This window comes from Haemaphysalis longicornis, unplaced genomic scaffold (assembly GCF_048455015.1).
Source record: "Haemaphysalis longicornis isolate Haplotype H1 unplaced genomic scaffold, Haemaphysalis longicornis Haplotype H1 scaffold_1, whole genome shotgun sequence".
Taxonomy (NCBI): Eukaryota; Metazoa; Arthropoda; class Arachnida; order Ixodida; family Ixodidae; genus Haemaphysalis; species Haemaphysalis longicornis.
The window spans coordinates 181,468,354-181,592,137 of NW_027526203.1; the positions used below are offsets into that span (position 1 = coordinate 181,468,354).

General features: G+C 48.6%; 2 protein-coding genes and 1 long non-coding RNA gene across 7 annotated transcripts; 1 reads left to right on the forward strand and 2 right to left on the reverse strand.

The window, feature by feature from the left end:
• Positions 1 to 7,099: 7,099 nt before the first annotated feature.
• On the reverse strand, positions 7,100 to 44,362 carry LOC144167473 (nucleoredoxin-like protein 1). Its single transcript, XM_077696731.1, has 4 exons — positions 44,066 to 44,362; positions 13,009 to 13,266; positions 9,388 to 9,491; positions 7,100 to 7,900 (listed from the first exon to the last, which is right to left on the reverse strand). The coding sequence occupies exons 2-4, from the start codon at positions 13,198 to 13,200 to the stop codon at positions 7,198 to 7,200; spliced, it is 999 nt and encodes a 332-aa protein (XP_077552857.1). The 5' UTR covers positions 13,201 to 13,266; positions 44,066 to 44,362; the 3' UTR covers positions 7,100 to 7,197.
• Positions 44,363 to 55,245: 10,883 nt separating this feature from the next.
• LOC144139843 (uncharacterized) lies at positions 55,246 to 79,244 on the forward strand. Of its 5 annotated transcripts, none has more exons than XM_077672103.1 (5): positions 55,246 to 55,433; positions 57,423 to 57,619; positions 60,200 to 60,370; positions 71,704 to 71,852; positions 74,033 to 79,022. In XM_077672103.1, exons 2-5 carry the CDS (start codon positions 57,588 to 57,590, stop codon positions 74,080 to 74,082), a joined length of 402 nt encoding a protein of 133 aa, XP_077528229.1. In that variant the 5' UTR covers positions 55,246 to 55,433; positions 57,423 to 57,587; the 3' UTR covers positions 74,083 to 79,022. The 5 variants fall into 5 exon arrangements, with proteins under 5 accessions (XP_077528229.1, XP_077528217.1, XP_077528224.1 ...); XM_077672107.1 differs by lacking the exon at positions 55,246 to 55,433 and adding an exon at positions 55,473 to 55,619; XM_077672113.1 differs by lacking the exon at positions 55,246 to 55,433 and adding an exon at positions 55,647 to 56,561.
• Positions 79,245 to 98,256: 19,012 nt separating this feature from the next.
• On the reverse strand, positions 98,257 to 110,143 carry LOC144139873 (uncharacterized). Its single transcript, XR_013316306.1, has 3 exons — positions 109,938 to 110,143; positions 100,364 to 100,440; positions 98,257 to 98,493 (listed from the first exon to the last, which is right to left on the reverse strand). It is a non-coding gene; the product is annotated as an uncharacterized LOC144139873 (long non-coding RNA).
• Between the last annotated feature and the right edge of the window lie 13,641 nt (positions 110,144 to 123,784).

Here is a 123,784-nt window from a genome sequence, read left to right on the forward strand (position 1 = left end):
CGTACCAAATAAACAAATTATATGCGCTATTAAAGGACGTAAAACAAGCACCAAATCACACGCCCGCGGCCTGCAGAGATGTGTACTTCTATATTTGCATAACACAGTCGCATACGCGTCGCAAGGCCCCCAATATTTACATACGATCATCACTGACTGTTGGTTATCTTCTAGTGCAGGGGTCGTCTCTAACAATCTGAACACCGACACGCCAGTTTTGTCCTCAAATGTAGTTTGACAGCCAGACAAGAACAGAGAATTGATCGCTTCCAGATGAATTGTCCCCCATCTACACACTTCGACAGATTATTGTCAAATATTATTGGCAATTCGCTAATTTTTTTATTTTTTTTTTTGTGTTGAAAGCCCCCTTGCCCCTCCCACCCGATTTCCCGTCCAGCCCTCCTCCGTGTCGGCTGCATGCTACTGCAGGGTACTACACTTAAAAACGTTGCTGACCCTTATTCTAGCCTATTAAGTGCGAACTGGGAAAATATTATGCAAAAGAGTAATTAAGTAAAGTGAGAGCAAACGAGGAAAGCGAGCGGCCTCTCAGTTCCCCAACCACCTTATTTTACGGCCAGTAATTTCGGAATCGCAAAACAGATTTCACGCTTCTGACGCTCGCTGCATTTGTCACTGAGACACGCAACAAAACAGCAAGCTAACGCTGCACCATGTATTCGTAACGGCGACGCAAACAAGCACTGTTTAATGAAAGGGCACGCATAGTGCGCAGGTACACAAAAGAGCGGCGCGCCGCAGCTAGCCTGCGGTCCGCCGGACTCGCTGGCTTTTTAAAGGAGGCATGAAGACAAAACACAAGTTTGGTTCATTCAAAAGATTGCCTCGTTAGAATCATACTGACACCACTTTCAACGTAAACTTCGCTCAAATAAGCCATATAATTCGGAAAAAAATGGGATTACCATGCGACCCACTAGCTCATTTCCCGCAACAGAGCGTATGATGATGATGATGATTTTGATTCACTCAAAAGGTGTCGGCTTGTTACTCTCGTTTTTATTTAGAATTTTTCTTGTGCTACTCATGAATAAAACACATATATGTAACAACACAAACGATTTTTTGCCACTTTATGGTCACCCTAAAAATTACGATAATTTTTTCTCAAAATAGATTCATGCGAAGAATTTAAATCAGCAATAAAAAATCGACCCTGGGGGGTCGCATTTGGCGAAAAAATTCCACTTTCAAAGGGTTAAATTGTCCGCCATCCAGGCTCCCGGAGATGGTAAATAGATGTGCTTATTGAAAAATGTCTTTCAGATGCAAAGCATCTCTTAGTCGACCCTCCGTCGTCCGGCGTCCGCACTTCTGCCCCTACACTATATAAAAAAAATAAATAGTTAGCGGCGCCCGGTTTCCACCCCACGACTCTCTGGCCGCAACGGGAGGTACGTGGTAGAGTTCCTCTATATAGCTCCCTGCGGGAGCTATATAGAGGAACTCTAGTACGTGGCGCTCTTTTCTTCCCACTGCGCCACAAAACCGAGACAGGAGCAAGTGCTACGAACGCGCCTTATGTCCTTGACTCATTCAAACTACGTCGAGAAGCTACTGATACAACGAAGGCACGCGAAGCTGAACGTCAACGGAAACGACGAACTGAAAAGTTTAGAAGAGGATGTTGAATTTCCCGTGGGAAAGCTGTGGCGGGAAGCGCCATGTGCCTTATAGCTCAACCAGAGAAACAGCGGGATAGAAGCGTGAGCACACAATAAAGAAAGACGAGAACCAGGAGGTGTTCGATCAGGTAACGCCGCTGTCGGTCTCTTCGCTGTCTACCTTTCTCTACATTTCTCTGTCTCTACATGGGGGTTCACACTACGTCCCCATTCGTGCTCCGATAAATGAAGCAACATAACGGCAACACGATGTAACCTACACGGAATCCCTATGATGCCTCGCATCTTCGTCATGGTTCCCCACGGGAAGATGGTGTAATTTTTAGTTCTTAGAAATATAAGCGTTTATCCCACTGCAAAATCTGCCTACCTGCCTACTTCAATGTTGACGGGATGGTGCAGCTTTCTACTTCCAAGGGCAAGTGTCGACAGGCACTGGTCAGAACCTTCGCTTGTCTGTAGTCTGCGCGACGACAGTATTGACTGCCCATGCATGCTTGGGGTTGGTCAAAATTAAGCTATACACCTTGAAGAGCATGCACCAATAACAATCTACTAACGTATACAAGTGATAGTGGTGCCGCCAATTTTAAGAACATCCCTTCCTCGAGATGCACAGAAGCGTATGCAGGGTGACAAAGTGGCTTTTCTCTGCAACCGGACATGAAAAAAGTGAACACGACTGCGTGGATAGCTTTGCGAAGCATCAAACAACTCTGCATTATTTGAGTTGACCTTCCAGCGAAGCCACACAAAGTGCAATACAGGTCGTGGACACGCATCCTGGAAAAGTGGAGAATTTCGTCATGTTGTATATTGATGATGTTTAACTCGCCATATTTAGAGAGAACGAAGTAAAGGAAAGGAAAAATATCAAGCTGGCATCGCGCATCGCGTTTACTCACGAAAATGGCAAAATAAAACGAAAGCAATTTCAGGTATGCAGCATGCAACTCGGACTCGTCCTTGGAAATAGAAAGCTGTCCCTTCCCGTTAACATTGAAGTGTTCACACTACAGGTAGATTTTGCAGTGAGATATAAGTTTATCTTTCTTACTACAAAGACATTTTTTTAGAATCACATCTATTTACCATTCGCGGGAGCCTGAAAGGCGGGCAGTTGAAAAGATGGAAGTTTTTCGCAGTTAGAACTTCGCATGTACCAGGTAGAATGTAAATACACCCTTGACCGCGACGACCGCATGTCACATTCTCAGAATCATCCGCGTGGTTACTTGCTTGTAAATGGGGTAAAACTAATAATGTGCCATTAACCAGCGTCAGAAACGTTAAACATGGGTTTCTGAAACAGCTAAGGCAAAGCGATAATGTAATATATTTAAAATGGTAACCTTACTTTGGTAGATGACCGAAGACGAAAAACCTCCCATTTTAAAGCCTTCAGCAACTAACAAGTTGAACAATGGCTAAATATGACTACTCTGATAAGTTTTCTTTTTATCAGTCGCTTTATTTTTCTAAAATCTGTAGAAACAATCATAACTATCTGTCTTCTTTCACTGCGAACTGCTACTCAAGTATTGGACATAAAAAAATGTGTTGAATGTGACCTCATAGTTTTAAGTTAGAATAAAAATGATCAATACATTTTTACCTTTCCAGAGTACTCAGTTAATGATTGCCATGTTGTTTAAATCTTCCGAAAACTGATAAACATTGTTTTTTTTTAAATGACGCCGAAAGGTTTCTTTTTTTACAGATTTGCATTTTTTGTCGTAATTTATTAATTTACGAAGCAGTATTTCAAAAGGTTCACTCTCTAGAGCAACGAGCAGGGTGCGAAATGCTCAGTATCCCCTGGAAAACAAGTCTAAATAACTAGAGAGTTTAGCCTTTAGGCCGATGAGTAAAACATTTTTTTAGAAGTGGCAGTTTTTAACTACATTATTCTCGCTACTAATTTTGAAATATTTTCACAAAAATATATAAGCATGACGAAGTAGATCTTTCTGAATCCAGCAGCAATGTTTGCAAATAATTGTTCAAAAAATTAGGAAGGTTTGAAAAAATTTTTCATTGTTTTACAGGTAGGTCCCCGAAGTTGCCGCACCATGCAATAAGGAAAGTAGCCCTGCCCGATCGCGTCCTAAATATTTTTTTTACTAAACCAACTATGGTGTTTCTCACTAAGATAATGCCAGTTATGGTTAGGATACAATGTTAATTCTACACAATATTAAAGTTTCACCTCAAACAAAAAATCACCATGGCACCACTTTGGCGTTCCTTATCTCAACCCTACTGCATCATTCTTGGCACGGATGTGCATGGTTTTTATTAATACTTTTAATTTAGAGTAATCCCTCGTTAACTCGAACTCGGATATCACAAAGATCGGTTAACTCGAAACTTTTTTTTCGCCGTGTACTTACCTCCCGTAGGCGCCATAAATTTGCCTCCCTTTTTTTTTTCAGGGGACCGCGGATATCTTGAAATGTTGACAGAGAGAACACAAGGCTAAGTCCGCTACAGACAGCTGATAAGTCTCCGTTCTAATGCTTAGCTCCCTCTGCGCGCCGAGCGCTGTCGTGAACGCCAAATTTACGCTGTACGAGGCCGATGTTCCCGTTAGTGGAATGCTGTCCGACGCCTACATCGCTGAACAGAGCTGTGGACGATGCAACTGATCACGAGGACGAAGAGGAGCCTCGAGAAGTGCCTACAACGACAGAAACAACAAAGATGCTGCGCCTGCTTCGCAACAAGGTAGAACGTAGCGGTGGCGACAAACAATTAATGCTATGCATTGAGCAGCTCGAGAACCCTCTTCTGGGACCAGGTGCGAACGCAAAACCAGTGAGGATCACGCAGTTCTTTCTTCCGCAATAATTAACATTCGCGTTTCCTGCGTACTTTTTTGCCTTTATTACGAAAGCTCTCCTGTGCAGTGAAGCTTTTGTTACCAGCATTAGCTCTTATTTCCGTGACCTGCCACAAATTTTCGGCATTTTGCTGAAGTCAAAACTCCGCTTATCTATAAATTTTCAGCCTACTTTACGAATTGGAGTTATCGAAGGGTTACTGTATTTCTGACACAAGCGCGCTGAAATCACCAGCGGCGGTTGCGTCATCCGTATTTTGTTTAATTCATTTTTAATTTTTACTGTGAACGCCATGTACGCACAAAATAAATTTAAATATACATACAGGAATAACTCCATTATATTTTTCAAAAGAAGGCTGTAGCCTACAAACCATCATTTTGTAATGTGACGGATAGCATATATGATCAGGGAATTAATATGTTTCTGTATGTTCACAAATTGCTCTGCGTGCTTTCTTGAGCCTGAGGAAAGCCTGCAGCCATCAGCGATACTTTCGGCAAAGTTTTTTATCATCGGCTTGTGACATGAATGCGTTTATTCTGTGTCTCAGTATTGCTACTATTGCCAGTAGGCGATCCTAACGACTCATGGAAAAATAAGCTGTTCTAATAATTTACATTTATTAGAGATGGAGACATCGTCACTTGCATACAGATGTCATAAGTATAATTTATTCAGTAATCAAAATGAGTCCAACCCCAATTCACTGGAAATCAAAATCGGATTATAATTATGGGGTTTAACGCGCCCAATTCTACACCCGGGCTTGAGGTGCACCGTAGTGGAGGGCTCCGGATTACTTTTGGCACCTTGAGATCGTTAAATAGGTCGGCAGGGGCAGCCCCCCGACATTTAAGTTCCCCCCTCCCCCCCGGGGGGGGGGGGGGTGAAAACTTTCTACCTATGGGTGTTCTGAATCCTAATTGTATCTTCGTGGTTTGCTTTTTATGGGTGTGATGATCGGCTGCGCGTTGCGCGACCACACTAAAAACACAGCGAGTGAAACTCGGCGTAATTACGAGCAGCGGAAAAGGAGACAGTAAAACATTTCGGCCCCTCTTTGATACTCCAGATGAGAGCGCTTGCGAGATCACATGGGTACGGATTTCAAAGCTTCGCGTGAGTGGCGCGTATACAAGTGCAGTGGGAGAGGCACCGAGAACTAAAGGAATACTCCGGCCCAGGCAGCGCAAAGGCTGCATATAAGCAAAGGCAAAATCTAGTCTGGTAGTCTAGGGGTGCTTTCTCATTAAAAGTATAGCTAGCTTCGTCATCTGCTAGCGTTTATTCCGATTTTTCGTCTACGGAGCTTCCGGGCATCGCGGGAACGATATCGACATGGGCTAAAGACCTAAAAAGGTATGCGAGATGTCGCGAACGAAAGCCTTACTTGGTGCCTTGCCAGAATTTTGCCAAGTGGAAAGGGCCATGAAGACAAAATGCAAGTTTGGTTCACTCGAAAGGTCGCCTCGTTAGAACAACACTGACGCCACTTTTAGCGTAAACTTCGCTCGAATGGGCTATGTAATGAGGAAAACAGAGAATAGGCATGTGACACCATCTTTAAAGCACTGAACTTATGACGTACTTTGGACTGCTTCTTGCGATTGGCTGAGGCTGACAAAATCCTACGCAAATTAAATAGAGATTATAAGCTTGCAGAACCAGCTTTTGCGCTTGAATTTCGTCGATATTCTTGGTGCAGCAATAAGAATGCCGGAGTAAAAAAATGAAGGGAGCTCACACTAACGCGTAAGACTTGAAGGTAGCGAAGCTGGACGCAATAGTAGCGTTTCCTCTTTTTCGCCTCACGCCATTGTTGCCTCTTTTTCGCCCCACGAGCGACCACAGCTGGATGGATGTTTCTCCTACGCCATCGCGCACGACTCTGCGCGCACGTCGCCTTCCTTCGTCGCGCGCACTTCTCGCTGGGGCGGTGGCGTCCTCGCCTACCTCCGCCAGGTGGCGGCACGGGTCCCGCCTGCTTCTCCGTTCCCTTCTCGCCTATCTCTCCCCGCCATCAGGCGCTGCTCCAATCAGGGCGCTTGCGGAAGGGAGTGTGGTTTGACCTCTAGCTCTCATGGTCAAAACTGGTCACCCCGCGAAGACTGCCTGGGGTAGCGTGCTGAAGCTTTCGCTACAAAAATGGAAGTTACCAACAAACACGTAAACATACAAGCACTTCGGATGGTACTATGGCGGCCGACGCTCCTAACAAAGCCGTCGGGCGCTTTGAGCTTGGCATAAGCTATACTTCCACTTACGGACCCTGTTCGTCGAGTTGTGACCTATGTTCAACCATAACGAAAATGCGAACACCTTGAGGGGTATGCCATCTAGGAAACCAGGCAGTAATCATGGTAACCAGAGGCGCGTTATCGGTTATCGGCAGCCTCAGTCAACATACTTTTGTTTTGCGTACCTGCCCATAATAAGTCATTGCTGACGTCACAAGGTATATCATACAGCGGGAGAATTGAAATTTTGGCCTAAATTGTTTATTTTATGACGAAGTTTCGTTTGCTGCCGGACGAGCGTTTAGGCTAAAAAACCAAATATTTTGAATAACAAACTTCCATTCTGTCTTCATGGAAGTTGTATGAACATCGTATCTAATGTTTTCAGGCAGAACAGTTCCAGTAACAGCGATATTTTATTGGATGCTATAGAGCCGAAGCAGGTTGATGAGGCTCGGAGCACATCTAAGCGGTCGAGCCCCTCTTTACAGACTGGCGCTTCCAGTCGGCTGCGGCATCCGGAAGAGTCTTCTTTGCAGACTGGCCCTTCCCGTCGGCTGGAGCATCCGGAAGAGTCTTCTTTACATAATGACCCTTCCCGTCGGCTGCGGCATCCGGATAAGTCTTCTTTACAGACTGGCCCTTCCCGTCGGCTGGAGCATCCGGAAGAGTCTTCTTTACAGACTGGCCCTTCCTGTCAGCTGCAGCATCCGGAAGAGCCTTCTTAACAGACTGGCCCTTCCCGTCGGCTGCATCATCCGGAAGAGTCTTCTTTACAGACTTGCCCTTCCCGTCGGCAGCAGCATCCGGAAGAGTCTTCTTCACAGACTGGCCCTTCCCGTCAGCTGCTGCATCCGGAAAAGTCTTCTTTAGAGACTGGCACTTCTCGTCGGCTGCAGCATCCGGAAGAGTCTTCTTTGCGGACTGGCCCTTCGCGTCGGCTGCATCCGGAAGAGTCTTCTTTACAAACTGGCTCTGCCCATCGGCTGCATCATCCGGAAGGGTCTCGCGAGGCTGTGGGAGCAGGCTGGAGCCGAGCCAATCACGGAACGCCTTGACGCCACGCTCCTGGAGCAGTCTCTTCCCATTGAAGTCGACCACGGTGCCGTCATGCCTGAGCACGAGCAGCGTTAGCACGCCCGGCACCATGAAGCGTTCCTTTATTTCCCTGCGCAGCAAAATTGAATGTCAGTAAAAATTCCTCGCGCACCTAAGTCCGCTGACGTGCTTTGAACGCGAAAGCTTAGCAATTATCAAAGACTGCTTTGGTGCTACATCGTGCGTGCGTATCTTTCTTGGCGTTCGTTCACTCGTCTTTTGAAGCGAATTACTCCGACAGGCAAAGCGGCAATTCACGCAGAAGAGTCCCCATACCAGAGCTCTCCTCCGCGTGTACCTGTTGTTCACATGCCGTCACGTGCACCCTCCACTGGGCACGCTTCAGGATCTAAGTTTGTTCCATTCCGCCAGGGTGCCTGGTTCGCGCTGTGGTTAGCGCACTTGCCTGCTCCTCTTGCGATCCTGGTTCAAGTAGCACACGAACGCAAAGGTGCTTTTATTTGTGTATTTTCTCTTAACAGCTGCGGCCGTTTCGGTACCATTCGCGCCGACAACGGTCACTTTTCGTGTTTGCTGAGGCATCTAAGGCTTTCTTGGCCTAAAAATCTTTTTCTTTCCCTGCTACGCTTAAAATGGGCGAATTATGAATACGACATACAACCTAGCTAACGACTTAGCTTGTCGTTGAAAGCTTGCCATACCTTCGCGCAATGGCACTCGCATTAGCACGCATCTGACTCACTCACTCACCCACCCGCTCACTCACTCATACACTCGCTCGCTCCCGCTTACACACTAGCTTTTCCGCTCACTCTCCCACTCACTCACCCACCCACTCATTCAATCACTAACTTGCTCGCTCACTCACCCACTCACGCGACCGCTCACGCACTACTGTTCCCGCTCACCCTTTCATCCGCCCACCCACCCACTCACTCAATCATTAGCTCGTTCGCTCACTCATCCACTCGCTCGCCCGCTCACACTAGCTTTTCCGCTCCTCTCACTCGCTCACACACCAACCTACTAGGTCGCTCATTCACACACTAGCTTTTTCCGAGCTCTGTCTCTCTCTCACTCACTCACCTACTCATTCACTCACTTGCTCGCTTGTTCAATCATTCGATCACTCACCCAGTCACCCACTCACTCTCCCCCACTTACCCGCTCGCTCGCTCACGCACTAGCTTTCCCGCTCACTTTCTCACTCGTTCACCCACCCACTCACTCACCTGTTCGCTCGCTCACTCACCCACCCATTCAGTCACTCTCTCGCTCGTTCATTCACTCACTAAATCACCCGCTCATTCACTCACTCACGCACTCGCTCACTCATCCACTCGCTCGCTCACACGCCCACTATCTCAGTAACTTTATCACTCACTCTCTCTGTCTCAATCGTTCATCCACTCACCCACTCAGGAAGACGAAATAAACGACAGAACACTGAAAATCTAAGCAGCTAAAGGGGCTGTCGTCTGAACCTCCGAACACGTCTTTTACACGACGAAATGTCTGCGCATTCTTGAATTTTGGGTCCCTCTTTATAGTTCCCTTAAACTTTTCGAGTACGAACAGCTTCCGTCAGGTAATCACCTCTGAAGCCGGTCGGCGAAACGCAGAGCGTACCAGTCCCCGTGTGAAAATTGCATGTGCGCCATCATGTCGTTCCGGTTTCCGTCTTGCGAGATGAAGATGACCTGCACAACACGACAATCACCTGGGAAATTGTGGGAATGCAAAGGTTTCATGCTGCTGGCACTTTACAGCTGAAAATGTGTCTACGAAATCATTGCTTACAGCGCAAACAAGACGAAAGGCGAAAAAAGTGGCTACACGGACAAGCGCTGGGCTTGTCCGTGTCAAGCGCTGGGCTTGTCCGTGTAGCCACTCTTCTTGTCCGGGCTGTAAGCAACAATTCGATGAAGTACCAACTCATCCAAGCTCTCACGTTAATCAGCTGCACAATCAATTACGTAATGAACGGAGTTCCGCAAATATGCCTGTTCGATTCCCTTGAATTTATATGGAGACCGTACTCTTTCTCATTGAGCAATTCGGCATTGGTTGACTGAACCTCGCTTATATTACCTATAATTTAACTGTAGAAGGAGGGCAGAAAACTCAGGACGGATGAACGGAACAAAGCTCAGCGTTACAAAAAAAAAGGCATTAACAAAAAATTTAAGTACTCTTCTTGGTTTTTGCTTCTTCGTCTTACGGCGCGTATTACGTCAACACGCAGGCTGGCACACGACACCGCTCTAGATTCGTGGTTCTGCGCGGCTGGTGTGCACCGGTTCTACTCGTGTGCTATGTTGTTCAGCCGTCACGATGCACGCACAATTGTGCAACTTTTACGTTTCCAATTGACAGTTCTGTTAATTTTATGAAGCGGGTACATTACCCCCTCAAATCTCCTGATCCCTGGCAAATGCTCCAAGTGTGTATGTGCCAACACTTTTTTTCTATGCTGGCAACGTGCGGAGATAGCGCAGTTGGTAGAACAGTGGGCTCCTACTGTGCAGACCCCCGATCAAATCACATCAGTTGACATGTTTCGGATTCGGTTCCGTGCAACAACATGCTTAGCATCCGAAGTTATCGTTGGCTGGGCATTCTCGATATCTCAGGAATCGACATACCGCACTTCTGCCTTGTTGTCGGCTCTAGAGTAGGTCAAATCAGCTAGCTAGCACCGCTTAGAATTGTAACGTTCACTAGCTGTGGCGCTCTTCACCCCACCTTTGGAGCTTGCCTGTCTCGTCCCTGTGCTGTAGAGGCGTGTTCGCACCATGCCGACAGCCGGCTAATTCGGCACTGTGCCCGCAAGCTGTCGGTCCTTATGTCAACACTACACCAACGACAGCTCGCCAGCGCGTCAGTGTCAGTCTGCACGCAGTCTGCCAACTTGCTCTTGGAGCAATGAAGGTTGCAGCGCAAGATTGTGACTCCAGCATAGAAAACGTTGTCTAAATAAAATAAATCAACTATAAAAAACACGTTTGATCGGGGATTCGCTCCTTTCAACGCATTGCATCCAATGCTTCAGACCACTCGGCTATAACCCCAGAGTTGGCGGGGGAGAGCGGAAATATGAAGCTCCCTTTGCGCGAACGTGTTTCGTTTGTTGTTTTTTCGCGCAAGAATAAATCAAATCAATCAATCAATAAATGAATATATCGTGTGGGCTATTGATTTTTTGTTTAGTCTCAACATTCCCAGCGGCTTAGATGGGTATTTCTTGAATAAAGATTGTGCAGTAAGAGCCCCCAAAATCCCCACGAATATCTTACTACTAGCGAACGCAACCCTTAGGCAGAAAAGGCGATCGCAATGTGAGGTCGTGCTGCTTGTCGCTGCGCTAGTTCACCCTGCATGCGCAAGAAGTGTTTCCCGTACCTTAGTTTTCTGCGCTACAATGAAGGTTCCGGTTGATTTTATATCCTTATTACCGGTGTTAACTTCGCCAACTCTTCTCCCGCCTTTAACTGGACTTGGATTTTCTACTAGCCTATACCAGTTGCACATTCATATGCATAATGTTCACAGATCACATCAGTATCCCCGACGCACCCAAACTGGTCGAAACTTGGCCTAGGGACTCTAGACTTCAATTTGCGCAAGTAATCCCACAATGTTTACAAATCACTTCAGTGTCCCTTTAAAAAATCATGAGCCGCTCCGTTCGGTGAAGGTGGATGACCAGCGAAGCTTTTGAGGGCCCGACATGGAGGCGACTTAGAATTTAAGTAAAATGTACGAGAAAATTTAATTTTTCTGGAGTTTTTACGGCAGTAATCCGTTAGAAAGACATACATAAACGCACGGTCCTTTGTTTTGACTCTAGTGATATTGAAAATGGAGCTTATTGATAACCAATGCACTAAAATGCATATGCAAGTGACGAGACGGACAAGCTTGATGCTAATCATGTTTTGAACGGCGTGTAGCGTGACTTTAGTGGTGACAGCATGATAATAACACATTCACCGGGAAGTTCGTTTTCCAAGACGTCACACTTTTAGATCTATAGTATGGCTCGCGACAATACGTCAAACCTTAGGAGATTTTTGTTCGCAGACACAAAAAATACACGGAACCCTGGCCATACCCTGGTAAGAAACGTACCCCACTGCCATAGTTGCGTCTCTGCTGAAAGGCAAAGGCGAATCCCTACAAAGCTTAGCCGAAAAGCAGGCAAGGCAAAACGAACAGAACCGAGGAGTGCTGTTTGTCTTAGGTCAAGCGGAAGATTTTGTTGTAGACAGAATGTTGTGGTAGTACATAGCTGGGATATAGAGATGGATGTTTCAACGTCGCAAACTGGCACGGGACCTGCTGAAACCTGTGCAATCTCAGCATACACTATAATGCATTTATTTTGTGCTACTCTTATTTTTGGCGTTGTAATTAACAGTAGGCTGAAAATCAGTTTTACCCATTACAAATGGTACAACGCCGAGGCCTTACAAAAATGCATTGCCAGTGCGTGGTACCTGCGTTTTGTTTTTATGTTTTAGTCCTTCCTTATCAATTCTGATGCTACCAACAGATGTGTTAGCTTGACCAATTATGCCAATCAGGAAAACCAACTAGCCTGAACACAAGCCTTCCATGTCAATTTCGTAGCTCGCCGACTATGCAAGAATTCAGAAAAACTTGCCCTACTCACACCCACGCTAAGGCAATGCAACTGGTCAAGGTTCAGCGGGCTCCCCTTCCACGTTTCCTCTCCTTCACGTCAAGCAGTATTACATCATTGCCAGTTACTGACGTAAAATCATAATGGTGGCTACGATGACGCGGTGTCGTGCATGCCTACAGAGTAGTTTTGTCTGGTAACCGGGGAATACACCGCATTCTAAGGTAAATCCTCCCCCTCAGGAGCTTTATGTTGTGGGTGCATACGCGTGATATTTATGAACTCGTGCGGCAGGCGCGTAAGTGGGACTAAACAGAATTAGTGCAGCAGCTTAAGTACTTGACAGTCTTAACGCTGACTGTACTTGGTCTCTACGCCTTAGCGGAAGTGCACATCTACCAGGAAAAAGTTGTGGTAAAAGAACTTCATGACGCCCCTAAGTATTCGAATAAACTTTCATATCTTCGTCGCAGCCGGGCAAATTTTTGATGCTGAGATAAAGGGCACTTGGAAACGCTGCAATCTTTAGAGACTCGGATAAGTACTTCGCGTGGCAGCGCTCTGAAACTCACCTCGATACTGAGGTTCTCCTTCTTAGCGTCCTTGTACGCGTTGGCCAGGAAAGGACTGAACATGCGGCATGGAGGACACCATTGTGCTGCGAAGTACAGGCAGATGACCTTCTTGTCGCTCAGCACTGTGTCGGCCAAGTGCTGTTCGCCGTCCTTCTTGATGAGTATCTTGCCCTTGAAGAAGTCGACCATTGTAGTCGCGATTTCCCCGTAGGGACCAGCCAGTGGAAGTCCACAGTACCCGGAAATTGACGACGGCTGAAAGCAAAACCAAAAAAAGCCTAGGTCTCAGCACACAACTGTCACGAAGGAAGCGCTAACCCTAACGTTTCAGTTCCTTGGTGTGTTGTAGCTTCTGTTACTGTGCCCTACACTAGAGTGCTCTGACGTACGTAGCGGCTTCCACAATTTGGCCAGGTAGGACTTGCACCATCAGTAGGTCCTCGAGAACGTTTTAGCTGTTCTGTTTCGATTCCAACGTACGATGCACAGAGAGAACCTTTCGTTGCAAGGGTGACTAGCAGTAAGGAGTCGAGCCTGTAAACATACTATATTGCAATGCTGTTCACACTGAGATTATAGGTACTGTTTAGCTTGGCGACAGGAAGGTGGTCGGGTTGTCTTCATAGCAACAGAAAAAGATCTGGCTAATGGCGCTCCCAAACTTGGCCGTGAGTGGGCCAGCCTTTTCTCTGGCTACATCATCCGCATCGACGACGTCCACATAGCGTTTGTCGTCTCGAATGAGCCGTCTAATCGCCCATCGCGGCGTCGGCAAGCAAGTACGGAAGTTGGAAATCAATGAAGACAGGCATCAGTGGCCCTGGGCAGCGTCTTTTATTTTGCGAACCTCAATGTTCCGCAAACTTCGATCTAGCTCAACGTGTGCACTCCAGTCGTTTGACTGGAAGCTATACAGGGTGTTTCGGGGAAGACTGAGTCATTTTAAATGTCTTTGGGACGTAAAATTGCTTTTCTTGCGTGAGGTGGTCAAAGGTCGTGGGGGACGCAATAAAATAAATTTCAGTTGCTAATTAGGGCAACAATTAACTAGTACAAGTTAATTAACTTTATTATTGCAGTTAGGCGTGTGATTGTAATGTGCTAATTGTAGGGGATCATCAGTCAACCCGGTATCCAGTGTTAGTTTTGCGAAGATGTGATTGCCCGTATACCTATGGGCTGAGTAGTTCAGTCCTCCGGATGCGCGCATCTAATCCCTCCCTGGATTAGAATCCAGAAACTGAACCGGAACTAATTCCTCCCTACCATCCTAATGGGCCTCTGAGCCAGCCCTTTTCCAAATAAAGTATATATACAGGGTGTTTCACCTAACTTTAGCCAGAGTTTAAAAATATGCCCATGCACTCTAAGACGACGCGACCAAATGCATGTTTCTCACTTTTGTATGTAGTATGTCACGCTATTTTTTGTATTTTGCTTAATTAGATAATTAGTCAAGATTAATTAGCTAACTTCTGAACCAACGAAGCTAGGGAAAAAAATCCAATTAGAAAGTTGCAGATTGGTTTGCAAAACGTCCGAATAGACAGTTCCCGTATTTCTATCTATTAAGTATTAGTGTATTTCAGCTTACTGGTGATGCCCGCGAAATACCAAAAAAAAAACACGTGACATGCCCGCTTGCGCATCAGGATTGCAGTGCTCCCAAGCGTTCCGCGTACAAACGATCATAGGTGTGCAGCCGCTTAAATTGCGACAGGGCGGCGACGCAAGCTATGGGTGTTCGATTTAAGCTAGCAACCATTATCGCTTGCGCTGCGTAAAGTGACGGACGGACGGTGGTGGTGGCAGTTCAAGACAGCGATAAACAGACTATCGTGCATCGGCTGTGAAAGCGCGAGCAATTTCGTCATGCCTTTTTCCAATGAGGAAAAAGCAGACATGATCCTTGCCCTAGGAGCTGCAGGCGGACAGAGACGGCAGGCTGCAAGAATATTTCGAAGCTGGAACCCGGGTACGCGACCGAGCCCGATGACAATAGTCAACACCTACGAGACGCTGAAGCAAACCGGCAGCTTCACAAGAAAGAGGCAGAGAGCTTCAGTCATAAATGATGAGGTTCGCTCCAATGATTTGTCTTTTATAGCGGCGAATCCACACGCTAGCACGCGTAGCGTGAGCGCAGAGCTGGGTGTGTGCAGCCCAACTGCCTGGAGGATTTTGAAAACAGCTGGACCCCTATCATGTGCAGTTGCACCAATGCCTGGAGCCAAGGGACCTCCAAAATAGACTCGACTTTGCGAACTGGATTTTGATTCAGGAGGAACAGGATGCTGACTTTCTCACCAAGGTACTCTGGACTGACGAGGCTAACTTTTCCCGAAATTGCCAAGTGAATATTCACAACGCACACTATTGGAGTGAGCAAAATCCCCACTGGCTAGGAAGATCGGGACCGCCACCAATATCAGTGGTCAATTAACGTTTGGTGCGGGATATACGGCAGCACCATCATTGGCCCAGTGTTTTTTAACAACACTCTGACCGGCAACAGGTATGTAAGTGAAATCCTAAAAGGGCCGGTTGAAGACTTCTGTTGCAACATGCAACTAGCCCGGCTAGACGAAACGTGGTATCAGCACGATGGGGCCCCACCCCACAGCAGCAGTCAAGCGCGAGCATGGCTTGACGTGGCTTTCCCAGGGCACTGGATAGGGAGAAACGGGCCTGTTCTGTGACCGGCAAGGTCACCCGACCTCAGGCCTCTTGACTTTTTCTTGTGGGGCTATATTAAGGATCGCGTGTACACGACGGAAACGACGACTCCAGAAGCCTTACAAGAGAAGATAGCCGAAGTCTGCCGCAGCATTTTACTGATGGTGCTCAAGGCAGCGACAGCAAGCCTTCTCAGAAGATCCCAGTGTTGTATCGCTGCAGAAGGTGATCTCTTCGAGCACTTGCTGTGAACGAGCATGCAAAATAAACGTAAATTCAGTGAAAGACTGCGTTTGGCCATTTGGAGTGCTCTTATTCCACCATATTTAGCCTTCTGAAAACTGAGTTTTACAGCGAAGCTGTATACCTCTCGTTGGTCGGAATATTTAGTGGCGTAAACACAAAACGCACTGCAGGAAAGCGAACTTTCACTGGCGATGATGATAACAGTGCGTGAAGTTAAGAAAAAACGCTTCCCGTGTTCGGAAACGAACCCGGGTCCCTCGGGTTATGTAGTCTTGCATTATGTAGCCGACGTCAATACGATTGCCCCATTCCAACACTGTAGGCGGCCCCAGTGAACGAGTTGTGGTCTTCGACGTACGTGTGTTAGAGACATGTACTGAGGCATACATAGTAATCCCAGCGTTCTAATTACAGAAGTAGCAAGCAACTAGGGTAGTAGAAAACTAAGTTCCGGGTTAATGTCCTCTTTGCTTGGCGATGGGAAAACTGGTGTGTGCCGAGTCATAGCCGAGTCATGAGTAAGGAGTGCAACTGCATAAACATCATCATCCCCACCGCCACAATCACCACCATCATCATCATCAACCCCTGAGACGGGAGCACACGCAGAGGCTAGCGCGCGGGAAAGGGAAAACCGCCGCTGCGTTTTTGTTGGCTCGGATCAGTGCGACATGCTAAACCAACAAAGCGGCGGTCATGCATAGACCCGACAATGTGATTATCACTACCATTACTCTAAAGTAATAAATACACCCCATCAGCCCGTGCGGTGTTTGATACAGCTTCGCTGTACATTCACGTTCGCAGGGAGGGATGGCGGCCAATTTTTTTTTATGTAGGGATGTTCAATTTGCTTACAGCTATCGCGAAATGACGTACCTGTTGCTTCCAGCAGCACAAGCGATAACCGCTGTGTCTGCTTATCGCTATAACGAACTGTTGCGAGGGGAGCGCATCGCTGACGTAATTGGCACAGCCAACGCCTATGTCGCTGCCCTGTCGCTGCCCTGTCGCTTTTTTTAAGCGGCTGCGCACCTATGATCGTTTGTACGCGGAACGCTTGGGAGCACTGCAATCATGACGCGCAAGCGGGCATGTCGGGCATGTCACGTGTTTTTTTTTTTTTGTATTTCGCGGGCATCACCAGTAAGCTCAAAAACACTAATACTTAATAGATAGAAATACAGGAACTGTCTATTCGGACGTTTTGCAAACCAATCTGCAACTTTCTAATTGGAATTTTTTTCCTAGCTTCGTTGGTTCAGAAGTTAGCTAATTAATCTTGACTAATTATCTAATTAAGCAAAATACAAAAAATAGCGTGACATACTACATACAAAAGTGAGAAACATGCATTTGGTCGCGTCGTCTTAGAGTGCATGGGCATATTTTTAAACTCTGGCTAAAGTTAGGTGAAACACCCCGTGTGTGTGTGTATATATATATATATATATATATATATATATATATATAAATATATATATATATATATATATATATATATATATATATATATATATATATATCTATATATATATATATATATATATATATATATATATATATATAGAAATAAGGGTTGGCAGTCAAGAAAACCTCGGAAAGCAAAGAGGAGGATGTGGTAGGTCATTGGAACAGATAAAGAATTTGGAAAGAAAGAAAGAAAGAAAGTGGAGAAAAAATGCCCCGTAGGTCGGATCAGAACCCACGACCTCCCGAATACCGGTCTGGTGCGATGACCAATACGCTACCGGCGGGGCTATTTTCCCCTCCACTTTCTGGGGTGTTTATGTTAAGGTATTTTTGTTTACTGTGCTTGGGGGTGGTAGCCAGTGCCACTAGGACTACACGGGGTGAAGTCTTTTTAACCCCCGGGCCATGACTCGAGTGTCTACGACACGTCGAGAGTGGTCGACCAGCGTTGAACCCTCTTAAGCTTCCTGTGGCACCAAGACTGCCAGAACAGAGGCCCTCGCTATGCATGTAGCGAATCAGAATAGGAAATGAGGGGCTCGTTGAAATAAGACAGAAATAAGGTTTTGGCAGTCAAGAAAACATCGGAAAGCAAAGAGGAGCATGTGGTAGGTCATTCTTGACTGCCAAAACCTTATTTCTGTCTTATTTCAACGAGCCCCTCATTTCCTATTCATCATCAGTAATATATATATATATATCTATATATATATATATATATATATATATATATATATAGAACACGTTCTGAGCATTCGGTCCTATTTAGAGTGACCGGATCGTACATTATGGGCACCATCCTGTGCTTCATATTCTTCCCCTTATAATCATCGTCATCGGAGGCTGGTTCCGAATCCGTGGCGGCTGCAACGTTTCCGAGTAAACGTCCTCCTGCACGTGTCTCTCAAGGCTCTCTCATATATATATACCGAGTCCGACGCACGTCTCAAAAAACAAAAAACAAAAAGGTTTACTGACGTTTCGACTGGAGGACCAGTCTTCATCGGAGTAAAACGTTCAGTACACTTCAGCACGCTTTTAAAGGTGCGTGTGGAGAGAGGAAGGTGCGCTACAATGCGCCCTGTTTAAAAGAAACTACGTCACTAATCACAACAAGAAAAAAATGGAAGATATACACATGAGAGGGCATGCACTGCCCTCCCTCTTTTATGGGAGAAAAGGTGCGCTACCATGCGCCCTGCTTAGAAGGAATTATTGACACTTTGTACAACAAAAAGAGAAAAAGTGAAAATGGAACCTACGAAGGAGGTACATTGCAACCCCTCTTTATGGGAATTAAAAAAAGAAAGGGAGGGGAGGGACGAGAGACGAGGCGCCCGCACCCAGGCGCTGGAACGCCTCGCGTACGTATACCCCAATGCCTTCAAATACACCGTAATTCTCACGAGGGAAAAGCCAAAGAGCCATTAGCAATTGGTCAAGCAGAAAGCCAGGGTGTAAAATAAAAAAAAAACTGTGGTTGATTCCTCTGTCATAGCAATCGGTAAAACACGAAAAGGAAATACGCAGCGAAATCTGCGGCTGAGCATGATTTGCGGGTCGGCGGCTGTATGTGGGTGTTCTTGATGAGCGACGTCCTGCAGGCGGGTCGCTTCGGCAAAAGTGTACTGGCGTCATTTCCGTCACGGATATGACGTCTGGGAAGTCTTGGTGTATCCCGGCATAAAACACTTTCGCGTTAACATATAAAACCCGAAAACGAACAACCCTAAGTAAAACGTTCTCTTTAGTACTAAAGGTTGCTTCCCCGCAAGAAGACCCTGTGTGCAGGGGTGCACCCTTTACAGAAGGGGATAACTACTTAAAGGAGCCATGAAGACAAAATACAAGTTGGGTTTATTAGAAAGACTGCTTAGTCCCGATAACAATGACACCAATATCATCGCAATCTTCGAATAAATAACGGAGATATTAAAGAAAACGTGTGAAGCCGTGGCGACCCCCTAGCCAATTTCCCGCAACTTTTCTATGACGTCACGGAACCTTGTTTGTGCGATTGGCGGCCGCCTAACTGACCTGTCGCGACGACACATGACTGGACGTCTGTAATAGGGCCTCTAGTCCCATTTGACCGCATCACTTCAATGCTAACGTGCAGTTAACGCACTGAAAATTATATTTTATTGTTGGCCCGTATGACGTCAAACCTGCTCATAACACGTCACTGTGGCGCGAAATTTGAAAGTTTTTAAATACTTCTTGCTTTTTTTCGATAAAAAAACATCTTCTGTGGCTATAATGAAGCTGAGTGAGATACTGAATCCTAGTTCTTCCATATTAAACAAAGTTGTATTTTCTCTTCATGGCCCCTTTAAGTACTCACGAGGAGCAACTTAAGGTTAAGGGAAAGCGAAACGCAGCTATAATGAAGCATAGAGCTCTGTGGGGGTATAACAAATATGAAGTAGTAAGAGGAATGTGGAAAGGAGTAATGGTTTGGGTCTCACATTTGCGAATGCTGTACTCTGCTTAAAATCAGACGTTCTATCAGGCCTTGAAGTAAACCAGAGAACGGTAGGACGTTTGGCCTTAGGCGCGCATGGAAAAACAACTAACGAAGCAGTTCAGGGAGATATGGGCTGGGCGTCGTTTGAAGTTAGAGAAGCTCAGAGTGAAATATGCTTTGAGATAAAGTTGAGGGCAATGGATCAACGAAGGTGGGCAGCTAAGGCTTTTAGGTACCTATACTTGAAAAGCGTGGACACGCAGTGGTTAAGAAAGACTAGAAGGCTAACGATGAAATATGGAAAGAACAGTGGGGAATCCAAAACAGCCAAGGTAACCAAAAAAGAGGCAAGGCAGATTGAAATGAATAAATGGAGGGAAAAAATGGAAGCTAAAACGTCGTTAGAGATGTACAGGGCTGAGAAGATGAACATCAGAAAGGAAAATTTCTACGAGAATTCCCAGGGCAGTGCTTTGCTTTTTGAGGCTAGAGCAGGTTGCCTGCGCACTAAGAGTTTTGTGGGGAAGTATTCACAAAATGATGGGGCATGTGTGGTCTGCGGAAAAGAAACAGAAACTATGCGGCACATAGTGTTAGAATGTGAGGGTATCCATCCAAATCTACATGAAGGGAATATTGGGCTTCCAGAAGCCCTAGGATTTAAGGGTATCAGAGAGGAAGTTAACTTCAAGGCTGTCGAGGGGACGAAAAGAAGATTAGAATGCTGGTGGACGAAAAGCGTGAGGGGAATATTGCCTAGGACAGTTACCACCTGTAACAGGGAAAAGAAAGTATTTCGGGCCTAATAAGCTTTAGTGCCTGCCCTAAGCAGCGCTAGTATTAAACCAAGAGTGTAAAACATGGTTATATTAGTCCTTTTTGGTAAGATGACATGTCATCACCCCGCTTCAAATGGGAAACCAATAGGAATCATCATCATCATCATCGGCGTCAGTTCCGTGAGGGATATGACGACATCGAAATCTTTGTGTATCCAGGAATAAAACACTTTCGTGTTAAACAAGAAGAGAAAGAAAGAAAGAACTGGGGAACGCACGTCAACACGCCCACGCTTTTCCTCTAAGGAATGCGCCATGTTGCGGCGGGCAAAAACGATCGCTCCATCACCGGTCGCCACATAGAGGGGCCGTGCGTCGCGCCCGCGGGCGACAGCGCCAGTCTCGCATTCCAAGTAGCCCTGAACGACAGAAAAGGAGGAGTGGAGGAGTGTGACTCGCGATTAGGTACGTAAGTGGTTCTACTGTTTAAAAAGGATATGGAAGATGTCTTCGCCGATTAACACGTGAGCACCAATGCCCTTCCTCAGCCTGGAGGGCGCAGTTTAGAAATTAGGTGCGAAATAGAATTCACGGCCTACGCGATAATGGTTTCTGACGAGACTGGATTCAAGTATCGCGACCTAGAAAGGGCTAAGTGAATGAACCTGAAAGGATGAAGCCGGCGCAGGTACGCTTTAAAATAGAATTGGTCATGCAAGAAGCGAACGGAAGAACGGGAGTAATTACGGTGGCAAACACGTCAGCGCGCCAACGCTTTCATTCAACCCAAAGGATGCGGCTTTGAACCTAAATATTAGTTATGATTCGTGAACTTCGCGCGCATGGTTGCAGTGGAAATTGAATTCAATTATAGTCACCTTCAAATTACTAAATGAATGGCCCGAGATTCCGACGTGACGGGACAAATAAGGTTAGGAAGAGACTTAGCGTGTGCCCTACAATTGTTAAACCTCAATCTTAAAGCGGTCGCCGTCTGGCCAGTATATTGCAGGTGGCAGGCAGTCGAGCAAGTAAACTACGTTGGTGCTGCCACAGATAAAATTTCCCTTAAGTTCTACCGAGAAGTGTGAGCAGGTGCTAGAGGCTGTTTTTGTTTTCGTCATGTGGGGACATATCTCACAACGAGGCTTGTTGGAGGGCCCACAACCGGTAACTGACGAATGGCTGAGCCTCGAAGATGTCACTGTCGCGCAGGTTTTTGTTCCTCCTGTAGACAGTACGTGGTGGTTCGGATAATATAGATGCTAGTCGAGGACTTTGAATTAATGTGTTGTAATGCTTTCAAAGTATGCTAGAGACGTTCGGCACAGATGCGGAGTGAGTGAGAGCTAGATTACTCTGAGGGCGTCGGTCGACTGGCTTCCTACAGTCAAGGAGTTCATTGCGGCTTAGCTCTCCTGCTCGCTCGACAAATGGAATCATCAAATAATTAGAGCGGGTACTTTTGTTTAAGCAGGTCGTTTTTATGCTACTCACAGTTGGAAAGAAAATCTTTCTTTGGAGCATATCCGGCGGAAGCGATGTGCTTGACTATAGGGTATGCCCGTCTTCCAGTAGTTAATGTGACTACTTTGAAAATGCAAATATTGATTGGAGTCTGTAGGTTTTCGGTAAAGCTTGGTCTCTAACCTGGTTTGCGAGACAGAAACCGTCACGTCGAGGAAGTTGATACTGGTAGCGGAAAATCGATGTGAGAAAGAAATGTTAGGGTGTACCGTGTTAAACTCGGCTATAAATTTTATGAGACTGGATTCTCAGTGTGGGCAAATCAAAAAGACATTGCCGATGAAGCGCTTGTAAAAAATTGGCTTTAATTCGACGCCTGCAAGAAACTTTTTCTCGAGAACTACAACGAAAATATTTGCATAATTTGTCCCTATCCTTGCGCCCATGGACGCAGCACTGACTTGAACATAGTATTTGCCATTGAACTCAAAATTATTTAGCTCAAGAATTAATCTTAGTAATAAGGCAAATGTAGATTTCTCGACCGGCTTAAGCGTGGACCGCAAGGAGCGTTTTTGCACGCGATTCGTGCACGTCGGTGTTGAGCGTGCGATTTTTTTACGCCCGCGTCGACGATTCCGCGCGCGCAGCAGCTTCCGCCTCGCTCAGAAAATGACGCGCGTCGCGCGCGGCAGTGGGAGGAGCTTATTTAGTGACGCTAGGAGGAGCCTGACGACTTGCGCCAATGGGAAGGCGCGCGCCTCATGGCTGCAGTTTCGAAGCGATCGAGACAGCCGGCTGTCTCCGCCAGAGATGTTTAAGCTTACCACTGGTAAGCCTAAACCCAGTTGCCTGCGTAAGTTACCACCAAGGCAGATATTGCATCGGCGCTTTCACTAACGGCGCGGATGATGCTTTATAGTACCGTTTTCGCCCACATTATAATCTCCTTCACCACACAAGTTACTTCTTGTGTTCCTTGAGCAGCATTTTAGAGAGCGCTTAGAAGCGGTCGCTCGAGCTCCCCACACGACTGCGCGGTCGAAGCCGCCGCCATGTTGCCGCCACTGGCCGCGCCGCGCGCAGAGTGCGGGTGGTTCTGCGGCAGCGGCAGCGCGCCTGTGGCGTGCGCGGCGCGTTTTTCCGAGCAGAAAACGCTCCATGAGGTTCACGCTTTAGGCTCCCGCGATTCACTGTAAGCGTAGATCACCGCTTGTATTCCATCGGAGTGGGGAACATTGGTATGCAAAGACGTAACGTCCATGGTGTATGGTATATATCATGGGGCATTGTTTGGTATACATATTATATATATATATATATATATATATATATATATATATATATATATATATATATATATATATATATATATATATATTGTGATGCAGGTTGTTTTTCTGGATGAGGAGGTTAAAATTTACCGGGCGACAAGAGTAGAGACGATTTGGCTACGGACAAGGACCAAATTATATTGACGGGACAAATTACAAAATAACGTGCACAAATGAAATCCAGCTAATCTAATGACAACAGTCCTATGGTAGCAAAGTCCCCTGCGAGAATTCCCACTCCAAATTGTTCGCGCTCACGTGTAGGTCATAGTTGGTGAGTTGACTCGGTGCGCAAGGTTCGGTGCGCTGGGCTCGGTGCCCTTGTCGATGCTGGTGCTGTGCCCGATGAACAACACGTCGTATTCGGCCCGGGTGTTCCGTGGACAGACTCGAATGGAAGAGACCAGGTGTTGCTCGGTCTGAAGATCTCCTGGGCGTTGACGCCCAGCTGAGAGCTTCCAGGAGGAATGTGCGGCTCCGTGACGAAGACCCCCTAGGCGTTCTCGCCCAGCCGAGAGCTTCTGGAACCACCTGCTTCCTGCCTCCAGCGCTAGCCACCTCTTCTTCCTCCTCCTCTTTGCCTCTCGCGCCCTGCTTCCGCCTCCGCACACACCTCGTCTTCTTCGCTTCGACCCGCCGACCCCTGTCCGGTAAGCAGCGCCTCCTCACAATTGCCCCCATCGAAAGAAGTGTTTTGGGGGAAAAAACACTTCCAGTGGAAAGTCCGTCGATGGTCACAGTGGAATGTCCAGTCAGCTTACACGCAAGGCACCACGTATCACCACTACCACCAGAACACTTTCACGTCATATAGTAACACTTCCAAAACACTGCATAACAATGAATCCAAACAGCACACAATCAAACTCAAATACAAGTACTTATAATACAACAAACCATCTCCTAAGTCATGGCTTACACAAACCACCCAAAATAAGTAGTGACTAATAAAACCAGAATTATTCCAACCAAACTAAGGAGTCGCGGATGTTTTAAACAATACCAAACAATAATTAAACTACCACCGCGAAAAACCGTCCAGCACTGTATACGGTTGGCCGTCGTTCAAGGTTGCTCGAGTAGCCCGCACACAGTTAACAGAGTACAACCTATGAACCTAACATGCAACAATCTACCAGTTTTCTTTCCTTAAATAATTTTCAAACCTCTTTTTCTCGTTTAGGCATGAGATTTCTAGCCATGTCGAAATCGTGTCTTCAGTCCCGTTTGTTCCCACGTCACTTCATCTTCACCTTCTTCCGACGCGTCCACTCCGCACCCTTAGGGATGCGATCCCTTTTCTTCTGAGAGCGAGCTCTTATGGAGCACCTAAGGCACGAAGCCTGGCTCAATGGTTCCGCTAGAAACCGGCGCTTTACTAGCTCGTCCACTACCCTTCGCGCGCGAGCGATTCTTCGAGCCCACTTGTAAGCTCGCACGCGGCGGGACAATTCAGGTAGTAGTTCACCAGTTTGCGTTTTCTGACCTCCCAGACAGTGCGGATAATTCTTCTTTCCTGTTATCTGGAACCGTCGCCTGCATGTCTGTTCCTTTCTGTGCGCTACTGGCACGAATTGCTTATTTGGCCTGCATTTCAACTCAGGTCGACTCTCGCCTGTATCAACAACACGACGCTTCGACCACTTGACCTCCCTCTTATCCGCAGGCTTGCTGGAGGGTGCACACTTATGCTTCAAAAAATTTGTTACAGCTTGGTCCCTGTGGGCTTGCAAAAGCTTTTTACCGGGCCCCACGAGCTCGTGCAGTGAGTCCCTCTCTTTTTTCCGAAGCTCTTTATCTGCCCCCAAGAGCTTCCCTGCACGCTGCAAGGATACCTCCATGCCACACTCAACACGTGCACCGTTTCGTGCCTGGAACAAGTCTTTCACCTGTACGTGTGGCAGTTCGGAATCTGTTCTTTTTTCTTCCTTTCCGCACGCGGCCTCATCACTGCCACTGACCCGCATGCCCTCTGTCGCACGTGCGTGGAGTTCCGAACTCTATTTCCATCCTTTTTCGGAGACGCGGCGCTCTCTGTCTGCAATTTTGAGATCTAAAGCTAGAGTCGCGCGCTTCTTCTCTTGCAGCTGGATTTCACTATCTAGCTCGTCGCGTTCGAGCTCAAGCCTGCGAATTTCAGCTTGTCTCGCGAGCGCTGTTTCTTGTCTCGCATCCTGTCTTTCCTGTCTTTTCTTTTCCATCTCTATCTCGACCCATTCCTTCAGCTCACTGCCCACCAGGCCTAACTCTTTTCCCACTGCGAGCAATTTGTCCATGTCCATTCCGGCGCCAAGTGCTCTCCTCTCCGCGCGAAAATTCCCTCCTCGACTCTCTGGAAGTTACGCAGAGAGTCCTGTCGCGGACGCCATTTTTGTGATGCAGGTTGTTTTTCTGGATGAGGAGGTTAAAATTTACCGGGCGACAAGAGTAGAGACGATTTGGCTACGGACAAGGACCAAATTATATTGACGGGACAAATTACAAAATAACGTGCACAAATGAAATCCAGCTAATCTAATGACAACAGTCCTATGGTAGCAAAGACCCCTGCGAGAATTCCCACTCCAAATTGTTCGCGCTCACGTGTAGGTCACAGTTGGTGAGTTGACTCGGTGCGCAAGGCTCGGTGCGCTGGGCTCGGTGCCCTTGTCGATGCTGGTGCTGTGCCCGATGAACAACACGTCGTATTCGGCCCGGGTGTTCCGTGGACAGACTCGAATGGAAGAAACCCGGTGTTGCTCGGTCTGAAGATCTCCTGGGCGTTGACGCCCAGCTGAGAGCTTCCAGGAGGAATGTGCGGCTCCGTGACGAAGACCCCCTAGGCGTTCTCGCCCAGCCGAAAGCTTCTGGAACCACCTGCTTCCTGCCTCCAGCGCTAGCCACCTCTTCTTCCTCCTCCTCTTTGCCTCTCGCGCCCTGCTTCCGCCTCCGCACACACCTCGTCTTCCTCGCTTCGACCCGCCGACCCCTGTCCGGTAAGCAGCGCCTCCTCACATATATATAAGCAGTAAAAGGAACTGCTCGAGGAGCCAGAAGAACTCAAGATGAAGACTGGTCCTCCAGTCGAAACGTCAGTAAACCACTGTTTTTCTTTTTAATCGTGCGTCTACCATTTTCTCAAGTATATATATATATATATATATATATATATATATATATATATATATATATATATATATATATAACACAGAAATCAGGGTTGGCAGTCAAGAAAACCTCGGAAAGCAAAGGGGAGGTTGTGGTAGGTCATTGAAACAGATAAAGAATTTGGAAAGAAAGAAAGCGCAGAACAAATGCCCGCCAGGTGGGATCCGAACCCACGACCTTTAGAATACCGGTCTGGTGCGATAACCACTACGCTACCGGCGGGGCGATTTCCCCCCCCCCCCCCGCTTTCTGGGGTATTTATATCAATGTAATTTTTTCCTGTGCTGTAATTAATGTAATGTATTACATTATTACATTACATGTATTACATGTATTATGTATTACATTACATTAATGTAATGTAATGAAAGTGTTTTAATGTAATTTCCTCCGAGCTCCCAGCAGAAGCCTAAATGCAACCAGAACGTTAGGACCGAATTTATTCGGACGGCTCGAATGCCCCCATTCCTGCAGAAGAAATTAAGATCGTCGTGCAGCCCCGCGGAGGGGTCGATATTACCAAGGGAGGAGCTGCATGCTTGGCAACCGCCATCAAGGCGGCAGCGGGAATTAACTCTTTCGTTACGGCGGAAAAACGGCCGATTTTAAGTGCTTCCACAAAACGTTTATTTTTTTCTCTTGAGCTACTCGACACACGTAGCCTTGCTATGCATGAAATTGTAGCTTATAGATTGCTCTTCCAAACACAAAGCAGCAGTTTTGTTAATGGTACAATTACTTACACTTTATTGGTCAAGTAATCAGAAAAAAGCCCCCAAGAAAAGTATACGAAAAACACAAATCGGCACTTTTACCGAGACTAAAAATTATTTCAGGTATTTTAAGATATACAAATTGTTCCTACGTTCCTTGGCTATGATTCAATATATAAATCAACAGTGTACACCAGGTTTTGCATTTTTGAGGGCCCGTCAACCTAGCGCAACTGACGGCTGTGCCACGCCGCGAGGGCACTCAAGGGTGAGTGAGTCTCTGTAAAATGTGCATCCAAGTACCGTACTTACCTGATTCTAACGCGCACTTTTTTTCCGGAAAAATAGGTCGAAAAATCGCATGCGCGTTAGAATCCGACACGAAACCGAAACCGAAACAGCGGAAATTTCGTCCCACCCATCGCCATCGCCATGTCAAGACGACGCTAAAGCTTTCAGCAACGATTTTTCGGACGCAGGAAGCATAGGCGCCTAGGCTTTTCTATAGGCGTTCACACAAATCGTCAAATCGTTCCACTTGCGCGCTTGATAACAGCAATGGCAGCAGAGAGAGAGAGAGAAAAAACTTTATTTGCTCAGAGCCATGGTCGGGCCCGCTAATCCGGGGCTGCCAATGGTCGACGAGTAGCTCTCTCAGCCCGGTCCGCCAGCCATTTCTGGCAAGCTGGATGCGGGTTGAGCAGGGTGGCCTCCCATTGTGTTGTGCATCTGTTGTTCGGTGTGATGTTCTTCATGTTGGGGTTTTGTGTGCAGTGCCACATCGTGTGGAGTAAATCTCCCGTCTGGTCGCAGTGCGGGCACTGTGGTGTTGGGTAGATGTCTGGATAGTATTTGTGTAGGGTTGCGGGAATTGGAAGTGTGTTTGTGTGAAGTTGTCGGAGTAACACCTCCTCCATTCTTGTGAGCGAGGGATGAGGGACTGGAAATCTCATCCTGCCGAGCCTCTGTTCAAGCAGTATCTCCCTGTAGGCGGTACGCAGTGAAGGGGGTGAAGGTGATCGGCTGGCTCCCTTGCCTGGGGGGCAACCAGCGGGGGTGAACGCCCGGAATAAGGAATCGCGGGCTAACGCGTGCGCGGCGACATTCCCCCCGGTCTGTCCCTGATGACCCGGGAACCATATGATCTGTGCCCTTTCAGGCGGCTGATTCGTAATTATGCGAAGGGCCTGGCGACATATCCTGCCTCTGAGGAAATTTCGGCAAGCCTCTTGGGAATCGGTTAGTATACGCCTCGAGCGCGGCCTGTAGGGGCGCCACTGAAATCCTCCTAGCGGCCCGTTTCGAAAGCAGGCGCGGGAGTCCCCGGCCCGCTTCCCCCTGTCGCCGTTGCTTTTGGGGATCGTTCAAGACAGCGATTTACCGTTTGTCCGCATTCAAAATACCGAATAACGTGGAGCAGGCACTCTGTTTGCAAGCGTGGTGTGTTCACGAGAGTATAAACGTATATGACGCGATACAGGTCGGCGTCCCGAAGCCAGCATTTGCATGCAGCTGGTTGCAATTCCGCTGCCCTGAAATTTAGTGGCAGTGTCTCCGTAAGCAGTGTTTCCTCCGATGGTCATGTTGCGGCCATACACACTATGATGTAAATCGACTTTGTGCACTTACAAAATCCAGCAGAGCACTCATACCTGACAGCACGCAAGTTACGCCTGCCAATATCACATATCAGATATTGATCAGTATTATGAACAAGCCAATGCGGCATAAATTTCACAAACATAGTACGAAAGAAGTACGATGGATAATGCAAAATTACACTCCGGAGTCAGCACACGATGACAAATTTAATGCTGTGTCGTCTTGTCCCGAGGTGAGCGGTCGCAAAGATTCATCTGTTACATTTATCCTCCACGAGAAGCGCGAAGATGGGCTTATAGAGTAATCCGCGTCCCTCACCAAAATCTTCTTCGAAACATCGTATGACACAGGGAGACTGCAGAATCTAGCATAAACCGAAATCAGAGACCCTTATCAGATACGACACTCTTCCAACGAGCCCGTGAGTACGAGATTTCGGCGCACGTTAAGGATCTCCAGGTGGTCAAAATTAATCCGGAGCCCTCCACTACGGCGTGCCTCATCGTCTCCGTTGCGTCGGCGCGTTAAACCCTGCAACCAATCAATCAACTCTTCCAACGACACTTCGTATCGCTTGTGAACTGTCAACGCTGTATTCTTCAAAAAATGCGTCCGCCGAGTGATCAGCCGTTCGTTGAAGGCGAAAAACAAACGAAAAGTGAACACGCAGCTTGTGTGTGTGGTTACTAAAACGTTCATTCGTTGATTTCGCTCCGCATTTGTAAACAACGATAGTTGAGCGTCCTCCTCCTCACCCCCCCCCCCCCCCCCATGTCTAGCGAAATATCAGTGCATTTCGCATCTAGTTGGTCTGGTGAATACTACCTTGCTCAAACAAACGTGTTTAGCATTTCAGAAGCTGCACTCATTTTTTTTTTCATTCCCCTACGACTATTCTATTTATTCCTGACTTGCAGACCTTTCATTTTCCCGTGGTTTCATTACATATACCTTGGTTCTTACTATAAGGCATAAGTTGGCACATATCTGACAATGCACAGACTTTGAGTGTACTTAACATTTTCGCGTGGCTTATATTTCCATAAAAGGCACAAGTTTTTGTCAGCTATTGGGTTATCACATCCCCGAAACATATTTTTCTACGACGTACATATTCGAAGCAAAGCCGCATTTGTTTGCGCTGCAAAACGAACCAACCTCTTACAGTGCCAATATCAGGTCTAAACGAGGCGATCACTTGTGCTGACGTGTTCGAAGGTGACAGCGGTGATATGCTGCTGCCGTCGCCGACACCCGCAAGAGCGGCCAAGAAGCGCGCAGAACCGCCTCCCCGGGTAGCTCTTGTTGGCGTTAGAGCGCTCTACCAAGACGCAGCTGTTTTTTTTTAAGTGCCCTAAACGTGCAGTTAGCTTACAGACGTCACCATAACAAGTTGTTTAGTGCGCGGAAAGGCAAAGAGAAGCGAAAGAGAACCAAAACACTGCATGACCACCTATCAGCCACGCAGCGCTAATCCCGCAAACGCCGCGGAGAAGCGGCGGCAGGCGGCGCAGCGATCGCGAATCTCGAGGCGTATACTGGCGCGAGGATGGGCAGAGATGGCCAGGGCGATGGCGACCTCTTCCGCGCGGGTCGGATCCGTCGTTTTGATGGATGCCATTGCAATGGGGTTACCACTGGATGAGCAGGCTGCTGCTGTGGTCACCCCATTGGTGGGGCCGGCACCGTCCACGTAGATTGTAGCAGGGTGGGAGTCCCACGTTTTGGAGAGGTATTGGGCCCGGAGTGTTCTGCGGACTTGATCGTGTTCCGGGTGCATGTGTCTGGGGAGGGGATGGATGTGAATGCGTTCTCTTATTTCTCGACGGATGTCGAATCGATCCTGCACCGTGGTCGGAGGGGTTATGTCCAGTCTATTTAGGATGGCTCTGCCTGTTTTTGTCCTCGTGAGGCGCACCTGTTACGCTATTCTCTGAGCATCTATGAGCTCTTTTGTGGTGTTATGGACCCCCAGAGCCATTAGGCGCTCATTGGACGTAGATACTGGGAGGCCCAAAGATAGTTTGACGCACTTACGAAGAGCCCGGTCTAGTCTGTCCTCCTCTCTGGGTTTGAGGTTCAGAAAAGGAGCGACGTATGTGTATCTAGAGACCACAAAGGCCTGTACCAGCTTAGTGGTTTCAGTCTCTTTCAGTCCGTGGTTTTTGGAGGTCACTCGCTTGATCATTCTGGCTACCTGGTTGGCCGCCGCTATCAGGCGACTCACCGCTGTGGTATTGTGTGCCATGTTGGAAAAGTGCACGCCGAGGACACGGATCTCCTGCCTGGCGGGGATAGGCATGAAATCCACGTGCAGCTTGATGGGGTCTTGTTTCGGGTATTTGGGCTTCTTGGGCTGGACCACCAGTAGTTCCGACTTATCCGGTGCACACTCCAGGCCACGGGACCGGGCGAAGGTCTGCACGATTTCTATCGCTCGTTGGAAGCTGTCCTCTATGTCGGCCCTAGTTCCTTGATTTGACCATATGGTGACGTCGTCCGCGTACAGTGCGTGACAAATGCCTGGCACCCGGTTCAGTCTGGGCGGCAGATCCTTCATCGCCAAGTTGAAGAGCAAAGGGGAGAGAACTGCACCCTGGGGTGTACCCCGCGATCCCAGCTCAATTAGATCTGACTCGAGTCCCCCTATAGAGAGCTTGGCCTTCCGATCTTGTAAGAACGCCTTGATGTAGTTGTAGGTTCTGGAGCCGCAATTAGTCTCCGCTAAGGTGCGTAGTATGGCCGAGTGCAGGACGTTATCGAAAGCCCCTTTTAAATCAAGGGCTAGCACCGCGCACGGTTGCATGCGGTCTGGGTGAAGGTATACGTCCCTGTAGACCTGCAAAAGCACATCGGCAGTGCCTAGGTGTGGTCTGAAGCCAAACTGTGTGTGCGGAAGTTGGTCTGTGCCGTCGAGAAACCGTTGCAATCGAGTGTTGATTACTCGCTCGAAAAGTTTCCCCAGGCAGGATGTTAGCGAGATGGGCCTAAGATTCTCTACCTTCAAGTCCTTTCCCGGTTTCGGGATAAACCGAATTTCCGCTGTTTTCCACTGTTGCGGTAATGAACCGGGGATCCAGTACTCCCGATTGAAATGGTCGACCAAAGCTTGAATGTCTGCTTCACCTAGGTTGTAGAGGGCTCTCGCTGTGATTTGGTCTGGTCCCGGGGCTGTGGTCTTCTTCATGTTGGCGAGCTCAGTTTTGATTTCGTGTATAGTGACGGGTTCGTCCAAGACTTCGTTGGGTTCTCCTTGGTAATCTGGGTAATCACCCCGGCGGTCTGTTCGGAGATACTTGGCCTTGAGGTCGTCAATAAGTTCTTGGTCCGTCCCGGGGTATTGGGGCACCAGCTTAGCAAGTCGATTGGCATGCTCAGTCCTCGTGGCAGTCGGCTCCATCATTGCTTTAAGAACCTTCCACGTCTTCGCCACGCCTAGCTGGCCCGACATGCTGTCGCAAAACTTTCTCCAGTTTTGATTAACAAGCTTTATGGCGTAATCTTCTGCCTCCTTACTGAGCTGGGCCACTCGGCGTCGTAGCTTGCGGTTGAGGGGCTGTCTCCGCCATCTCTTGGTGAGTGACTCTCTGGCATCCCAGATATGGAGAAGGTGCGAGTCGACAGCTGGCACGCCGTCTGGAGCTTCGATTTTTCGCGTGTGGTGTTCCACGTCCAATAATAGCTCTCGGGTCCACAGCTCGATGTCCACTATGTTGGGTCCCCCCTGTTCCCCAAGCCGTCTTTCTCTGGCTTCTCTCCACTTGTGCCAGTCTGTTAGTCTGCAAGCTCGACGTCTTCTCTCCCATCTGCCACAAGCGTCGTCCATGCTCGTCTGTAAAATAAAGTGGTCGCTTCCGAGACTCTGCCCTAAGTTTTCCCATTTCTCCTCCCTAACATTTCGTACGAAGGTCAGGTCCGGGCATGAGTCCCTGCTGACGCTATTTCCTGTCCTAGTAGGTTGCAGTGGGTCGGTGAGTAACGTGAGATGCTCCCGGGCTGCCAGTTCTTCCAGCTTCCTGCCTTTTGCGTCCGTTCGCTTGTAACCCCACGCCACATTGTGAGCATTGAAGTCCCCCGCCACCATCACACGGGCACCACGGCCGGCCGAAGTAAGGAAGGATTTGATTAGATAGTGCAAATTGGGGTTACGGTTGCTCGGGCTGCTGTATACGTTCAGGATGTGTAGACTACGCCCTCCCCGTTTGGCTGGGTGTATCTCCACATATTCGTGAGGGGTATCCGAGTCAAATGCATCATGATGGCACACAGCTAGTTCCTTTTGCACGAGAATGGCGGTATTTTTGTTCGTTTGAAAAGTGTTGTATCCCTTAAGCTTGATATGCATTTTATTCGCTTCCTGTATCAGCATGACTGCCGGGGAATGTACAGCCTTTTCTACATATAGTTGGAGGGACGACTGCTTCCGATTGTACCCACGGCAGTTCCACTGCCAAATCCTCAGTTCGCGGCTGAATGGCATGTCGAGTCCGTATCTGACCATTGATCCTCTGTCGGTCCTCGCATTGCCATGCGCTTCCTGCGTTTTTCCTGCATCTCACGTCGAAGTGCCGTTATTGCTGTTTCAGTGTAGCGCCGGTTACCTCCAATTTGCTCGCTCATCTGTCGGAGTTGAGTTTGCACACCTTCTTGATGTTGCTTTGCTTCCTCTTTGAAAGCCTTGAACTCCTGTAAGACAAGTTGGTACACGTCTCCCAGAAGAGGGGATTGTGAGGTATTAGGGAGGTGACTAGGAGTTGATGCAGGGGCAACGGGATCTCTAGGTGGTGACTGCGTGCGGAGTGGTTGGGATTTTGATAGTACCGCCATTTGAGCCTTTAAGGCTGAGAGTTCTGCTCGCAGCGCTCTGATTTCTGCCTTTTGCGATTGGTTTTCGGTCTGGAGTGTTTGTATTTCTGTGTGTACAGAGAGTGGGGGTAAGGGAGGCCAGTCCCTGCTCACCTGACTGTTCTGTGCTTTGGCTTGATCCTTGGCCTGAAGAGATTGCTGGATGCCTGAGGACGTCTGCTTCTTTTTCGTGTGCTGCTGCTGCAGCTGAGTGTTGCCCGGCAGAGAGCTGGCCCAGGCCCTGTCCCGGGTTTTCGCTCCGGTCACTGCAGTCGCCCACTCGTGTGTGCGGCCGCATGACGTCGTCCCTTTGCTCTCTTCACAGCAGGTGCTACTCGCTCCTGTCGCCAAGGGTGTATTCTTATTTCCCCGCGCCAGTTGTTGCTGTGATCCCGGTTCTTGCACACTACCGTGATACGGATTTTGAACTACGTTCTTGTTTTTCCCCGGTTTGTCTGGCCTGAAGAATTTCTCCTTGCACTCACTGGAGTATGTCTTGTGCGGTCCCTTGCATAGTGCGCACGTGAGAGTGCACGAATGGTCTTCCATGGCGTTTGGTTGTCCGCAGTCTTCGCAGGCAAAGCCCTTGGGTTTCGGGCATACGTCTGTTCTGTGTCCCGCCTCTCCACAGTTGAAACATGCGGCACGCGTCTTCCGGTAGATAAAACACCGCTTCTCCAACCATGCGTAGCGCACCGTGTAGGGAACTCGTTTGCCGGAGAAGACGATCACGGCCGAACTCGATTTACCCAGTCGCCTGGCGCCCAAAATCTCATATCCTGGTGCCAAAAGTTCGTGCTCGATTTGCGCGTCGGTCGCTCCGTCGTCCACCCCGTGAATGACTCCTCGGCATACTTCCTCTTGCATCGCTGAGTAAGTGCTGACTTCTAGGTCTTTTCCTTGTATGCGCAGGTGTCCTATCTTCAGGAGTTCCTTCGCGTCATCGAGGTTATTTGTGCAGATAAGGGCAATGTTTTGGCTGTCGTGCACTCGGATGAGCGGGCATTCTTGTAAGGGAGTTAGGCAGGCTGCTCGAACGCTGCGAGTCACCTCCCCCTCCACTTCACACAAGTTTATGCCTCCTCGCGGTTTAACAACAATCCGGTATTGGAATGGCTTGAGGCTAGGGAGGTGTCTTCTCAGAGGTTTCCCACCTGTGTCAGTCGTCTTGCCCAGTGTCTCCGCTTCTTTCACGGGCTCACGCAGTCGCTCTCGACGTTTGTAGAGCCGAAGATTCCAGTCTTGGGTGTCTTCCCCGTCGTCCTTGACGCCACTAGCAGTGAGTTCGTTTGTTGGTGGTATGGGCGGTGTGGTGCGTCTCACCTCACAAAAGTCCATGGCCCCAGGGTTATACCCTCGTTGAGAGGTCCCTTCTGCCATTTCGTCGCGGATACGTGCACGTCCGGTGCGTTCAGTAGTCTTCGCCGGGCATTCCGCTGCCTGAGTGTCGTTGTGGTGCAAGCACTAGGCCTAATAGGCCCAGCCCCTGCTCACAGGAGGTTGGAGTTCGAGGCCTTCTTGCCGGTAGAAAACGACGTCTTCTCTGATAAGACGGGTACCGGACGAATTCGTACACTTTGGGTCGTTAAAGCAGCAGAGGGACACGCTGAAAAGGCATTTTAAACTGAGCAAAGCGCAGAAAAACGGCGGAGCCCATCCGAAGTGCAACCTCTCGCAAATTACCCTCCTACCGAAGTCACCAATGGCAGCAGCGGCTATCACGTATCACGCGTTCAAAACGAGCGGTCGGCTTAAGCGTGCGCCTCTGGAGAAGCTCGCGGGATGGGCGTGTGAGGCGTGGGCCACAATCCCATCGACCATGGTTGAACGTTAGTTCAGAAGTGTGGCATCGCGAACGTGCTTGACGGCACCGAGGACGAGATGTTGTGGTCAGCGGAGAGCGACGAGGAGTGAGATGAGTGAGATTACTTCGGGAAATAAATCACCCGTTTCTCTCGCATTCGTTTTAAATGCAGAGCATTTCTTTAACTCACAATGTCACCCGTCCGTTGGCGATCGCCGCCCGCAGCCAGCCAGCACGTGCGCCCCTCCCCCGCTCCTCCTCGCTCTCAACAACAGGTGCGGGCGCGCATGCGCGTGCTCCGGCGCTGAAAGAGGCGTTGCAGCCGCAGGGCCGCAGGTGCTACCTCCTCTCCCTCTACTGCGCGCGCTAAGGCAGCGGTACACTATAGCAGCGGCGAAGCGTCAGCGTCGAGCGGCCGATCCCGAGCGTCGAGAACGAGAGGCCGCCGCCAGTCGTCAGCGTCGAGCTGCGGATCCATCGAATCGAGAGCGAGACACGCCTTCGAAACGTCAGCGGCGAGCGGCGGACCCCGCGTTACGAGAACGAGATGCCGCGGTCGGCCTTGTTGACGTAGTCCACGACGTACGCCGCGCACGCGTAGTGGTCGAGGATGATCTGCAGGTCCATGTTGGAGCCGAGAACCCTTCCGATCCACGGGTTGAACGCGTTCACGCGCTTCTCGGCGGGGATCCTCGCGTGAAGCACGCACGGACGCGACGCGCCAGCCCGCAGAATCTCCGAGTACTCCTTCCCCGGACCGCACGTCGAAGGCGGCAAGTAACTCGTCCAAGCTCGCAAACTCCCCGTGCTCCAACGCCTCGTGCATTTCGTCGTACTTGGCCTTCAAGCGCCGTCGACGCACCCGTACGACAACAACTACAACTACCACCGCCAACTACCACAACCTACGCCACGTGACCACCCCCAATGCTCTGCATTTACTCGTGCCTGTCCCTCGCGCGGGGGCATGCGACGGAGGTTTTTTTTCTTGCTCACACAGTTCCGTGCGCGTTACAATCGGAGGTGCAAGTTTTTTCAGTTTTTTGTCAGGAAAATCGGGTGCGCGTTAGAATCTGGTAATTACGGTATACTCTTTTGTGTCCTCGCAAAACATCAGTTCGGTGGTAAAAAACAAGAAAAAAATCGAGCGCTCTCGACAAGCGTCGCACCTGAATCCTGCAGCGCTAATCTGACACGAGCGCCAGGTTATCTTAAAGGTGATAGCGCGATACGGCGCGGTGCATTTGGGAATATATCCCTTCCGCGCGGTGCATTTGGGAATATATCCCTTCCATATATCCCTCCCGCGCCCTTCCACGCCCCACCGCGCTGCTATCACGCACCTGTTAGGCCGAGACCGCGACGGAGCGAACGGGCTGACTACGACGCATGCGCGCGCCAGCTGCTGTTGAGAGAGAGGGAAGGAGAGGCGCACCTGCTGCGGACGCGGAGCTGTTGACACCGTCCGACGCAGGAATAGGCGAGGCTAAGAAATGCTCTGCATTTAAAATCGACAGCAGCAGCTGCCGACGTGCTTGCTACACCAGTCCGACTGTGCGGAGCGCGGCGCGAACCCGACGCCATTTTTCCTCCCCCCCCCCCTTCTACCGTCGGTTCAAATTTCTCTTGCTCACCCCCACCACACGAGACACAAACAAACGAAACCGAAATTGAAAGAGGTTGCCAATGAACACACCAGATGGCGATAGTTGTCTGTGGAGCGCGGGTTTCAGATTTTGCGGGAGATTTAAAATCATCGAACGCCGGCTTCCGATTGCCTATGGTGCCGTCGTGAAAGAGTTAAAGGAGCCATGAAGAGAAAATACAACTTCGTTTAATTTGAAAGAACTAGGATTCAGTATCTCACTCAGCTCCATTACAGCCACAAAAGATGTTTTTTAACGAAAAAAAAGCAAGAAGTATTTAAAAACTTTCAAATTTTGCGCTACAGTGACGTGTTATGAGCAAGAATGACGTCACACGGGCCAACAATAAAACATAATTTTCAGCGCGTTAACTGCACGTTAGCATTGAAGTGATGCGGTCAAATGGGACTAGAGGCCCTATTACAGACGTCCAGTCATGTGTCGTCGCGACAGGTCAGTTAGGCGGCCGCCAATCGCACAAACAAGGTTCCGTGACGTCATAGAAAAGTTGCGGGAAATTGGCTAGGGGGTCGCCACGGCTTCACACGTTTTCTTTAATATCTCCGTTATTTGTTCGAAGATTGCGATGATATTGGTATCATTGTTATCGGGACTAGGCAGTCGTTCTAATAAACCCAACTTGTATTTTGTCTTCATGGCTCCTTTAAGAAGCCAGATCGTGCTGAGGATATGGCGTGTCCCAATACCCAGCAGAACATTACTGTGTTCACCAGTTCGAGCACGGAGCGAGCGGAGATGTATGCTCGAATTCAAGCTATCAACGTCCAAGGCAAAATATACAAAGTGAGCGCTTACGGAACGACCGCCGACGACACAGTGAAGGGGCGTGATCAGGACTATGGCGCTTGAGGACAGCCAAGCCGAAATAATGCAGCAGATCGTTACCACGCACAACACCCTTGCTGCTGGGGCGAAGCGTATCGGGAACACGACGACAGCAATTGTAATGTTCAACGGTACCAAGGTTCCCAGGTATGTGCGTTACGGATCCACGCTCTGCCCGTGCAGTCTCTACAAGAAGCCAATAGAGGTTTGCAAAGTATGCGGCAAGGTCGGCCACAGACGCGACATGTGCCCCACACCGAACGTACGTGTCTGCCTTACATGCGGTGTTTCTAATCCAAGACAGGGCCACAAGTGTGTCCCCTAATGCAAGCTCTGTGGCGCAGAACACCCCACCGAGGACCGCTTCTGCAGAGTCAAATATAAGGTTCCATACGTCGGGCGGCGATGGCGGTGGGAACGCCGTAACGCTGAAGAACAGCAAAAACAAGCACTCGAATCAAGCTAGCTTCCACGCCTTGGACGCTCCCCCTCGCTCAGCCTTTTCCCCATAGCGGGTCTCGCAGCGCGTCGCGCCATGCCTCACGCCGCGCTTCCCGTCATGCATCGCGCAGCGCATCCCGCGGCCGTAACTCATCTGACAGGAACAGCTGCGGCGCTAAGCGATCACACAGCTGTTCCTGCGTGATCGCTTTACATTACACGCTTTAAATTACTCGCTTTAAATTACACGCAGCAGCGCTAGCTCCAACAGCGCCACTAGTGGCCGAAGCACTCCAAGCGGCTGGCAGGCGTGGATTACCAGCCCCTCCTACAAGGAACTCTAACACCTCCGCGCAACCAACGCGACGCGGGTAGAAACCACCCGCCGGCGTACCCAAGAGCTAGCCGAGGTCAAGAAAGCACCCTAAGCACAGCGAACCCAGCCAACCACTGGCCCAGTTCAGTCACCCGAGACACATACACCCGCCGTTACCCCCGAGCAGAACACCGACACGCCATCGCACTAGGACACGCAATCAATGGACACAACCCAAGACGAGCCCCAAGAGGAAAAGACCACTGAACCAACCCCCAAGAAACGAGCACGCACCACACCAGGCAACCAAACGGAACTGACCAAACTGGAAACTCAGCTCGAAGCCAAAATTGAAGCGTTCGCCAACATCTCCGCCGACACGGCTGCCATCTCCGACCAACGACTGGCGCGGCTGGCGGAGTTGATCACCAAGTCCTTCCATAACATACAAGAGCGGTTCGACATCATTTAACAGACCCTCAAACCGATAGTCCGCAGCCCCATCTTTGCGCCGCAATTCGCCAACCACCAATACCTCCAAGAGCAGACGCAATACCCAACTCGGCTACAACGATGTCCCAGTTCCAAGCCACACAATAAGTTCGCTTCCGAGACTTATGGTCTGGCAGTGGAACTGCCAGTTACAAGAGAGCAGTGCTGCAACAACACATCACAGTACCTAAGAAACCAGACATCATCCTTCTGCAAAAAACGGCGACGGCGAATCCAATTCTCCCTGGATATCACGCTCACGTTAGTCCGGCGGAAAGAAGGGGCGTCTGCACGTTCGTCCGCAAAGAGCTTACGTTCATCGAGCACCAACTTAAACACGGCCACAGCAGCGTGGAATACACCTTCACCGATATCATCCCAAGCAAACAACTGAAAGGCAGCCTGTTCGAAGCCAACATCTACAGTAACCCCAGGCACCAAACACAGAAATTCAGGACCCTACTACACACAGCCAGCACCCAAGCCAAAGACAACACGTTGCTGATCGGAGGCGACTTCAACGCCGCCCATTGAGCGTGGGGTTACGTGAAAAACACGGCCAAAGGACGGGACTTGTGACAGGATATCCTATACCACAACTGTGGCCTGATCACGGACCCCGCTCATCCCAACCGCATCGGCAACTCCGTAGCACGAGACACTACACCAGACCTTACATATCTCAAGAACGACCACACGGGCAAAGTAACATGGCACAGGGTAGTGACCACTACATCCTCGAAATTACGATACCCAATCAATTCCAGGGCAACACCATTACACCAAGTGGACAGACTGGGACGGTTTCCGTAAGGGACATCCCACCACGACACAAGATATCACAGACATCGGAAGCTGGACGGCTCCGCGATGCAGTGCAGTCGGCCACCAAAACCATCGAAACGGACTGATCTGATCTGATGGTAGGTTTTAACGCGCCGACGCAACGCAGGCGATGAGGCGCGCCGTAGTGGAGGGCTCCGGATTAATTTTGACCACCTGGGGATCTTTATCGTGCGCCGAAATCTCGTACACACGGGCGTTTTTGCTTTTCGCCTCCATCAGAAAAGCGGCCGCCGCGGCCGGGAATCGAACCCGCGACCTCGTGCTCAGCAGCGCAACGCCTTAGCCACTGAGCCACCGCGGCGGGTACTAACAAGATGCTACGCAACCTCGACGATGCATCGATCGAGGCCCTAACCCATTACTTCAACGAATGCTGGCGTTTGGGAAATCTCCCCAGACAGTGAAAAACGACAAGAACGATCCTGATCCCGAAACCGGGCAAACCACTGGACATCGGCAACCTGCGTCCCATCTTGCTCACGTCCTGAGTGGGCAAGGTGCTTGAGCACGTGGTAGTCAACCGGTGGCAGGAAAACCTGGAGAAGGCCTCTACCAGGGCACGATGATCGGCTTCCAGCACAGACTCAGCACACAAAAGACGCCATGTTACAACTCAAACAAGAAATCATCGAGAACAAGGCACAAGATAGCAAAGTAAATCTGGGGCTCGATTTACCAAGCGCATTTGACAAAGTTCAGCACTCAGCCATATTAGCACAAGTATTAAGACTCAACATGCGGGTAACGAGCTATACAATTTCATCTAAGGCTTCTTGACCAACCTCATGGTGGAACTGCACGCTGGAGACCTCAAGCTCACCGAACTCAAGCTCGGCAGCATGGGTCCCCCTCATGGTTCGGTCATCTTGCCGTTGCTCTTCAACCCCGTCATGATAGGCGTGGCGAGGGCACTGGCGGGGACCGGCGTCTGGCAAACGATCTACGCTGGCGACATTACCCTGAGGGCGTCCGGCGCACCGACGCCAGCATAGAGCAACAGCTGCAAGCGGCGGTTACCGCCATCGAGCAGCACCTTGAAGGCACCGGCCTAGTGTGCTCGCCTGCCAAACCCGAGCTGTTTGTCCTCACACCGCTATAACCGGGACGGAAACGCGCGCCCCCTCGGGAGTGCGATCGCATCAAGATCGTGACCGCATCGGGGCAACGCATAGCCGGTGTTCCCAAGATCAGGGTCCTGGGCCGGCTGCTCAACAAGAGCGGCCGCAACGACGAGACCATCAACAAGTTAACCACCAAGGCCATGGACGCCATCCCGCTCATACACAGAGTCTCGACGCGACGGGCGGGCATGTGTGAAGACGGTCTGCGCCTCGTCCAGTCGTTTGTGATCAGTCACATCGCCTACGTTGCGGCCTACCTTAACTGACAGGTCACTGACAGGACGAAGATCAACGCGCTGATCAGACGGGTTTACAAGACGGCGCTGGGCTTAGACCAGGATTACGGCTCGGCTCCTGCAGCTCGGCGTCCGTAAGACCCTAGAAGAAATAGCCGAGGCGCAGCTCACCGCGCAAATGGAGCACCTCTCCACCACCATGCAAGACGGGCCGCAGTATCCTGGCGTCTCTGGGTTACAACCCCCGAGCTCCCAGCCGGCAACCGCGCGAGATCAGCGAGGAGGCACGGGTCCACATCCGCGTGGTTCCATGTCGAAGAACGTGCACCCCGTGTACAACCAAGAACGGCGGCAGGCGCGGACAAAGGCCCTCACCGAGCTACACACCCAAAATCCGCACCCCCGGTATGTGGACGCATCGGAACACAAACGAGAAGGCTTCGCGGCAGTGGTCGTTGCGGCGGCTACTGGCACCAAGACAACGGCAGCGAGCGTGCCATCGCTCTGGCGATCTCCGAGGCCTAGTGTCACACCGTGCTCAGCGACTCGAGGAACGCTGTGCGTAACTTTTCCAAGGGGCGAGTGTGCGCACCGGCGGCCGCCGCCATAGGCAAGCTCAAGCTCCAAGACCGCGGCAGCACCATCCGTATCAAGTGGATGCACACGCGGGCGAGTGTGCATCCTCACCGAACCACAACGGGACGGCCCATTCGGCGGCGCGAGCGCTTACCCTCGCTCCCCCGAGAGTGACGGTCCCGTGTGGTGGTTCGAAACTAAGGACCGAGTAGCCAGCTATGGCGAAGTTACAAAGTGCTACCGCCTAGCTCGACGGACAATGCCGCCTCCCCACCCGGCACTCAGTCTGGAGGAGGTCGTCATCGACACGTGGAGGTCGACACGTGCGTCACCTAGAACTCTATACGAGTGGTGTGTGCAGTGTTTGTAGAGTGGGTGAAGCGGACCAATGGCACATAATGTGGGACTGCGCCAGGTTTCCGGCCGAAGCTACTTCCAGGACATACCAGCCCGAACTTCAAAGTGCAGTGCAGGACACTGAACTAAGACACTCAACACTCAACAAGTGCAGGACACTCAACTAGGGGCCATCCAACAGACCAGGGGTGCGCTCGAAAAGCACAAGCCTCAGGACCCGCCCCGAATGGGCCAAACTCGGGTAGTGCAGAGTAGTACATAACCCCGAGTAGACGCTTGGCCAACGTCACGACGCATTGTACCGTCGATTGCCGGCATTTTAATCAAGTTAGTCCTATTCACCAATCCTATTCTGATGGCCACAAATAGTTACATAAGAGCTCATACGATTCACAGGAAAGTATTCCCGCGGTTCATCATTGTCAATACCAGTCATCTGACTTCAATTCGTCTGTCGTCTGATGTGCCAGGTAACCCCGCTTTCCGAAATAAGGCTCACGATTCTATGTTCATGTTTGTTTCTTTGTTCCCGTTTTAATTCTATCATTCTGTGCGTGTGTGTTTGTGCTTGTGACATGAGATCATTCACAGCAGATAAGAGGGCACCCTTTTCGTCTGCTGCTGCTGAAACGAGGACAAATTTGAACTTGGAATCGTGAGCCTTGTTTCGAAAAGCATGGTAACCTGGCACAGCAGACGACAGACGATCTGAAACCAGATGACTGTTACTGACAACAATGAACCACCGGACTACTTTACTACAATTCGTATGAGTTTTCTGTGGCTGAGTTATTATATTAGTGTACGTTATTTGTGTCCATGAGTTAATTGTATGAGTTATTTGTGGCCAACTCTTTGCGGCTATCATAAACTATCGACAAAAGAGGTTTCCTGATCGTCTGTTACCTCATTCGGTTCCTTCCAATTGTGAAGCGCAATCGCGCGTTTCGCTTTTCATATCCCAGGTGGCGCCGTCGTTCCAAGATCAGCTTGCAGCCCAAATCGGCTGCCATGTTACCATAGGCAAAAATCGTTTTTATTTTCAGAATTAACAGAAAAGTACAGTCGTTGTTCCCGGTGTCATGCATGATGTACCACAAAATGCCACCTTCGTGCAAACTTTGAGCGCGAACGGAGCAGCGCTTCACACAGGAAACGTTTTAAGCGTTCCATTTATCGATGTTCATATCAAGCACAATCGTTTCTCGACACGACCCAGTCGCCTGGCAAGTTGCCGTAGATTTTTCAAGGTTACCCCATATGCGGCGATGGCGATGAGCGACGCGAGAAACGTAACTCAATGGGTAAAGCAAACAGGTAGTTGGGGCGACAGCGACAAGCGAAAAAATGGTCACACAGGCCGCCGGCGACAGCGGCACGAGCAGGGCCGTCCTCGTCGCTCGCTTTTTACCTGCCAGAAGCAGCCCACAAGTGAGTGGCAGCGACGAGCGACGACGACGAAGGGCATTGGCGCCAGTGTATTAATTTTTTTCGCTTGTCTCTGTCCCCAACACTATCTGTTAGTTGCACTCACTGAATAACGTTTTTAGCCTCGCTTGTCGCCGTCACTGCATGTGGTTGGCGCTTGGTCGATTTGGAGACTTCGTACCAGAATTTCACTTACCTTCACGTGTGAGCCCTCAAACGCAGAGTCAGTACGCTTGGCTCTGTCGTCTAGCGGAAATTACTTCCTTGTATGCTGCCGAGGCGTCTTGGTTCAACCTAAAAAGCCACGCCCAGTCCAACCGGCTGCCCTAACTCGTTAGGCCTCGCAACGCTGGCTGGATCAACGTTGATTAGGTTCAGTTAGTTCAGTTCTACAACCACAGAAAAGTGCTACAACTGCGCGGCGTTCCCCGAACCGCCACCGATCCTTCTCCCTGTGGCGCTGCAGTCGCAACCGACTCGGTAGCCGGCGCATTCAGCAGCCTGGTCTTCGGCGTTTCTGCTTGATCGTGCGGTTTCACTCTGTAGTGCGGAGTGCGCGAGGTTTTTCGAGGGGCTCTCTAGTGCTTTCTCAGTAACGGTACTCAATTTATGTGGGCCTCCGTATGTGAGGCTGAGGCAGGCAAGGCCGACCTGCTTTATTCCGGGGTGAACGCGAGGTCTCTCTAGGATAGAAGAACCAGCGGTCTGCCTGTATAGGCTCGGTTCGCTAATACTATCATGGCTAAAACTTTCGTTGTATAACTCACTTTTCTGTTCAAAATTACGCTATTGCAATTTGGTGAGGGGCGTAACAACCAATAAAAATTGTGGCAGAATGATAAAATCTCAAAACAAGGTATTGCAGATATTTGAGCGCTGAACCGGCCATCCAGAGTATTTGCCCACTCATCTTTATACTAATTACCCCTTGCGAAAAGCAGACTAATTTATATGAAAAAATAAACTACGTATCACCGAAAACGCAGCTAAAACACCTTCATATATGTTTCGTCGGAAACTGCATTGTAAGCTCCCTCAGACGAGAACAAATTATGGAAGACAACTTATATAATTATAATTTCCCTTGCTTTAATTATTTTTGATGCAATTATATCTTAAAAAGAGGAATTTTAATTATTATAGAAATATTTCATAATCTAATTATAGAAATATATTCAGTTCACCCAATTTCTTCCTGCGCCTATTTTTTTTCCTGGCACATACAACTCCTACTTTTGTTGTTGTTTCCTTGTGCTCCTTCTAATATGACTTATTAATTGAAATGATGTCATACCTGCCTTTATTTTCAATGTACAGTGTATATTTCTATTTTTCTTTTGTTTTGTGTGTGTCTGTTTGTAAATCGATTTCTTTGCCAATAAATTATAAATTAATTTTCTTGTCACGTTCCATTTGTTTTCACGCGTGCCTGTGTGCCAACCGCCTGTGCTCGGGGGCAAGGCCTGTGTCAGACTTGTCGCTTCTTCCTTCCCGCGTTTTCTGTATGTCGACTTCTCTGAATTGAGAAACGAACAAATACTTAAATCAAATCAAATCAAATCAAAAAGTTATTTAGGCCGGTAGAATGCGAAGTTCACGGTGAGAAATTATATGCACGTACCATTAAATCGATTTGGTGATGCGCCTAAATTTCTGCTCCCGATCTCAAGCGAGAACGGGCTTTGAATGTGTGGCTAAGTCGGCGCGCTAATTTACGGTATGCGCCGGCATGCCAATGAGCTTTGACTTTGACATTCTGTAGCCCTATGCTCCTTGATGAAAAAATATGTGGAGTCATGTGTAAATAAAAAAACCTTGAATGTATACCTATCCGTAAAGTCTGCAGGTAAAACCAGTAAATCACTGAAAAAAGAACTATATGCTTAGTGTATGTAAGCCGAAGTAACTTCGTCAATTCATTTACTCATTAAATTCAATTATAGGGAAATGTCGTCTGTTAATGACGTGTGGTAAGTTAGAGATGTTGTAAGGGTGAAACGTGGCAAAGATATACAATATTTAAAAGGTGACACCGAGCAAATTGTGCAGGTTCCTGTATAATGGCCTGAATTGGAGCCGCATAGCTCCAAACACAACAAATGTTGACCAGGCTCTGGCCGGAAAGAAAGGGTGTGGTTTTCTTTATTGTTAATACTAATTGGAAGTGTAGATATCAATGCGCATTAACATGCTCGTTGTATGCTACCAGCTTGCTGCAGTCAGTGCACGCTCGTGGTAGGCTGCTAGCGATCGGTGCGAACGCAAGCGCGCACAGGCTGCGATACGCTTTCACTGCCCTGTCAAAAGCAATCAGCCGTAAAGCACGGCTTTTACGTCCAACATTGAGCGGTCATGAGCCGTTACTGCGAAGTACTCTGGGCTAGAAATAGTCTGGATGCGGAGAACCTGGCGGGTTTCGGGGAGTCTTTATAAATACGCGTGGTAACGTGATGTGAAGGCCGAAGAGACGTTGGGAGAGGCATCGTTCCGCGGCCGCGTAGAGCAAAGTGCGTTGGTCCCGCCCTCTCGCGGCCCGCCGAAAAACGAAGACGCCGGCGATGCATGGCGCAAGGGACGAGCTTTACAACTAAACATATCTAGTGGGAAGTAACGTTGGGCTACAGTAGTAATGGAAAAGGCGGCGGCTGCTCGCAATGCAATGACGCCCTTGAAGGTGAGCAGGTTAACCGCCGCGCGTGGCGCTGGTGTGCCCCGCCCGAGGAGATCCCGAATCGGCGCGCGTTGAGCTTGGTTGAGCGAGGTGCCGTTATGCTGCTGTACGGTGATTCACGCTGTGTTTTGACGTTTTTTAACCGCTGCACAAGTTTAGACGCCCTGGGAACCTCGTACTTTAGTCATACAAGCCTAACATTTTGCCACAGCGTGCCGCTGGAGCCATGCTACGGATATCTCGGAGTCGTTTCCCCTAGCTGTCTTCGTTATCAAACGGCGGCCGTGTGTTTTATGCGCCATCCAGTTACGCCCCCCGGACAAGCGAAGCGCCGGGAGATGGCGCAATCAGGTTTCGGTGGCGCGTGTCCCTAAATCCTGGGCATGCGGTCAACTTCGTTCTTGGTACGGGCTACATACGTGCGCAAAAACTGGCATTGCGCCGGCGGCCAACGTCCTCTTTTATAATTCCAGTCTTTTTTTCATTTCTTTTGTGTGTTGCATATACGAAAAAGTGCATGTGTATACCTATAAAAGATTTTAAATACGTTGTTCAACTAAAGAAAGAAACTACGCACCCTAGGAAATTCAAACCCACAGTCCTGCTCCCGTACTCGTGAGATCGACCAACGCAAAAGGGGACATAATGGTGTGGGTACCGCTATAATTTACTAATGCCGCTCCGGTCCTCACGTAACGCAGGAACATTCGTATTGTTTTTGACTGACGTCACGTGTTGTAAAACAAAACATTGCGTAATATTGTGGTAAAAAGTGCCTACCCTTCCCCACTTTTCTTCCACCACCACTCCAGCCGCCTCTTCGTCACCTCTATGGCCCGGAAGTTGAAGCTCCCCCTCAAACCAATCCCAAAGACTCCATCAACGCCGTTTCCCCATTTTCCCACCGCGGCCGTATCTCTGTGCAGTCTATGACAATATGCTCTACGGTCTCCCGATCCCTGCCGCAGCATACACGAGTTTCGTCCTGTTGCTTGTAGTTAGCCGTGTATTAACCGTGTTTTCAGACACCCCGCCCGTGCTTCAAAGAGCAATGCACCTCCTCGCGTATTGCCATAAAAACCATCCTTTCTGATTTTTAGTCTTTAGGGTATTTTTTTTCTTTCCATTCCCTGCACCCAATTCGTCGTCTCTGCCGCTTTTACCTGATTTTTAACTGTTGTGTATACCCCACCTTCCCCTACCGAATTTCCGTACTGCTTGGTCAGCTGTCTCGTCATTGGCCTCCACCGCGTGTCCATGCTCCTCATATACAGGTACCTAAACACTCTCGCAGCCCATTTTTCCTCCTTTATGTCACGTAGTCTCTCCTCAAATTTTATCTTGTTCTGCGCCTCCCTTGCCTCAAAGGACGACCAGCCCATATCCCCATGTACCGCTTCATTCGTGGTTTTGCTATGGGCCCCTAGGCCAGCCTGACTACCGCTCTCTGATTTACCTCCAAGCCCGCTTGGGTTTCTGACTTTATGCACATAACCGCATTCCCGAAAGTCAATCCTGGTGCCATGACCCCTTCCAGACTCCCCTTACCACCTCGTATTTGTTGTAGCCCCACAGTGTTTTATGTTTCATTATAGCCGCGCTCCTTCCTCCTTTTGTTTTAAGCTGGGCATCATGCGCATGCGTGTAATCTGCGCTGTCACTAAGCCATACTCCTTTTTTTTTTTGCTCCTTTACCCGTGGTATTTCTACTTGTTGAACTGATACCGATTTGTGCTCCGTGTCGTCGTTGAGGACCATGATCCCTGATTTTTCTCTGCTAAAGGATAGCCGAAGGTGCGTTGCTTCCTCTCCGCATATATCCATCAGGCCCTGCATACCTATCCGGTCATCCGCCATCAACAATATGCCGTCTGCATACTGGGATTCGCTGTTCCTCCATCTGTCCGTTTTTAATTTACGATAAATCGAATCCCAGCCTAATGCACTCTAGCTTCCTTTCTAAACCCGCCATGTAGATCATGAACAGCAGTGGAGAGAGAGGACGTCCTTGTTTCAAACCCTTTTTGGTGTACAGGCCACTTGTATGTTATCCCCTCCCACACTATTTGCACTTGGTTCTCCCGGTATAGCTCCCTGAGTAAGTCAATATATTCTGTCCCCACTCCTCCAGAATCTTCCATAGCTGCTCCCTGTCTACGGTGTAAACGCCGCCATAATGTCTAGACGGGCTAACCACAAAGGTCGATTTTGCATCTTCGCCACCTCTATGCATTGACTTACACAAAAATGTTGTCATCTAGTCTTCTGTCCTTTCGAAACCCATTTTGTAGTTCCCCAAGCCCTCTATTCTCTTCTACCCACTGCTCTAGTTCAAATTTCACTGCCTGCATTGCCAACCTATATATCACAGACGTGACGGTGACTGGCCTAAACGAGCTCGGTTTAGTCTTGTCTCCTTTGCCCTAATAGATTAAGCTCATCCTGCTAGTATGCCACGTGTCCGGTATTGCCTTCTTTTCTATCCCTGTGCTGATGGCTTGTAGTAGCATTAATTCCCTTGCTCTTTGGTCCTAACTGGTTCATCAACTCCATCGATATCCCATCCGTGCCTATTACGGTATTTTTTGGGACCTTTCCCTCTGCTTTTCCCCACTTGAGCTTGTCCCCTCCTATCTCCAGACCTTTCGGCCTCCCCGTCGTGACATCGCTGGGGCGCTGCGGGCCCGCTCTATCAACCATACAGAATTTCTCAGTGATAATTTCATGAAGAAGTGCCAATGCCTGCTCTCCCTTGAGCATCTGCCCTGCTTCGTTTTCTATAGTACCACCTTCTGTATGTCCCGTGCGTTTCCCTAATGTCCGCACATGGTCCCAAAACATTTTCGGTGCGTCTCTACCCTTCCCTCGTATTTGCGCCAGCCATCGCTCGCTGTCGCCCTTTATATTCGCCTGCACCAACAGTTGCACTTCCACTTTTCTTTGCTTATATTTGGTCTCCTCGATTCGGCTACACTTTCTGCACTAGTTCACAAAAGTGCCGTGCAAGTGCAGCGCCAGTTCTTTCGCACGCTACACCTTGCACGAGACGAGAACTCGCACAGGGGCTAGTGCAGAAGTGTAGAAGAACTGGTGCAGCACGGCGTCAAATCGAGGGCCGAAGTGCAGGTGGCGCAAGCTGCACTGGTAAATCGAGTGCGCGAGTGCTGCACCGCCTGAACTGGTGCAGAAAGTGTAGCCAAATCGAGGAGACCAATTGCTTCCATTTTATGTCCACCTCTTCCTGCTGCCTCCCTGCCCTCTTGGCCTGCCTGTGTTTTCTAGACGCCCGTTTACACCTCTCTGTAGCCTCCTTGATTTCTGCATTCCACCAGCTTCTGGGCGTTTGCTTTCTTTTCCATTGATTTGCCCTTTCTGCCTTGACTATTTTTTCCTGCATAGTTTTGATGAGCCTGTCATATTCCCATATTTCTCCAGGATTTCTTTCTATGTCGGCCTCTATACTTTTTGCTATTGCCGCAATTTGTTTTCTGCTAACTTAGTGTACTGCCCCGGTCGGTCCGGTTTCGTGCCTCTCGGTTTCCCAAAATTCAGCTGTATACGCTTGTGGTCACTGCCCAGACTCCTTCCTCATCTATGCTCATTCCATCCAACCATGCATAAAGCCCCTCCGAAAGGAGGCAGTAGTCGATAACCGACTGTCTCCTGCCACATTCCCACGTGATTTGACCCTCGTATTTATTATGATCAGTTTCTGTTCCTCGCACATATCCAGCATTAGATGTCCATTGTTGTGTATGTACCCGTCCAGATATTAAATGTGGGCGTTCATGCCCCCTGCCAATAGTACTTCCCCGGATCGTTTCAAATCCTCAATGTCCATTTTTAGGCACGCCACCAGGTTTCCATTTTGTTCCTTACTCTCCTTACCCGTCCACAGGTACGACACTCCTAAAGACACCTCCCTACCCCCTACCGCCCTTTTCACCCGCACATGCTCTTTACAGGATTGTTTCACTCTTTTCCAATTTGCCCCCTGTTGTATAAGCATACCTACTCCTCTGCCTTTTCTCGACCCAGCCGTTCTATTGCACAACTTTCCTATACATACTCTCCGATTACCGGGGTTCTTTCAGGTCCCTTAGGTGCGTCTCGGTCACTGCATATACCCGGATATCTTCCTCTTCTAGCTGTTTACGAATCTCCTCCCATTTCTCTTGTTTCCTGCCACCCTGCAAGTTTATGTACGCCATCTTCACTTCTCGCCCTCTCTTATTTACACGCCGGCGTTTCCCCTTTCTTCTACCTGCACGCACCTGTACCGAGCTAGCTATCTCCCTTTGTTCCCCGTGTACTCCCCCCTCACAAAGGCCTGCGCCCCCACTAAAAAAGCCACTGCTCGCGCCGCGTACCGCCGCCAGATGGCTTCTCCCACCTGCCCGCTGAAGTAGACTCCGTCCCGCTGGAACGCCCTCTTCCAGCCCACTCGTCGGACATCAGTGTTGATTGGTGTTGATGTCGACGACTGCGAAATCCATCGTCTTACCTAGCTCTCGTATCTCTCTGTTTACAGCCATCACCTCTCTTTCCACATGCACCCCTCTCCCAATAATCTCGGGTACTGTGCTCACGACGACCTGCACATTTGGGCACAGCGTCCTAAGCTCCCTCACTCCCTTCTCCAGCTGCTTTCTCACTCCCACCCTCCTTCCCTGCTCAACGTCGTTAGTCCCTCCGGCTTTAACCGCGAGGTTCTGCCTCGGCATGTTTTCCCACATCTTGTCCATCGCCTTTTCCAAAACTACCCTGACCGTCTGGCCAGGGGAACACGCCCACTTACACTCTCTTGTCTCCCCTCACCCGTCCTCTAATCTCCCCTTCGGAGTAGCGCAAGTTCGAATCGCCTGCCACGATCACTATGCGCCCTTCTCCTTTCTTTTGGCTGCCACCCGGCGCAGCCGTCTGCTCCGGCTGCGTGTGAGTCATCCTGACCCCCTTATCGCTTGTACCCTTTTCGACCTCACCTCCGGCTTCGTTACCCTCCTTTGTTATGGCCGCACTGGCACTCCCTCGGTGGCCAGCGCTGTCCTGCCCGCAATCGTTTTCCTTGGGGCCAAGCACACTCGGCGCGCCTGTGTTGCTGCGTACGCCATTCTTGGCCGGAATGGCGTCCCTCGTCGCTATAGCTTGCCCTCCATTCACGCTACCTCCTCTTCGAGCGCCTCACGCTGCCTCCGTTCACCTTTCAGCTCGTCTTGTAACTCTCCAAAGTGCACCCGGAGCTGCTGCTTTTCTGCCTCGAGTCGGTCGAGGCGCGACGCCAGCACACACACTCTGCACATAAAATATTTCTCTTCCGCTTCCTCGACCGACTCGAACCTCGTATCTTCGAGCGGGTATTCGCGCTGGCACCCCATGCACACCACACCCGGCTGCTTCTTTGGTGGCATGGTACTTGACGTGCCCAAATCGAACCTATTCACTGTTGCGTTCTCCCGCGCAGTCCACGTTACTCAAAAAGCAGACATGTACGTGTAACCACCCCTTGTCACATTTGGTTCGTGTGTTTCCCTACGCTAACCACTCCTGCTCCTTTCCTCCTAACCCTAAAGACTTAAACTACATCTGGTTTTTTTCTAACGCTTTACCAACCTGAACATGGAATAACAAAATTTAAACACTTATCCCGTTTTCGTCGTCGGTGTCGCAGCTGCGCTCCGCACGTCCGTCGAGATTCCGCACCTGATTCCGTGCTAAGACGCTCCGCCCTCCGCCTCGTGCGGTTGACACCAAGTGCCTCACTCGGATACGGCCGCTTTTTCGACTACCCAAGTATTCTAGTTGATTGTAGTTGGGCTGGATCGTCTCTTCTTACTGAGCGAAGCTCACTGGAGCTCTTGCACTGGAGCATCGCCTCCTGTATTATGACTGGAGTGATGATGATGCTGATGCTCAGCGACTTCCCCTTTGTAACGGGGTGGCGTTGCACAGGACCTTAGTCGTAAAGCCACTGTACAATCATCCCGCCCCCCCCCCCCCAAAAAAAAAAACAGATTTATGGAATTTTTTGTGCTAGTATGACTTCCATGTTCGCATTTTTGTGTTCGCAGTGTGGCTCGTCCTTTACGAACCAAGGCCTCCAAGTCCCGTGTGCACTCGAATGTTTGTGCCGATATTGCAGTGAACAAAACAGCTAGCCGTTCGTCTTTATTAAAGAAAAAAGATGGCCAAGATATTAGAGAGTTGTAGCAGAGCGGAGAACCGGTCTCGGTACGGTAGCCGGTAGCCGGCCGGTGCCACTGTGCATGCGCAGAGAAGGAGAGACCGGCTGGGTGCCTGCGTTGGAACAGACGGACAGAAATATGAGATGGAACAGATTACACCTAATTGTAGTGGCACAGTTTATTTCGCAGGATTTAAACCTTTTCTCCAGTTCCGTTATCTTCTTGCAACTGCGTGCACTACTGGATGTGGTTACATGGATAGCCGCTCTAGCTGACAGCCTGGGTCAAAGCAGCGGGGGTCCGTCTTTCTTTAGGCATCTTTCTCACATTCTGGCCATTGGAGAAACACACTTAATCAATGTTTTAAAGAAACACTTTAACTTTCGCACGGATGACACCGCACGCACATCGCCATTTGCGTTTCCTCCGGTCGGCGGCGGCGGCTGATCGGCTGCGAGATGCCGCACCAGGGCCCCAAGCGACGATCGACGGCGCACGGCGCGCCGAAACCGACGGCCGGTCGCGGCGGCCGTGGCCGAAAGCAACGCCGCCTCCGCCCGCTCGAGACACTCCCCCATTCTAGTTCACTCCATGTGCACCCAACGTGTACATACCTGGCGCCGTCCCGGTATCGGTTCTCCGCTCTGCTATTGCTTGCGCATCGCCCTGTTTCTCATTATCTTTTTAATGGCGGCGTAAAACACCCTCCTAAACATACTGACTCCGGGCTTACGTAGAAAACTCACACTTTAACCTTTTTCTGAAGATCTGTCACATGAGCGCACGTCTAAAGCAGGCTTTGATCATACCTCCTAAAACCCTTCAATACTAGTGCTCTCGTCCGACCCACAAAAAATGACCGTTCGAGGGACTTTAATGCCAGGGTCATCAGGATTAGGTCATCTTTACAAGGTTGGCATCACTCATTGTTATACCTTACTGCCCACATAACCTAAACGCCCTCCGAATGGAAGCACTTGTCAGCTTGTACCTGTCACCTTCGAACTACCCTGTTGCATGGTAGCCTCTCCCTTGTGGGTTAAAGTATAACTGTAATGTTGTAATCGCTTTCATCATTTCTTGCTAAGGGGTATTTTGATATTTTATTCAGGTATTGCGTGGATTTATTCAGTCATTTGCAGTTTTATGTCGGTACAGTTCATTGATTGCATTGTATTTTTTTTAATGTTTCCTGCTGCTCTTCTCACTGCTTCTTGAGAGAAATAATGGTACTTGAAGCATGGGTACTTGAACAAGTAAATACAGTCGAACCTCGTTAAGGCGAACTCGCATAATTCGAACCAATAAATAATTCGAACTGGTCCTTTGTACCCGGAAAAGCAACGTGTATTTTAATTAGGAAAAACTCTCGCTAATTCGAACAACATTGCCCGGCCGCACAGACTACTTTTGGTGAAATTCGAAGCCGAAGGCCAAAGTTCAATGCGTCACTAGCTTCGAGCTTTCCAAACCCGTAACCGCTTGCTTGCTCCGCGCACACTGAAGCAGCTGACGTAAACCACGCGGCCTCGCCTCGCGCGCTTGCGGGGGTGCGGTCTTTTCTTTTTTTTTTTTTTTCTCTCCGGCGGGCGCTGCCTGTTCGGACCCAGTGTATTCGCCAAGATGTTGGAGGGCAGGTGCTTTCATGCGCATGCATGCTATTCGTGAGGTGTGGGCGTCCTATTGCAGGCGTTGTTACCTTCGCACTATGGATCGTAGTCCATAAGTGCGCTCCTGCTTCTTCGGATTCGCATCTCGAACTTATCATTGCGTAACTACGGAACAGGCAGGCTGCTACAACTCTCTAATGTCTGGCTACGCAAAGAGCCAAGGAGTAATTCTTTGACAGAAGAACCTAGTAGCCCATTACTGCCCGCTAAAAAATGTCACAGGATAGTATGCAGTGTAAACTAAAAGTGCGAACATAACTGATTGCTTCGGTTAAGAACGCATGTAGAAACAAGGTCTTATGTACAAACAACGAACTACGCACATCATGGTACGCCTTCGTGCTCAGTTGTACATAACTGGTTACAGCAAAATGGCGCAAAAATTGATTGATTGATTTTAGGGTTTAACGCGCCGACGAAACGCACGCTATGAGGCGCGCCGTATTGGAGGGCTCCGGATTAATTTTGACCACCCGGGAATCTTTAACGTGCGCCGAAATCTCATACACACGGGCGTTTTTGCTTTTCGCCTACATCAGAAAAGCGGCCGCCGCGGCCAGGAATCGAGCCCGCGACCTCGTGCTCAGCAGCGCAACGCCTTAGCCACTGAGCCACCGCGGCGGGTGCCCACCGCCAATCAAAGGGACACCCGCTAGTTCGAACTCCGGCTAATTGGAACAGATTTTCTATCGCCTCGGAGTTCGAACTAACGAGGCTCAGCAAACCACCACACCGCAACGACCACAAATCTAGCTGCTTCCTAATATCGCTTTCAAAAAGAGCGCCTCATTTTCTGCCGTAGCCCGTAGCGCCACCATTCGCTTTTTCTGTCAACAGAGCGCGTCGTGGTGTTTTGAAACTCTCGGAACGCTTGCACGAGCTGCTCGTCTTTTGCATTTCTGACGTTCTCCGACTGAAACAAATTCTTCCGATGCTGTGGTCATCTGTTCTATCGGCTGAGTGTGCAGCCGGTGCGTGCAGCGCTGAACACGTGCGACTGTCGTCACTGTCGTGTCAACAAAGCGGCGTCTCTTTTGAAAAGTGAGACACGTTGCATGCATTCAGTCTTGTATGTACAACGTGCGTACAACATGTTGATCAGCGAGAATTCCACAGGCATGTTTGTAATCAACATTGAAGCAGAGTTTGTTTCTGAGGAATTAGCTTGCCACTTGAATTGCTTGAATGCTGTCTCCGCGCGGTGGGGGCAGTGGTTCGATGTTAAAGGTAGGGTGAAAAGAAATGGACTGGAGATATTTTTTGATCCCATCTGGGGGTTCACCTGCATTCAACCCAGTGCGGGGATGGGAATATAGTAGGGGAGGTAAAAGTGTAGAAATGATAGAAAATAAGTGAGGGGTTGCCACTTTGGTTGGGTGTGCCGCGCACGAAACACATCACAGGGCCATGGTCTGGCGTTTTGCTGCGTCCGGAAGATGGTACTCGACAGGCGCGGGAAGTGGGCAAGCGTGGAGGCGAGCCTGCAATGCGGAGGGCTGTCCGCGGTGGTCCCGAACCTTGGGAGTTTGTTGGGTGAAGATTCAAGCAAATAGGCGAATACTGGCTGACGCTCGACGGCCCGACGCAGCAGAGCGACCATCGCAGAATCAAACACCCAGGGCCGCGACGTGGGGCCGGCAAAATCGCGAACTGTCGCGGCCGCGGACGGACGAACGAGAAAACACGTCCGCACGCCACGGCCTGAATGCTGTCTCCGCACTGGTGGCTCTTAAATGTTAATGACATTGTAAAAGATGCTGTATCGGCGAACTCACGGGGTCTCAAAGGGCTAATTTTCTAACTGTGATAGGCTTTTGAGCGTGTTATAACCCTAAATCTTTTAGTTTTTTCGTAGCATGCTCTACACCATCGCCTGTTGTAAAAATACAGGAGGCGATGTCTGCACCTTGCCACCTTTAGTAGGTAGCATCTATGGGTGGCGTGCAGGCTTCCTGAAATTCACATACATGCATCGATTCTGCTGTCACATTACAATTGTATTTTTACATTTTCATTACAAGTTTATTGTAATGAACACCGAAGCTCATTGCTGCAGTGTTTGTCTTACTGACGAATCTATGGTTTGGTGGCGCTGGTACTGACAGCACTGGCCACGTAATCCAGAATCACTAGAGTGTCTTAGGATGCCCACAGTCTCGGACATTTCAGGTTTGGGTGTTGAATAGTGCAGTGACAGCCATCTATCCTGTTTGAATCCACGCTTTTTGTTTTGTTTTCCCTCAGGAGGGTTCCACATAAGGCGATTTTATGCTTCTTTCTCTGTGCTGAATATAGTATTTGTTTCCGACTACACCAAATAATTCCGCAAAAAAGGGGGGACACGGACGAAGTGAGGATGGACACACACAGCGCAACCGTCCTCACTTTGGCCGGGTCCCCCCTTTTTTGCGCAATTATTTGGTGTAATTATGCAGTACCAATGTGCCCAGCCTGCTACCCTTATCATGTCTAACATCGTTAAAATGGTTCATTGTTGTCTTGTGTGCATCACTGATTGGGGAGGCAAACGTCAGATTAATTTTGCCCATATTTGTTTTCACTAGGTAGCAGTTAATTCTTTGCAATAATGGGGCAGTATGACTAGCTGAACAACCTCTGCGCTCCCAGGCGGCTCCCGAAATGCAGATTTGACGTTGTCCGTGTATTTGCCGGTATTGCCCGGGAATTTGTGGTGGGACGTTTCTCCGGAGCTGCAGTTACGTTTTGTGCTCCCTGCGGCGACTGCAAATTTCCCAGTAGTGCTCAAAGGACGCCTCTGTTGGGCAGCTCTGCTCCACTGTTGGGAAGTGCTACTCAATGGTGTTCTCATTTGGATGGCAGGACAGTGTGTATCATGGCATGGGGGACCGCAGCGATGTGGCAACATATCCGCGTGTACTGCTGCTCTGCTATGGCAAAAAAAGAGGCAAATTCTTGGTGAATGTTTGCAGTTTTCACCATATGCTTTCAGGGTAATGGCCGATGAAAGAGTGTCAAATTCTTCCTCTTTCACTTTTGCTTCCACCATAGGTGCGACACGTTTCTGCTTGGGCAGCACTGCTGACAGTGGCAACTTTGGCACTGAGAGCACTGCGCTGTTGCTGCTGAAGCTGTGGTGGCTTACATCTGGCTGAGGCTGTGGCCATCCGCCAGGAGCCACTTCATGCCCGTTAGACGCTTGGCGGTTGCACGCCCATGGGTGTCGTCTACCAAGGACTTCAGGACAGGTTTGGCAGTCACAAATGCGCATTCGTTTGATCGCATGTTTGAATGTTTTCAACTAAATTGCCAGTTTCAGTTTGTTCAGTATTCGTTGAAATCTGTTGACGCATCGAAAATGTCTCACACCGGGAGGCGCATGGGTGTCCACTCACAGATATCAGTGATAATTACTGCAGACAATGAGGTAGTTTTACTGACAACGTCGTGTAACTTTGTTTAAAAATGTCATTCACTTGCAACCTCCGCTTAAAAAAGAATTCATGGCAAAAAAAAAATTGGCGCACCTTGCACTAGTGGTGCAAGGCTGGAGAAACAGCAGAGCTGGGGGCCCCTCTGCCTTCGTCGGAGAGCCGGCTATTGCACCTCACATGGATTTCCGAACTTGCCACTGAAAGTTCACCTAGACTGCACGAAAAACCGACGCATGGGTTCGTTCTTCGTTTGCGATTTGGGCCTTTGAAGGTTTGGCGATCGGTTATGCACTTTTAGTGAAGGCGTTGACGCACTTTTGACGCAGTTTTGATATTCGAAAGCTTTCGTGCTTCTGTCAACTTTCTTTAGGAAAGGATGGTAATAAAGGGATAGTAAAGGGGGCGGCGTTGTGGTTGAAAGATGGTCATAAAAATATGTTGTCATGCACGTGCTGTGCCTCAGAAACAATACAATGAAAAGGATCCTGTGCCTCCGTTGTAAGGCAACACCTGGGCATGTGCAAAGCCACATGAAGGCAAGGGTTTCCATCTGTCACAGCAGTGATTGGCGGCGGTAGCACCTCCAGGCGAGCATTGCAGTCTCACCGCTGCCTCATTTAGAGGCACGGCAGCCTCCATCGAGTCAGGGCACTCTGCACGGTGCACCACCTCACTCCCTATTGGCGCTGTGGCTGCTGCTGCTCCTGTCGGCTCTGAGGGAGGTGGTGGCACTCACAGTACCGGCACAAATGACTTTATATACATGTGGAGACATTACTTGAAGCAATTTTAACTGTGGGACTTAATTGCTCACACATTTCTACACTTACGCAATCTGAAGTGTCTCCCCTGGATCTTTTTTTTTCTTGCTTACAACCACAACGTTGCAGCCTTTGAAGATGTGTCCTGAATGCCTAGACAAATATTTTTGCTTGAGTACATGCTTTTGGTGTGGTAAGAAAATGTATGTTTGCCTAATATCTTATTCTAATTTTGCCGTTTATTGGATACAAGTGAAACAAGTTTTGGTTGCTGCTTGAACTTCAGCATGGTGCTAGCCATTGTGGTTGACTTTTAGAATTATCATGTTCTACAGTATTACGTGACTTCACAGCTAAATTCTACAAGGAAAAGGGTAAGTTATAGGGACAAACAATATGTGTAGCAGGACTGTGTTTTTTAATAGCTTAATCAGAAATTGATTTTATCACTTATTTGGGACTTAACTGGGGGCTTCAAGTCCTGTATGGGATTAGTTCATTACTTAAAGCAAATCTTGATTTATTCCTTAATATTGGCAAAAGAGTTTTGCCACATTTCTTCACTGCAGTGATTTTTCACTCCTTATTTACTCCCAGGTGTGATTCTACGCCAATTCTGCTGCATAATTTGGACGGGTAAAAGTTCCCAGTCGTATGTGTTTGATGATTCAACAGCAGTCTGCTGTAAGCATACATGTCACGTTTGAGGCCATGGTATGTGGTGTGAAGGAATGTATTTGTGAAAAATGATGTCACAATGGTTGAGTGAACAGCTTGAGGAGTAAGCTCAGTGGTGCCTCTCCTCACGAGAAACGGGGGGGGGGGGGTGAGGGGGGTTATCCTGCACCTGATAAGGTGCAATGCCAGAGGAGTACACTAGAGTGAAATGGCATGCTCAACTGAGGGGTGGGATGAAGATGCTGTACTATATAGTATGTACGTATTTCACGATCCATCATCACTGCAAAAAAATGAGATCCGGTTGGTGTGTGAGATTAGTGTTCCACTCGTCAATGGGGACGGTGAAGGGTCACTCCATTTGTAGTGGGAAATGAATGGGGAGCGTGATTGTGATTCTTCTGCTCATGGGAAACTGTGGTGGGTTCTCCCACTGCTCACTAGCATGGGTAGCAGATAAAGCCTCTGCTTCTCATTTGAGGCAGCGGAGGGTTTTCTTGATTGCCTGAAACATTGGTCAGTCATTCCACACTGCTGAAGAAACTCCTAACATTCGTTCACAAACGTTACTTAATGCATTCATTTTTAAGCCACACCAGCTACACATTCCGGGTTCCGTGCCTAATTTCTCGCAAAAGAAAAGTGATTTTTTTTTACTATCTGTGGATTCTTCATATTCTTCCACTGTGACTTATTTCATAACAGCTAACACAGTTTGGCCCTTCAACCGCAGTTGTTGTCATATTTTAAGTTTTTTTTTTATGCAGAGAAACTTTCATGCGACGAGTAGGTAGGAAATTTTGCGAATAACACTTTTTTTTATTTGCCTTCAAGCCTGGTTCTTGTCTATTTTTGTTATGATGCCTGGCTGGTCCTGTGTCTGAATACCCCCACTTTCCCCAACTTTTTAAACTCTGGCGTCACTTGGGTCCCTGTTTTATCTTGTTGCCTGCAGGCTGATGCTGATTGCAAAAGTCGACTACTTCGTTTCCATGTGGCCCTGTCTCAACCTGGTCCAAAAGAGCGTCGACGGTGGCCACTTCAAGCTCACAGCCCACGGGCACCCAACGCTTGCGATCGATGTCTGTGACCCAGCCCAGTGGAAGAAGCCATCGTTCAAAGTCAGGTAGGCAGCTGTAGGAGGTCAGCCTTTCACCTTGGAGATAAATAGCATAGGGCCCCTAGGGCAGGTTAGAGGCAAATGTCTTTTTCAGTGTTGTGATTGCAACTGTGGTTTGGTAATGTACCTTACTTAATAAAGGGACCCTGCAACACTTACCATCGAGTACTAGAAATGTGTTTTTGGGTAAAGTCTATTGTCCCAGCAATATCCTCCCGCAAGAATTATGAAAATCCGTTCACTATCACCGAAACTACGCGCGATGAGAAATCGAGCATAATCATTCCCTCTCAACTCGACCGCGGCCAACGCGACGAAAGCTGCGCACTCTCTCACGGAGAGGGGGCGGCTCGCGCGTTCTCTTCGGCGGCCTTCGATATATCATAGGCCGGGGAGTTTTCTTCTTTTTTCCGCAATGTGGAGGTGCCTATTTCCGGTCCGGTGCCACCAAAAAGCAGGCATGGATACCTGCTCGCAAGCGCGCGCTCAGGAGGGTAGGGCGTTTTTGAAGCAATAAACGTTTGTTGACGAGTGTTCCAGTTGAAAGGGAAGTACTGAGCTCATCAGTCAAACTATGCATGCACTCAAAACACAAAAGAAACGGCAAAACTGTGCCTACAAGTTCAGGCATAGAAGAGGCTCGTACACAGCGCTGACGACAGCGGAAATGGGAGTAATTAGCCGCGAAGTTGACCAGTGACAGCCGATCGGACATCCATGGCCTCAGTGACGTCGCTTAGGCCATGCCAGGGGTGCATAATGAGGGGAACTGAAGAGAGCGCGGTTGGTTTTTCCGCGTCTTCCACAGCGATTCGCGCGCTCACCGCTTCACGTGCATGTGTAATATTTGGCTTAGGTATTTCTGGCAGTGTAAACTAAACGTCGCGCAGGTTTACTTGCACTGCTCAAAGAGTGTTGCAGGGTCCCTTTAAGACGTTAGCCTTCACATATTACGTTATATTGTTAGGGTTGTGCTAGGATTAGTTTTCATGCAGACAATGGGGTAGTTTAACTGACGTCGTGTAACTTCATTTAAAAATGTAATTCACTTGCAACCTTCGCTCGAAAAAGATTTCATGGCAAAAAAAAAAAAATGGCACCGCTTGCACTAGTGGTGTAAGGTTGGAGAAGCAGCAGAGCTGTTTTTTGCACTCTTTTGCACTCTTATGTGTACCGTCATACTGATGTAATGGACACACCCGTGACTTTGAGAACAAACAAAACGGTGAGGAATGATGCAACAGTACTGTTGAAGCCCTCGAATGAAACTTCCAATTTATTTGCACTGGTGTTGCGGTCTCGTCAAAATCATGTAGTTCAGTGTGAGGAAACTCCTGGTGATTGCAACGTTCAAGCGTTTGCGATTAATAATTTCGACAGACCATGCTACCAACCATACTCCTGAGTGCATTGCACTCGTTCACGTGGTAGCACCTCCCACTAGCACTGCTGCTCCTCACGCGTCAAGCGGTCGTCATGGCAACCAGTCAGGGGGCGAGCAGGCAGCGCTTGCCCTTGCAGTCTGCTTCATTTGGGCCTAGGCTTGCTTGCCTCAGTGGCAACACTCCTGTCTCTTTCTTTCTGGCATTATGGTTAGCCAAGGCATATTACTATATCCACTCACCAAAAAATCCCAATAAAGTCTTTGTTAAATCACTGTTAAGCGGAGGAAGAAGACGAAGGACTCGACAGACAAGAGCAGGTGCTCCTTGAGGAGTGCATGTCCTTGTCTGCCAAGCCCTTCATCTTTTTTGCTGCACTTAGCAGTGATTTTACATGGAGTACCTACTAGCTGGTACTCATACGGTGCCACGAAAGTCTTGCCACTTCTTTTTCCTTTTTTGCGCCCAGGAAAATACGGGTGCTACATTAGAACTGGCCGACAAACTCCCAAGCCGGGTTTTTAAGTTGCAAGAGGGGGAAGTGCAGACAAGCGCACTGCTTATTTTGTACCATAATGTGCATCCTGCTTGCTCATAAAGGGTTTGCAACTCATCACACATGTTTTCACTCATGACACGTGGGCTGCATTATGCAGTCCTGCAAGTAAGTCTTTCATTGAAAGGCCCACTGCACCAAAATTTCATCTGGGCCAAATTTATTTTGAATATGCAGCACGTGCCCCCAAGTCAATTCGAGTATGACTGGTAGCCCCGTGAAATGCTGTGTTAGTCAGTTAGAAGCATTTAAGATAGCCTTGTAGCAGGCGATGCTGCACCTGCTGATAGATCGCTTAAACAGTCATGAAGTGGAAGGGACATTCCCGCCAGCCAGGCCACAGGGGAAACGGTTGAGCTCCGCTGGGTGCACTTCTCCCACAGCTGCTGCGTGTGCATGAGAATCTTAGGTGCATGCTTGCTCCCAAGCTGATGGACAGCCGGCTGTTCGCTTGCCGGCTGCAATGTCACTCCAGCCTGGCTGTAATCGCCTCACACTTCAGAAATTCCGTGAAAAAATGGATGATTTTTGCTGGTAACTTGTGGTGTACATGCACGTATTTCAGGTGTCATATTTTGTATCTAGCAGTCTTTTTAGGCAGACTTTACGGGAATGGGGTTTTAAAATGGTCGAAATTTTTATTGCAGTTGGCCTGTAATAAGCTCATACTTCAAACTCCATTTGATTAACAGAAACTTTCAATCCTCTTCTAGTTCAAACTATTGAGCTTTGACTGTACTATGTTTACTCGCGTAATGAATGCACCCCCTAGATTGAGCTCAAAACACTAATGAAGAAGGTACACATGTAATCCCCCCCCACGCCAGATGTCCGCTGTAATTCACACACTGAGAGCAGGTGTGAGCATGTGCAGAAGGTCCTTCGCAATGGCAGGGGCCTCCGCACACAGCTTTACCTTTTAAAGCGTATAAAGTGTTTGAATAGTACTCGAAATTTACGAATAATATAGCAATAAAACTTGGCTCTGCCGCACGACATTCAAGCTTCACAACACTGCATGCCTTTGTGGGTTGGCTTTTGTACACTACGCCAAAGCTATGCATAGAGCTTTACACGTGCACGCCTTGCGTGAAATGTGTATGCTAAATGGTGTAGCATGCTAGCTGGAGCGGTAAGCTACTTAGGTAAAACGTATAAGCCAATAAGAAGTTTCCTGTCAATATGCTGGCATGAGTGAGGAATCAAGAGTTGCCACTTCTTGGCAAGGCTTGCAAAGTTTGTACCAGGCACTAGCATGCCTAGCAAGGGCCAGTGAATGGAGGGACTGCAGCCAGTCAAATAGAATTGCTGTGTGCACAGCACGTTCAGGGACACATATTTCTTCATAGCAGTGCGTGACAAGTTCTTGTTCCTCAGCTTTGTCATTTTGTCTTTGTTTTTAATTTTTTGTATCGTGTTCTTATCGAGCACTAGTACATGAACATTCGGATGGGTTGTGTCCTGACTGCTTGCAAGTTGTCCTTTTTTTTTGTAGCTGTATTTTAAAAGCTGTATGCACACTTAAGCGAAGGTATTTTTATTCAAAATGTTTCGATTCAGTTTGTAGTCAGTATTTGCTAGTATTCATATTCGATTCGCAGTACCAAATTTGGTATTTGCACACGACTAATTATTTGACTTTTAAGCGGGAGCTTTTTTTATAGGGTAACAGAGAAGAAAACACGCCATGTGCCAGTGGGGGTCACTGCACCAACTATCATAATGACATCACACTGGTTTAAAATATGCTTTTGCGCTATCTCAGCCTTCAACATGATCGCTTCCGGCCTTTTGGCTAAGATAATCTCATCTTAGCCAAATATCTACTTTTTGTTTGTCCATTCTCATGTTTTATTGGTTAAGAATGCTATCAATATACCAAGTTTAGTCCTTCAGATCAAAGCCAACATCAACAAATGGGCCGGTAGGATTGTGCAAGGGAAGCAGTGCTTTTGAATGCCTTTTCTCACTTAAAGGGGCTATGCAGACAAAATGAAGTTTTGTTCATTTGGAAGATTGACTTGTTAGAATAGCACTAACACCAATGTTAACCCAAACTTCACTCACATAAGCTACACAATGAGGAAAAAGAGACTGGCCATGCGACCCACTAGCTCAATTCACGCACTAGATCCTATGACATATTATGGGCAGCTGTGTGATTGGCTGTGGCCGGCAAAATCCATTGCAAATTAGACAGGGGTTATATTTATTTTATTTTATTTTTTATTTACAATACTGCTAGCCCTTGCGGGCTGTGGCAGGGGTGGGAGGTGAACAGGTGAACAATACACACTATTAGGCAAAAAACAAGTCCAGCCATCGTTGAAAGTCCTGTGAGGATCTACATCCTGTAAACACCTCGGGAGGAAGCGCATTCCAATCAACAATAGATCGGACTAGAAACGAAAACTTAAATACATCCACCCGCGGTACATACGCCTGCACAACAAATGAGTGATTGGTACGAGCCGACACTCGCCCTGGGGGGCGCAGATGTATTCCGGGATCCAGTTTGTAGTTTTTATGATACAAGTCATAAATAAATTTTAAACGAGCTATTTTCCTACGTGTAGCTAATGGTTGAAGGTCAGCCCTAGCAAGCAAAAGAGATACAGACTGTGTTCTCCTGTAATTTGAATAAATAAACCTCGCTGCCAATCTTTGGACTCGTTCAAGTTTGTTAATTTCAGTCTTAGTATGCAGATCCCAGATGATAGCTGCGTACTCCAGCGTTGGTCTAACAATCGTCTTATAGGCCAACAATTTAACAGAGGGTGTTGCATTTCTCAGTTTCCTTCTCAGAAATCCCAGCTTTCGCTTCGCCAGTCCTGTAATGCGGTCAATATGCTTGTCCCACTTTAAATTGCTGGATAGAGTAACGCCTAAGTATTTAAACTCAGTAGAACTCTTAATTTCTCTATTGCTTATTGTGTATTTATAGTTTAGGGGGGATTTTTTATTTGAAATTGTCATGCAAACAGTTTTATCGAAATTAATTTTCATGTCCCATTTTTCACACCAGTTATCAATACATCGAAGAGCATCATTGAGGAGCATTTGATCAGAAACACTTTTCACATGACAAAACAAGAGGCAATCATCTGCATATAACCTTACATCAACAAAAGGAGGAACAACCGTTGCAATGTCATTCACATAAATTAAAAAGAGTAAAGGTCCTAACACGGAGCCTTGTGGCACGCCTGAGGATACGCTTAAAAGAGATGAACGTGCGCCGCTTATTTCAACAAACTGCAACCTATTGCGCAAGTGAGCCTCAACCCACCTTACAATTGCGGGATCAATACCAAATTTCAACATTTTTTGCATTCAAAACGCATATGCATTCAAACGCATATATGCATTCAAAACGAGCTGTTTGTGCCTAGATGTAATGCATACATTTTATAGCAGTAAGAATAGTGGGGTAAACAATAGAAGTTACAAATACACAAGTAAACATAGAAGCACCAGTGCGTACTGCACCCACTGCGTGCACTATGCCGGTTATAACTGCACAGCTGTCCAGTGTGTTAAAGGCCAACTGCACTGAAATTTCAACCTCTTGAATTTTCGTATAGTCTGCCTAAAAATACTGCAAGGTACAAAATAGGACAGCTGAAATACGCGTATCCGCAGCGGAAATGATCATCAAAGATCGGAGATTTTGAAACCAAAATTGAGAATAGAGCGACCATTACGGCCAGGCTGAAGTGATGCTCCAGCCGGCGAGCGAGTGGCAGCACGCGGCTGGCCGACCAGAGGGAACTTGCGCGCCATGCTCCGCCCTCGCCGCAGCCCTAGGAGAAGCGTGCCCAGCGCAGCTCCATTGGTTCTCCTGGCTGGCCGTAGGAAAAAGCGCAGGGCTGGCCGCAGTGTCACTTCAGCTTCATGGCTGTTCACGCCATCCGCCGACAGGTGTTTTAAATGCTTCTAATTAATTAACCACGCGTTTCACGGGGCTACAAGTCATGTTCCAGTTGGTTTGGTGGTACGTACTGTGCATTCAAAGTAAATTTGGCCGAGGTGAAATTTGAGTGTAGTTGGCCTGGCACTGGCCAACTGGCATAAGCGACAGTGCCTTCTGTGACTGTGTTTGTCAAGCATACCCAGTGTTTCACGAAATGAGTACTATCAACCGTAACAAACATTATCCTGGCACAAATCCGGTCAAAAACGAAGCGAGGGTGGATAGTGGTCTCGATTGGTATGGGAGCGCCATCTGGGAGGACTGTCAGCAAACAAGGCGTTCCATCGTTCACTGCAGCCTTAGTGCGCATACTTACGTTCACTTCGGTACTTGCTGTGGATACGTCATCGCAGACGTCGTGAAATACACGGTTCAGTGGGAGAATCAAAATTATGACTTAAATTATTTAATTTCTCAGTGAATAAAGCATCGTTTGGTGCCGGACAAGCGCTGGGGGCCCCGTAAACCACCAAATCTTTCAAATAATACAAGCTTGTATTTTATCTGCATGTGCCCTTAAAAGAATGCATGTAAACCAGCCAGAAAAACTGAACAAGGCCTGGTCATTCGAATTTAATCTGGTCAGATGAATAGACATTGTTTACAACTCACTTCTGTTTCCTTATAAAAGCATAAAGAAAACCTTCAAAGAAGCAGGAATTTTCTACTATTTTGACAGGATGGAATGCAGCTGTATCTGGGACCTCGAAATCTAGGCGAGCAGCTCAGGGAAGGGGGAACCCACTGAGTGATAACATTTCGTTGTGTTCATGACGGTAACAGTTGCACTGTTTTTGGTTTTTTTTTCCCCACTCTGAACAGGAGGGCCTTTTTATTTTATATTGACATGCTTAAAGGGACCCTGCAGCACTTACCACCGACTACTCGTAATCTATTTTGGAATAAAGTCTATTGTCCCAGCAATCTACTCCCGCAAGAATTATAAAAATACATTCACTATCACCGAAGCTACGTGCGATGAAATATTGCACATAATCGTGCCCTCTAATCTCGACCGCAGACTATGTGACGAAAGCGACGCGCTTTCTTACGGGGAGGGGGCGGCTCGTGGCATTCTCTTCAACGACCTTTGATATATCACAAGCCAGGGAGTTTTTTCTTTTTTTTTTCCCCTCTCTCTTTTTCTCCGCAACGTGGAGGGGTCTATTTCCAGTCTGGTGCAACAAAAAAGCAGGCATTGCTGCCTGCTCGCAAGCGTGCGCTCAGGCTGGTAGAGCGTTTTTGAAGCAATAAACGTTTGTTGTTCAGTGGTCTGGTTGAAAGGGAAGTATTGAGTTCTGCACTCAAACTCTGCGCGCTCGAAAAACGAAAGAAACGTCAAAACTATTCAAAATGTTCAGGCATAGAAGAGGTTGGTGCACAGCGCCGATGGCGGCGGATCGTCACAGGAAATGTGAGAAATAAGCCGGGAAGGGGACCAGCAACAGTCAATAGGGCAGCCACCGCTGAAATGATGTAATTACAGCAGTGCCAGTGGCGCATAATGAGAGAAACTGAAGAGAGCACAGTTGGTCTTTCTGCGTCTTTCACTGCGATTTGTGTGCTTATCGCTTCACGTGCACGTGTAGTATTTGGCTGAGGTATTCCTGGTGTTGTAATGTAAGTGTTGCACACGTTTATTTGCATTGCTCAAAGTGTGTTGCAAGGTCCCTTTAAGAACAACAAAAAAGAACAGTACCGAAAAAAAACCCACTCCAATGACTATGATAGATCATGCCTGGAGCAGAAATTGCACATTTTGTTTCACGTCTGTTTGGGACAATGTTGCCATTGTCACCAACTCTCACTTACCTTGGAAGGCACGGAAGCCACTGTGGAGACCACTCATGCTGCAAGCGTGGAATATTGCCACGAAGAAGCACAGATTAATCAATCAGACTTATTCGGGGACTTCATATCCCCCCACCTGCTCCCTCACCTCAAAGCCGTGCACTTTGGTAAGTGTACAGGTGTCCTTACCATGCACGGCATGGTAAGGACACCTCATTTTGAGAGTTCAGGAAGAGCTCCACTTGAGAATCCCTTATCGTTCCTGGAAATCTTCCTGAAAATCTCTTCATGAGAGGAAAGAGGGAGTAGTTGCTCGGAGTGGGGTTGGGGGAATGTGGGGTGTGGGGCAAAACTTTATGACCGCAGGAGGCCGCGCGTATCACTGTCACCCATGCTAAGTGAGCTGGTGGGTTGTCATTTCACAGATGGACACCTTCTGTGAGCTTTCCTGCGTGGTTTGAACGCGGTCTGCGTTACTTTTGTGATGACGGCACAGTTTTGGCCACGGAGAAAGATATAACAGGAGTGCAGACTGGGCTATCTCAAACGATTCGTTAATGTCCTCAACACGTGGAGCACAGTGTAGATGGCACTACAATTACTACGCCTTCCCCTCGTGCTAGTGAAGTCCAGCTGAATTTGTCGTCTGCTTTAGCGATGGTTGTTCTGGGCACGTTTTGGTGATCTGTTGCACACCTACTACGCGTGGCTTGATGGACTTGTTTGACAGCACCTCTTGGGTAACCGGTACCTGACAAAACGTAGTAGTCTTACGGCAAAAATGTGTTAAGGATTGATGAAGGAGCACTTTAAAGCACGTGCACACATGTAGGTATCAGTACGTGTTAAAATAATTACTGGCACAAAAAAAAAAATACACAAGCAGTTCTTATGACAGAACATAGGTCATTATCCGTCTTGGCTCTTTATTTTCACAAACCAGGTGATCAGAACACGTTGCTCAGCAATGCATCTGGCGTTATCCGCTGACGGCATCGACAAGATTACACAACCACCGAGTGAAAGTAAACATGGGGCCATAAGTTACAACGTGGGCTAAAATAAAGATTGCATTTGATATTCTTGGGTCACTCAATCCCGCTGAGATCGCTTTTCTATATATTCATTACAAAGCGGCAGCCATCCATTTCTGGTGTTGAAATAAGATATGCATCATTGCTGCACGTCTTGTGGAGACTGCAGGCAACCTTTGTAAGCGCTGTTTATGTGCTGAAGAATCATAAAGCATTAAATACACGGCAGGATAGTGGGCGAGCAAGAAAGGCGATTTTTGTGTTGCATCAATTTACCATAAGCACAATCAAGCTAGATTGCATGTTGTGGTGTGCGATCTTACTCTTGCGCATCTTTTGCTTGGTGTTGTGAAATTGACGTCGTACGATTGCATCTTAGAGCTCTGGATTAGATCGATATTTTTCAGCCGGCCTTGATTATGTCCAACTAAACGCTGCCCAATAGAGAATAAGCAATCGTCACGTATGTGAAGGTGTGTGATTACACACGCCACTCATTGCGGGCACGTACCGGAATTTAGATTCTGTGCGCGTCGCATTCCTAGTCATTGCGCGCACAGTTTAAAATGCTTGAACACATGTCGCAAGGAAAAAAAACCAGCTGCTGAGGAGAGTGAACAAGGGTAGAGCAATGTACAAACGCACAATGAGGAAAGGGGGTGCGAGAGAGGAAGAGAGAAAAATGAAAGCAAGGGGGCCGGTGCCGAGGGGACATTATCGGACCATGCAAATGATTTTTTCTGGGCCACAGTCAGCGCTTCTCTTTACCTTTCTGCAGGGTCTCGGCTGAGTTCACATGCGGCCACTGTTTGCTTTGTGGTTTTATTTCTGGGTAATAGTGGTGCACCCAGCACTCTCATCTGTAATGATGAAGTGCTTGAAATAGTTACCAGTGTTGCTGTTGCCAATTTTCAGTGTTTTTTTTTTTTTTTTGCAGCTGCTTTATTCTGCAAGCTTTTTTGTATTGGTGTCTGTAACTGCAGGATTTTAGAACAGGAGGTCGCCAAAATAAAAAAAGGTATTTCAGTACTTGTATCTTTTATCTGTAATCCGGAATGCCTTTTTTTCTGGGCCTGCAAAAGTATCTCTGAAATATCGTGTCATGTCAAACTTAAATGCATCTTATTAGTATCTGTATTTTAGGCACCCAACACACGTATCGCGATACTTGTATTCCAGAATATATTTTGAAGTATCGCTGCCCAGCCCTTGTGTGGACAGAGATCTGGCGAGGGATTTAGGAGGCGTTGCTAGAAAGTGTTCAGCTACTTGGATGGCTGCTTAGTTTTGGGGTAAAACATAGACGAAGAAAGCTTCACAGAGGCTGTGTTAGAAGCATTCAGGCTAAAAGGAAAAGGGCTGACATTCACTTCAGAAGTACCCACTGGCAACAAACTGCAGTTCCTGGATTTCAAATTAATGTTTCAGCTGGATCACATTTGCTGGTCATACCCGCCCCGTGCAGGGAAGGCCTTTCTTAGCTAAGCCTCAGACCACTATAAGCTGCTCAAGAATGGAATAGTATCTGCTTTCTGACAGTCAGCTTTGGTGAAGTTTTGTTTTCACTCGGTCAGTGAGGCATTCGGACAACAGATGCGTCGTTTGCGGGATTCTGGGTATCCGCTAATTGTTTCGCAGGAATTGTGTGGCCTGCTATTGGGGAAGGTTAAACACAGAGAAAGAAGAAAAACAACCTACAATGGAAGAAAGCAGGCCCAGTGAAGAACGATTTAAGGTTTGCAGTGGTTCCATATGTGCATGGACTATCCCATAGACTTAAGAAGGTAGCAGGAAATTACAATGTAAGAGTAGCCTTTCCAGCAAAAAAAATAGGAAGTGTTTGTCGCAGGGTAAAACAGGAATATGAGGGCAAGAACGAAGCAAAGGATGAATGTACTGTGCGTCATGACAAACAGTTTGTGGACTGTGTAGGAAATGTTGGGTGTAGGGAGCCGATGGTGTGTGGTCATGTGTACGTCGGGCAAACGGGCAGGTGTATTAATACAAGATCAAGGGAACACTTGTCCAGCGTAAAAGGAAGCCTGTGCACACATTTGGCCTCACATTGCAAAGAGTGTAGAATCACACCCTTCTTTGATAACACTGTCATCCTGTTCACCTAATAAAACATCAAGAGAGATTGTAGAGGCCTTGCACCTTTTCCTTCACAATGAAGATTGTGTAAGCCATCCATCCTTAGCATTGTCAGGTGAGGAGATTGCTTTCCTCGTGCGTTTTAAACTAGGGAGCGTGTTTTGAGGATGTATGCACCGTCGAATTGTTTCTTGCATTGTTGTGCACAGCACTGTAGGGTATAACAAGTCTGTTTTTTTTTTTTTTCGATCAAAATTTTAGTTGTTAGAAGCGCTTGCCTGTATGTCCTTTCTTGTCTCCGTTTGTGTGCGCTATTTGTCCAGAGGCATCAATCCCAACTAGGCTAGCTCGCGGTTATTCCCGAGTTTAGTTGGCCAAATTTTTTCATCTGTGAAAGTTGAAACTTTACTTTAGCCTCTGGTAATTATTATTGTCTTTATTGACGCGAGAAACTTTCAACAATAGATATATACACAGTGGGAGTACAATGCACTGACGTCTTTGCGCAGACTGCGGAATCCCACTACAACGCTGTTGAGGTGTCCAAAGGGGTGCTGTGGTGGTTCAGGGGCTACCTCCAGAGGGACAGCACACGCCTCGCGTAGGCATTCTTCTCGAGCAGGTTGCCCTGAATCGGGGGAACAACTGTTGAACCCCGGTATGTGCACTCTCTGTATGCGCACCTTCCTTTTCACTCCGCCTAGTACTAACTAGTGGGTCTGTCTGACTGGGCCTGCCTTCCTTGGTAAGTTCAGTGCTGGGGCTGTTATGTACTTGCAAAACCAGCTCCAGTGCATTTTCTGTGCTTATTCATGATACCCACTCCTGTTCTTGCCTCCGCCATGCATTAATCTTTGTATCTGCATGAAGGGCAGGCATCGTGAAGTGAGTCTCTCACCTACTAAGTTCAGCGGTTGCAGATCCGAGGGCTTCAGCTGGCAGATGTAGCTGTTTGAAGTAGAAGGGCGTGCTGTCTTATTGCGTACTGATCTGAGCATGTGTTGTGTAGTTGCAACATCGTGAGGTACGCGTGAGGCGAGGCCATGTGGTGGATCGAGTAGTGTGATTCCAAGAAGGAGGTTTGTGTAATGCCAGAGCTATAGGCAGTCACATGCACTGGGGGGATCACCCAGCTGCGCCAGTTGCACCATTTCACTACAAATCCACTTGCCTGCGCCTTGCTGCGCCCAACCAAGCTACATGTGTTCCCACTGCCCCAAGGGATGCCAATTTAGAATGAGGTTTTTTTAGAATGCACTTGTTTTAGATGCGACTGCATCTCATTCACTCGCCTTGTCCCTCCATACGGCGTTGTTGTTGTCCGTCCACACCCCTCCCCCCTTCTCCTCGCCGCGCGAGCTGCGCTCTCCACCGCTCACCCCCTCTCCTCTCCGATAGCGAACACTCTCTCGCGAGGGTCATTGGATTGGATTGGATTGGATTGGATTGGCTTGGCTTGGATTGGATTAAAGTGGATTGTGTTGCGTCATAGCCGCGGCAGGGGGTTCACGGCACGTTTCACGCGATGGGAGAATAAACCTAACGGAAACAACAACGGAACCCCCTATGTGTCGCATCTACACAGGGGTTCCCGCGAGGGGAGGTGGGAGTAATTTTTTGGTTTGGCAATCTTCCCAGGGGCATATTCGGTTGGCAAAACTGTGCTGTCCTGTTTCCCTCGCTATTTACACATTTCTTTGCAGCCGCGGCATTTTCACTGCACTACTGCAATGCTAGCTGGGCAGCACGTGTCTGTCATCATGTGCTTTGAAACATGAATTGTTTTTTTACTGCGTACATGCACACGGCCTTGTAGTCTAGGAACACCAAGAATTCTGCACTGCTTCCACAGCATGCTGATCTTATTATCAGCATTAAGGTCAGAATACATGGAACTTTCATAATGAAGTTCGCGCGGCAAAGAATCTGCCGCAGCACGGTGCCAGATGTTCGTCGGGCTGTGCTACATGAATGAAGATACGGCAGCCGCCGCTGCCTTTAAAACAACTCCTATTCTAAATGCCTCCCAATTAGTCATGCATGTTGCATAGCAGTTAACATACCACATGGTAAAGCTCATTCTTTTTTTTACAGCAAAGCTGTAAATGGCTAGGATCCAGCAGATCGTCTCCGGTCCCAGAGCGATGTAGACAGGAATCGCTAGCAAGCGTAGCGCCACGTTGCGGAGCCCACTCAATTCCCCGGAATAGTAAAACTGCGCGCCACACCCACGGGGCATGGAAAAAAATCATACAAAATTAAAAAGGTCCTAGGGCCTTCACAGAGCATGTGCCGTGATTACCATACCCACGCTATAATGAATTTCTACCCACGATTCCTGTGTGTTTTGTAGCGTAAGCTACACTGGCCGAGGTTGAGCAGTTTCGCGTGTGCCGTGAAGGGCCGTTCTGCGCAAGGGCGAGGGGCATTGCATTGCATTGGCTTGGATTGGATTGGATTAAAGTGGATTGTGTTGGATTGTGTTGCGTCATATCCGCGGCAGACGCACTGGCGCCGGCGCGTGCCCAGGTGTGCGCCTCAATTGCGCAGTAGCCAAGTCTGACGCTGCGTCGGAGCCGCTTGACAGCCGTTTCACGTGGCTCGTGAAGAGCCGTGCTGAGCATGCGCGAGGAGCAGTGACTGGACAGGACTTGACTTTCAGTTAATAACCAGAAACAATGCTCAATCGCAAATTACAAACAAACGTGTTTTGCTTCGTGCACCCCTTGGACTACGACGCAGTCAAACCTCACGTTGAGGCTCGGCACCGCAGCTTTGCTGGCCATCCCTCTTCACGGGGTGGAAGGGCTCTGAATTTTATTACATTTCCCTCTCCAGGTTTCTACGCAGAGCAACCAGTGTCTCATGGTTTGTGCGACACTTCCTGAGAGCAGAGGGCGAGGACGCTGTTCTGAGAGCTGCTAGGTGGGGTCCCGCTGCAAGGACGACGACAGAGCCAGTGCTTCCACCTCCCTGCAGTCCATCGTAGTGCTGGTGGGTGCGTCACTCCAGGCACCTAGAACACCAGCAGCTTTGACTCGCCTGAATGAAAGACTAGCACTCTTGAGGTTGTTACAGGTTTTGGCCTGACGGGCATTAACCCTGCTGTGATTCCTTTGCCTTGTTAGGGAGTTGTAGAAATTGAGTTTATTCTCATCTTGCTCACACCAGTTATGGTTAAGAGCTGGAAGTTGAGGATAGGTACCTGGCAGCTGGACTGGTGGCGCCCCCACTTGGTGCTCTCCTGGTTAAGGGCATGGGCCAGCACATTGGGGTGTACAGCCTGTCAATGGTTTTTGTCAAGTTTTGTTTCATTGCTCTTAATATTTAGGTGTTATTGTGCGTTAATGTGTCTGGTGAAACGAAGTCTAGGTAGATGTGTTGTGTTCTTGGCTTAAAGCTACACAAACTGGTCGAACGGCTATAAGCTGATTTATTTCTGCCACTTTTCATCACAGTGGTTTCCACACCAGCGTGAATGGTGGGATACCTGGATTTAGTTGTTTAGAGAAGAGAGGCCCATGTGCAAGTGTTTGATAGGTGTGTGGTCGTGGAAATGTGGCAGTTTACGAAATTTTGCTGTAAAGCCTTGTGCCCTCTGTGCAGTGAGGACACAAGAGCCTGGGAACTACGCATTTAACAGAACTTTTTTGGGGGCTAGCTGGTTCATGATTTTTAAATATGTTTATTGCAAAAGCCAGGGATGATACACAAGAAAGGAGACTGGACAAGTGCTAATTTTCAACTGAAATTTAATCACCGCCAGAGCCAGTACTTGGGGCATGCACAGCATGCGCCGCAGTAGGGAAGTCACAAGTGCGCATATGTGATATTCAAAAGAAACACTCGAAAAAAGATTTCTCGAAGTTAAACAGGGACACCGACGTATCACTGATACAATTATCACCTTTTTGCTTGATAGAAAATGCTTCTAACAGTTCCTGTGCTGTCTCATCTCTGCTCCTACCCAGACTCTTAATCTCCCTCAGAAGTGGCTCACACTTGCAGGCACTGCAATGTGCGGACAAATGCCCACTTTATGTTTTATCAACAATTCACGTTCCCGTGCTCAGTCGTTGATACATAGGCCGGTCTGGCCAACATCTTTCTTGTTGGTACATTGGCTAACATCTGTCTCCTTTCTTGTGTATCGTCTTTGGTTTTTGTGCTAAACATATTTAAGAACTACGCATTGTAGTCGTCATTTTAATGAAAATCGCAGGAATCCAACACCCAAAGCTACTACTCCAGCAGAATGGCTCTAACCTATGCTAGTTGATACATTTCTGGCGGAAAGCAGCTTGAACTTTGGCACAAAACAGAAGGCAAGATAAAACAGGACACGCCGCTGACTAACAACTGAATTTTTACGGAAAGAGAACACAGATATACTATACTTAAGCAATCTCTGAGTGGCACAAGGATAAGGATTGTAATATTGTGCTGTGCAGAAATTGTTTTTCACAGTCTGATAAAGCCATGGACGGAAAGCTGACGCATGTCTCCCCAGCATCGTCGATCGTGAAGGCTTCGGCGATCTCGCGCCCGAGTTTGTTTTTCTTATTGTCGATCACTGTGATATCTAGCATGCTAGCTTCGCACGTGCAATCTTGACAGTGTGCAGGCAGGTGGCCAGAGGGAGTGGTGGCTAGGAAGGACGCCGTGTGCTCACGAGCCCTGTCGTTTAAGCATCGGCCAGTTTGCCTGATCTAAACGCCCCCACGTGTCAAAGGTATTCGATAAACGACATTCTTGCAACAATTAGCGTACCTGGTGCGGTGTTTTTTGTCGCAAGCGGGAAGTTGAGCACGATTGTTTGCTTGTCGGCACATCGCATAGGCCCTGTTGGGTGCTGAAAACACAACTGTGATGTCATGTTCGGCCCCCACTTTTTTCAAAGGATGGGAAACCCATGTGCAAACAGCAACACTGCCAGACGTTTCCTTTTCCCTTCTACAAGTTCGCGGGGCCTTCTTTGCCCTTTTCCTTTGACTCTGTGCAGCAGTTTTTCACACACAGGCCGCAGCAGGCTCTTCAGGTACCCAGCATTCCTTAGGCGGTCCACCTGCTTTTCTAGGCTGGCAATAATCTGACATGGGCATGATTTCTGTACTGCTGATATGTCGCCACCGTTCTCTTGACGGTCTTGGAGTGACCGGACTCAAACGGGAGGAATGCCTTGGAAGAACGGGGCTCATATCTCCAGCAAGCGTGGTCCTCCTGAAAAATTGGTTGCGATGTCTAGGAACCTGATGGACGCATGTTCAGGCAACTCGTGGGTGAAGGCCATACCCTGGCAGCAATCCTTGAAAACCTTGAATACGGCTTTGAGGCATCCGTTTTATGGGAGGCTAATGTTTGCGCTGCACAAGACCAGAAAGTCATCCACGTACCTAAAAATTGAGAGTACGCACTCTTCTGCTGGTGTGGACTGGACTCGATTTGCCTTCTGCAAGCCACCAAGACTCCAGCATACTACTCCAGCCTTTCTCATCCTGTGTAAAAGCAAGTTTGTTACTAATAGACTGCCAAGAGCATTACAAAATTTTACAGCAGTGGGCTAACTAGCAGGGGGTGTGGCTGTGTGTGTGTGTGTGTGTGTGTGTGTTTTTAACCCTTTGAGGGTCGAATTTTTTTTTAAAAAACTTTCCCTGGTGGTCAAATTAGTTTATTGCGGATTTGGAATGTACAAAATGTCTAAAGTCAGGATTAAATGGTAAAAAATTATCAGGAACAGTATTTTGGGGTCAGCATCACTTAGAACTGAAAAATGTTCAATAGTATTTCAGAGTGTGGTATTCCTTGAAACACGGGTCTACGCACAGTGCCTTATCGCAGTCTGCACGCATAAAGCGCATGTCCGAAAATGAGCTGTCTTCTTCCGAAGAAAGGCTGTCTTCCGATTCAGACTCGGTGAAAGGAGCAAACTCAGAGTCAGAAGAGTCATCGCGGTCGGTGTCATCAGAGCGGGCAGTTCGTTGGGCCATATCGCCGCTTTGCCGTGCATCTGAAGAACTCGAAGGCAACCCAGTAAACGAGGAGAGCGAGAATAACTCATGCGCACCAGTGATAAACAAGCTAATAGCAGCGCCAATATAGATAGAAATCAACTTCCGCTGCCCCCGCAACGGAGTCTCCGATTAGGTTACTTTAGTTCCAAGCAAGGAGGGCCAGAATACCTAGTGAGCGTGGGTAATAAACAAGATAAGAGCAGCGCCAATATAAATCGAAATCAACTTCCGCCGCCCCTGATAGCGAGCGCCGATCAAGTTTCACGCGCCTCCGATGCGATCACGTGGCGAAACTGAAACCACGAAACGCGTTGACACGTACCGACGCCGTAACGCGCCGAAGCCAGAGAGTTCTGTTTTTCACCGCAAGAAGGTAGCACAATCAAATTTCAAACACTTCTTGTAAGTCCCAGGAGGTGGCAGCACCTCCCAGGGAGCATGCATCATTAATATGGCGCGAAATTTCAAACGGATGCTCGAAATCGTACCTGTACGGCAAAGATCTTGTGGGACGGAAAACCGCCGCAGTACACGTACGGCAAAAACACTCAAAGGGTTAATGTCGAGAGCTTCGCTTGAACGTATGTCTTGTAACAGTGGCCTCACTGCAGCACAAGTGATACTAGTATTTCCGTTTATTCAAGCGTAGGTGGTAGAACTGTGCGAAAACATGATCACGCTGTTTGAATGTGAAATTAAGGGCAGCTCTTTGGAAGCTAGGGAAGGACCTCCAGACATAATTGTTCTAAGAACCACGGGAGAAGTTTGGGACTGTGCATTTCTGATTGTATTCAGGCATAAGGCATTCCCTTCCCGTCTAAGCATTGATTTGTTACTGTCATGACGGTCTGGAAGCGCAGTCGTGTGACTGTTAGGAGAACCCTGGTATTGTCATGAAATTAACCATGTTTCTGCCATAAGTGTTGAGGTTACGTAGTGTTGTTTCTTGAGCACAGTGTTTCATTTAGGGGTAAATATTGAAAGGTGAATTTTTTTTACTTGTGTTTTACGTTGTTTCTTCATCAATGGCAAATCCTAGCGCCAGAGCACTCTTGAATCGTCTCCTCACTCCAGCTTTGCAGGTGCATTTAGCAACAGTGGTATTCCTCGATGCTCTCAACTGCATGCAAGCAATATGGCATGAAAAACATTTGTGGTTACAATGGTTACAATGGTTGCATAAAGGAAAGCTTTCAGGGTTCGCACAGGTCCTTGAAAACCTTGAAAACCCTTGAATTTAAAAGTCTCATTTTCAAGGCCTGGAAAGTCCTGGAATTTTTAAATGGGCCTTGAAAACCCTTGATTTTTCCGGAGAGAATCAATGGCCCTGTCTTTTCACAAGAATTTAAAGTGTTTGTCGTTGATTTTAGGTGTTAACAAATGTAAAAAAACATTGTAACAATCAAGTTTCAGTGTATTGCGTGAAATTACAAGTTTGTTAGATTTTCATTATTACGAAGCAACATTAGGAGCAGGCACTTGTCAATCCAATCTATATCACGATACAATCCAGTAAAAGCCAGCTTCTGTTTTCTATCTTGCATCTTCCATCTAGTCTATGGACGGTTGCTCATTGCATGTTTGCTGTTCCTCATACGCTCCATCGACGTTTGCTTTTACGTGAAAATGGTGGACGTGTACATAGTTCATCCTGCCTTGAAGCAGCACTTACTCGATTTAATTTCAGCTGATACTCTTGCTGACAAAGCAGGAGATGCACGCAGCATTAACTAAGTTTTGAAATCAATCAGTCTCAACAAAACACCAATAAAAAATAAAAACCTCAAAATACCAGCCATGAAATAAAAAAATGAAGCTGGGGGAGCATTTACTAACCCTTTAGCACCTATCTAAATGTGCACTAATGTGTTTAGATATTGTGCAATAAAAACTTTTGCATTGTGTTGGAAAAGTTATAAATAATCCCAGATAAAACATTAGACGGGGACCTTGAAAATGTGTTTTGTGGTCCTTGAAAGTCCTTGAAAACCCTTGAATTTTTGCTTTTGAAGCCTGTACGAACCCTGGCTTTGCACATTGAGCATCATCTGTGGTACGCACTTACTGTGTGTGCAGCCTGTCCTCGGCACTCGCACACATTGTATATGTGGCATGCCTCGTAAAGGCTGTCCTGCTTTCCACAATTCCTCAATCTGCAGAACTGTTCGTGATTGTGATTAGTTAGGGTTTGTAAGCTGCACCGCAGAACAATGGGTAAAGCCATGCTCAAGTACGCGTTGCCGATCGCCACTGTCTGCACCACTCCGCCACCTCCGCATTCTGCTGACGAGCGTTTCGCAATGGGCGGTGCTGTTCCTTAAGCAATGTTGGGGCCATACAATGGGCGCAGGCCCCCTATGGCTGGGCTTTTTTTTTTTTAATGCTTGTTTACTTCTCTGCATGTGGTGTACTCATCCTTCAACTCAAGAGTAGATATAAGCATCAGTTGTGCTAATGCCCGGACTATGAGCATCTGCATTGGAAGGCGGCTGAACTTTGGCCACTTTTTTTTGTTGTTTTTTGTAAGACGAGACCTTGCGCACATGGGAATACCGTGTAGACCATTTATAACTTAACCGCTTATAGTGCGGGACCTGATATAGCACGGGTTTTTGCCGTGTTTGCCTCCCGTAGAGCTCAATGCATATGCATACCACTTAACCGAAGCACAATACCATTTATAGTGCAGTTTTTTGGTGGGTCCACTGATCGACCGGTGCAGATGACAAAAAAAAAAAGAGAAAAAGAGAGAGAGAAAAGATGGAATCAGCCATCTGATGCAGCGCGCACTCCCTCCCTGCTCTCCTCTAACTTCGACAGAGGAAAGAAAAAAAAAGTAGACACTTTTTCGTTCGCGCATTCCATTTGCACTCATGCGGTAACAAATGCCCTTGCTTGACACACCTCAGAAGATAACGACCTGCCCCTCTCCCGCGCACAGTAAGGTGTTTCTACTAAACGTTGTGCATATAAGCAGCTGCCCTTCCACTTTTCGAACATTTGGAGATAGCGAACCATTGTTGCTGCTAGTTCAACCACCTTTGGCACCGTGAACGCAAGGTGGGACAAAAAATAAAAAAAAAAAAATCCTGCTTGCGGGCTTATCACGTTGTCCCACGGCCATATTCTGAGTCCCTCCTCCAGCCCATTTGCTCCCTACATCTGGCTGAGCGTAGGATTCCACAATGCTTATGCATGGGGAAACCAATGTCAAGGATCTCCTCCACTGGAGGTTCGAGTGGAGGAATGACTCAGAATGCCAGGGTTATCCAGCCGTGCTCCTTCAAAACACAAACACAAAGGAAGGAAAAGCTGCGCTCGCAGTTTGTAAGACCGTGCAGCAGCTTCTAAGGCCCTTCAGCAGTGGCTGATAGGGGGGAAAAAAAAGACGAAATCAAGACCACGCCTGTTTTTAAGAGGCCTTCATATGAGTGATGATAAACAAAGAATGATTGAAAGGTAGATTGCGATGTTGGATTTGCGCATGTTTTGTTTATAGTGCGGTACCGTTTATAGTGTGGATTTCCACAGCTTCCACAGATACGTCTACACTGTAGTTGAATTTCACCTCTTCCGGGCTATGGCCAGGAAAATGAACACAGCAGACTAGGGCTGCTATACTGACACACACCAAAGTACACTCTGCTTTGCTAGGCATGCTACCTAGCACCACAGGCCCATAATGCAACATGGGGAATGGATGTGGAGCTTCAATTGCACAGCGAATGCTATTTGATGTGGCCTATTCAATGTGTTTACTAAAGCTTGCATTTTTAAGCTACAGAAGGCTCATTGTGTGAGAAGGGGGAAGGTTCTGTTTCGCGGAAAGAAACTATATATGTCCTATAGATGCACAAATCTACAAGCCACACTGCCATGCTGGCTAGTAAATTACTTGCACAGTACACCAAAGACACCAGTGCTGCCATATCATGTCTAGAAAGCAGCACGAAACTGCATGTTTCGACTACTGCTTCTTCTCTTGGGTCACCTTGTTCACTGTAACCGGCAATATTTTCTTTATGTCAGCTGCTTGTCTTTCTGTGTTTTCAACGCTGTGACCTTTGAGCAGTGGCTGCTCCAGCGTAATGTCTTGGTCCCGCAGAGCCTTTCTTCTTAGGATCGACGACATGGTTCTTTCTATTACTTGAGATAGGATTTCTTTGTCTGCTTCACTGAACTCGCAGGAAAGTGCTAGTTGGCAGAGGTGCACGGGAATTGTTCTTGCTTCGCTTGTCGAAACAGATGCCTTTTGAGGACAGGATATTTCTTGGGCACAAAGTAAGCCTTCAGTTTCGCAACAACCGCATTGTAGAGAGCTTTGGTGTTTGGAAGTGTAAGAAAAATCTCATGGACGGCTTCTGTGGCTAGGTGCAGCAGCAGTGCTCTTTTTCTCTGATCATCTCTGATGTTAGCCGCAATGAGCCAATTTTCCAATTGTGCATGCCACCTCATTCGTCTAACCTCTTCAGACCCGAGAAAAGGATAGACACGGCAAACTCGTTTTAACTATTTATTGGGAACATGTTAGAGGTAATAAACACTTCTTTGAAGCGCAGGAACCGAAAACTGTAATTTTGGAGGAGGAAATGGCGGTACCCATTTGGGTACATCAGGCCTAAGCTGAGTGAAAATCAACAAAGCAGTTTCTGTTGAGAAGGCAAAGAAAGAGATCACATTTTGTGCATCTGATGCGGGTTTTTCCGCTGCAACCTTGGTTGCGGCACCTCATTTGAGACTTCAGGGGCACATGCTCTGGAAAGTGCCCATGCATATCCAAGCGCACCTCATTTGGTGGTATCGCGGTCACCTTTGTGCGCTTAGGCACTGCAACACTTTCGCCATTTTCAACTTCAAGCTCTGCTTCATCTGCGACTTCTGGAATTTCCTTGACGTGGGTGCGGATAAGTGTTTCGGCAATCCTGTTCTTGAACTCGAATTGGTCCAGCATGTCTTTTGCAGCAACATCCATGAGCTTGCAGTCATTCCTGTATTCGATCCAGGAGTTTGCGACCGCTAGATCGAGAAAATGGGCAAACACCCGTACGGTCCACTTCTTTGTACGGATCTTCGTCCTGTAATAGGACACGTACCTGTCCACAAGGTCCACGCCACCCATGTTCTTGTTATAGGCTTTTACGCAATATGGTTGCGGTATATCCACTTTCTGTTTTTGCTCCTTTGACCACCTTCTACACGTTCCTTCAGGGTTAATGCCGAAAGCGGTCGAAAGAAGCATGACTGATTTTCGATCCTTCCACTTGGTGACGCACATTTCTCCATCACTGCGGACAACGGAACACGATTCTCCGCGGATCATGTTGTTTTCGTTTGGAAGCTTGGAAGCCGCGCCTCCAGTTCGGTTTGCCACAATTGTGCCGGTAAGATATGCATTTCGTTTGAGAAGGAATTCTGCCAACTTTATTCCCGTAAAAAAACGGTCGGTAAACACATGGACAGGCTCGTCCATTGGCACTGTTTCCAGAAGCCGCTTTACAACTGCGCCGCCAAGACCAAGATCCTTCATGTCGGCATCCGGAACCGTTCCTTTGCCTGTGTAGATCAAGAAATCTAGCACAAGTCCATCACTACTTGCCAAGACAAAGTTCTTGAGGCCAACAGGATTTGGCTTGCTTGGTACGTATTGCCGGGCCGGACAACGTCCGCTGAATGGAATCATCTGCTCATCGACAGATAGTACTTCCGGGCGCGGTAGTTCGAGACATGCCTTTCGAAATGAGTCGATGATAGGCTCCACTCTGAACAACCTGTTCTCAGTTTGTGATGCTGTTTGGGTGATGTCGACGAAGTGCAGCATGCCACGTAACTCGAAAAATCGGTCCCGTGTCATGTTTTCTGCAACAAGAGGTATAGCGGATATACGGGACCAGTATAATCTAGCTCGAGGAAGCGCAAGAAGGCCCATTAACAAATGGATTCCAGCGAGTTTTTTCATCTCTGATGCAGACGTGCGCACAGATCTGTGGGCACGCGTCTGAACCGAATAGAGGTTTGTTTCCTCCGCGCATAGCTTCCAAAAGGTTTCGGGAAAGTACTTGGTGAAGTAGGCAAACGGAGACAGAGGCGATTTTGAGTGTACTTGTGGTGGTGTGGTGTCCAATGTGCACCTGGGAGAGAAGCTGTGAAAAAAGAAAAAAAAAACCTGTTAGTCAAATCTTGAATTAAAAAGTTTCTTTCGAATAACAGCCTTAGCATCGAAACAAATTACAGAAACTAAACACTTACTCTGCCACTTTCCAAATGGGGCCACGGGCCTGAAATTCGCGGCTGCTTTGTGTGTCATCATCTTCATTTTCATCACCATCAGTGCTGCTGTCTGAGCATTCACTGCTGTCGTCTAAGTCATCCAGATCGTCGTCTTCATCAGACAAGTCGATATCACTTTGAAAGAGTAGCTCTTGTATTTCCTCGTCGCTTAGGAACTTGGCTGCAAGACGGAACGAACGATAATATTTTTTTAGCGTAATGACCTGAAGTACCCAATTGGGTACAATTGTGATTAAGTTGCCCTGTATCTGAGACGAAGCACTGCAACTAGCTCAAACTTTTCGTGCCCCTTTTCTAATGTCTCCTGATTGTTCAGCTTCGCATTTTATCTATTATATGCAGCATATTGGGAAGTAAGAAGAAGTTAAACTCACCTGGTCGCCGGCGCGCGCTTTTCGTGCGTGTTGCCGCCATCCCTGTGTTTACTGCGAGCGCGCAATTGGACTTACGGCGACACCTCGCGGGGAGTTTGTTAACTGATCCTTCCTGAAGCAGAAATTGCCGTTCGCGCGCTGCAGTCTTCATCTAAAGCCGCGCAGCGCGCATTTTTCAAATGTACCCAAACGGGTACCTACGGACTGAAGAGGCTAAGGGGGACTGATGTCTTGTCCGCATGCGGATCAAAAGGAAGAATGGTAGGAAATTGGGCGTCCATTCCAGGGGCTCACTTGCTCCCTTTCGCTGCGTCCTTTGGGTAGTCTTCTTGGGTGCGGCTCCTCTCGCAATTTTGTTTTCTAGATTCTTCTCTGGGCATGCTGTTCTGCAGGGTATTCTCGGTACCTCCGTAGGGATCCTATCCTCGTCGCCAAAATTTTGTAGTGTTTTTGCTTCTTAATTTCATTAAGGACACAGAGTTAAACAAACACTGGCTTTATTTAATGCGAACAGCACAACCTAGCGCGAGTGTGCTTCTCTCTCTTATGCCGTCTCCCCGCCTCATGTTCCACTGCTCGCGAGGTCCGTGTTTACATTTCTGGTTTTCGATTCCACAGTGTGTGTGATTAGAGGGTGGTTGCTGTCTGGCGTCTCTGGTATACACCACAAGTGTATTGAAGGGATAAAAGGCATACAACAGAAGCATCACAAAATATACCCATGTTACCATAAATGGTCTGACACATCCGTCTGGTTAGACAAAAAACAAAGAAAATGTATGGGAGTGCAAAACTTTTGTATTAAAAATATAGAAAATGTGCAACAAGTACAGTACTAGCCAGTAAAGTGCAACTCATGACTCAACAGTAAATGTTTCACGTGCATTTACAGTTGTTTGTAGTGCAGGTAAAATAAACCGTATCTCCAACTTTGTTTAAAATGTCAGTGTGCTGAAACAAAAAGGGCTGCCTGCTGTAGTTTGTTTGTATTTTAGGGATGTGTGTTTTGTGATGTTTGAGGGAGTGTATACCCCTGGTCTCGTAGTCCGACAACCTCGGGCATTCTGCGTGCAGGATCCATAGCATCCTCACATTCAACGTTAGCAGAATTTTCTCTGTTGTCATGTTCTGTAAACACGAGCTTCAGGTCGGTCAATGCAAGCATGTTTGGGCTTTCAGGAGCTCCAACTTCACAGTTGCTGAATATCGGAGGCTTGGTCAAGCTATACATTGACACGTTTTAAAACTTTAAAATTGTCATTGAAGGGTGACCGTTCTGTCGTCCTGCCTGTTGGATGCTTCCGAAGAAACGCTCAAGGGCATTGTGGTAAACTTATCATAGAGAACATAGTTGAAGTTGAGCTCTTTCAGAAGGTACCTGCATAGTTCCACTGTCAACAAAAGTGTGACGCAAAGGCTCTTTAATTTGGACAGCTGGAAGGAGAAAGGGCTGTCGTGGTACTATAAAACAAGTACTGACCTCGCTGGTTTCTTCGCCACAGCATGGACACATTCTGCTTTTCTGAGCTTGCTGCCGTAATGGGGATGTCACTCTGAGAAAGCCTCAGGCATTTGTAGCAAATTCTGCTGGCTCAGGGAAGGATCATGTTCGTAGCCATTCGGCCGAAGATGCTGTGAGCAAACGACTGCAAATGCTGGAATTCAGCCTTTGACCTCCCTAAAGCGTGCGGACAGCAGCGATCAGCCACCGACTCCGTCGTCATTCTCCCGCCGTAGCTGGTGAAAAAACACTTTAGCGTCACCACTTTCAGCACCCGACAATCTTCCCTTTCTACTGTTAAGGAGGCTGGCAACAAAACACAATCCTGACATCTTGCTTCAGCATGCGGATGTTCTGAAAGCGCGCAATGCGTAGATAAACGAAACACGATGGAAATTTTCACTTTAACACATAACAGGCATGGGACTACGTCGAACCTGCAGTAACCATCACAACCGCCTGCAGTGCTGTGGCTTGGCAGATTATGGATAATTCAGTACAGCTTATAATTCGGCACAGCTTGAATTATACTTCTACATTTCTTGTTCTGTATGAGGCATTAAAGTTCAGGTGTAAAGACAACCTTTAGGCCATTTTTGTAAGTCTGTGAGTGGCTCTCGTTCTACTGCCCGTTATATATGTTCCCAGTGAACCCACTCACCACCTACCTGCATCACTTTCCTTGCATGCAGCTGGTTTCGGGCGCACTTTATCAGATGGGGTGAGGTGCCTCAGGAAAAACAAACGTTCCACTTATCAATAACAGGATGCTTGAAAAGGTGCTTGGTATTCTGCAGTGCTCCACTCCGAATGCTTTCCATATGAAACGATTGGTGCTGGCACCATCACACACAATCACATCAACAAAATCACCAGCCTTTTTAAGCAGAAAAATAGCTTTTGAGATAAGCTGTGCAAGGATTGTTCCTGTCGTCAGCCCTGGGCTTGCAAAAGCAACAAAAGGCTGGTAATGGTCACCAAAGGAGTGGAAAATGAAAACCAGCTTATGTTCTGCTATGTCATTGCTCGCAGTTGCAGTGCCCCCAAAGTCTCTGAGCCCGGTGGAAGTCATTGGCTTTGCATGCACCCTCATATTTTTCTCATTTCACCTTGCCACAAGAAAAAAAAAAAGAGTATGCTGTGTCATAGCAGCTTGTGGTTTGTCACCATCTTCTTGAAAATCCTTCTGTCACCGCCACACTTAAAACCCCCTTGCTTAAGTACTTCTGTACAGTTGCTGCACAAGGAGGAGGCAGAACATTGTGGTCTGTGGGGAAGGAGTATGCTGATGGGCTGCGCACACGTGGCATGAGACGCATCAAATGGCCATTGACCCGTATATAGCTGGCCTTGTTTGTTCACCACTGTTACAGCTACAATACAAACCTTGAGAACAGTTGGCCTGTGGGGCAGGGAAGCCTGTTCAGAATGTCGCTAATTGCAGTTGATAACGGGCTTGTCTCACCTCACTTTAAAGTCTGTTGAGTCGCTGTAGAAGACAATTGTTCAATGGAAAAGGGAAAAAAAAGCCATGTTGGCTTCACCATTGGTCCCATCACTTACTGCTAGGTAGTGAGCAGGCATTAATAGGCAATACCGGCCCGAGGTCCCAATCGTGAGGGAGCTGGCTGGCAGGAGCAGATGAGCCAGCGGGCCCCTCCCCCGAGGGTGTCTCCGGTGCCGTTCTAGGAACCGCTTTTATCTTTTTAAGCCGCCTGTATTTCTCGAAAGCGGCAGCCAAGTCGTCGTCGCTGCTGTCAGAATTTTGTGAACAAGTTAACGATGCCCTTGACCCGCCCGTCATCGGGGCTGCGCCACTGGGTTCTGCCCGGGGTGCGAGGCTGGCAAATCCCGCCGTGGCCGCACCACAAATTGTGTGGAGCGGGGCCGCATTGCGGCGCGGCCATGACAGCCGTGGTAGGCCCGGACGGCGTCGTCCCCCCGCACCCGATTTCAGCTCCCATGGCCAAACCATGCCCTGCGCCTGAGGGGGGGATCGTCCAATCCGTCCTTCCTGAATTGTCCATCTTACTGCTTGACCTTGGAAGGTCATCTGACTGGGTGGTGTCATGTTGGATTGCCAAACCCTCCGCCCCAGCCCGTTTTGAAGATTCTGACGAGTGTGGGGCCCTGTCGGGCAGGGCATCAGAATGGGCCCCGAGAGCTGGGCTGGGGGTGGACAACGAGCGAACGTCGGGAATTGGAGGCGTTGTGGCCTTCCCGGAGGGCAAGTTGGAAGCCATACATGGAGGAGTTGCACCGTTTGTGTGGTCACTCAACTCTTTGCCTCTGACGTTACCACACCCGCTGTCCCCGTGTTGCCGAGGGTAGGTAAGAGGACCGGCTGTTTGTTTCGGATCGGTGCGACAGCCTCGACAGAGCGGGCCGGGGAGACGGTGTTGATAGCGAGGGGTTCATCTGATTCGGGGGTGGAGAGGGGACCTACGGCTATCCCAGATGCCGTGCTACCCTGGGACCCATGGGTCTCGCGGGCCTCGGTTAGATGCTTGTGGTACCTGCCCGTTCGGAGTGCAAATTTTATTTCAGCCTCCGTGCGACTGGGCATATGGTTGTGCATGTCGTAGGCCGTGGCGCGGGGGCCCAGTTGAGTTTGCAGGACGGCGAGGTTGTGAAATTCAGAGTCAGTCCAGTCGGTGCACTGTACTGAACATGGAGGGCCTGATGCGCTGCCGTCAGGTACGTCTTTTAAGCCTGCCCCTGAGTCCCTCATACGTTTCGTTTTTTTAGTGCACCGCGTATGATGGGCCGAAATGGAGGGTAGCGCCTGGTACTTGTAGAGGCGGCAAGCGCCGCAGATCCAAATCAGTCTTCGGTCATGATGTGTCGAGAGGTGTTCCGACAAGTTGAGACTGGAGGATTGCCTAGCCCTACACACAGGGCAAAGTAGGTGCTCGGGAGGATATTGTCACGAAGACAAGGACGATGCAGTGGTGTTGAATGAGAAACACGTTTATTGGAGCGAACTTGTGCTCCCCTAACAACTCAAAAGAATACAGAGGCGGCGAAGCAGCGGTCAACAAAGTGACTTGCACAGGCGAGTGACGTCGAATCGAATGCCCCGGCGTCCGCACTGCAGGCTTTTTATCTTTTGGCGCGCGTGGTTCTCGAAACGTCGATTCGCATCGAGAACATAGTAGATCCAAGAAGATTATTCTGGGCTGTTCACGTTAGATCGGAATGCTCTCCCTATCACAACAGATAACACATGCGGCACAGAAAGAAAGAATGGAACACGCGCTTCCCTTGGCGCAGAGATAACACAGACCGGCGCAGCCGGGCGGTAAAAGCAAAACACAAATAAACAAACCCAATGTATGGTTCGCGGCATTACCCCCCCCCTCTAAGAGTGCATCGACCCGATGCTAACATAAGCGACAGTCCGAACAAATGAAAATAAAAGTTCGTCATCGTCCGTAGAAAGGTTTTAAGCGAACCACGTGGACGACTTCAGGCCGCGTGCGTCGTCGTGATGTGCCGGAGTCACCATCGGGGATCACTTCGTAGGTAAGTTGGCCAACACGTCGTAGAATCTGGTAGGGTCCGAAATACCTTCGCAGGAGCTTCTCACTGAGTCCGCGTCGTCGGATGGGAGTCCAAACCCACACACGATCCCCTGGTTGGTACTCGGCGTCTCGGCGTCGGAGGTTGTAGCGGCCCGCATCCACCAGCTGCTGGTCCGTTATACGAACTCGAGCGAGCTGGCGGGCCTCCTCCGCACGTTGAAGATATCCGTGGACGTCGGCGTTGAGGTCGTCGTCTTCTACGTGCGGAAGCATGGCGTCGAGCATCGTAGTCGGCCTTCTACCGTAGACAAGCTCGAACGGCGTCAGCTGTGTCGTCTCCTGGATAGCCGTGTTGTACGCAAACGTGACATACGGGAGCACTTCGTCCCAAGTCTTATGTTCAACGTCAACGTACATTGACAGCATATCTGCGATTGTCTTGTTCAGACGTTCTGTTAGTCCGTTCGTTTGGGGGTGGTACGCCGTCGTTCTTCGGTGATCCGTGTTGCTGTAGCGTAATACTCCTTGCATCAGCTCCGCAGTAAATGCCGTTCCGCGGTCTGTGATTAGGACTTCCGGGGCTCCATGTCGCAGCACAACCTGGCTTATAAAGAACTTCGCCACTTCTTGTGCAGTCCCCCTCGGAAGAGCGGCGGTCTCTGCGTAGCGCGTCATGTAGTCTGTCGCTACGACAATCCACTTGTTCTGTGATCGTGACGTAGGGAACGGGCCTAAAAGGTCCATTCCAATCTGTTGAAATGGTCTCGATGGGACGGCGATCGGTTGCAGAAGTCCGGCGGGTCTTGTCGGCGGCGTTTTTCGTCGCTGGCAGTCACGGCAGCTCCGGACGTAGTGGGTGACGTCAGAGGTAAGGCCGGGCCAGTAGTACCTCGCCTTGATTTTTCCGATAGTGCGGGCTGTGCCCAGATGTCCGGAAGACGGGTCGTCGTGGCACGCTTCCAAAATTTCGTCACGAAGGTCCGCGGGGATGACGAGAAGGTAATTCGCTCTTGTTCCGGGGCTGAAATTCTTCTTCACAAGGACGGAGTTTCTCAGGCTGAATGCTGGTAAGCTGCGTTTGAAGGTCCTAGGAACGGCAACGTCGCATCCCTCGAGGTACTCGATTATGACGCGTAAGTCGGGGTCGGCACGCTGCTGGGCGGCTAGGTCGCTCTCCGTCACGATCCCGAAGAACGCGCTGTCTTCATCAGAGTCTTGTGGTGGTGGGTCGACGGGGGCGCGGGACAGGCAGTCGGCGTCGGAGTGTTTCCTGCCGGATTTATAAACGACTGTAACGTCGAACTCCTGCAGGCGCAAGCTCCACCGCCCAAGACGGCCAGAGGGGTCCTTCAAATTGGCGAGCCAACACAGCGCATGGTGGTCTGTTACAACCTTAAATGGCCTTCCATACACGTATGGGCGAAATTTTGAAATCGCCCATATAATAGCCAGGCACTCTTTCTCAGAGGCAGAATAGTTTTTCTCCTCCTTCGACAGACCACGGCTAGCATAGGCGATTACCCTTTCGCAGCCGCTTTGCTTTTGGACAAGGACGGCACCCAAGCCTATATCACTGGCGTCCGTATGCATTTCCGTTTCGGCATTTCCGTCGAAATGAGCGAGCACGGGCGGGCTTTGCAGGCGTTTTTGCAGCTCGCCGAATGCTTTTTCTTGGTCGTTTTCCCAGCTGAAAGGGGTGCTATCTTTCGTCAAGCGCGTGAGTGGCTCTGCAATGCGTGCGAAGTTTGCGACGAAGCGCCGGTAGTATGCGCACAGCCCGAGAAATCTCCGCACGCCCTTCTTGTCTTTCGGCCTAGGGAAGTTCGCGATAGCTGAAGTTTTTGCCGGGTCAGGTAGGACTCCCGTGGCGTTGACGACGTGGCCCAAGAACTTGAGTTCCCCGTATGCGAAACGGCACTTTTCAGGCTTCAGCGTCAACCCCGACGTACGAATGGCCTCGAGTACAGACTCCAACCTTGCAAGGTGTTCGTCGAAAGTCCGGGCGAATACCACTACGTCGTCGAGGTATACGAGGCAGGTGTGCCACTTAAGGCCAGCTAGCACAGTGTCCATGACTCTTTGAAACGTCGCTGGTGCTGTGCACAGCCCAAACGGCATCACCTTGAACTCGTATAGGCCGTCTGGGGTTATAAATGCAGTCTTCTCTCGGTCTCTCTCGTCCACTTCAATTTGCCAGTAGCCGGTCTTCAGGTCCATCGATGAGAAGTACTTCGCGTGACAGAGGTGGTCGAGGGCGTCGTCGATTCGGGGGAGGGGGTACACGTCCTTTTTCGTGATTTTGTTCAGGCGCCGGTAGTCAACGCAAAACCTTAATGTGCCGTCTTTTTTCTTTACGAGTACGACGGGCGCAGCCCAGGGGCTTTTCGATGGCTGTATAATGTCATCGCTCAGCATGTCGTCGACTTGAGACCGGATGGCTTCCCGTTCGTGTGAAGAGACGCGGTACGGTGACTGTCGGGTAGGTCGGGCTCCATCTTCGGTTATTATTCGGTGCTTCGCTAGAGGGGTCTGACGTAGTTTTGCGCTCGACGAAAAACATTCGCTATAGCGACGCAGCAAAGCCAATAATTTTTTCCGTTGTTCTTGCGGTAGCGCCGGATTCACGTCGAATGGCTGCGGGAGCTTGAATGTTTCTACGGGTGTGCGTTCAAAGTCGGCGACTGCGATCACATCACTTGCTTCTTGCGTTTCTTCGAGGAACGCAATTGCAGCTCCCTTGTTTAAATGCTGGTACTCTTCGGTGAAATTAGTGACCAAAACGTGAGATTGGCGTTGCTTAAAGTGCGCAATGCCTCTTGCGACGGAGACACCGCGGTCGAGAAGCAACCTTCGATCACTCTCTACGATAGCGTCGATGTCAGAAGCAGCATCCTCACAGTAGACGGCGATCATCAAGCTTGCGCGGGGTGGCAGGGTGATGTGATCGTCGGCGATCCTGACAGCAGCACGGTGATCGGGGTTCGGCTGCGGCGTCGTGGAGTGATTGGAGGAAAATGTTATCGACTTGGTCTGCAGATCAATTATTGCGCCGTTGTCCGTCAAAAAGTCCATTCCGAGAATCACGTCGCGGGAGCAGTTAGGCAGAACGACGAACGCCGCAGGGTACGTTGTGCCGTCTATGGTGACGCGCGATGTGCACGTTCCACTTGGCGTCACGAGGTGGCCTCCTGCTGTGCGTATGTGCGGACCGTCCCATCTGGTCATAACTTTCTTCAGTTTAGACGCAAATGGTCCGCTCATTACCGAATAGTCAGCTCCCGTGTCTACGAGGGCGACTACGTCAAAGCCGTCGATGGACACCTTGACGTCAGATGCAGTCGTCCTCGAGTTGCGGGTTCGTCGGGGCGTCGTATCTCTGCTTGTACGTGTTGATGGTCGGGCACTGTGCATCGTCGTTGTCGTCGTCTTCTCAACGGACGTCTTGGTCAGGTCGGGTACGCGTCGCGCCGTGTAGCTGTCGTCGTGTTCAGGAGTCTCGTTAGGGCTAGGTCGGGTCGTCGGGATGAGGGCATGTCGTGAATGATGGTCTTCAGCGAGTCGCTGCGTCGTTGGAGGGTTTTCATTTTTCCGCCGTTGTGCAACTTTACCTCCCGAAGTTGCTGCTTTTAGTTTCCCCCGCGTGGGCTGGGGGACCTTCCACGTGAGAAGTCAGCAGTGCTGCGGCGGTTTGGTGACTGAGACGGGTAGGGCGACGGTGAACGGTTGAAGCGGGCTGGTCCTCGGTTGGTGTTGGAGAGGTATTCTTCGATCTCAGCAGGGCGCTGGCCGTATCGGGGGCGTGGGGCGTCGACGGAGAACCCTCGCAAACCGAGCCTCTTGTAGGGACAGCGACGGTAGATGTGGTCGGCCTCTCCGCAGTGGTAGCACAGCGGGCGATTATCGGGCGTTCGCCACACGTCGGTCTTCCTTGGCGTCTGGTATTGGTCTACAGGGCGTCGGGCGGGCGGCGTTGGACGGCGGTATGGCTCAGCCTCTTGACGACGGGTTGGAGCAGGGCGGGGTTGACGAACAGCCGAGGAGTAGGTCATGGCTTGTGGTTCGCAGGGTGCTTCCGACGGCGTAGAAGTTCCTAGTGCGTTTTGGACTTCTTCTCGGATTACGTCGGTCAGGGAAGCCACTTGAGGTTGCGGCGTCGTTGGAAAAAGCTTCCGAAGCTCCTCCCTGACCACTGCTCGGATGGTCTCTCGCAATGTATCGGAGCTTCCATTTGCAGCACCGATGGTCTCCGAGAACAGCGCGTTGACAGGGCGGTCGTACTGCCTGGTTCGAATTTCTAGCGTCTTCTCCATCGCGGCCGCCTCAGACGCGAATTCGGCCACTGTCTTCGGAGGGTTACGGACTAGACAAGCAAAAAGCTCTTGCTTCACTCCTCGCATTAGAAACCTGAGCTTCTTTTCCTCGGTCATTTCAGGGTCCGCACGACGAAAAAGTCGCTTCATCTCCTCAACGAAAATCACGACTCCTTCGTTGGGGTGCTGCGTTCGAGTTTCAAGCAAAAGCGCAGCTCGCTCTTTTCTCACCACGGTAGTGAAGGTCTTAAGGAACTCCCTCTTGAATTGAGTCCAGTCGGTCAAAGAGCTCTCATGGTTCTCGAACCAAGTTCGAGCAGCATCTTCTAAGTAAAAGAAGACATGCCGGAACGTTTCTTCATCGTCCCACCTGTTGAAGATGCGGACGCGCTCCAACTTCTCCAACCATTCTTCGGGGTCTTCAGCGGGGGCTCCCCGGAACGATGGCGGTTCTCGGGGCTGCTGCAGGATGATTGGCGACGTTGTTTCTTGCACCATGGTGTTGGTTGCAGCGTTCCTTCTCTTGGGCCCTTCTGGCAGAAGACCGAACTCGGGCGGTAAATCTTGCAGGCGGGGGCTGGCTCTTGTTGGACTGGCTTGGCGGCTTTTCGAGGTTGTAGTGGGCATGAAGGGTGCGTACCCCGCACCTCCACCAGATGTCACGAAGACAAGGACGATGCAGTGGTGTTGAATGAGAAACACGTTTATTGGAGCGAACTTGTGCTCCCCTAACAACTCAAAAGAATACAGAGGCGGCGAAGCAGCGGTCAACAAAGTGACTTGCACAGGCGAGTGACGTCGAATCGAATGCCCCGGCGTCCGCACTGCAGGCTTTTTATCTTTTGGCGCGCGTGGTTCTCGAAACGTCGATTCGCATCGAGAACATAGTAGATCCAAGAAGATTATTCTGGGCTGTTCACGTTAGATCGGAATGCTCTCCCTATCACAACAGATAACACATGCGGCACAGAAAGAAAGAATGGAACACGCGCTTCCCTTGGCGCAGAGATAACACAGACCGGCGCAGCCGGGCGGTAAAAGCAAAACACAACTAAACAAACCCAATGTATGGTTCGCGGCAATATTCAAGTTCGATTTTGGGATCGTGACCTGCAGGTCCCGGTCCCCCCCCCCCGGTCTCCGGCCGCAAACATTGTAGTGGGCGGCCATGCATCTAACTCTGCCATCCAGGTGTCCACATAGGGAGCATTTGAATTTCACGTCTTTGTGGTGAGCATCCGCTAAGTGCTTCTGTATGGCGGTTTGGGAACGACCCACAAATTGGCAGAGTGTACAGGCTCTGTCCGCCAGAGGGCAAACCAGAAAGTACACTGAATCATCCATGACTTAGTACTCCGTGACACGTTTAAAGGGGCCCTGAAAGGCATTTTGAGCACACTAAATGAACTAGCGCAACCGTTAGATTGGGTCGTCAACGTCCTCTGTGCCAAGTATTACTCTTTTAAGGCACATTCCCACTGGCGATTCGCCTCGTCGCGCGACGAAAAGCGACGAGCCGGCCGTCGCTTTTCGGAGTTTTGCGACGGCGGGTTCGATCGCTCTCTGCCCGATTTCCTCGTCGCGCGACGGCCGTTGCAGCCAATCGGAGCCGGCTTCAACGTGACGTCCAGGAAGTTCTGCGGGATTGTTTACATCCGGTTTGTTTACTGGCGGGAAATCCGACGGCCTCGTCTCGATCAGCATGGCTACCGAAACTACCATGAGTTTTTCGACGGAAGCGCTGATCGAGGTGGTCAAGGGGTACCCCTTTTTAACGGATAAAAAACACCCTGAATTCAAGAACCGTCAAAAGAAGGATGCGGTATGGCACCAAATCGGTGTTTTGTTCGGCGTGCCAGGTACGTGCAACATTCCACTCATGCATGTTCGGCGCTTTCGCTCTGTCGCTGTCAGCACAGCTTTTCCAAAAAACGAAGAAAGGTTCAGCTGAGGTGCAAAAATTGAAGTTGCTCACATCGGCAAAGGTCCTCGGAGGCGTTGAGGATGTCCCAGAGGGCCGCGCAGACGTCCGCGACCACATCGCACGCGGTTGAGCAGCCCACCCGGAAGTCGAAAGAAATGCTGCGAAGTGTACTGCCGGCAGCTAGAAACCTGCGACGACGAGAGGGAGAGAAAGCGCAATGAACACAGAGCTCAGTCCTATTAACAGCTTCGTGATCAGCCGTACACATCGACGCGATTCGCTGTGGCATATTTCTCACCTCAACGTTATGGCCAAGCGATCGTGAGCAGAGATCGCGTCTCTGAAGTTGGTATCTTGCTTTGAGATTCGGCTCCGTACCAGCCCAAGCAGCTGGTCGAAAGCCTGAGGCGGCATTCTGATGAAGCTGTAGGAGAGGGGAACATCTACAAGATCCTGATTGCAGCGGTTTTAAGAATTACAGAGGCAGAAATAAAGAAAAAAACTTACTCTCTGAAGTACTCCAGGTCGTGCGCGCGAAGCTCTGGGAGGAGACGGCTCGCGTGTCCGGCAGCTTCTCGGGAGCGCAAATACGGCCGCACCCAAAACCGCCGTTTTTTCGGCAGGGTAACAGCCGCCTTTGTAGACCGCCGCCGAAACGAGCAGTATAGTGGCGATCTCTTCCTCTTCGCTCAGCTCGTCGGGATTCATGGCGCAGGAAGAAGGGCTCAGCAGACCAACGTAGAAGCGTTGTAGCAGAAAGCACCCGAGAGGTAAAAAGCGCGCGCAACTCCGGGATATCTCGTCCGCGGCGAGAACTCTCGAGAAGGGATGGGGGCGGTCACTACGATCGCGTCGCAAGTGAGAGCGCTGCTCTTTCGCTCCTACGCTCGTCGTGCATCGTCGCGTGACGAGGCGCATCGCCAGTGGGAATGTGCCTTTACGCGCAGCGGAAAGCTCACACTTTTGTTGCAAAGTTTGTCGTTTTTTTCTCACCCTTTCCTTCGTGTTTTTGGACGCCGCCATCTTCACATGTCTACATCATCGATTCCCAGATGTTCGTCATGAGCTAGACATCCTGCTATTGGGCGGCTTTTTCACGCACTTCCGGCAAAGAGATGAGTCGTCTGCTCAGCGCCGGCTCGCCGGCTGATCTGCCAGCGGAGTGCCGGAGTGCTTGGGCATTTTACGACAAACGAAACAAGTGTAAAACAAACGCTTAACCGTTTGTATTGAATGCAACACGGCCATAACATGACATGGATATTCTGTTACCTGAGTACGTTCCATAAAGAAAGCGTTGAAGCCCCGTGGCACTTCTTTCGTGCAATCGCAGAGAACGCCCTGAGCCGAATGCCCGGGTTTGACGCATACATTTTATTCAACTTCAAAACAATCCAGAGATGCGTTTCTAACGAATACAACGTCACAACATGCGTTGAAAGTCTGAACCACGATTGACAGAGGATGGGTTGCCTCCTGCCCGTCGTAAATTCGGTACTCACCTTGCGCGCGCTTTGCGGGGACGAACAGCAAGTCACTTAACTCTGGCGCACAAGACGATGGCTTTTAGCCACGCACACTGCACATAACCCATGCGAGGTTGAGTCGTACGTCGCTCGAGAAAGATAATCCAGACCATGGGAAGCACTATCCACCCGCAGAAGCACAACGTCGCATTTCATCGCGAAACAAAGGCGTCCACAATACACACACCATCGCCTCCTGTAATGCCAAACGCATCTCGCACTTCCCAATGGGAGTGAGTGGTACGCCTGCAGTGCCCACATGTCGCGAAGTGGGGCCCCAAGCTGAACCGGGATCACGCAGCCGTAACTGACTTCTGGAGCGGTTTGTGCCTTGTTGCCAAGGCAACCGATGTTTGAGATTGTCAAAGAAATGGCGCTCGCTCCAGCGCTAGAAAGCTCAGAGCCACGGCGGAGCATGTTTTTCCAACGCTGCCGCTCTCCACCACGCGTCGCCCCAAGCTGAACTGGTCACATGATTGAAGCGTTTTGTGCACGGGTTCTGTATCGGTTTAATATTTCTTTTTCACATGCCGCCGGCAGGAATTACCACCGCCACAAAATAAGAGCCGGCACCAGCGGGGCCACATCTGATACGGCGCTTTTTGGATAAACAGTGCACGGTGCATCAAGGGAAAGAGGAGGGTCGTGCGCTAGCGCACGACCCTCCTCGTGCGGCTGCGAATTCGCCGCCGATAAAAAGTCATGTGCCGCCAGCAACGTACACCGCGAAAGGGCAAGGCCAGGCCGCCGCATACATGCGGCCAGATTTTTCGTTTGCTTTTCCAGCCTTGAGGGATTCATGGTGTCAACAAAGCTTGCCCGTAGCAGACGACAGTCTGAGCAGCGCAATAGCGGAAGTACGTCACCGCTGCGGAGCGCAGCATCATGGGAGGCAAGGCTCGCGCACCGTCAACAGCGGAGAGTAAGTCGAAAGGAGGAGGAAACGCGGAGCGACGATAATGCGCGGTTTTTGATTTACGATTTCTCAGCTAATACTCATCGCTTTAACAAAATTCCTGCGGGAGGAGATTGCAAATACATTGCTTTATTTGGGTACATGTACATCCATGCATCGGCGGAAGGTATTTCAGGACCCCTTTAAGAAGCAAGGAGGATCGAACGTAGTGGAGTCCCCCTGCATCACCCCAGTGAGTCTCTAAAACAGCAAAAAAAAAAAAGAGAGAAGAAAGAAGAGAATGGAAAAGAAAAAAAACCCACTGACCTCGAGGGGGGATCGAACCCACAGCCCTCACAAAGTTCGTGGCCGAGGGGTCCCAATCCGCACCCGAAGAGGCAACGTTTTGACTTGTGAAAAATTCCATAGGGGTCGTAAGGAGCTCGGGACGGCGTCAAACGGTCCGCGAGGAAGGGGTTGTCCTGACGGGGTATGTGAAACGGCTCAGAGAGAACCCGGTTTGCCAGGCCGGAGGAGGAAGGAGTAAGAATTTAAGTCCAGATGCAATACAAGACACACCAAGCCGTCCGACAGCCCTGAGAAGAGGCAAGTCGAAAGACGTTTTATTTTGCACACTAAGGGAATTAGATAAGCTACATGGTCCCCCCTATGGCGCTCACGTGGTCCGGAGCTCCGCGTGTAGAAGAACCTGAGGAGCTGCAAAGCAGTCCCTCCAGTAATGGCTGTCGGTGGCGGCAGGGGGGCTCCTCCGAAGACCTTAGCCCAGCACACGTTGAACGGGAGGCATGTCCGCTTGAGGAAGAGCCCGGGCAACCGCTGAGCAGTCCCTTAAGTACACCGAGCCGAAACCGCCAGGCCAATGGGAGGGCTGCACGTGACGCATCCAAGGCGTCGCCGAGACCAGAAGAGGAGCCTAAAACCAGTACTGTAGAAGGGGGCGTAAAACCGCAACAAGCAGAGATGGCGCGAGAGGAGAGGAGCAAGGGAAAAAAAAAATGATAAGGAGAAAACCAGATAGAGGAAAAGAGAGAAGACAAAGAAATCCCGTGTTTGCAATCGCAGGGAACCGTAACGTAATGGGGCCAGATTAAAAAGGTACAAAATAAATAAAAAAAAGTATGGGGTAAAAAAAGCGTTTTTGAGAGGGAGAGGAAAAAAAAAATAACTTGACCTAACATGCATTGGAGCACCCGGATGTTCGGGCTCGGAGAGTCGGAAAAGAAATCTAAAAGGAACAGAATTAAACAGCACTAGCGCTCCAATTTAAGCAAAAGTGAAACTGAAATAACAGAACCGCTGCAAGGGAGAACGGAAAGAAGTAGGCACTAAGGGTAGGTGGAAAGACTATTGCATTTAAACCAATCATGTGAAGAACTGCAGCGGTCACCGAAACGCAGCGGCAGTCAGGAAGAATTGGGGTTATGGTTGAAGACGGTAGCATTGAAAGAGGCAAAAACGGACCGAGGCCCTGCCAGGGCTTGTCGCGCCAACAGGACCCCAGTTTGGTAAGGACTGGGGTCCAAGAAATCGAAAACCAGCACAGAAAACCCCGGCAAGCCAAGCCCGAGCCCCTAAGCTCGCGGTCGCCACTGCACGACACTAAAAACTTAAGCAGAGGGAAGGGAACATGAGAAAACAAAAGGGGCAAAAATTAAACTAATGGGAAACTAAAACTGACTGAAGTTAAGTAAAATGTAACGAAACGAGCTTAAAATAACATAAAACCTGGGAAATAAGTTAATAAGAGGCGAAATTAATGAAAACAATGACTAGGAATTTGAACCTCCCGCCCTGAAGCCGGCGCTGCGTATACCTCGCAGCTAAGGTTGCGCGAGTTCTGTGTGCAGCCACTGGCGTAATTGTTTAGTGACCAGGTGTATGTTAGTCCTGTGGTAGTTGAGGGTCCTCCGCTGACTTAGATCTCAGAGATCTCAGGCAAAATTGCCTGAAATCAAATGAATTAATGCTTACAACGCGAACAATTAGATGAAGGACGAAGAGAGTGGCACACGGACAAGCGCTGACTTTCAACTGAAGATGTATTTCGGAAAACACACAATATATAAGTATCCACACATTTTCCGGGTTGCGCGAAAAGACCCGGGAATCAGCAGGCACTGCACATAATGAGATAACCACAGTATCTATACAAAAACAGAAAACAAGGAGGGCATAATTTAGCACGCCGAAAGCACCGCTGCGGAGAACAGATAACCCAGTTCTTTCTCTGAAAGACTGAGGGACAGTGTACTGCTGCGTGCATCGCCAAGACATGCCATTTAGGTGGCTTCTACGATCTCTCTTGTTAATTGATTGTTGCTCCTAAAAATGATTGCACACTCATTGTACAGAGGGGCACAGTACTTACGAAGGCCACAACTCTTGCAATGTGCACTCAGGTGTACGGTGTGGGCACTCTGAACGTTCCTAAGGTGTTCACGTAGGTGGACGTTGCGGCACTTTGAAATCTGGCCGACGTACTTTTTTCCGCAGGAGAGTGGAATGACGTAGACGACGACGTCAACGCAAGGCACAAACTTATTTTTATGTTTAATCTGGCAGCCTTTCTTCCTTGCGTTGGCAGGAGGTGTTTCTTTGCAACGCTTTAACAGTTTCTGGGGCACAGAAAAAACTACGTTTACTTGGGAACATGCCCCTATTTGCTTAAAAGCCTGTTTGACACCAGGTGAGTGTAAGGAACCACTGCCACCTTTCAAATCAAATGTAATTTTAACAGGACGTGAAAACACATTAACAGGCTTACTGTGCCAAATTTTAAGATGATCCGGGCTTACCCTCATTCGGCAGGCCTGAAAATATTCAACTCCAAGCAAAGCAGGCCCCGTCTTGTTTCTTCATCTTCCTCCCAAAACTGGAATGAATGAAAAATGTCAGCAGTGCTGAACTGCACACAACTGAGGTGCTTTCTTGGCCCTTTAAAAAATTGTGCAGCATTGTCTGTCGCATTTTTTCACAACCAATGAGCCCAAGACATTTCTCTTAACTTGCAGTGCCATGTGGCTTTCTTGATCATCACTTGAATGTGTGTACTATACTTCCTCACCAATTTAAACACGGCTACCTACAGCCAGGTAAATGTTGGCTCTGGCTGCTTCTCCCACTGCTGCTCCCCCCTGCCTCGTCAACTTCATCGCCACTGTTGGATGAATCAGTGCACTTAGCCACATTCTATTCAATGGATAGGACCTCACATGTGACAGCGGCGTTTTGTGAAGTGACTTGAGGCGTGCGTCAACAAAGTGCAGAACAAAGGAGCAAATGCCAGCATGCGTAAGCAGCGCAAGTGGTGCAACCACTCACAAACTTGATGAGGATTAGTGAAACCTGCCCAGACGCCTTCTGCCATTTTTTGCTGTCGCTGTGCATGCCACCACAGTATGCGGCTAATTTCGTGATCAAGCCAGTCCAATCTGTATGGAAAGCCAAAATGGCTGCTGGTGCTCGTTGCTCATGCTGTTGCGGGGTGCCGATTATATTGACGTAGCACGCGGGAACATTTTCGTGACTATGATGTGACATCGAGGTTGTTAATGCATGGGATCCTACGGGGCCCGGGGGGTGATGCTGGGACTGACCCACAACAACTCGGCAGCCAGGAAAACGCAGCACTCGGGAACATAACAGCAGTGTTCTACTGTAATGGAAATAATGTAGCATTTAAAAGGCCTACCTTGACACATTTGATCTAAAAGGATAACAAAAATGGAGCTTGTCAGATCTGCACGGAAATATGTCTCTACCTTTATTGCACGTAGTAAGTACAAATGCATATTCCAGCCCACAAAGATGCAAGCGCTTGTGTGCATAACACTTCACTTCAGACGTTTCCTTATAAACTCGTGTTCTTGCTCTTACGTACTTTCTTGTGAATTCGTGTGCCTTGGTGGTACCTCACACCTATCAGTTCAATAAGAACATTATTGTTATTGCAAGTAAAGAACTGGGCCATCCAGTATGACGTCTACATAGAATTGTATGACACAGCCCACACCTATGGCTGCATATCATCCAAGTACCATCATACACAACAATTATGTTGCCTATATGCCATTAACAGCCACCTCCATTTGTCTCTAGACTGCCTTCACAGTGCCAACAGCATGTCTGGAGATGCTGTGTGCAGCTTCCTCTGCTGTGGGTTTGAATGACAAAGTGACCCTGGTCTGTCTTGTGGTGCAATTCCTTGTGGGAAACACTTATTGTTGACCAAAAGTCACTCACAGCAGTATTGTACTATTTTGTGGAAGTTTCGCCTGTCGTCTGCACTTAAGGGCTCCGCGTACGGAGGAACCGAGTCTGTCTCGGTGGCGGTGGCAATCGTCCGGACTGTAAGACCTCGGGCGGTCGCATGTGCCTTTTCATTCCCGATGAGGCCCCGATGAGCTGGTTACCGCACTAATGTTGCCTGTTCGATTGGTGCCTTGGCGTTCGCAAGGATCCTTCATGCGACATTGGAGATCCTCCCTCGATCGAAGTTTCTGATGGTGGACTTCGAGTCGCTCACTATCGTTTTCGTTCCTGATTGAGTCATCGCCAGAGCGATGGCTGACTCTTCTGCCTCTGTTACGTCTTTACTCAGTACCGTGCAGCAGTACCGTACACCCCTGCCCCTGTCCTCCATGACCGCCACTGCCGCAAAAGCTCTTTTCGTCTGATATTCCGCTGCGCCTGTGCACAGGACGTCAGTCCTGCCACCATATCTAATTTGCAGGGCTCTGACTCTACTTTTACGTCTAGCCTCATGATGTGTCGGGCTCATGTTTCTTGGTAGGGGGACACCGTAAGTTTTTCCCTGAGCTGCTTGGGTAGCCTTATACTGTCTTTGACTATTTCTCCTGTCTCATATCCCAGATGCTTTAATATTCCCCGACCCGTCTTGCTGCTCAGGAGCCGTTGTTGTTGCGATGCATTTGCCGCCTCAGTGAGTTCGTCGAGAGTACTAGATACACCCATACTAAGTATCTTGGCCGTCGAGGTGTTTGGGGGAAGACCTAGCGCACATTTGCTGCCGTTTCTAATTATGATGTCAAGCTTACTTTTTTCTGCTTTGGTTAGCTTCATGAAGGGCGCTATGAAGAGTATCCTGCTAATGCCAGAGGCTTGAAAGAGCTTGAGCAGATTAGTCTCTTTCATCTCCCCATGCTTGGTGGATATGTGCTGCGAATTTTCTTCAAACATTCTGCAAATTTGCGCGACGGTGTTGTCTAGTTTGTGGATGGTCTCAGTATTTCTACTGGAGTCCTGAATGTATAGCCCGAGGACTCTGATTTATTTATTTATTTATTTATTAATACTGCGATCTTTGTTCAAGATATTAGCAGGGTGGGAGAAACATAATTTACAGGAGTAACTTTCGCGGCAAAACACACACACAAACATACACAAAAATATACAGAAAACAGAAGAAGATGCATCATGTGAGCAGGCGCGACTCGAAAGCAGATAGTGATTTTTCGGTTACCGCATTGTTAGAGAGGTTGTTCCAATCGACAATGGTTCTTGTGAAGTATGAGTATTTGAAGCAGTTGTTGCGTGGATTGAGTGGTGTGACTGTTAGCGTGTGTCAGCGTCTTGTATCGTAACCAGTTGAAAAGTGAAAGATGTTGGAGGTGTCAATAGCACACTGTCCAGTAACTATTTGATTTAAAAATTTCAGGCGTAGGATTCGATTCCTCTCAGATACTGTGGGCAGGTTGCTCTTATGGAGAAATGCAGTTATCGATGTGCGCTTGTAAGAATTGTATATAAACCGTACCGCCTTCTTTTGAATGTTTTCTAGTTTTTTAATATTGGTTTGAGTGTATGGATCCCAAATAATTACCGCATACTCTAGCATGGGACGAATAATTGTGTTGTAAGCTAAGAGGCGTACAGAGGGGGTTGAAAATTTTAAGGCACGTCTTAAAAAGAAGGGTTTTCGAGGAGCATTAGCCGAGACAGTATCGATATGCTTATTCCAGTTAAAATTGTTCGAAATCCACAAGCCCAGGTACTTATATTGGTTCACTTCTGTCGGTCTAATCTTGTCCCTTGTGGGTATAGGCTTGCCGCCGGCCTTCAGTCATATGTCGCAGTCATTTCTGCCCATCCTCCTGTTCTTTTGGGGGTTGAGGAAAAGCGCCTCGGATTTTTTGGCAAAACATTTGTGTCCTAGCGGCTCTAAGTAGCCTTTGAACTTGTCTATGGTATTCTGAAGAACGTTCTCGATATGTCCATCGCTGCCACTATTTACCCACAGCGTGAGATCGTCTGCATACATGGTGTATCTTAGACCTTCTATCCTGTCAAGTCTTTCCAGGAGTCCTATCATAATAGCCACATTAAAGAGGGGGGGGGATAGTACCGAACCTTGTGACGTTCCCGTGTTGCCTAGTTTGATGTTTTCGAGGGTCATACCTCCCAGTTCTATGTTTGCCGTACGATCTAAGAGAAAATTTCGCATGTAGTTGTACGTTTTTGCGCCTTCGTTTAACTTACTCAAGTTGTGCAGGCTGGCTGCAGTGGGTCTGACATTGTCGAAGGCTTTGGCGACGTTAAGACTGACGATGGCTCTAGTATCTTTACTCGCGTAGTTTGTTGTCTTCTCTGATCTGGATCATTACGTCGCAAACATCAGCTGTAATAAGGGCCATTTTTTTTTTTTGAGGGGAAAGGTGGCAACCCTATCTGGTGCTAAATCTCAAGCCAAAGCCAAGGCCTGATTTGAGCAGCTCCTGCTCAATGCCTGCTGCATATACATAGTATGTACAGCAGTGGTGAAAGTGGACACCCCTGCCCCAGAGTCCCTCGGCCACTTGGATCCATGCAGATTGCACGCCACCAAGCTTCACCACAACCGAATTTCTCTCGTACAGGTGTTGTATGGTGTCCAGTAGGGCCCCAGGGAGACCCAGCAGAGCCAGTTGCTTGAAGAGAAGGGCATGAGATACAGAGTTATATGCCCTCTTTACGTACAGGAAGCAGCACAACAGGGGGCAGCCTTCCTTTCTGGCTATCTCTGCACACTGCGTAAGCATAAACAGGTTGTCATCCAGTCTGCGACCCCGTCGAAATCCATTCTGCAGTTCTGTTAGGAGGTTGTGTGCCTCAGCCCAGCCTCTGAGAGAGTTCTTAAGAATGCTCGCAAACACGGTACACAATGCTTGTGATGGTGAGTGGCCGGTGGCCACCCAGGTGTGCAGCATTACCACCCTGCTTAGGTACAAGGGTGATCCTGCCCAATCACCAGCCCTCATGGATTGTAGCTCCCTTTATGATGCCTGTAAACAGGTCCGCCAACTGTTCTCTTGCATTGGGACCTAGACTCTTTAGCAGCCGGGCTGACAGACTGTCTAGGCCCATGGCTGTGCAGTCCCTCAAGCGTGCTAGGGCTTGGTCCACTCCCAGCCTCGAGAAGGCATAATGTGGGCTCTTCTCCTTGTCCTTGATAGAGTTAGTGACATGTTAAACGTCCTCCCCCGCTCACCACAAAGGTCAGCAGGAGGATCCGAGTCACCGAATACCTGTGTGAAGTGTTGGGTGAGGTGCGCCTTTAGGTCTAGAATAGGGTGTCCAGAAATCCCATCCGTAAGCTGGCTCGGAGGGGGTGCTGCCCAACAACGAGACTTATCACCAGAACCTCTGGGCAGTGGACTTCTTGTCTAAGTGTAGGAACTGAAAGAGGCACGTGCTATGTTCAGCCAACTTTGCCTGGATTAGTGCCTGCACCTTATCCTTCAGCTCAATGTATTGAGCCCACCGAAGTGAGACCGCCTTGGCACTCCCTTTCTTGAGTGCCCGCCTGTGCTCACGGTTTGCTCTGCAGTGCTCTTTCCATGCCGTTTTAACCTCATTGTCCACCATTCTTTTTTCCTGGCCTCTGCTGCACCATGTGATGCTCAGTGACCTCCCGTAGGGCTCTTACGAAGTCCTCGTATGATGTTGCGGCATGCCTACTTGGGCTGACCTCAAAGTCTTCACAAGTTCACATACCTTCTCCACTGCAGTGCTAGGCAGGTACTTGCCGATAGCCCTCTTCTGCTGCAATTTCCTTTTAAACCCTGCCGTCCCAAACTGCAAGCACAAGCGGTTGTGGTCACTTCCCACACTTCACAGGCCCTCTTCATCCACTGTGCACACACTACAGGCATCGGCAAGACCGTGGGAGATCAGCGCATAGTCTATGGTGATGACGCTTTCCCGAGCACACCACGTGAACTGGCCCACGCACCGCTGGTCGACGTTCAGAATGTAAGCATTCTGTAAGCTGCAGGTCCTCAGCCAACTGCAGCACCAGCATACCGTTGAAGTCCGTGTGGCCGTCCAAATCACTAAGGTGCCCATTGAAGTCGCCCAGGATGATCAGTTCCCTGTGGTTTGCCCACTGGCGTGCGTCCTTGCGAACACAGTCCAGTAGCTGCACATTCTCTTTCCTGTACTTATAGTTCACCGCCAGGTAAACCACACATACTGCCACTAGTCTACCCATCAAATCGCCGCATATCCACAGGTGGTCACTGCACTCCACATCTTGGCGTTGCCACTGCAGGTTCCACCTCCACAGGAAGCCCACTCCTCCACCCTTGCACCCCTGCCTGGCTCTGTTGCAGCTCGCCCAACACCAGTCAGAGTGCGCAAGTGGCTCCTCCAGGTCCCGAAGGGGCGTCTGAGCCACCGCAAACAGGGAGGTCTTGTCTTCCTGCAGTGTTCGGTACAACTCGGTCCATTTGAGCTTACGGTGACCACTGTTTTAGCGCCATTTTAGTGCTGTTAGAAGAATGAGGAATCCCACCTTGATCTCTTCCTGCTCATGTTGATGGCTGTGCGGCCAGCCTACCCCATGCCCTCTGACCCCATTCTCGACTGAGGTGCTGCTGGACGAAGTCTCCCACCATGTGGAAGAGACGCAGGTCCGCAAGCATCTGCTGCGGTGGTTGGATGCCCCGGGAAAAAGGTGGCCATCGGTTTGTCATAGGTGAGGATTGCCAAAAGGATTGCCATCGGTGGTAACCCAGTCCGAAAGTTTGGTTCCGGTGGGTGTTGGCCCGGGGCCAGTATTACTGGTGCCGGGGGATGAGTCCTCCCGTTTCTTATTCCCAGCTGGGACCATGGCAGTGCTCCCTGTCGCTGGTGCCCTGGGATGTTGTGGACCCCACCCCCGGTCTCTTGCTGTGTTTCCTTCAACTCTACAGGGCTTGCTGCATGGCTCCTCACTTCTTCTGGGACCTGTTTCCACCCCATGTGCCGTTGCACCTTCCATGAGAAAATCCTTCTGGGACCTCCAGAAGATTCGTGGGGATGTCCTGTGCCATGCGGGTGACTTTTTCCTCCTGTCCCTGCCTCTGCAACTGTCCTTCGGTACCCCTAAAAAAAGTGCTCACAACCTGGGCTACCAATTGGTAGCCCGCCAATGTGCGGGCAGTCTCTGCAAGGAAGTGAATGCCATCCCGAGCTATTCGTCCTTCCCCCTGAGTGCAGGCTGACAGGTCCAGGTCCAGTTTCCTGAAGAGAGAATTCAGCAGCACGGTTTGCATTTGTGTTTCCTTTCTCCGTGTTGCGATCTCCGACAGCGAGCAGATGATGAGGCATGGTGTGTGTGGCACCAGAGTCTTTCTAATGGCCTCCACTATGGTCTCTGGCTGTGCACCCTCCAGCACATCAGTAGGCCCCATGTGCAGAATCACGAACTGCAATTTCTTGTCAGGGGTCTTCCTTGTATCAGCTGCAGAATGCCTTGATGTCCTCCGCTTGGGCCCGTAGGACACGGCACTAGTGGACACTTTGCTTACCGCTTCCCCCCAGCTGGCACTGTAGAGCGTGGGTGATTTGAGAAGCATTTGTATCCCCCACAATGAGGACTTCCTATGCAGCCTCTTTGCGGTTGGTATCCTTCACGTTACGGTCATTCAGCGTGACTGAGGACTGAACATATGGTGCCAGCTGTCAGGATTTAGTGAAAGCAAGGCTTCTCCTTGCAGCAAGAGAAATTTGAAGGCACGAATTTTGAACCATGGTGAGCTGCAGCCTTTGAAACAGTGGTACCCATTTTGCTACCTGGGGACTGAGGAAGTTATTGCATGCTTTGCACAACACAGACAGAGTATCTGGCCAAATCGCTTTCACACCAGCAACACACTCGGTATTATTGACCACGGCTTAACCCAAATGCAGTCTGGAAGGAGAAACCATAAGTTTCATGTAATTCGACACCAAATAATGCATCTTACCTATAAAGGCAAAACAAGCAGTGTGTAGACCATGTTAACTCCTCAGTCGGGCTGCTGTCTGGTCCAGTCAGCTCAGGGCCAGATTAAGGAAAATAGGGGCCCTGGGCTACTGTGCTAGTATCGGCCCTCGACGCCCCCCACCCCTCCCCCCTACGTCCCCTACGCCCTTTTTTACCCGAAATAAATCTCTCTCTCTCTCTCTCTCTCTCTCTCTCTCTCTCTCTCTCTCTCTCTCTCTCTCTCTCTCTCTCTCTCTCTCTCTCTCTCTCTCTCTCTCTCTCTCTCTCTCTCTCTCTCTCTCTCTCTCTCTCTCTCTCTCTCTCAAAGCCTCCGTCCCCACCCTCCTCCGCTCCACTACTAAAATATACCATTTTGTTTTATTTTAGCTGAAAACAGTTTTTTTATTTTAAAAAATTATTTCAGTTAAAAAGAACAAAGTACGATTGATGGGATTCATGCGATAGTAATGCGTCAGGTCTGTTTTTGCAGCACACAACACAAACGCAGCCACTAACATGACCGTCGGAACACGCGATACGTGTCCGTTCCATGGCCGTAAACCATAGAACGGCCATTGGTACAGTTTGGTCCGGCTCAGGAAAAAAAAAAAAAGAGAAACACCCAGTGAAAACACCAACAGCTATGTTTACTATGTGCATTCGCTTTATCTAGATATGTTTTCTTAAGCGCTTGGTTTTATTTGGACTACTAAATCTATAATCTTCTGAGGAGACATGCTGTTGTATCAAGAACAGTGCTTATTGGGATTCAACTGAAGCATCACAGTGCGGAAATTGTTATACATGTTATGCAATAAGTACATATTAGATTCAGTATATATTTGTTTTAAGGGCTTGCAAGCCCAATAAAGTGGACAATATACCTACTTCAGATTAAAATGACAAACTTTAATTATAAAGCATATCTTTGGTGACGGCTCAGTTAACAAAAGGAAGAAAAGAGGACACCAAATACATGTGGTCCGAACGAACGCCATTTGTAAACGATTTGAGAGAAGAAAACATACTACTATGGATAATTAAAAGCGGGAGTCACATTGCAAGAACAACAAACAAAGATCAACAATGAAGACGTACACTTTTTTGGATTACAGCTCAATGTTTACTCATGCAGGTAGGGAGAAGAAACATGAAAAAATCTCACGGGCACTCATGTATAGCGCAAACAGTGCTCTTTTAAGACAGCATCTTTCGGGCCTTCGCCTTGGCAAAATCCCATGTAGTTTGCTCGAAAGATAGCTCCCTTACAAGGTCACTTTCAATGGACATGATAGCAAGCGAGTTCAACTTGTCGTCCAGACGGTTCGAACAAAGGCGTTTTTTTATCAGTGACAACTTGGAAAACGATCGCTCGCTCTCACAGTTCGCCACGGGTATGCTTAGGTACATTCTTAATGCAGTGTAAAGATTCGGGAACATGTTAATAAGTTGTCTTTTGTGTAGCAACTTTGTTATACCCAGGGCACTCGTGTCTTGGCACACAGAGCTTTGCAGAAAGTTTTCAAACTGAATGATTTCAGCTGGAAATGCTGGCTCCAAATCATTTTTGTAGGTCTCCACCAATCTCTCCACCTGCTGTGCAAGAGAGATCATGGTTCCATTTTCCGTCAGCAGTTTTAAGAATCTGAACTTTTTGCAAAGATCAGCGTAGGCAGCCTTTCACACTCGCAGAGCAAAGCCTAGACATTCAAGTACTACATTATAGGTCTCTACAAGAAACTTCTTTCTACCTTGCAGCGTACTATCGCTTTTCCCGTCCGGGTACTTACTCAAAGCGATGCGCTTTCCCTCATCCTGATAACCCTGATTAGTACTCAGCATGCGTACTCTCACCTCGAAGGTATCACGAAGAGGTCGCAATGAATCAACAAAGCCTTCCAGAGAGCTCAGAAGATCTAGAGCAGTTGAAACGTCTAAGCCTGGTTTCTGAAATGCTACGCTCATTTTGTCAAAATGATCAAAGATTTCACTCCAGAAAATCACCATGACTGCCGTCTCCAGTGTTGACATTTTCTTAAGGAGCAAGCACGCTTTGTTCCTAGTGAGGCTGTTTTCTTCCTCATTCTTCGCGATGCCTTCAAGGCAACGCAAAATTGCACTGAAATTTTTCATAATTTCCTTACATGATTCAGCATGTCTTGACCACCTGGTTTGAGAAAGACTTTTGAGTACGAGGTGTTCCCCAGAGGAATCCATGCTGTCCAGAAGACATTTCCACCGCTTGAGGGAGGCAACAAAGAACACGCACACAGTCTGAGTGACACTCAAGAATTTGATGGCCTCAAGGCAACTGTCAACGCTACACGCGCCAACTAAGTTAAATGAGTGACCAGCGCACGGGACGTATATACTGCCAAATTGTTGAGCTGCTTGATTTGCGCTTGCAGTCCTTTGTATTTGCCTGACATGTTACTTGCATTGTCATACGCTTGCCCCCTACAGTTGCCAATTGAGATGCCATTCGTTGTCTGTAGGGACATCACGGTATCAAAAAGGTATAAGCCAGTGTGGGATTCAATGGGAACAAACCCGAGAAAGTGGTCGTGCACTTCGCATTTAAACAGTATTGCAAAACCACTGACACCTGATCAAAGTGTGTAAGATCTAGAGTCTTATTAACAATTAGAGACAGTACTTTGCCCTTTTTACTTCGTCAGTGAGGCTGTCCTTGACAGCCTTGGCCATGAGCTCGATGAATTGGTCACAAATTGTTTTGGACAAGTATGATGGGTGGCCTTTCCCCTTGTTCCCATAGCGTTTGATGTGCTCCTCCAGGAAGAGATCAAACTGGGCAATGGCTTCAAGCCCTTTCACATAATTGCCATTTCTCGGGGAGCCAAAAACCTCCTCGCTGCCCCTAAACGATAGGCCGCGCTCAGCTAGAAGCGTAATCACGACGACTACGCGCTTCATCACCTCTGTCCTGTAAGTAGACTGAGTGACCAGGGGCTTAACCAGCTCCTTGTTAATTGTGCTGCTCAAGTTAGAGCGGTTTAGCCATGCTGCCACGCTGTTTTGGTGTTCGACATTGTTTTCATGTGCGGAAACCTTTTCTTCTCCTCTTTTCCAATCAGGCAATCCGTGTGTGGTAAAAGAATTCGGGTTGCTCGAAAACAGTTTGCACTTGAAACAGTAAACAGAGCCTTTGGACTTCGAATACATTAACCAATGTCGCTCGTATGCCTCCCCATTTACAACCTTTCCCGCAAAAAGATGAGGTGACATATAGCGTTCCTGAGTTTTGCATTGTCTTTCAGAAGACAGAAAACTTTCTCCCCGATTTTGAAAATGCAACAGCGCTGTCTCATTGCATTTGCCCCGAAAATTGTCAGTAATAATGTCCTGCCACTTAGCTGGGTCACTTTGCAGAATCTCGGATCCTACCTCTTGCTGCTGTGGGTTCTGTAGTTTGTCGCCACAAGACGCCAGCTGATCCGTCCTCTCGAGGCACGCGGGAAGATGACCCGCAGTCGAGCTACCGTGAAACAAGTCTGTGGGCTCTTTGAGCATCGTTTTCTGGAGCTCGTCATCAGCAGGCTGATTGGAGAGGTTTGGCGCCTGTTGATTAGAAGCAGTAGAAATCCGGCAGGGCAGAACGCACACGTGCACCTCCATGGCAGGGGTTGCACCAAGTGGCATGGATGTTGCTTGCGTAGGAACAGGACACGGCTTGCTTGACTTCAGTTGCTCACAGGTAAAAATGGATGAGGTTGCCGTCCTTTGCTTAGAACCCGGTGAACCACGGGGAGTGAAGTCTGGCTGCTCACCAGAAAATCGTTGGGACGGAGTCTATAAGTCCTCCACAGAAGCACTCTTGGTACTATCAGGATTTTGAAATGAACTCGCACTGCAGCAATGACACGACTTCACGGAAGCTGCACTCAACAGGTATTTTTTCATCTTTGGCAGCTTCTTCTCACACTTTTCTCTTTCTGTCTTTGCCTTTCACTTAGACACACAGGATTTTGAAATGAACTCGCACTGCAGCAATGACACGACTTCACGGAAGCTGCACTCAACAGGTATTTTTTCATCTTTGGCAGCTTCTTCTCACACTTTTCTCTTTCTATCTTTGCCTTTCACTTAGACACACCACTTTGATGCTTTCGAGCTGACATCTTCTCTTTTAGCTATTTCCTTTCGTTCACCCAGTTGGTGAAATGAGACTTGGATGGTGCGCCAACGCTAGGCCAGTTTCTTCTATCTGTTGGCATCGTAACGAGACGACAGCTCCGAAGTCATTTGGTTACACCAGAAGCAACGCTATTTCTACTGACTTTACATACTATGTACATGACGTTTCAAACACTGTCCAACATGAAGAAACAATACTGTCCTTTCCAATCGTAATGCGAGGTTTTCCCTCTGCCGTAAAGTCCGATGGGTCGATTTCAAGATGTCCAGCCCGGGTCCAATTGCACCAATCACCTTCTGCGCACCCGTGTCTCCCATAGTGTCTGTTGGTCTACTTTAACTACGCCTTTCATGCCATGCCTTCTCTTACGTAAGTGCCAGGGTTTGCAATGCCTGGCGCCAACGCATCGGGGGAATGCGACTCAGGGTCTAAGTTCGCGCCGTAAAAGTGAGCCGGCCTTATAATGAATGGCTTGCCAATAATGAATGCGTCGTCGCTGCCTTCAATTGTTTCTAGGAATGAATTCATGCCATGTTACTGGTGCCCCGGTGCCTGGGCCCTGGCAGTCCACTGGCAATGTCTATCGTACGTATCGTCCCTGCTTTGTTCCTCTTGCAGGCTGCCTTTTTCGGGTTTTCGGGCACAACTGATGCGCCGCCTTGGCTCTGGGCTTCTCGAATATCGAGCAGTGGCGCAGCCAGTGTAAACAACCGTCAGATTTGCCCACTCAACGCATCGGAAGCATGCCACTCACAGTGGCTGGCTGCCCGATGGAGTCTGTAATGCTGGTTGATTGATTGTAGGGTTTAATGCCCTGACTTAATGGAGGCGATAAGGTGCGCCGTAGTGGAGGGCTCGGGATTAATTTTGACCACCTGGGGATCTTTTACGTGCGCCGAAATCCCGTTCACATGGGCCCATCCCTTCAGAGGATTGCTGCGTAATTGGGAGCTACAACGGGAATGTGTGTGGTTCCTATGCACTGATTCTCGTACGGCGTGATAACTGACGAAAGACACGCGGAAGCGGAATTCTGCGAACACTGAGAAGCAGCACAGCCAAGACCGCTACAAGTCTTGCTTGCTTAGTTCGGCCCATTGAATTGTCAACTCGGCTGGCTGCGAGTTCTGACTCTGCTTTTTGTGCCGTTCCCTTTGCCGTCTACAGAGAAGAGACACATGAAACGACAGTCCCAAGCCCGCACGTAGTGGCCAACCCGTATATATTTTTTTACAGTGAACGCCCCGAGCACTAACGATCCCCGGAGGGTTCGAAACAAACAAACCAACAACACGAGACGCATGGCGCTTTTGGCAACCTGAACCCCCTGGCTTGGAAACAAGGGGCTGGCCGCGTTGAAGCTTCGGCGCACAAGCCGCCACGACCCCCCGCTGCTTTGTTGGGGTTGGCTGAGCGAAGTCAGGGCCCAGTTTCCTCGTTCTGCAATTCTCCCAGTCACGCGTGTCGCTCAATGTTCCATTATCTGAGGTTCCATATAGTAGGCCAGTTAATGTGGCCCCCTTCCCCTGCCCTTGGAGACGAGGCCCCGGGCTGCAGCCTTCTTAGCCCTCCCCTTAATCCAGCATTGGTTCAGCTGCAGTTTTTTGTAGCAAGTTGAATGACCATGATCAGTCTTGATTGGCCAAATTTGTGGTGACATGAACCATGATAGCCCAGCCGAGGCCAAGAATGCCATGCGATGATGGGTGAGCCAAGAGGTTGTAAAACCACACAAAGTGCTAAGCCAGGGAAGGTAAAAGTATTAATGTTTGGAGTGGTTGCCCACATGGTGGTATGACAGAAATTGTACTATGAACAAAGTGCACATGGTATTCGATACAATTTTCATCACCTTCTATCACCCCCCGAACACAATACAGAAATAATTACTGATTATTCACAAGGAATAGGAAGCATGGAAGGCATAACATGGAGGGATATCACACAACATCCACATTCAACCATAACCATCGCAATGAATACAGACTGTAAAGCAGCCTTTAGAGGTTTTGGCAGCAACAATCTGACTCGGCATACACATGCTCAACTCTGCGACTGCATGAACACCCATCCAAGTTTTAAAGCCAACCTTGAAAGGATCCTGGGGCATAAGGCCATTAATGGGAACCAGCAGGCAAATGCACTGCCCAAGATTAAAGGGCATTCCTGTTGAGTGGCTAGATGGCTATGACCCTTTGGTGAACAGAGCAGCAGTACACCATAAAAAAAGGATGCCTTCAACAAATAACATCTAACAACGGAACCATCCCCACACCAAGAAGACGACAGGACGACGGCGTCACCCTGTCATCTTTTTTTTTTTTTTTCTTGTGTTGAGTCTACTATGCTGCCTTTCAAGATGTTAAACCTTCCTGGGAGATCTTTAATAACCGAGCATCAGGTGCTGATTCTTAAACAATTCTGTCTGCCAGAAACACGAGAAAGTATCTAAACTTTTTTTTCTTTTACATTTGTGAATGCGACTGCGATTGCATATTGTGAGTTCAGCATGCCATAGACACAAGTAGAATTGCAATGAGGTTTTTTTGTATGAACTGCCTTTTATTACTTATCCATGGAAATTAAATCCTTTGCTCAGTTATGTCATGTAGCTAGTGTTACTTTTCGTGCATTTTTTTTTTAACTGGTGACTTGTGCCTTTTCGATGCCTATTCTATATTGTATTACTTCCCTGTTGTATTATATTTGCTGGTATCTATCAATTTTCTCATTATTCAAGAGATCGCGACTGTTTAAATTCGTTATTATGTGCTGCCACTCTGTTTTGCATCTCTTCCCTGTTGCGGTAATTGTTAGCCCTTTGTGGTCCGTTGTCGAGCTAAAAAGCGGTGCCCGCCTGCACGTATGGAATGCAAGTAAAGGCTAGATGGGGCAAGCCATTTCATCTACAATCTCCCAGGACGAAGTAACAAGGACTGTGCTGTTTGTAGCGACAGGAAAACAAAAGAAAACAGGAGGGAAACTGTTTTTCTGCAAAACCTGCAGTAAAAACCCTAGCCTGCACCCAGGAGAACGCTTTGAGCGGTTTCACACGCTGCTCAAATATTGGTAAAGGAGTTTCAAGCAGAATGCAAATAAAAAAACTGGCGAAGCTTGTACTAAGTTGCGCAAGGGTTTAACCATATCGAAGCTGGACGATTTCTTTGTATGTAAGCACTGAAGGACACACCACCACGCATTGCATTAGGTTTGAAATTGTTTATTTACACGTTCCGTCATCGCTTTTCACTCTGGTAGTAGTAGTCATCGTCATATCCATCTATATCGTCGTCTTCCTCATGCACAACTGGCGGGCCCAGGTGGTTTTGTCCACAGGCTTTCACATTGCTCCCGAAATGAAACGCATCAGCTTGCGCCAGATCCAGCGGCAACCGGCTTCGCGAACTGGGCGTCTTTAGTCCGAGCTGTCTTGTGCTCCCTCTTGAGGCACTGATGCATGTGAACTGTTTTCTTTGTATTATTTTTTTTTTTGCAACGCCACGCACAAGCCTGAACGACACCGGACGCTCCACGTAAGACGCATTATCATGGGAGTGGTACATGGCAGGCGTAACTATGACCCGGAATTTTTTGATGATGTCGTACACATTACGGCTAGCAACAACAGCTCCGCTGTTAAAAATAAATACCCTGTAAGTTTTTCTTGCACAGTTCGCGTTTTTCTTCGCAGCGCCAAAAACTGGCAAAATAGCTGCAAATCAGAACGGTCAGAAAGGAGGTAAAAGTTCTGGACCACAAAGGTTAGTGTTTATTAATGTGTTGTAAGGCAAGGGATGGCAGCTATTTAAATTTTGTTACGGGCTGCCATTCTGTTTTGTATCACTTTCCTGTTTCGGTTAATTGTTAGTATAAATGTACTCGTAATGCAAGAGACGGCGACTATTTGAATGTTGTTGTTACGTCCTGCCATTCTGTATTGTATCACTTTGTTGTTGTGTTTAATTGTTAGTTTTTATTAAAGGGCTCGTAGGGCGAGAGATAGCAACTATATGAATTTATTGTTGCGTACTGCCATTCTGTTTTGTATCACTACCCGGTTGTGTTTAATTGTTAGTGTTTATTAATGTGCTCGTAATGCAAAACATAGCCACTATTTGAATTTGGTGTTACATACTGCCATTCTGTTTTTTATCACTTCCCTGTTGTGTTAAATTTGTTGGTGTCTGTGAATATGCTCATAATGCAAGAGATAGCCACTATTTGAATTTGTTACATTTGGTACCTTACAATAAATATTTCTCCATTTTTGAGGTGTCTCTTTTTTATGGCTTAACATTATGCTAAACACATGACAGAATTATAAGCAACATTGGCTATGTTATTTACAGATTTTAATCATATGAATTTTGGCCCTTAAGAGCGTGCAGCAAAGCAGGAGAGAATATATTAAATCATCGGGAATACCTTCCTGGTGCTCATCTCCATGAGCAACGCACATTGGCATGCAAACTGCCTGCGCATATTGATAGTTGAATGCGAAGCTTTGTTCATGCGAAATCAAATGGAAAAGAATGTCAAAGCCGCTGCCATCAAACATTCAAACTGCTTGTGTCAAAGTCAAAGCTCAACGAGCAAAGTCCAATCCGTCTGTAAGTCAATGTCCAAACCCTGACGACAACCAAGGCTCGCGAGGAAGCTTTGCGTTCAACCATCACCGTCATTAGACGGAGGGGTGCACGATTTTGCTTTGTCCGCTTTATTCTTGCTGAAAACAGCGCCGCCTCAGTTCAGTTTCAGGGACAGCGGAATGTGTGGCTTGTTGTCAAAACTGCCTAGCATGTCAGGTTTCTGCCTGGGCTTTCGCTTCTCCACATCATTTTTTAACAGCGACGCTGTTCTCTGGCTGGCCTTGACTGTATACAGTCTCTGCTGGTGTCGTGTCGCGCTCTGTCTGGAGCAGTTTTCTCCGCCGCCAAAAACCGGTTCCCGGTGCAGGAAAAATTTACAAAATTAAAATAAGGTCCTAGGGCCTTCTTATTTTGGTATACGGTGGCTTATACTTTCTCTAGTTCCCGTGAAAATGTTTTCCCGGCAATGCATTTGCGTTTGGAGGTGAAGCCGGCTTCAAAGGAGTACTGACACGAAATTTTCGGTTACGTTTTTTTCGCTGCTGTAGGTGCCTATTAGCCCACTAATCACAGAATGGCACATTAGACGGTCGATTGCAGCGTAAACAATTATTTACGGCGTCGTTTATTCGTGTCAGTTTCGGTTGCGACAAAACGAACACCGAGCGGCCGCCATGACAGGAGGTAGCACCTGACGTCACCATTCTTGTCGCACCGCTGCCGCTCTGGATGCGCGCTCGCTCGCCAAGACTGGCCGAGGTCTTCACCATCCCCATGTGCGGGCAGCATGACGTCAGTCCCAAAACCATGACGTGTACACACGGTGTAGCAGCGTGCGCTAACCACAACCAGCGCGTTGGCTTCGTCACGGGAGCCCCGACGTCGGCAGTTTGGGGCAAGTAGCAGATGATGTCATGTCGGCCCGCTTTGGGCTTTCTCGTGCGGGCGAAGAATAAAATGTATTTAAAATATGTTGCGCCGAGCGGTTGCTGTTGAAACTTGCTGAGAGATATCTCCTGATAAAAAGGAAGCATTTTACATAGTTATCTCAGCTTTGAAATTTCGTGTCAGTACTCCTTTAAGGGGTAGTGACAAAAGTGACACAATAAAGGAGTAGTGACACGTTCAGAACGGCAGCGGTGCGACAAGAATGGTGACGTCAGGTGCTACTTCCTGTCAAGCATTTTACATAGTTATCTCAGCTTTGAATTTTCGTGTCAGTACTCCTTTAAAAAGCTGAGATAACTATGTAAAATGCTTCCTTTTTATCAGGAGATATCTCTCGGCAAGTTTCAACAGCAACCGTTCGGTATAACATATTTTAAATCAATTTTAATCTCTGTCCGCACGAGAGAGCCCACAGCGGGCCAGCATGACATCATCTGCTACTTGCCCCAAACTGCCGACGTCGGAGCTCCTGCCGACGCGCTGGCTGCGGTTGGCGCACGCTGCTACACCGTGTGTACACGTCATAGTTTTGGGACTGACATCATGCAGCCCGGGCGCGCGGGGATGGTGAAGACCTCAGCGAATATGGGCGAGCGCGTGCGCTCGTTCGCACGCGCGTTCAGAACGGCAGCGGTGCGACAAGAATGGTGGCGTCAGGTGCTAGTACCTCCTGTCATGGCGGCCGCTCAGCGTTCGTTTTGTTGAAACCGAAACTGACACGAATAAACGACGCCGTAAATTATTGTTTACGCTGCGATCGACCGCCTAATGTGCCATTCTATGATTAGTGGGCTAATAGCTAGCACCCATAGCAACAAAAAAACGTAACACGAAAATTCGGTGTCAGTACTCCTTTAAAATCGCCCAACCATTTCTGCACCCTTCTCACTCAGAGTCAAATAGCAAGTGTCTGAACACACTGTCTCCTTTTCAGGTACCTGTAAAACATCCGGTAAGCACGATTTTACCCCCATGGCAAGTTCGCCCTGTGCTATGTGGCTTGTGATTCGTAAAAATTGAGAAAAATCGAGTTGCAAGAAGTGCAATTCTCCACCGTGTCCTGTGCTGTGCACGGTCCCAATTTTACTGCAAGTGCAACCATGAATATAAACCAGTATATTTACGGCGGAGGCCTATGCCGTTTTACTTGTTGCAAGTCATATCATTGAACATAATAGCCCTAGGCGTTAATTTATACATACTCTTTGAGTGTGGTGCATGCATTGTCATCCACAAAGTCATCCATAAACTACGCCATCAATCTTGTTCTAAAGACCATTATCTCTGCATATGCCCCGAATCTTGAACTGACTGTGTGTTGGGTGCCTGGCCACTCTGGGATCGCCGGTCAAGAGACCGCCGTTCTTATGGCCACTGCTGCTGCACTTGCAAATGCACTGCACATACCAACAGCACCCTATACTGTCCTCAAGCCACACATCAAAAAGCACCTTCGCAATACATGAGAAGCAGATTGGAATGCGCTGACAGACAAGTTACACTTAGTAATAAGAAGTGGCCTTGGCCAGTAAAAAGAAGTGTCCTTGGCCAGGTTACGGATAGGCCACACACATGTGACTCCCTCTCGCCTGCTCACTGGATCAGCAAGACCCCTCTGCGGCGAGTGGAGAGAGAGCCTGTATACGTAATCCACATACTCATTCAATGCAAGGCACTTATACAACACGACGCAAACACTTCCCACAACTATACAGACTCCACATCCCACTACACCCACCGTTTTTCCTGTCTGACGATCCCATGTTTTCTGTCAAGCGTGTTTTTAAATATTTACCCGAAGTAAAATTTTTAGACCTAATTTCAGACCACGCATAATGCCAACCTGGTATTCTACACCAGCTATTCTCATTTTTTTACTGATTTTACTTTTGTTCCTGTTGAGCGATTTTAGTGTTTACGTCTTCATCCCTCATACATCACCACTGCTTTGGCGCTCTTTGCCTCAGGTAGCCTTGCGCCATTAACGTCCAACCGTCATCGTCATGATCACGAGCTTATTGATGGATCGCGGCGGAGAGAAGAGACCATCTGCCGCCTTTCATCAAGCCCTTCCAGAAGCGGGCATCGCCTTCCCTGAGCCGGGAGTACCATAAGGAGGCGGTAATTACCGTGTGGACTTTGGCAACTGCCACTTGGATAGACAAAGGATGTAGTTGCTCCGTTACCAATTCTCCCCAGCTCTGACATCCCTTTGGGTCGCCGTGCTTCCAAATAAAAAATAATAATCATATTTTTCTCCAGCTGATTTCGACCAAAGAAGGCATTCTTGCCCACTCAGTTTCTTTAGCGATAACCAGAAGCAGGTGGAAGGCCTGGTCATCATATTGTACTGCTAAATTTACGATTTCCTCACTAGGTCAGATGGAGGCGAAAAGCAAAAAACACCCGTGTGCTCGAGATTTCGGCGCATGTTAAAAATCCCCAGGTGGTCGAAATTAATCCGGAGCCCTCCACTTCGGCTAGCCTCATATAACTGCGTAGTTACGGCGCGTTGAGCCCCATAATCAATCAAAGAGGCCGCAGTCGAGCAGCATCGACATGAGCGCCCAGATGAGCGACCAAGACGTGGTACAGCAGACTATTAAAAATGACCGCGACAGTGCCACTATACCTCCTTTCCAAAAATTTTTGCACACGTGCAGGCCGTGGCAAAGAAAATGAGTGTCGAAACCACCAGCCGACGAGCAGGCGTCTGCCAGCAGGATCGTGGCGTTGCAACAAAAAATTCGGATCAATATTTTCTAAGAAACGTGTTCATTCCATTCATAAACTACGTGTTAGCACAGTTGCACCAACGCCGCTGCACAAACTCTAACATTGTCGTGTGCTTTTCGAACGGTTCGAATAGCAGAGGACAACGTTAGGGTATTTTTGTGCAATTGTACCATTCGAAATATTACCAGTGCAGGGCGATCGCGAGAAGGCAGCGGAAAATCTCGTAGCCGGTTTTGCACGGGTCGGATGCAGAGGCTGCTTTGGGGGAGCTGCGACTTTGGTGGGCAAAGTGGATGAACATACAGAGCAGCAAGCCTCCTCCCCAGCACAGGAACAGCTGCCCTTTCTCACTGCGACTGCAGGATCTGTCCGAATGTGCAGAATTTGCTTCAGATTCTAGTCACCCTTCCAGTGACAACTGCCACCGCAGAGAAAACATTTTCGAATATGAGATTGTTAAAGAACTAGCGCTCCACAGTGTCCCGGGTACGGTCGGCCTGGTGCTTCTGTACTCCCACAGAGGCGTTGATATCAGCGTATCAGAAGTCATTGACTGCTTCGCTAAAGTTCCCCGCCGAGTAAGCTGCGTCCTTTTTTTTAAATATTATTTGTGAATACCCTCAGTGTGAATACATTGAAGGGGGGAGTGGGGTACGAAATACAACAACAACAAAACGTAGCAGCCTAAATATAAAATATGCAACTATATACATTGTGCAGGGGCTCAAATTGCACGTAGGCGAAAAGCAAAAACGCCCGTGTGCACGAGATTTCGGCGCACGTTAAAGATCCCCAGGTGGTCAAAATTAATCCGGAGCCCTCCACTACGGCGCGCCTCATCGCCTGCGTTGCGTCGGCGCGTTAAACCCTACAATCAATCAATCAAATCAATCAAATTGCACGTACGTACATACGATAACATCAAAGGTGTTTATCCAAGGCACGCCGCTTTGTTAAAATAAGGTTACACAACGGTATTATGAACAGCAGCATTAAATAACTCGGAATGAACGATTGCAGCAATACCACGGGGAAGGTGGTTCCATGCAGTCTTTTGACGTTGACGGATAGATGATTTAGAAAAAGTTGTTGCATGGCATGAAATTTGGCCTACTTTGTGGGAGTGGTCAAGACGTGAAGATACATATGACAGAGGGGTTAAAAGAAAGTCGTGAAGGCTATCATGATAAAACATTTTATGGAAAAGGCAGAGCCGAGCGATTTTACGACGCGTGGTGAGCAGTGGCAGTCCCAAGTTCAATTTCATCGTAGGCACACTGGATGCTCGCTGATAGTTAAAAAGAATGAAACGCGCAGAGTTTTGTATCATTTCTAGTTGATGAATAAGTACTACGTGAGGATCTCATATCGATGAGGAGTACTCGAGTTGGCTGCGGACAATGGATTTGTAAAAAAGTAGCTTGATAGAAGAAGAAGCAGACTGAAAGCTTCGTTTAAGATACCCCAGCATGCTATTTGTTTTGTTAGTGATAGAGAATCTGTAAAATAGAGAACCTGTCAAAAATCATTGCAAGTAATAGAAACGATGCCATCTCTGCTTCATAAGAGTGTAATTGCAGTAACAAAGCACTGTACATTAGTTTTAGAAACCACAGAGATTGTACTCGTTCGCTGCAACAGCCAACGCCATATTCTAGGATTATCACGATATTGTAAAATTAAGGACACCAACCTTGCTCTGACAAAACCTGGTTTACGTGGTGTTTTTCAACAAAACCTTGAGCTATGGCAATGTTCAACTACCTGCACCGTCTGCGACATAGGTAAAACTTTTGACTTTTGCCTTTTAAGAGCGAGGCTCGTTAGCAAATCGAAATGTTTCGTGTCCGCAGTTAAAAATTTAAAGAAGTTGCCGTGCGCGCGCATGTGAGCGCGGGCCTCGCGGAGACCGCCCGGCAGTTAACAAAACCAAGAAGAGCGCCCGTGAGCGCGCGCTCGTGAGCTCGTGCCTCGCGGCCACCACCCAGCAGTTAAACATGCACCGGAGGGTGCACGTTTATCACGCCAAACATACCCACTTAGAGAGATTGGCCAAGATTCCCCCCCCCCCCCCCCGCCTCCCTCCACACACACACACACTAAAAAAAAAACAAAGAAAAGCTCCAGCGTAATCGTGGCAACACTTTCGCTATCGCAATCGCATTGCTCGCATCATTCGACGGCTCCGCTCACGATGTAGGTCGCATGCATCTTAGAAGTGCGCTGCATCTTAGAAGTGCGCTGCATTCGCATGCATCTTAGAAGTGCGCTGGCTCAGGCGCAGGGATGGGTCGCAACGGGTCGTCCGCACGCCCAATGAGGAGGCGGCTCGATTGATTTGATTGTAGGGTTTAACGCGCCGACGCAACGCACGCGATGAGGCGCGCCGTAGTGGAGGGCCTCGGATTAATTTTGATCACCTGGGGATCTTTCACGTGCCCCGAAATCTCGTGCACACGGGCGTTTTTGCTTTTCGCCTACATCAGAAAAGCAGCCGCCGCGGCCGGGAATCGAACCCGCGTCCTCGTGCTCAGCAGAGGAGGCCGCTCGCCTCGAGGCTTGTCGCGCTTCGAGTTCGGAAGCGACTAGAGCGCCAACACGGACCACGTGGCCACAAAGAATGCTGCCAGGAAACGCAAACGGGCGAAGGTGCGTGAGCGGTACCGGCAACGTCCAGCCGATACCGCTCGTCAGCAGGGGGAACGTCCATCGGTAACGGCAACCGACGCTCGGTTCAACCGTGAGTGGTGAAACGTGGTAACGCACACACAGCGGTTAATGACCAATTATAACTTACAAAAATGAAGGAAGCTAGCGCGTATACCAACAAAGATGAAGCAAAGGTCGTTGCAGCAACGAACAAGCAAATCGGCTGCAATCGTGGACTTAAACCGTCGTGATGGTCGTGAAGGTTGCGTACAGCTTCGCTACCTGCAAGTCTCACGCGTTAGTGTGAGCTTCCTTCATTTTTGTCATTCTATTGTTCTCAAATAGACCCTTCTGTTACAACGGGCGCAACAAAATTTGTCTTACACTAGGGCACCTTTCAAATGCGCGTTTTATTTATTTTACACATTTGGACTTTTCAGTCGACCTTAATGATCCTGTTACACCACGACGCCAGTATTCTAAAAGCACATCATGACTTCAGTTGCCATAGTTTTCTTTTTGCCTAGGTTTAGTGTATTTCTATGCGTGGGGTTAACCTCATATGCTCGCCTAACTTTTAACCTCATGTGCTCGCTGAACTTTATTCTTTCTTTGCCTTGTTTTATGCTCTATGTACAGGGACTGTTGCTTAGATATGTGGGTTAACTGCAGCTTTCAAATTTAAGTGTCCTGTTACTAGGTGTTCTGTATAAGTGTACACGTACGGTAAATTTTAAAGGAACTTTGAAAGATGTCAAGGCGTTCAAAGAAGCGGTTGTAAGAATTCTGTATTCTGCGCACAGGAGAATGATTCGAGTTGCGCGCAGCGGTCAAGAACGGGCGATGCCACCTGGTGGGCCTTTGCAGAACACTAAACTCTGAACAGTTAAGCAGGTCTGCGCAAGAAAGGTCA

Coding starts and splice junctions, on each gene's coding strand:
- LOC144139843 (XM_077672091.1), top strand. CDS start 55,324: ATGCTGTGGTCATCTGTTCTATCGGCTGAGTGTGCAGCCGGTGCGTGC. Junction 60,371..71,703: donor AAGCCATCGTTCAAAGTCAG/GTAGGCAGCTGT, acceptor GTCTTTGCGCAG/ACTGCGGAATCCCACTACAA. Junction 71,853..74,032: donor GGAACAACTGTTGAACCCCG/GTATGTGCACTC, acceptor TTCCCTCTCCAG/GTTTCTACGCAGAGCAACCA.
- LOC144167473 (XM_077696731.1), bottom strand. CDS start 13,200: ATGGTCGACTTCTTCAAGGGCAAGATACTCATCAAGAAGGACGGCGAA. Junction 9,492..13,008: donor AGGAGAACCTCAGTATCGAG/GTGAGTTTCAGA, acceptor CGTGTTGTGCAG/GTCATCTTCATCTCGCAAGA. Junction 7,901..9,387: donor TTCGCCGACCGGCTTCAGAG/GTGATTACCTGA, acceptor TTTGCTGCGCAG/GGAAATAAAGGAACGCTTCA.